This window comes from Candoia aspera, chromosome 9 (assembly GCF_035149785.1).
Source record: "Candoia aspera isolate rCanAsp1 chromosome 9, rCanAsp1.hap2, whole genome shotgun sequence".
Lineage (NCBI taxonomy): Eukaryota > Metazoa > Chordata > Lepidosauria > Squamata > Boidae > Candoia > Candoia aspera.
Genome location: NC_086161.1, coordinates 18,026,199 through 18,170,377, shown reverse-complemented (window position 1 = coordinate 18,170,377; position 144,179 = coordinate 18,026,199). Strand labels below are relative to the sequence as shown.

Genomic DNA, 144,179 nt, shown 5'->3' with positions numbered 1-144,179 from the left:
AGTAGATCTTCCTGTTTTCCTTTTCATTCACCAAAGACTTCTCCTTTGCCTTTAAAAGGTGGGTGGATACTGCCCCTTTTTTCACATTCATCTTTATTCTGGCCTTGTAGATGTCTGTCACAAGTGGAGACCAAAGGGGGGATTATGAGGGAAAAGTGGGACCCTGTTAAGGCAAGGGAAATGATTCACTGTGCTCTGTGATTCATCTCACAGTTCCTGTTCAAAAGCCCTTTGAGCGCCTGTCACTGTAGCTGACATTTGCACCACCAACATATAAATCTCCTGTTTCAGAAAATGGAGGAGCTGAGGGAGGTGTTATGCTAAGAGAAGAACAAAGGTTCTTGGGGTCTTTTAAAAACTAAAAGATCTATTATGGCATAAAATTTCCCCCCCTGTAGTAGAGGATGGGATCTCTTTGGTAGATTCATTGACATGGATCCAGTCTATCCCACAATAACATCATTTTTCAGAGGCTACAAGTCAGCTCATTATTTTTCCTGATTAGCAACTAGAACCAAATGCTAGCAATATTGAAAGCGTATTAGATTGTCCAAAAAGTGCCTGTTACTCACAAGTTGGTAAAGACCAACTTATCACTGTTTCCTCCTTGGCATTTAAAACCCCATGCACCCAAATTCAGTTATATTAACATGCAATTAATCCCCTCCTTGATGCCTTGAAGGAACCCTTCCGTATATCATTGTTGAAGTGACATGCGCTAAACCAGCTGCAAGATCTGCTCTCTAGTAGTACTGTTGCAACTTGGAAGTTGTGCAACACCTTTAGCAAACACTTCCTCATGTAAGGGCAAGAATAAAGCTGAAGGACTCATTACTTGCTTCTCACAGTCAAAAGGAGAACAGCTCAGATTGGCACTCACATGCTTGAAAGGAGAAAGAGGTTTCCTGTCATCCGGTCAAATCTAAGCTCCAGAATGATCCAAGGTCTCTTGGTTACTATATGCTTAGCAGTTTTTCCATATCAAGGTAAGATGTTTTCTTCAGTTTCATTTTTCAGATTTTTAGTGCTAAAAGACTATTGCACCTGAGAGGTTTCTATGGTTTTTCTTTTGATGATTAACAAGGACTTGCCCAACATCAATTTCTATAGACTCACCAAAACAGTGCTCTCAAAGATCTCCTTTGTGCTAAAATTACATAGATAGTTCTTTGCACTTGCTTATATTCTGTCAAGCTGGAAACAGATCCTGAGAAAGAAAAGTCCTGAGCATGTTCAGGTTGAGAGAAAGTTTTCCAATAATGTGAGTAAAAAGGATTAGAAGACTGAAGAGGAGAGAGAGTTTGCTGGAAGAAAACTTCAGGAAGCAAAATGTTAACAGAAAGATAAAGTGCTTTCAGTTTTGATTTTCATCTAATAGATCAATTAGACATCAAATAATTAAGCTCGCATAATTCAGCCAAACAGAAGCCACTGTTATTGTTGTTACAGAGGATCTTCAAACTATGCTCAAGCTAATGTGACGCTACTTACTTTTCTCAATACAAGATTTTCAGATTTCTGCCAGTTAGCACCACATAGATAAATATTCTTTATAATCCACGGTAACGATGATCTTAAACACTTCCCCTTACATATGAGACTTCTGAGGAAATTTGCTCAGCTTGGTATGGAAAGCTGTCTTAAACAGGTTGTTGCAAGTCCTAGCAAGTGTACTACTAATAGGGTAAGTTCAGTTATAACCTTGGTGATTGGGTTTTGGAGTTTAGTATATCAGTAAAGCCAGTCTAGTTGGTAAATTTAGGTAGTGTATTGTGCTGGGTTAAGGGTGTTGCATGAATCACTTTCAAGTCAGGAGTCAGACCGGGGTACAGTACCGAGATGTACTTTGGTCACAATCGTTTTTGACCTGTGGTGAGCCTGGGATGTGGGTGGTGCATTCATCCTGGCTCCCTTGATCTCTCGGCAGCCTTTGATGCCACCGACCATGGTATCCTTCTGACCTGCTGAGGGAGTTGAGAGTGGGAGGCACCATTCTGGGATTTGGAGGGTTTCCATCTCTGGTTCTGGATGAGGTGGCACTACTCCATTCAGAACTGAATGAGCTGTCTGGGCGTTCTCCTAGATCCATAGCTCCTGCTTGAAGAGCAGGTGGCAGCTAGGGCCAGGGGACCTTTGCACAAGTGCATTTGTGCACCAGTTATGCCCATTCCTGGACTGGGAGGCCCTGCTTGTGGTCACTCATGCCTTAGTCACCCCCTGAATGAACTACTGCAACATGCTCTACATGGGGCTGCCTTGAAAGACAATCCAGAATCTTCAGTTGGTCCAGAATGCAGCAGTGCGGGTAGTTATGGGCACTACTTGTTATGCCCATGTAACCCTGTTACTCTGTGAACTGCACTGGCTTCCAATAGTTTTCCAGATGTGATTCAAGGTGCTGGTTATCACCTTAAAAGCCCTACATGGCATAGAACCAGGTTACTTGAGGGACCACCTTCCCCCAGGAATATCTGCCTATCCCACAGGTCCAGGTCCCTTCTTTTAAATGTTATCACCTTATGGGGTCCTTGGAAGTGTGCCTTTTCTGTAGTTGTCCCTGTTCTCTGGAATGATCTCCCCACACTGACATATGAGAAGCCCCTACTCTGCTCACCTTTAGGAAAGCCATTAAGACCTGAGTTTCCCCCCAGGCATCGGGGCCAGTTCAGTGGAGTCCCCTTTGGGTTGTTTTGTTGTCGTGTTTGGTCACCATTTCATATTTTGTATTTCATATTTGTATTGATGTGGTCTATATTTTACCATTAGGTGGTTCTTTTTTGGTTTAGGGTTTGTTTCCTGTTGTTCTACACTGCCCAAAGTCACATGGTTGCATTGGGTAGCCTTATAAATCTTTAACTTAATAAATAAATTAAAAACAGAAAATATAGCCAGTGGGCTATTATACACACAATGCAGTTGCATCTCAGATCTTAAATATGTGCCTATACTCTAGTTAGCCTATCAAGGTACAATCGGGGAGGTTAAGATTCGAATCCCCACTGAGTCATGAAGTTTACGGAGGACTTTGCATCCATTACTATCTCTCAGCCCAATCTATTTTGCAGGGCTGTTGTGAAAGTAGAATTGGAGTTTAGGGGAGAATCCAGCTCCTTGCAATAAAAGTAACTTGTAAATATAAGGAATTTTTAAAAATTGTCATGAATGAAAAATGTAATGAATGTCTCTGAGGTATTTATGGCTAAGTAAAAGAAATGATCAATTTCTTCCCCATTTGGAAAATAAATTGCTGTAATCTATTCTGGATTCTCCCCTCCTACACATTTAGGACAAATGATGGTGAATGTTTGTTTAAACCCATGTGGTGCATTTGTGCAGGCAGATATGTGTGTCTTTTTGTTTGTACAAAACTGCCTATCTGTGCTTGCATGTCTGGGCCTACCGATCTGCACCTCTGTTTGTGAATATGAGCCTGTGTGTCTCCATATTTACATCTGTATGTTCGTGCATGTTTCCCTGTGCCTTGAGGATACATGCATGACAGTCTTAGAAACCAACCGCCATGCTTGAAATCATGCGTGACATTGTGTGTATCAACCTCTGAATATGTGGCAAACATGAAACCAGGAACATGCATAAATCATCATCATCATCATCATCATCATCATCATCATCATCATCATCATCATCCCATGCAAGTGACAAGAACTTTTTCTTCATCATCAATAGCTACACATTTACAGTATCTCACTTTTTTAGGATTAAGGCAAATACATACTTCCTGGATGATGATGATGATGATGATGATGATGATGATGATGATGATGATGATGATGATTTGGATGGTGGGTTAAGCTAGCAATGGAATTTAGCTGTAAGCCACAAACTCTTCCATCTCCCTAAAGTTCATGGACAGAAGAACCAGGCATGACATCATCAGACTACTAGGATGATCATATGCCCAGGTTTTCAATGGCAAACCTCATTTGAAGTGCCTTCAGAGGTCTTCCTTGAGGCCTCCTACTGTTTTATTTAGAGATTGGCTATTTTTGAATAAGAACCTAAGAATAACCTATCAGATCAGAATAAAGCCCATGGAAGTCCAGATTTCTGCTTCCTACAATGGCCAAGCAAATTACTCTAAGGGTGCTTGCAAACAGGAGATGGAGATACACCCTTCTTTGACATTGATCCTCTAGTACTTGGAGATAAGCTGCTCCAAGCTGGGTAGTAACACTGAGTCTTCAAGACTGAAAAGCCCTTGATAGACTAGTTTTCCATGAATTTATCCATTTCCCTCTTGAAGTCATCCAAGTCAGTGGCCATTACCACATCCTAAAACATTGAATTCCAGAGGCTAATGAGCAAGTCTTCTTCAGGCTCTTTCAAAATGTCCACCCAAAGACACCCCTGTTTGTTGGAAGAACTTTCTAGTTCTAGTCGGTTTAAAGATTAAAAAAAGAGAGAGAGAAAGAAGAACAGGGCCCTGAAAAATTGCCCGTGGACTATTCATACCTAGCAAACCAACTGAGCAGACACATTGATCACTGACCTACAACTGTGCCCACTAAAATGAGATGCTTTGTTTAAAATATAATAAATTATTTACCCACCTACATACACATTAGCAAATTATCTGCATCCCCTTTTCATGAAAACCTGATGTTGCTTTGATAGAATTGAGGAGGGAGTGGAACAATTGTTATTTTCTGAATTGTATTTAAATGACCACCTACACACCTAGCAAGTCTCCCTTAATTCAGATCTAGGTTTCTGGACTTGACCTACCCCCACCCCCACACACAAAAAGGGTACCTGTACCCCACCCCATTATCCTTGCATTTGTGCTTCTTTCCTATTTAGGATAGTGTTAGTCAGGAAGCAGAAAAAGGTTTTTTTTTCTAAGTAGAGGCAGAGAAAGGTTGCCTTAAGAAATCTGAAGGGAGTGGGTAAGCTGGACGAAAAATCACGATTTAATATGCATGGTTGGACTTGATCAACCTGAATCAGCACTGTGGCATGGAAGAGGATGCCTTTAACCCTCTCCCACCTCCTTCTCCAGTCCTGCTGTTTGCAATGGACATGTGGTTAGCTGGAGTTTGTGACACTATTTTACCTCTTCATCTTCCAAACTCAGTTCCTCCCGATGCATCTACCTGCACTACAATATCTTTTCCATCATCCCAAATGCTGCTTTTCTCTCCATCAGTGAAGCACAGTTCTCCTATCTGATCTCTGATTCCTCTTCCCCAGGTTTTCTGCCACCTCTGCTTCCCTACATTTCTTTTTCTCTGCTTTTCTGCCAGCCCAAATGCTGTTCTTCCCTATTGCCTCCTTTCCAGCCTCACATGGAAAGGGAAGGGAAGATCAACTGAAGAATACGTGGCAAACAGTAATCCTCAGAACAATACCCCTCTTAGGGGGAGATGGGTGGTGATAGAAATGTGAATAATAAATAAATAAATAAGTACCCTCCTTCGATGACAAGACCTCAACAGAGAAACAGCAAACAAAAATACACAACTCTTATCGTGTAATATTTCTGCTGATGTTGGTGTGATAGCCAGAGTCTGCCCTCACTGTCATGCCTTCCTATTCCCTGGAGAAACCTGCTGCATGAAGGGAAAGGTCAATTTGCAACCTCTGCCTGATGACCTTCTCAATGTATACAGCAATCTATAGTTCTCTTGCTACGCATATTTCTTCTTTAATAAACTGATGTTTTCTTCTTTAATTTTCAAACCAAACCAATAGGAATAGGCCTGTAGTCATTCTCTCTCTGTTTAGGTAAGGAAATATTTTTGAAATGATGACCCAACAGGTCACGGGTTGTCTAGTCTCCTTCTGTAACATTGATTGAAGCAGCCAATGCTCTGCTTGCCTCACAGATGAAACCCTGTGTTAGCTGTTTGCTTGTTCTGTTCCCCAGATTGCTGGCAAATAATTTACTTTCAGGTAGCTTTGCCCAAAATAGATTCTGGACACCCACACAGAACCTATTTTATATCCACTTACTCATCTAAAATCAGCTGTAGGCAGGGCAGAGCAGTTCATTGGTTCTTCACATTGATCATTTTTTGTTATAAAAAGCTAAATATGACTTCATGCTAACAAATGACTCCAGAGTTAAGAATTTGATTCCTACCACTCCCTACACTAAGGTAACTTAATGGCTGATTGCCAGCAGGAAAAATGTTCAGAAGAGGATCACTGAAAAATAAGAGGGATTAGTGTGCCAAAGTGAACTTAAAATATACACAAGTACAAGTTCTAATCTTTAGCTTTAACTTTAAATTTAAATGCAATCTGGTTTTTGGATTGGTTGTATCCACTTTTTGGAGTACACCCCTGGTGTGGTACCTAAGGACCAAATGTGGCCCTTGGTGGGAAAAAAAATGTGCGCCTCTCTTATAGGGACTGTTTTACATACCCTCAACCATCTTCTTCACCATCTTCTGAATCTGTTCCACTTTGTTTATGTTCTTGTGAAAAGGTCACATCAGAGGCAATACCTTTGGCACACTTTGACCCATGGCCACAATTCATAGCTTGCTATGTAGGATCTATACTATGGATATATCCTGCTGTGTTGCTATCTAGCATTCTTATGTAATGAGCTGTAACATGGATCTGTTTACTCCCTAATTAGTTTCCTATTATTCAAGCTGAAGTGTAAGTTCTCTGCACAGTTCTTTAAACCGCTCTGAATTAGTCACTACTACTAATGTTTCATAGCTTCAGGCTGGCATTATGGCTTAGGTGTTATAAATATACAGGTGATTTTCAAAGAAGTATGCAGATGAATGATGTCTTTTACCTGTAAGGCATGTGCCCTCATGACCTGTGCAAAAAGAACAATCCTTGTGAAACAGTCCTTGTTGAAGTGATGATTCCAAATTAAGGCAGCCCTTCAGCCATATGTGGCTCACAGCTGAATTTCAGAGTCCTTTCTGAGTGACCAGATCTCTGACAAAAAGCCATCCATTCTGTTTTTCTGCAGCCTGCTCCGTGAGGAAGAAGGTAAAAGGAAGGAGACCATTAGAGAAGGGGAATGGCTGATGGCCCTACTTGCTTTTAGCTTTGTCCCTGTCCACTATTGGTATACATAGGGCCTCCAACAATTATTTTTGTGGGAAAGAGGCTCTCAGCAGAAAATGTCCCCACCAACAAAATATTTATGGCATTTATGCACAACAGGTTATGATGTGACACCCTGGATTCTTTTAGATAGCCAGTGTGATAGAGTGGATAGATGTTAAACTCAGACTGGGGAAGGCCATATTTAAATGCCTTTATTATTTTTATAAATAACCCAAGGTGGCGGACATACCTAATACTCCTGCCCCCTCCTGTTTTCTCCACAACAACAACCCTGTGAGGTGAGTTGGGCTGAGAGAGAGTGACTGGCCAAGGCCACCCAGCCGGCTTTCATGCCTAACATGGGACTAGAACTCACAGTCTCCTGGTTTCTAGCCTGGTGCCTTAACCACTAGTTTTACTCTGAATCAGAAACAAAGAGCTGGAGCATTTTATCTCTGTGCTCAAGTACTTCTCTCCTTTAGGATTAGGGAAACATCCCTGGTTGTAGAGAAATATTCTAGTCTTTGTTGGCATCCCACTCATCCTCTGATGAGAGTTACAGCATGGAGTTTCAGGATGGATGTGTCAGCTCATCCCAGCCTCCCCGAGATTCTGGGCCACAAAAGCGGATTGTGGAACTGCTGAACAGACCCCCAAAGACTCAAAAGCACAAATGCACAATAACAATTCTCTATCATATGCAGGTGATTCATAATTCCCTCTCTGACCCATTCATTCTTGACTTTAGGTTCTTGATGAATAAGCTTATACTCATTCACAGCCCAACCCTCACCAAGCCCTTTGATACTCAGTCTATTTACTTTTAAAGCTGAAGGCAGGGAGATTTCTAGTTTCTGGATGAAGAGCCTCAGGCCTTTTGAACACTTACATTTTAGTTAAAACAGGAACAATGATGAATGGAGCTCGTCACGTATTTATTTCTTTAGTAATACTTATAAGTTGCCCCAGAGCATACAGACTCTGGGAAGAATGCAGTAGTTCAAAATAGAAAGCAGTTAAAATAATAATATTAGCCGTTTGAGGTAGTTCAGGCAAGAAGCAGAACCATGAGGATTAACTCTATCTTTTTTATAAAGTTACATGAACAGAATCTTGCAAGACTGCAAGTATTTCTCCCTTCCTTTCCTTTTACTCTCCAGACAGCTGGGGAGGGTCCCTTCTGAAATGCTTCCCATGTCCTCCCTCCTTCTGTGGGCTGAGATAGCTTTTACATGCCAGTTGACCAGTCTGTGGCTCTTCCTCCCATCTCCCAAGGTCATTCCCTCATATCATTACAAATAATGATACTCAACTGACTAAGGGGGTTGCCCAAACAGAACTGAGGGTCAGAAGCTCATTGGAGTAGTCCTGATTTGTTAAAAGCAAGGAGAGATGGGGTTGCCCTTACAAAGAGGGCAGCCCCAACAATTAGAACAATAATTGAGGGTGGACAACACGATAAAGAAGAAAGGTAGATGGAAGGGAAATTGCTGCTTTCTCGTGCCCTAAGCAAGAGAGAAATAGGGACCTTGTTTGCTAGCAGGGGGAGTTGAACCCCTCCCATGTTTCTGGGCGCATCTCGTGCAAATGGGGTAGGTCGATACTTGTACAAGCAAGATGTAATCCTCTGCCTGGGGCTACCTTTGGAGAATGCCCATCCGTCTTAGAAGATACATTTGCCAGGCCAAGGGCTAGTTGTGCTGCCTTAGATTCCAGTTTGTTTCTGAAGTTGTCACTCCCTTCCTTAAGAAATCTGGTTCTCTCTCTCTTCTCTCTCTCTCTCTCTCTCTTTTGCCTTGAAGCAGACTATAAAGGCTGTCTCATTCCTGTAGGTGTCTGGATGGCAGGCCTTTTCTCCCGACCCTGTGGCTGTGGATATTTTAGTTCTTCTTTTGTTGCCACTTGCAGTTACAAGCATTTTATTGTTGCAGCTTTTGTGTGTGTGCGTGCTGGGGGGTTAACTTGATGTGCAGAAGTTTGGAAGCTTTCATGATAGAAAGACTGGATTAAAAAGTAAATAAATAAATCTCAGTACATCACTCAGTACACAAATATGCCCAGTTGTTGAGATTTCTTTCTTTCTTTTGCTGACCATTCAGGCTGCCGAAGTGTTTCTTTTCGTTCCACCCAAGCAATGTCCACCGTTAGACTCCCCGCTGTCAAACACCATTCAGCAACTTCCATGCTCAGAGAGAACCTGGATTTCTCTGCTGTGTTCCACTGGAAAAAGATCCCGTGCTTCACTGATAACTGAATGACAGATTGTGTTGTCGATGTGAAAAAGGTAGAATAACGTGCCAAAGTAAATCTTTCTTTTCTTCTTATGAAGGGAGCTCTACAAAGGAATTCTGGAGGGCTAGCAATTATGAAATAGTGTATCCCCAAAAACTCCATGCATTGCACAAAAGAGACCTGGGAGAAGCCCAGAAATCTGAGCAAAAGGTAAGAAAAATACCTTCTTTTATCCCACTTATTTATTGATAAATTTGACCCTGAGTTTTGCTCAGGATCCCCGTGAAGCAAAGTTAGAGTTAATATCTACTCCTTTCAAAGGTCTGCCATCAGGTTCTTGGGCCAAAGTCCTGAGAAATTCCCACGGTATCTATGGTTCATGTTGTGCTGCCTTAGATCCCAGTTTGTTTCTGAAGCTGTCACTCCCTTCCTTAAGAAATCTCTCTCTTTTTTCTCTCTCTCTCTCTTTTGCCTTGAGGCAGACTATAAAGGCTGTCTCATTCCTGTAGGTGTAGGTTTTCCTGTTTCATAAAGGGAAGTTTTATTTTATTTGCCGATTTTTTAAAAAGGTACTCAGCTTTTACTTAACCATCCCACTGAACACTTTCCATTTCAGACCAAGTATGAAGATACCCTGCAATATGAAATTAAAATGAATGGAGAGAAAGTGGTCCTTCACCTAGGAAAAAATAAGTATGTTAACTCAAAATTTCTCTTAACTTTACCAAGACACTGTGAGAAAGTTATACACGAGGACATAATCTTTTTTCTGAGAGAAATAGTAATTGTATTGTTTTGTTTGGGAAATCAAAACTAAATTAAATGTTACTGTATAGGATAAGTGGATAATGCTATTGAGCAAACATGAGTCCCTCTGTTGGGGGGGAGATGGGCGGTGATAAAATCTGATAAATGAATGAATGAATGAAGCTGCTGATTTTCACACATATTCTAAGCTATGATTTAGTTAACTATGGTTTATTTAAGAAACCACAGTTCTTCCCCATGGGTTAGGCCGTTGGGGAATGGCTCAGAATGTGCCATCTGCTTAATTCTAAGCCTTCCTCCTTTCTTCTGATTATGTAACCCAGGGTGGAGAAGATGCAGCCTGGCCTAGGCTTCCTAGTGCACAATTACATACAAATACACACAGATGCAAAGCAAGGGGACAAAAGGAACACACATGCACGCACCCAGGCATCCCATTACTGTTACACAGAAGAAAATACAGTTGCTTCCTATGGCCAATTTCCAGAAGCCAGGGTTTATCTACTTTTCGTAAGTTATGTTTTTCATAGCAGTGTGCAAACATCCATTTTGATAGGGATTCAACTGAATCTCTGAATCAGAAGTTTTTTTCTGAATCAATACAGCAAGTTGATTTGAATTTTCAAATTGGTTTTGGATTATTTCTGCCATGTGTAGAAATGCCCCAACTCCCAAAAAAATGGGGGGTTCAAACTTCTAAACTGATTCAGTTGAACAAAGGTAGCTTTTTCAAACTGAACGGAAAATTCAAAGACAATTAGAAGTTCTGATTGAATCTGACCACAACATTGAATCCATGATTTGAATATATTTTGCTTTATTTGCATACCCCTAATTTTAAAGAATGAATGAACACTCAGAAAGAATAAATGCATGTTACTTATATCTTAGCACAGAACTGAGAATTTTCATTCCAGCTTTCTATACTACACTGCTGAACCATAACAATTCTAGATAAAGTTGAACCATTCAAGGCTCATAACCTTCTATCCCTTGAGTCACCTAGGTTAGTTGTGAAATATGACAGAGATTTAAAAATGATTGCTTACACATTTAGGCTGCTCCACAGACACCCCATCAATCTGTATAATGTTTCATAAGAGCCCTATATACCTGCTCAACTTACATCAGAGTTCACATGTTAAAGGATGAAAGGCATGAATTTTCATGTCCTATTAAGGCATAAAAGGGGACATGACCTAAACAAGCCCAGATTTCAACACCCCCACCCCCCTTTTTTTTAAAAAAAAACCCAACCTGCTTTTTCTTCAGAATACCATTTCAGTCTTCTCAGTGGTGCTCCATTTGAACTGTAAATCAAGATATTAATAAAGATAATAATAAATACACTTGCCACTTGGCTTATATCTGCATAATAACTAACCAGTAGAACAGGTTTTTTGTCTTTCACTGACTGGTCTAGCCAGGCCTTGGCATTTTTATTAGCAGCTTTGTTTCAATGCTGGGAATAGACATGGACTGAAATTATTTCTCCTGTGCAAATAAACTACTAACACAGCTAAAAGAAGGTCTGCCATTTTCACTGCCCTAAAACCAGTCAATGCCACACCATGTGATGATTGCCTTAATCCAAATAAAACTCTCAGACTCAAAATCACAATTCAGGTTCTGGGTTTATTTAGAAAAGAGTGCAAACAGGTAAAAAGCTGAGAATGAGAAAAGCACGCCTAAACTCAAACTAAATAGCGTCTTTGCAAACATCAGCCCACCCCCTCCCTCACGTACAGTCCACCCCACATTTCCAGGTGCTCCTGACGAGCTCTGCTGATCAACGGGCAAAAAGACCTTGACATTTAAGAGATATCCGAAACACATTCCTCCCTGGCACAGTCCAGCACATCTCCCGTACAAGGCTCTAAGCAGCACCCTCCCAGACAGGACACATATCAGCACCATGGCAAGCGAACCGTTACGATGTAGCAACACCGGAACGGTGAACATGACATACCGCCCCCTTAAAAAAACCCCAAATCACTAAGCAGAAGGCTTGGAAGGGTAGGCAACATGAAAAGCGCGTATCAAGTCAGGGGCAAGAACATCACGTGCAGCAACCCATTCAGGATGGGGAAAGTGTTTCCAGCAGACCAGGTACTGAAGAGATCCCCGCAGCCTGCGAGAGTCGAGCACTTCCTTAACCTCGAAGTGTTGGTGCCCATCGATCATGAGCGGTGGAGGGGGAGGCGAGCGGGGACGCCAGCGAGATGAATCCTGAGCAGGCTTGAGCAAACTGCAGTGAAAAACAGGATGCAAACGCTTCAAATTATGAGGCAAATCCAAACGAACAGTGACAGGATTGAGCACCGCAGTAATAGGGAAGGGTCCAATAAATTTAGGAGCCAGCTTTTTGGAGGGTTGAGGGGACTTTATAAACTTCATAGAAAGGTAGACCAAATCCCCCACCTTAAAAGCTGGCTGTTGGTGGTGGTGCCTATCAGCATGCCGTTTGTAGGCAGCTTGAGCCTCTTGAAGAGCGGTTTGAATAAGGGGCCATGAATCAGCCAGCCTAGAGCCCCAATCACAGGCTGCGACAGCCGGAGCAGGCGGCTGGGGAAATTCCGGAATGGGAACAAAATCCCTACCAGAAACAATGCGAAAAGGGGTTTGCCCAGTGCTTTGATGAATGGCATTATTGTAAGCCACTTCAGCGAAAGGGAGCAAATCAACCCAATCATCTTGATGATAGTTTATGTAAGAGCGAAGAAATTGCTCCAAAGTGGCATTAAGGACCTCAGTGGATCCGTCCGTCTGGGGATGCCAAGAGGTCGACAACGCCTGCTCAGTGCCAATGAGTTTCAAAAAAGCCCGCCAAAACTTCGAGGTAAATTGTGTGCCCCTATCAGTCACCAAACAAGAGGGGCATCCGTGCGGACGGTACACGTGTACCAAAAAAAGTTTAGCCAGCTGCTGCGCTGAGGGAATGGAAGCGCAGGGCACAAAATGAGCTTGCTTAGAAAAGTAGTCCTTGACCACCCAAATGACAGTTTTCTTTTGACTGGGGGGTAGGTCCACAATAAAATCCATGGAAATTACATTCCAAGGGTGTGCAGGGTCAGCCACCGGCTGTAGCAGTCCCTGTGGTTTACCAACAGCACACTTGGACATAGCACAGACAGGACAAGAAGCCACATAGGCTTTGACATCCTTACGGAGGGTGGGCCACCAGAATTGCTTCCGGATCAAATGGAGGGACTTCAGAAACCCAAAGTGACCAGCCTGCTTACTGTCATGAGAACGAGCCAGTATAGCAGGACGTTGAGAGTCAGGTACATATAAACGTCCCTTAACCCAAGCGAGGTCGTGCTCAATGGACACCTTGTCAGGATTAGCAAGAAGCCAGGGATCAGACTGCAGCGCAGAAACAAACCCAGAGCGCAGTGCAGTGGACAATGGAGGTACAGCAAAGCTCTTTGCTGGGGCAAATCCAGGCTGCTCTGCACTCCTATTAAACAGGTACCAGGATGAGATTGAAATAGCTGCTCCTCTCCTTTGATATCCTTAAATGTCATCCTTACAATGTCATTATACGGTAGTTGTAGACTTATTATGTAATTATCTCTGTTCCTCCTTAATTCCTGGCTTAGACAATGTCTTCCTTGTGTTCTTTCCAGAGGACTTTTTTCCCGTGATTACAGTGAGACCCATTATTCCCCTGATGGCAGAGAAATTACAACAAGCCCTCAGACTGAGGTAATACCCAGAGCATCTTACTTTTATGAAATAAATGGAGAAGAATCTTTGTGCAGAATATTCCAGATATGCATGCACCAGACCAGGCTACTCAAACAAGAAGGTCTGCAAATTTATGAAGTGTCTTATATTGATTTATTACAAGAATGACAGATGAGATGCTAGAAATTCTACACCGCTTGGAGTCTCCCAGGTTAAATGGGCATCTTTAGCATAGTGTTAGTGTTGCATAATCATATCTCTGGTGTATGTTTCTGAAAGCTTGCATTGTGTGGGCTCAAGGAAACGATCATCTCATTGATATCATAAGTAAATGTGGAAATTTCCCTACATTATGAAAACATTTCAGAACATAGGACAATCAGCAGGTCTGAAAGTTTGTTCTGTAAACCCTCTGGTGCGGCACTAGGGTTGACCTCCAGGAAGACAGGTTTGGTGGAGAAAAGGCCTTGTAACTTGAAGAGAACATTTTATATTCCTTTGTTGATCTGCCCTTTCCCAGAAAATCTTAGCTTTTGCCCTCAATGGCACTCCCCCTGCAGTGATATTCTGTTCTTCCAAGTAGGTAAAGGTAAAGGTTTCCCTTGACGTAAAGTCCAGTCGTGTCCGACTCTAGGGGGCGGTGCTCATCTCCGTTTCTAAGCCTTAGAGCCGGCGTTGTCCGTAGACACTTCCGGGTCATGTGGCCAGCATGACGACATGGAACGCCGTTACCTTCCCGCCGAAGCGGTACCTATTGATCTACTCACATTTGCATGTTTTCAAACTGCTAGGTGAGCAGGAGCTGGGACTAGCAATGGGAGCTCACCCTGCCGCGCGGTTTCGAACCGCCAACCTTCCGATTGGCAGCTCAGCGGTTTAACCCACAGCACCACCGCATTCTTCCAAGTAGTCAAGAGTTATTATCTGTAAAACACATTTGTTTGAAATTCAATGTCTTTTGGCATTTGTGTACTGCATGTGATATTTCTCTCTGTTATAGACATTCACTTCCTTCCATAGATTCAGAACAGTTCAATCTCAGTTCTATTTGAGGACAAGCGTTTGCAGACCCGTATCTCACTTACAATCAGCACTGGTTTTGGTACACCTTAATTTCAATTTCTGTGGGAGAACATTTAACCTTTTTCAGGACTGGGTGGCTGTGTGCTTGCCCAGAGATCAAAGCTTGGAAACTTATCACTGGGCATAGGTTTTGCCCTCTGCACCCCAAGGCAAACCTTACAGATGCCTCCCCACCTCAACATTACTAATCAGTTAAAGAGTCCAGGACTTGCACATATAAGCTGTGCTTGGGGAGAAATAGTAGCAGTGTCAGCAGCATGGGAGGCTCTTATGAATGTGGAATAGCCCCCACCTATTGTGTCAGTACTAGGGTTACAAGTCCTGAGCTGAAAAATGTAGATGAGCACTAGGATGGCAGCAGTGAGTTAGAATTTCCTGTATTGCTTTGGTGCCACTTAGAGGGCACCCTAATCAGAATGCACTGAGGCTGGCTACCATGTTTTCTCACAACCTGCTTCTGCCTTCCACCCTGTCATCATCTATTATGCCACACTAGGTCAGTGCCTAGGTTCCTCTACGGCTTGTGTTGGTCCTGCAAGAGATGAGGACCTGATTTGGGTGAAAGTCCCTGCATCTTTGGCCCTCATGGCAGCTACCACTCCTGTCTTGGTGTATCTTAGTCATTTATAATGCACTCCACTGCATCCAAGGTAAACCATCCCCTGTCCATAAACCCCAGGCAGCAGTTTCGATATGTTCAATTTGTTCTTCTTTCTTTTAGCAGACCCTGGCCTTTTCCAAAACCATCCGATTATCCATTTTGTAGCTGCATGTACATGTTTAGTTCTGGGCTACCACTGAAACAAGCAGAGGAGTTGTTTTCTGCATTTTTTTTTCTTTTAAAAAGTTCTAGGGAATAAAATAAGGGCATTAAACACCCAAACTATTTCATGTTGAATCCTCCCAATATTCAGCTCCAATGGAGATTGGAGCTGAAAATTCCACTCCATGAATTTCTATGTATCTCCCTCCAAGTTACCACCAAATCTCTGAGACTCTTGGAAATTTTTAAAAAGCATAAAGGGAGGCATGATCTTGGCCTCAAAAAGTTTTCCTGTTCCTAATAAACAAGTCTATGGAATTTGTTTATTTTATAGAAATACGGTAGCTTTATAGCTGCATAGATTTTTTTAAAAAAACATTCTTCTTGCTCATAGCCTTCTTTCTCCATTTGTTTCCTACAACCTCATGAGGTCAGTGGGATAGACAGGTAGTCATCAGTCTGCTTCCATAGCTTAGGATTGACTTGAACATAGATTTCCTTGGTCCCAGTTCAAAACCATAATTGCTATGCCGCATTAGCTAACTGTCTTAGACTTTCCACATCTGGACCAACTCAAAGTAAATCACCTTCATAAGGCTCAGTTTAAACTAATATACACAGACTTAGGGCCACCACAACATTTTGCCCCCTTTATCAATTCTTAATAATTTACATAAACTGATTGTCTGGAACACATCTATGCTCATAAAAGAAATATCTGGCCTGCTTAGGGAGTCAGTGAATTCCCTTAGAGCAGTCTTTTTCAACCTTGGCAACTTTAAGAGGTGTGGACTTCAACTCCCAGAATTCCCCAGCCAGCATGCTCACTGCTTTTCTACAGAAAAAGACAGTAAGTCATAATACAAATATGGCCATGTTAACTAAAACAATGTGATGGAGTGATTGCTTTGCAGACAATTCCAGATTATTTCCTTTGGTCTGCAAAAATCAGTAATTTAATTAAAGACAGAAACTGTGTCATGTTCCTCTTTCTTTTTTAAGCTTCTGTTCTGTAGGAGATCACCCCAAATTCCTTTTCAACATATCCAAAGAGCTTTCTATTTTTAACCCTTCTATGTGGTGATATCTGTTTCACACAAGGCAGTTCTCTTTAAGAATTCCAGAGAACTTTAGAAGCAAATGGCAAAAGCCAATTAATTTTACAAGACTGTTAATTGTGCAGCAGGATATGAAGCAAAAACATATTGGTGCTACAACACAAGCTAAAGAAACTCATTTAAGTTAAAATGAGCAAACACCTATTTTGGGTCCTAAACATTGAAGTTTAGTTTTAAAAATCTCATATAATATAATTCTGTGGGTGCCCCATCAATTCAGCTATGATGGGATTCTGAATGGCTGTAAGTTTGGAGAGTTTTTAGACTCCTCGTGTCAATGCTCGATTACATCAGTAACCATGCTTTGAACAATGCCAAGCTTATTTATATTTTATTGATTATTATTTGTATGTCGCCTGTTCTTGAGATTCTTGGCAGCTGAAAAAGCAGGAAGTTTTAAAATAGTACATCTTAGTTAATTATCAACTTCCAAATGATATTCCAGAGCAAGTGGATCTGGCAGAAGCATTGAAGTTCCAGCAGCTAGCCAGGAATGGTGGATGAAGTTTCTGATTTTGAAGACACTTTGGGGTCATTGGTGGAATTAACTGGCAATAGATTAACTCCACATAAAACATAATTTATTGATGGGATTTTTAGCCACAGGATGCAGAGATGGGTGTAAATAGCTCTAAAAGGGGATCGTTCAGGTTAATGATATTCTGTTGGTGTAGAGAGCAAAGACAATGACCTTGATAAAAACATGCAGGAACTATTACCTAGGCAAATGGGGTTGAAGCATTTTTTAAGTCCAGAACAACTAGATAACGTTTGGAAGCAGCTCAAGCAGATGCTTTCCTAATTCACTGGGGTATACGAAGGAGGAGGAGCTACAGCATAATCTGACTTTCAAGATTCTGTTATTAGAGATTCTAGACCAATCTCAGTCAAAGTAGTTTTAGCCTTCCATTGGAGTTGATTTCTTGATTTGTTCTACCTGGTAGGGCTGACAGTCAGTTACTTGTAACGTAAGGCAAGTTAGATCCTTCATGATCCATAATAACTTATCATTGAACAGCTGATGCACTGCTGGTGGAGGGTGTCTTCAGTTCCATTTATGGGCTTTCTGAAAGCATTTGTAGGCCATAGCTAAGAGCAGATTGCTGGTGTTATGCTGATCTTTCCCTGATCCAGAAAAACTCTTCTCTGTTGTTCACATGGTAGAGTCTGGTGAGTAACTGCTTTGTCTCTTGCAAAACATTGCAAGCAGACAGTGGTTTTGTGTAGGAGGAAATGGGAAGCTGGAAGTGTGGAGAAGCACTTGGACATAATGCTGTTTCCCAATGTGTATTACTTACATGTGGAACATACATAGAGCATTCCTAAGTAAAGACTTCAATGGTCCTGTCTTGCTCATTGGAATAGAATAATTCTGATTTATGGGCAAAGTTTTTATAGCATCTCCCAACAAAGTGAAAAGAAAAATATTTTAGCATCCTCCCACCCTGCCAACAAAAGCCTGATCAAGGAAGAGAAGCACAGAATTCTGACCAACACAATCTATGAATCAGGTAATACAGCCATGCTGGAAAATCCAGGTGGTAGCTTATTTTAGTCTCTCTGTCAATTGAGCAAGAAGTCTTCAGACTCTGCTCTTTATTTTTACCCACTGTCCACAACACAAGGTCAGCAGATGATTTCACCAGCATATACAGACACTAAAAATATCAAAACTGCTGTTGAGTCAGATCATAGGAAAGAGCAGCTGGGAGAAGTTCTTTGACTATTGTTAAGGGGAAAGTGGTTGAACAGGGAAAGTGAGGTGTTTGATGGCAAATTTGGAAGATCTGAAAGTGCCACACTGGTGCACCAGATTGTGCATTAAGGACCATAGGACTGAAGCCTTAATTTGATTTCCCTTTAGTTTCTCCTCTGTCCCTCCCCCCCCCTCTTTCTCTCTCAAATCTCCATATAATTTACATAGCCACGTACGTGTCAGCACCTCCTCATTAGTAAATGTAAAGGTATCTTGAAAATTAGGGCTCAACTATTTTTTCTCCAGAATATCTGTCTGCAGGAACATTTTTGAGATTTTTGTTACGGCCTCAGCCCAGAAAAACATTTCCCCATCTAGGAATGATGGCATCAGAGTTCATGAAATCTGGAGGATCACATATCCCCTAGTTCTGCAGTAGTAGTAGGACAGAATGAGAGTGTACATCTTCCATGGAAACAATTTGATGGTTTGTTGAACATGCAGCACCAATAAGAATGGTGGTTTAGAATGTGGTTACATTCAGGCAGGGCTATCCAGAGAGTATGGTAAAAAAAAAAAAAATGAAGATGGCAACCACAAAGGTGCAGTCAAACTCTGCCTGTTTCTTGTTGCATCGTAATGGTGCCACCATCTTGACCTTTTTGACAATACCCTATGGATACCCCTGGGTTCAGGTTATGTGCCACAAAGTTCTCCCATGTACGCTCCACTGAAAAGTTCAATAATTTGGGAGCACAGTTTTGCAGTGCCACTTGCTTTTATGGAGACTGCTGTTGATCCATTTTGGAACAATCAATACTAGAGAGTTTTTCTGTCCTCCTGGATCTAAATATTCTGGACTGGTTCCTGTCCTCCTCGTTACTTCATTTATGTTGTGGAACACACTGGAACTGTACTGCTGCACAGCAAATCACACTCCAAACTAGCTTTACTCAGTGTAGTCCTCTTGCCTCCATACAGGATCACTGCTATTATGATGGCCACATCCAGAATGATACGGACTCGACTGCAAGCATCAGTGCATGCCATGGTTTGAAGTAAGAGAGTGTCTTTCCTTTTATTTATTTTATGAAGAATGAAAATATTACAATTATTATTGCTCTTGAGGTTGTCATAGTTAAACAGTAGAATATATGTTTCTCACGCAGATTAGTGGGCTTTGATCCTAGACATCTGCAGAGTTAAGAATGACTTTGGTTGGATACCAAGAAGAGCTGCCGCCAGCCAGTAGAGACAATATGGAGCTAAATCAGTTCTGTCTAAAGTAGCTTCCAAGCCCCTGTCCCCTTTATATATAGGAGGTGATCTTACAGGGAAAGAAGATAAGTAGAAGTTTGCAGACCGGGCACCTTGCTAGAAGGTGTACAGGAGGGAAATATGTGGGTAATAACACATACAGTATTTCACCCCTGGGAATAAAGGCTCACACAAAAACTGACTGAATCTTTCAAAAAGCTTAAATCTTACACTTCCAGAGCTAGAAACTTCCCCTATTTTTTCCAAAAACCACCCTAGGAGTTATAGAGTATTGGATTCCATGCCAAACTCTCTCCATACAGGTATTGTGCAGATATTTCATGCTTGTATTGAGACTATGCAATATCTTGTGTTGTGCTGATCATAGCTGTACCATTGAGAAGCAGGAGAAAATGATAGGAATGCTGGGGAAGGAAAATAAAGTCTCAGTGAGTTTTAAAGAGGGATTCAAAAAGACAGGAGATGTTGGCTTGGTTGGTGAAAACTGGTTATCCACCTCTGATCCCCCTATTCAAAAAGAGTCTACAATTGTTTTACAGAGGGTATTTCAAGAGTCATGGTGAGAAGTACCTTATTGAACCCTTGAAGCTCTCAGACAGTGAAGCCCATGCAGTCTTCAAGTATGAGAGTCTAGAAAAAGAGGATGAGACCCCCAAAATCTGTGGGGTAACCAACACAACTTGGGAATCAGCTGACCCCATCAAAAAGACCTCTCGGATGAGCACAAGTGCTGAAGTAAGTCTGGCATTAGAACCCCAAGTATCTAACATGGTTTGAGAACAGGGGTCAATTTACTTGTTTCTAAATTGTAAAGTTAAAAAGAAATCCTCTAGGAGTGCTTAGAAAGAATTCACAGGAGAGGAAACTTGATTTCTAAAATTCTGTTCAGGCCACGCTGTCCAAGAGAATAGGGAAAGCAGATGAGCAATAAATACATGACCCAGGTATATAGTATTTTCTATGGCCATGCAAAGCTTAGTTTGGGGATTTGGGTCAAAACTGTTTCAACTGAATCTCCAAATCATCTCAACTTTCTGCATCGGTTTAGAAAGTTTAATCAAATTATCAGATCAGATGCCTCTTTTATGCAGGTGTAGGAGACATGGGATGGGGGAGAAACTGTTCTGAAATACCGAATCAGAGTGCTTTCAGATGTCTAATAGAGCATTACATAATCTTGACTCAATTTTCCAATTCGATTTGAATCATCAAATTGGATTGAAGCAATGATTTGAATCAAAACTGACAAACTGAACCTGGTCACAGATGATTCTCATACTCCTAATGTTTTCCTCCTCTACTGGAGGTAGAAAATGTTGAAGACAAAACAATGCATCCAGAATCCTAGACAACGTTCCTTCCTTCCACTTGGTGACCAAGGTTGGAACTGGCTAAAACATATCCAGACATTCAACAGCCCAAGTTCTTCTGTTAAAATATGATATACATGGAATAATAACTGTTGTGACAGAGCAAATATCAAAATGCAAATGCAGATACCAAAAATGATGATAAAATCTGCTGCTCGCCTACTGACCTGATTTTTGGCTTCAGTATTTCTGGCAAATTGAGATTGTTTATCCCCAGTCTATCCTGGCAAACAACGTCTGAAAAACCTTGCCAAGAAAACTGCAGGGACTTGTCTAGGCAGTCTCCGTGAATTGGACACAATTGAAAGGATAAAAAAAAAATAGGCATCATAAAATTTTCAAAATGGGTGCAGTTGGAAACAAGTGCCACATAATAATATATACAAAGTAAGTGATTCATGTCATGACAAACCTTTTTTAAAGATGACCACTTTTGTTTCTGCCTGACAATTCATTTCATAATGTACTTCTTCCTGAGAAATTTCTCAGCACATTCTCTAAGTGCTAAAGTTTTAACAAGTTCTCTCCTTATAAATGCCTTCTTCAAAGAGCCAGTATTTCTGAAAGTTCATGTCCTTTGACCAGAGAGTAAAATAAGCCATTTTTTGATTATCTGATGACCCAACATTCCTGTTGGCTGCGGGGAGCAACATGTCTAAACAATCTGTTTATTGTTCTGTTTAGAAACAGGAATACTTGAGGGCCAAAAAGTATGTTGAACTTTACATAGCTGTAGACCACACAGTGGTAAGTATCAAATGGATATCATTCCATTTTCTTTCTGAATTGAGCACAAAATTTTGTTCCTGTCTTTCTTTAATGTGGGCAGTTTTGAAGACATTACCAAATATGACATTGTAACTGGATTTTATCTTAAAATGTGCTTTATAATGTACTTTGGTAATGTTATTTGACCCAACGTTTGCAATCTTAAGAGACATATGAAATTTAACTATTCTCTGATGTGCACATTAGTTCTTCCTGGGCTCTGTCTAAATTATATTAATAATACTTTACCCAGAAATGCCAAGATCAGGAAGTTGAAGTTAGGTACCATGGAGAACAGTATATGAAATGTTGATATAGAGAAAAGAGCAAAGGAGAGTCATCACAAACCTTTTCTACCTGGGCCATCAAGCATTCCAAAATCCAAAGCAAAATGCATGAGGATAATTTTGAATTAATTAGCGGGTGGGTGGACAAATCTGTATGCTTTGATTTCCCTTATTTTCTCTTTGATTTCAGAACTGTTAAATTCAGTTTGCTGAACATGCAACTTTCTTTTCCTCTCTTCTTTTTTCTTTTTAATTTCATTGAAATATAAATACATACCTTGGCATCCATGCCTTCCAACATACATTTTTGGTTTATATTTTGGCTTGATACCATTTTTGCAAATAGGTTTCCCTAACAGAAAACATTTTAATCCTATTTTTATGAATATATGCATTTGAAATTGATTTCCTCCATGTGTGTGTGTGTGTGTGTGTGTTCGTGTTCATATATGCATTTCAACTTATAACTGAATTTCAGTTAATAAATTGGTTCAAGAGGTCAACATTACATACTATAATTTTCATATTCCAATCCAACTTAAATACATTTCTCCCCCACCACAAGCTCTAATATATGCTAGCCTATGGGTAACAGACAAGTAAGATCCACATTTGACTTAGCCAGACTCATTTGCAGCAATGCAGCATTTGTAGAAAAATAACTCCTGGGGCTTCTCTGAATTTTTTTCCAGCAAAATAAAACTATGTTCATGAGCTCAAAAGGAGACCATGAATTAAGATATCTCCCAGATACCAGTTTGAGCTTCTATTGCAAAAGGGAACATCTTATGCAAATTCTTTTCAGAGAAATTGGTCTCAGGCTGATGTCATTTAAATTCAGTTTCTTCCTCCTCAGCAGTTTGGCTAGAGTGGTATTCTATTTCCATATAAAGTTATTTACTGCAAAGATGGACGCTTCTTATTCTGCTGTAAAACCACTTTCCATGGGAAAATGAAAAATGAAATGTTGTTAATTCAGTGTTTTTTCATCAAAATGCACAGAGTTATTGCATTGAGCTGGAGAAAGTTGACTTAAAAGATAAGTTATAAAAACGTTGTTGCCATATGTGATATTGTGAGGAATGACCGTGGGAGACAGGAAGAAGAGCCGCAGACCAGACAAGGGTCAGACAAGGGGCAGTTGAGTCCACAGAAGGCATGGGGGCATGGCAGACGTCTCAGAAGGGGCCCTCCCTAGTTCCTTGGGCTGTAAAGACGAGGGGGGAGAGATGTACTTTCAGACTTGCCAGATTCTATTAATGTAACCTTATAATAAAGTTAGGGCTGGTACTTCTGGGGTGTGCTTCTTGTCTGGACTACCTCACAGGGCTGACACCCTCAGTGTACATCTAAATTTATTTTATCCCATTGTTCTCACTGGCTGAAAGCACATGAAATGAATGATGTGAAGTAAAGAGTGGTTCTCTCACACTTCTCTGAACAAGGAAATATAGCATCCAGTTAAGGAAAGCTTTTAAATAGGCTGACCAAAATTTTCTCCAACAAGGAGGAAAGCCCATGTGTGGTCCTGAAAAGTTAATAATGTTAATATATTAACAGCAAAAATGTAGGTAAAAAATCAGCACAAAAGAATCGATATGAGTGCTTGGATATAAAATGCTTTCTTGTTCCTGTTTCAGCAGCTTCACTGATTTTCAGGTCTCTTCCTTTCCCCAACATGTCCTTTCCCTCTCTCCTTCAACCCCTTCATCCCCAAATTATGGTCTCTTCTTAACATTTTTGTCTTTTCTGTAGTTCAGGAAGTACAGCCGCAACATTACTGGTGTAAAGACAAGAGTATTTGAAATAGTCAACTATATAAATGCGGTAAGAGGACATGGCAAAGATTATTTCACTTTCTCGATTTAAGAAACTACCACCACCACCACCACCACCCTCCAGTTTTTCCCTGGCTGTGTTCACACAAAAAACCTAACCAGGTAGAGAGACCTAAGAGATGCACTTCCACAAGCATGCTAACTTTTGTGGCTTCGAGTGCAGTGAACCTAGGTCATCTGGTAAGCTTGTGGTCCAGTGTGTAAGGCAATCCCAGAAAATGGGCTACTTCAGTAACCCAGTTAATAAGCAAGTTATGTGAATATAGCCACTGTGTTGGAAGGACGTAAGGCCAAAACTGTTGCATGAATTCAATCAGTGATCCATCTCTGTAGCTGGATTCCTTCAGGGCTGCGGTTAATGTGCTGAACTTGGAGGTTAGAAAGAAATGGACACAATAATCCTAACCCCAACTGAACTGAATAGTGAACATGGTTCCTGAAAAGAAAGCCAGAGAGAGGAATCCCGTTTGAGTTGGATTGTGGCACTTAGGAGGAAGTTTAATCCACTCATCTGGTACTGCTTCCCTCCCATTACCTTTGTTTACCATCTTCACAGCAGATAACCAGTTAAAATCAGGGAGGCGACCAGAGCATCCATGGGTCAAATCTCCCTCCAGTCCTCCTCCTCTCCTCTCTCTTGAATAAAGAGAATAATCACTTGGTTCTTCTTTATGATTTTAGTTCTCCTGCTCTATAAATTATTATTATTCCCCCAAAATATTCCATTTCACCTGCATGGGGAGGCCAATGTCAGCTGCCTTTTAGTCTTGAAATGTTTCTCAAGGTTTACTTGTGTTAAGTTTCTGATGGATGCCTTGTCCCCCCCACAGGTTTACAAAGCTTTGAATATTCACGTAGCATTGATTGGCCTAGAAATTTGGTCCGACGAAGATAAGATTGTCGTCAATTCATCAGCCGGCATCACTTTGGATCGCTTTTCAGCATGGAGGCAATCATATCTGCTGAAGCGCAAAAGGAATGATAATGCTCAATTGCTCACGTAGGTCTCACTGCGGGGAAAGGGAACGGGGGTGGCCGGGAGTGGAGCAATATGGGAATGTTTAGTGCTGGCACAGAACTTTCGCTCTATGCTGCAGGCTTTAAACCATGTGTGCACAATTTTTCAAAGCTAACCCATTTTTCTAAGCTGAAAGCTAGTTTTGAGAGAGGCATGAATAATTGCAGCTCAAAAACTCAGCTTGATTTCATTTCACCTGGATTTAAAATTGAAACTCAAATCATCACCCTGCCATGAATTTCCTAATTGTCCTCTTCTATCACATTCAACATTCTGTTTTGGTGACAACCTTAAAGTGCTTCTGGATGTCAAGACATTAGAAGACAGAAGGAGCTTACTGTGGCCCAGAGGCCTCTGATTGGGCATTTCGGCTTTGAAAGTTACAAAAATGTTTTTTTGGCATCCTCTGAATGATGTCCTGAGATGCTAGTATAAAACAGTCCCTGGTAGTCTTCCCATATTTAATATTTACCAGTGACAAAATGACCTTTAAAATAATAAAATATCTAATCTTGGGTAACACTTCTGCTTAGCAAGTTGCATGAATGCATCTGCTAGATCTTAATATGCTGGTTAAAGATGCTGCGTGAGTTCAGTCTTTATATTGTCATGTAGTCTCATGAGCAGGAAATTGGCATGTTGGCTTATATCTACAATATATTGGCCAATAATATGACAGCTAAATTGATAGAAGAAACCAGATTATTAAAGAAACCTGCATTTGGGGTTTTCACAATACATTGAATGTAAATGAACCTAAAGGGCTGGATTTGTACCACATGCTAACCCTCCCTCCCCAACCTAACCAAGGTTATCAGCTAAGCTTGGTGTATAGTGCAAATGTGTCCTGGATGTGTTTAACAGAAATGGTTAGATGGCTTGTGTGAGTACAGCCTAAACTGAATTCTAACTTCCAGAAAACTGGCAGGCACTGAGGACGGGAGTAGGGGCTTTGCAAAAGCCATGGGGGGTTGCCTATGCCCAAGGGCCACAGATTGGACTCCCACCTTCTAGAGATTTTATCACCCCCCCCTTTATCACCTTTCTTTCTTATAGGGGTATTGACTTCAGCGGACCAACCGTAGGATTGGCTTATGTGGCAACCATGTGCAATCCCAGCCATTCCCTGGGAGTTGTTCAGGTTGGTGGAAAGGATACCTGTTACCTGTTTGTAGGCAATGAAAACTTATATACAGGAATAACGTTATTACAAAAAAAAAAGACTCTTCTTATTTTTTATCCACATCAGTTTCATACGTATTTACTTACAAATCTGACATCTCCAGGTTCCAGCTTCGGATAAACAATACACTTTCTTAGCGCTTCTCCATGTTAAAAACGAACCGACAGTAACAAAACTCATTGCATATAGAAAACTAGCAGACTCTGGAGAAAGACTTCCAATTCCTCTGAGGCTAGTTTTCTACTCAGATCTCATTTTTTAACACAGAAAAGGAATAGGAAGACACCTTTGTAGTGCAACAGCATTCCAGTGAGATAATTGTGGAGGAAACCTCCATCTCTACAACTCCTAAAAGGAACAACCAAACTTGGTTGCTTCAAAGAAAGGAACAAAAATGCCACTGCTTTTTGTAATAAACTGATCCCACACCTGCAAATTATTAATCTCTTTTTTTTACTCTTTGATTTTTCATTCGGAAGTGTTTGAGCAAAGGTTTCAGCCCAGTGCTAGTAATAACTGAATTCACTTTTGGTTTCTTGGCCAACTAACACTAAACAAAGTGTCTTTTTTTCAGGATCACAACACCAGTCCTATTGCTATTGCGGCTACAATGGCCCATGAGATGGGTCATAATTTTGGCATGAATCATGACAACACCTTCTGTACCTGCAGGTCTGACTCATGCATTATGGCTGCACAGCTCAGGTAAGGGTTCCAAAGGTTTCAGGATAACTTTTAATGACTTTATTAAGTTATTTTTAAATGGTTACAATTCATTGTTAAGTCAAGTATGCTGAGAGCTTGCAAAAATGAAATGATCAGGGACATGAGTGTCACTTTACTGTGTATAATTAAAATGTGTCTTTTTTAAAATGTAGAACTGCTCTCAACAATTCAATAGCCATCATCTTCCTCAAAAACACAGTATTTTGGAGAAGTAGCATGGGAAGTACAGCACAAGGAACCAAATATTAATAATTGTGGTGGATAAAACCAGAAGGCAAGTTGGACATTCAAAGCTTTCCTGAAGTGGGAAGCAGGTTGAGAAAAAAATAATTCTGAACCATCCAACAGCAGGAAGAGAAAGATGAAGTAGCATCTTTTGGGTGCACTTGCCTTCAGCTGAAAATTGCAATTCTTTGACAGAGGGGTTTTCCTTCCTCACCCTTTTCAACATAGGAGAGATGTTCCCTCTCTCCCATATATTGCAGTCTGCTGGAATCCACAGGTAGCAACATATTTAGTAGTTGCTGATCCACATTTAGTTTTGCTTTACTTCATCAAGAAAAGAAACAAAGGAAAAGAAAGTCTTCTCAGGAATTGTCCTATTGCAAAACTCCCCATGTCCTTTTGTGTAAGCCTTTTAAAAAAGCCTTAGCAAACATGCCACCTGTTGACAAATTTCTGGTTTCTTCTGCAGAAGCCCTAGGAAATTGTTGCCTCATATTTTATGCAACAGCAATGAGGTCAGGAAGCCTTGTTCTTGAGATTGCTATGTAGCCTTTCTTGTCCTTATTGAAGGTTTTCCATTCATCATGCTCACTTCTGAATATTTCAGAACCACTTCTTGCACAGAAGGAGTTGCTTAGAGAACAACTTTGCTCAATAAATACTACCTAATGGGTCTGGTGCAACTTTGACCATGAAAGAAGTCCACTTAGTGGCCACCAGCAGATCCTCTTTAGGTTCTTGCTTTCACCCTCTAACCTGAGTGCCAGTGATTACTCCTAATGATTTGTATTGGCATTAGGAAGCTGCTTGGGTGGGCTTATGTTATAGTATTTGCCCCTCTTAAAGATGTACTATCTAAAAATCAGTGCCAAGCAGCTGATATGACGACCTTTTCAGCAGAAGAAGCCCAATAAGTGCATTAAGTCTCCATCTGCCTTAAAAAATTAATATGCTTTAAAGAGTACAACCCCTCAAAAAGAAGAAAAGAAAAAGAGGGCCAAAATTACACTGTTCTCCCTTTAATTGTTTTTATTATGTAATTATTGCCACCTCTTCTTCACCCCATCAGCGACTTCACTATCATTTCCAGACTCCCTCTTCCACATGGAGGCTGAGTAAAAATGCAAATGAAAGGCAGCCCTCCCTGAAGAGGAAGTTGCTTAAGCAACCATCACCACATGGAGCTCTCAATGCAAATTCATTTTGTTAAGGAAGAAAAGAAAAGAAAGCTAGTGGAATTAGAACCGAGGGAGCATAATCTGGGAGTAAGATCAAGGAGTACAGACAGATCTCTTAGCTACTTTCTTAGCCTTAGAGAAAAACCACAGTATCTGTTCATTAGCCATCCCTCTTCCATCTTATATGTTTTTGCAATGAATTCTGTTCCTTCTCCAAATATGGATGATGTCATGGTCTGTATATTGGTTCATCTTTACAGCTATAAAACTCCCCAGCATTTCAGCTCTTGTAGTGTCCAGGATTATGAGAAATATATCATGGACCGAACCCCACAATGCATTATCAACCAGCCTTTGAGCAAAGAAATTGTTGCAACCCCAGTCTGTGGGAATGACTTTGTGGAGGAGGGAGAAGAATGTGACTGTGGCTCTCCAAAGGTATGTTCTTCTGAACAAGGGTGGTTCCAAGAAATTTCTCAAAAGTGGGAACGCTTGCAAAATCATCCAGCTTTCTAAGTGACATGAGCACCCAACAGGTTGGTTTGTGAATGGCATAGGTTTGTGTCTTTATGTACATGCATTTATGCAGGGAATTCCTGGGTCTGAGGAGCCAAACATAGAGGCATGGAGAACTGATATCTCATGACTATTTTGGGAAGGCAAAGCATGTTTAAAAATGGGTGATTTACCACTCCTTCCCCATTGAAAACCCCTACTTCGTTGACATGACGACATCATCTATCCCACTATTGTCTTGAGCTGTCTCCTCCCAGAATTTGGAATCTTCAATCTCTGCTCTAGGGAATGGCTATTACTCTCTAACAGTGATTTTACCCACTCACAGTAATTTAGGAAACTGTTCTCCTTATAGTGTTAATTGGTGTCAATACACATGTAATGGTCTGTGAGAATGCCCTTGAGAGACAGGAGGAGGGGGAGCAGCAGACTCGGCAAGGGTCAGATAAGAGGCAGCTTAGCCCACAGAAGCAATGGATATGTGGCAAAGATCTCAGAAAGGACAGCCCCCTCCCCAGTTTCTTGGACCATAAAGGTGAGGGGGGAGAGATATACTTTCAGACTTGCAAGATTCTCTTACTGTTACCTTACAATAAAGGTAGTGTTAGTAGTGGTGGTCGGTGCTTTTTGTCTGGACTACCTCAAAGGGCTGACATCATGAGGAGAAAATCCCTCATGAATAAGTGAAGAATATGGGCTGTAGCTTATGCAGGGTCCCATAAGGAGGTGCAGATGTTTTTATTTCTTTTATTCTTTTTAGCACAGGAAATATAAAGATAAGCATGTGTCACATAGGTATGCTGTCATCCCCCTGTAAATAAACAGTGAGGCTGCCTTCAGTATGGTATCAGTCACATTCATTTGCTAGCATAACCCATAAGATGAAACACATTGCAGAAATGTCCTTTTCCTTGTGAGTTTCTCTCTTCAAAATAGACCAGTTAAAAGAGAACAGGCAGAAAAGCTTATAAAATCGTGTGAAAATTCTTGGTTTTCAGGAATGTAAAAATGAGTGCTGTGAAGCTGCAACTTGTAAACTGAAATCTGGTGCAAAGTGTGGATATGGGCAGTGTTGTGAGAATTGTCAGGTAAGGCTTGTTTATTTTTAACACTAGGAGAGATTTTACCCTGCTCCTTATTACCCATATGAAAATGTAATATCAACCACACAGAGTCCCCCTTTTTTTATTTATTTAAATAAATAAATATCTCTTGGGTGCTTACCGTGATCAAAAACATTTTAACTTTATTTCCATCCCTTCTTCCAGTTTATTTGACCCTTATGAACATATCCATATGGAAGACATTTTAGCAAAATTTCAGCATTGCATTGTCTCGGTCTAAAATACATTACTTTGGCACGTTGGTTCACTTCCGTGAAGATAATATATGTATATCCTTCTGTGACTGAGTTTGGATGGAAACCCAGTTTAAATGAGGGTGGGCAATGCTTGAGACTGGTGCCCTAACTCAGCTTCCTGACTTTCTGGAAGATTGTAAGAGGCCATCTGGTGATGCTATGATCCGCATTTTTGGCCCTTTGTTATTTTCTCCGAGACTTTTAGGGTGGAAAGAGGTGCAGAAGAACTCTGGAAGACAAATTATTTCTTTCCCACCCTTGATTCCTCTCCCCTCTCCCCAAAGCCCTAAATTCAGCTATTTTGGTGGCACATTCTGGAGGTGTTGGAGGACCATGAAGGGGAGGGGTGCAAGTTGCTCATTCCTTCTGTGTGGGATCCCAATTGAATCCATACTAAACTTTTTGAGCAGAGGGGCCCAAAACATGTTATTTCCATCTTCCCATCACAAGTCAAGATGCAGAGCCACAGAAGGCAGCCAAACTTTTTCAGCACATGGGGCAGAAAATTCTATGGATGCTTCTCCCCATGCAAGGAAATAAAAATATATTATGCAGAAATTCAGCAATTAGCTTTTTGCTGTTTTTTCATGTCAGCCAACATGACTTTCACTGAGAGCTGCCTCCCTCTACTTCATGGTCAGGCCAGCCCTGCTACTGAAGTCATCAACATCCAGCAGAAGACAATATTATAATTGTGGCATATTATGGCATATTATAGCAAGTATATTTCTGACAACAGGTAGAGCTTCTGTTTCAGCAATTGAGCCTTTCATGCCAATCATTTTCTTGTAGCAAGTAAGATAGACTGAGACCTCCAGGCACTACACGCAATGTCTTAAGATATGCAGCCAATTTGTAGCACGACAGGGATGGCTTCCTTGGTAATCCTCATGACAGATGAAGAGGAGGTTTTGAAATGGGTTGAAAATCATGGTTGGGGCTCTTTGGTTTTCACTGCTAAGGAGTGATCGCTGGGAGGATTTTTCATTTTCACCAACAGCTTAGGAAAGCAGGAGCAGTGTGCCGGGCAGCAAAGCATGACTGTGACTTGCCTGAACTGTGCACTGGCCAATCCCCTCAATGTCCCATGGATCGCTTCCGCATGAATGGACACCCATGCGAAGAGAACGAGGGTTACTGCTACATGGGCAAGTGCCCCACCTTGGCCAACCAATGTACCGTTCTCTGGGGGTCAGGTAAGTCAATCTTAGGATTTTGGAATAGCGGTGTTGAAAAAGACTAAGACAGTCATTGCTGTTGATCAAAGATATTTTCTCCTTTCTATCCATAGTAAATCATTATTCCATTTCTCTTCTATTTGTGTTTTGTTGAGATGGAATAATTTTCATTTTTCAGGAATAACCTCTTTCTTCAGAGTCCTTGGAGCCCATTCTTCCAGATCTTTTGGTTTATAGCTCCAATCATCCCTAGTGAACATGGCCAATGTTCAAAGATGGTGACAGTTGTAGGCTGGAAATCTGGAAAGACTGACGTAGGGGTCAGTCTTTAGTGGATTGTGGATGCCTTCCCAGATTGGACAATGATCTGAGTTAATAGAATACAGACTGCTATTTTGCATATTACAGCAACAGCTCAAAATTATTCTCCAACAGGCTTTGTTTTAAATCAGCTGGTATTGCAAAGTAAGCCAATACTGCTGGAGAAGAAACAGTGTACAAAGACTAACATCAAGAACCTGTCATATGCTTAGAGTTTTGTCCATCTAGTCTTGTTCTTTTAAGACTTTTCTAGGGTCACTGATAGACCCATCCCTTTCCCTTTTCTCTATCAGAGATGATGGAGACTGAATATGGGACTGTCTGATACGAATATTCACACCCTGGGATTGGCATTTTCTTTAAATTTAGGCATGATAATTTAAAGAAGTAGGTGCTGGGGGTGTGATTGTTGTCATTGATCAGCCATGACCTTAATGTCAGACTATCACAAATGTTTCAGCATGCTTTTATGCTGAAAAGGGAAGTTGAAAATGAGTTCCTCATTTTCATATAAAGTAGATATTTTCCTGGGTGGTGCAGTGAGGCTTTGCATCTAGAAAGTCCCAAATGCAGTTCATGGGACACTAACTGAAAGGATCAGGTGGCACATTGTGGTGATGCGGAATCAGAACTGCAAGTCACAAAATTGTTCCGCTTGCATGATCAGTCCATCAATTGGACTGGTGGAGGATGTGACTGAGACAATAAATCGAAACTTCGTCTTAGTTTCCAATGCCTGCAAAATGGAAACAATCAGCTCAAACAAACAAATCTTTATTTGGGTCAATAAATAGCATAAAATGATGTAAACCTCCAAAGAATGGAAATAGCTCAGTCTTTTGCAAGTTTTTTTGGTAGAAAAATCCAGCTATATTCAAGGAGGCATATGCCCAGGAATGTGTCTAGGATAGTGTTAAAGGTGTTTACTCATCTCAGCTTTTATAAACCAATGTATACATCACCTTTCAGTAACTTGGGCATTTCCTAGTGTGTAGACTTCAATTTGTTGAGCTTTTGGTAAGGGCTACTCTGCCTGAAGCATACTGGGAACTGAACACACATCCAGAGGGCATCCAGGTTGGAGAATGATGACACAGAGGAAAGAATCTGGGATTTAGATTCTAATTCTGAACCTCTTGTTGCGGGGAGATGGGCGGTGGCAAAATTTGAAAAATAAATAAATAAATAAATAAAATTCCCCTACAGCCATTGATTTACCAAGTGGTCTTGTGCAAGTTGTTCAGCTTTGTGTCCATAAAAATGGAATAAGGAAGTTTATTGTAACACTGTATGAGATATTGAATGCCTTATGCATAATGAGGATTAGATGAATAATTGGTTACACATACCAATTTTAATAAGTAAATATTAATTAAAACTATTTGCATCTCCTCTGAGTTATCTCAAGTCATTCTTTATCCTGCTGCCATGATACACACTTAGGTATTTGTCTTGGTTCCCCCCTCCCTATTACAGGTGCAAAAGTGGCTGCAGATTCATGTTTTGCGATCAACAGGAATGGGGTTTATTATGGCCACTGCAGAAAGGCAAATGGTACATACATCCCATGTGGACAAAAGTAAGCACTCCAGATCATTTACTGCTTTGATGATGATATCATATAAGGGTAATATAAGAAAGTTTTCCAAGTCAACATCTGTGGGAACATGATTCTGTCACCTTGCTAAAACAATGGATCTGTGAGCCAATTTCTGAAAGTCTAATTGCCCTTTTCCATCTTGGGTTGCAAGATGGAGCAAAAGTGGGATATAAATGGAGTGCCATGAGAATAGAAGTGCTGTTAGAAGATTGGGTGAGAAACTATAGTCAACCTTTCTCTCTGGGCTGACACCAACCAGCAATAGTTTGTTTAACTGTATATTATTGAACCAGTTCCAGTTGGCTGAGTTTATGAATTGCACGTAGCCATAAACCATGACTTGGAAACCACAATGGCTGGATTTGCAGCACATGTTAAACCAGAACCAAACAACAAGCCACATTATCTTTTAGTGATGTGTGTTAATCCACAATTTCTGTTTGTCCACCTCTAATTTTTATTTTAAGATGCAAACGTTAAGCTAAGAACAACTGATGTTTGCAAATGAGCGAAGAAGCAGACCTCTCATTAATTCATTCTTTTTAATTAGAAGGAATTGGCTGTTTCCTTTTCAGGGATCTAAAATGTGGCAAGTTGTACTGCACAGGTGGTTCAAGGATGCCTTCAACTGGGAGCCTGGTGTCATTTGATTCATGCAAAGGAAGCTTTCCAGGGAATAACCAAGAAGATGTTGGAATGGTTGGTCCTGGAACAAAATGTGGAGAAGGAATGGTTAGTAAAAGATTATTTCTAATTCGTGTGCTGTAAGGTCTGATTCCCAGGGGTGATCAGTAAAATAATTTTGCAGTGGATCTTGCTGAAAGCTGGTTTAGATTTTCCGCACTAAAGTGAATCTATGTAGAAGAAAAAAAATCCATCTAGCCTTTTTGTTTGAATGTCCAGGGCTGTTTCCTTCTTCTAAGAACAAAATGCCTGGCATTCTCACAGCACTGTGCTTCTCCCTCACAGCACTTCCTTGACCAACCGTCAAGAGACAGTCCTTTCTCTTAACTTGTAGGTATCTCCACAGAGAGGATGGAAGAAAGGTGAGACAATTGGGGCAGGGCTGCTTGTATCCTAAAGGACACCAGTTCAAAGAAGACACTTAGAAGTGCCAAAGCAGTCCCAAAGCTCATCTTAAAGCATCAGGAATCAGTTCCTCCTGTCTTCTTATGCAGCTTAGAACCTCCAAGTGGTTTATTGAATATCCTGGTTTTGTTCTAGGGAAGGACAGATTTCAGTTGCATGAGAAAATGCTGTCTTACTTCCTCATTTTCTTCATTGATAACTGCAGAATTTGACTTTCAGGTCTGCAACAACGGGCAGTGTGCTGAGATAGAGGCAACCTACAGATCTACCAACTGTTCAGAGAAATGCAGAGGACACTCTGTAAGGATTATATGTTCTGGCTAAGGAATGCTACGTGCTCTTTAGCGGGCTTTCAGACTGTTCTGCTTAGCGATAGGGCTCTAGAAAGCTTCCTCTGTTAAGCACGTATACCTGGCGTTTCCACTTTTTCCTTCACAGTATTCTCTGCTCCTCTTTCTTCTCCTAGTCCCTTCCAGTGTGGTCCTGGTTTCATTTGCTCCGCTTACCACACCCCACCACCCATCAGTCTTGGCTTCCTAGAATAATGCATATGTCAATCCCTGAAAATAAGCCATGCTTTCTTTTTATATTGGCATAAAGCTGAAGCAGGTGCACATAATCCATTAGAGCTTATGCGTAAATGTGCTTGGGGTGATATTTACATCTCAGTAACAGTTTGTTGCTCTAATAAAGAAAATGAGTAGGATTGGCCACAGCGCATTTCTATCTAAAGAGGAAAACACACCATGAAGCATATTATTATTATTATTATTATTATTATTATTATTATTATTATTATTATTATTTGCACAACAATGTGAAATCACAGCTGCCAGTTCTTTATCTGGTGTTGGCCATTATCATTATCATTATCATTTCACACCTAACATCTATATAGTAACTTTGGAAATAAAATTCATCATGAAATTCAGTTTCCTTCAATTAAGAGCAGAATCAGAACTAAATATAAATTATTTTGTTGGATAGAGATCATGGTTGGGGTTATGTAAAACTGTGTGTGTGTTTGTGTGTGTTTCTGTGTGTATGCCTTTTTATACATAATTTACATAATTTCTCTTTTCTTTTTCTTTCTCTCTTTTTCCTTCTTGGAATTGTTCTCTTTTTTTCTTTGTTCTGTTTTATTAAACAAATAAAGCCTTCCACCCCACCCTGAAAAAAAGCCTTTCCAGAAGCCTTGATGCCAAAAATATTTCAGCTTTTGGTCCCAGTAGTTCTAAGTCTGGGCAGGCTGACATGGAAATAGATGACCTCAGTATTTACCAAACCCAGAATAATTTAGGGCTTTAAAGATGAAAGCACATTAAATTGAGCTCTAAAACTAACAGGTAGCAATGGAATCAGATCAAAAACTGGGGTCACAAGTTAGAATTGTCAAATAGCAATCAGAGTCTGGTTGCTCACTTTGGACCAATGGAAGGTTCCAAGTTGAACCTCAGAGTAAAAACAGCCTCCCCCAGAAGTGAAAATGCCCCTCTCTCTCATGGCCTTTCAGAGTTGGGTGAAGATCTAGCACTTCCAGAAGATCTCTGAGGACTAAATGTGGAGCCAACCAATACCGAAATTAAGTTTTATTGTATTGTATTACAGTGTTTTGACACATCATTTATGAATTAAAATCACCATGTTATTATAATTTTGGTGCATGACCTAGAGTCTGATTGGATTGGGGCAGTGGACAAATTGCATTAAAGGAAGGAAGGAAGGAAGGAAGGAAGGAAGGAAGGAAGGAAGGAAGGAAGGAATGTCCATCTTCTCTAAGTTAATATTTTCCTGATACTTTTGTCCATCTCAAAGCTTGACTTAGTTCTTTCAGCCTGCTGTCCCCCGGAAGTGCTCTGACCGCAGCTCTCGTACCATCCAAAGAAGAGCACCCTGCCCATGCTGGGCTGCTGTTCAGCTCAGTCGAATAACTCAACCTAGCACCAGATTAAAGAACAGTGACTCAGGCTGTCAGGATGCAGCCTTTGGGACTGCATCTTGAACAACAGCTTTGCTAGAAACCCTTGATTTCTTTTTCTGTGTGGGATGCTTTGGTGGGTTTCCATCTTTTTATCTGTCTAATTTGGTTCAGTTGTTAAAAATAGTTTTATGCTTCAGTACTATCTGGCTGCTTTGGACTTCATAAAAATGCAGGAGAAAGGTTGACTGTGTCTTTTCCCTGTATCCGTTCTGAACACTAATACTTGGTCTGTGCTATCCTAGGTGTGTGACCATGAACTGCAGTGCCAGTGTGAAGAAGGATGGGCACCACCCCACTGTGATGACCCCACAGCAAATAGAAGTGAGTTAATTCAGGGGGGCACTGCATTCTAGTCTTTTTTTGCAGAATCTTCTGCACAACTATAGGTTATTTTTATCCCTGGGATGAGTGGAATGTCTCAATTCATACAGCATCCATCTTAATTTGGGACTAAATTATTGCATAGGAGGGACGCGGTGGCGCTGCGGGTTAAACCGCTGAGCTGTCGATCGGAAGGTCGGCGGTTCGAAACCGCGCGGCGGGGTGAGCTCCCGTTGTTAATCCCAGCTCCTGCCAACCTAGCAGTTCGAAAACATGCAAATGTGAGTAGATCAATAGGTACCGCTTCGGCGGGAAGGTAACGGCGTTCCAAGTCGTCATGCTGGCCACATGACCCGGAAGTGTCTATGACAACGCCGGCTCCAAGGCTTAGAAACGGAGATGAGCACCGCCCCCTAGAGTCGGATTCGACTGGACTTTACGTCAAGGGAAACCTTTACCTTTACTAAATTATTGCATGGGAATGGGAATTTATTCTAATTCTGGACAGGTTAAATAATTTTGATTCAAATTAGGGTTTGATATCTCAGTTTTTGTATTGTTATATATCAATTGGGTATTGTTAACTATTAGCAAACTGTACTTTAATAAGAAGGGCTATATTTTTAATCTTGTTATGCACATGAAGGAGAAGAGAAGAGGGGAAAATAACCAAGTTAAAGTCTTGCTGCATTTTATTTAACCAAAGCCGTTTAACCATGGGTAGTGAGATTGTGATTACCTAAAGCTACCTAGTGGTGAAAGTCTAAATACTGACTTCTTAGACCCTAGTTTGGTTTCCTAATTATCCTGCTACATCCATTTGCATGACTATCTTGGGAGAGAAATTAGAATCAACCCTTCCTCAATCCAGAATTCTTAGCCAGCCTGGGAGCTGTAGTCCCAACACATCTAGAGGTCATGGAGTTGGGTTAGGCTGCGTTAGTCTTAAAAGATGAGGACAAGACATTCATGAAATGAGGCTTATAGTCCTGGTCTTCCTGGGTTAAATTTGATCCCCAGAGTTGGTTCAGAGTTGGGTGGCACCAAGAAAGGAAGGAAGGAAGGAAGGAAGGAAGGAAGGAAGGAAGGGAGGGAGGGAGGAAGGGAGGAAGGAAGGAAGGAAGGAAGGAAGGAAAGGAGGAAGGAAGGAAATGAGGGAGGGAGGGAGGGAGGAATTTTAGCCAATTCTCAACAGAGTTTCTTAGGGAAAACTCTTATCTCATGTGTGAGAAATGCCAGGGCTTGGAGAACATAATTTTCCATTGATTGTCTCCCATGTTTCCATTGTGACTTCATCAATTTAACTTTAAATCCCTTCATAGCCTTTTCTCTTTTTCCTTTAGACATCATCATCATTGTTGTAGTTGTACTAGTAGTCTTACTAGTCACTGCCATCATCCTTGCAGTTCTCTTCCGCTGCTACATTTTAAAGAAGAAACAAAATCAAAGGTGAAGCTTTTGAATGTTCTCAGCTAAGGTTTTTTAGGGGTGGATTACCAGGTGAGCCGAGTCCCATGCAACAGCAGTGGTGGGTTGTCCTGACTGAATGGAGAGGCTGAGAGTAGAAAGGACTGTATAGGACTGGATATTCAGTTCCAGAAATCTCTCTGGCTGAAGTTACAGATTTTGACTGAAAGAACTGAATATTAGTAAATAATAATTATTATATGTAGGGAGGGATGGAGGGAGGGAGACATTTCATGTATTTCCATGTTTAGCTTGACTTTGGTCTTCAGAATGCTATCCTCATTATAAAATTCTGTTCTTTTATGACAGCACTCACAAAAGTGCAGCTGGAGCCACAAATCCTGCTTTCTCTGGTCCAGATCAGAGGAGGAAACCGCATCTTGGTCCAGTGTCCAACCATTCAGAGGTGAGAGGCCAAGTGGGCAATCTGAGCAGAGAAGAACACTCAAATACCACAGCTTTATACAATTTCCAATCCATTTGTTTCATACGAGGTAATAAGAAGTATGATTCCCCAGTGGCAGTTTAAGGAACTGGGGAGCCCAGTGTAGGTCTTGGAGGCTCCTCACCCTACCCACAGCCCCTAGTTCAGCACTGTGGATGGATTTCTGCAAAATGAGATGTTTTAACTGTGCTGGAACTGGTAAAGGGGCCAAAATACTGCAGTGAAAATAGTTTGGAAGCTTTTTGTCAAAATGCATGCAAAATATCTGCATTTTTAATTCTTTTTATGGAGAGAGAAACATGTTGTTGTTGCTGCTGTGGTTGTAAGATAAGGTCAATCCATCTGTTATCTTTTAAGAGGCAACACAACCCTTTTTTTTTTGCAAAAACAAGAATAACACAATTGCTATAGTTACTGAGCTCACCCACTGCTTGCACAATAAACTAAATAGAATGAGTTTGCATAACGAAGTAAACAACAAAATACTTAAAGCTACCCCTAATGAAACTCTGTGTGCGTGCAAGTGCAGCTGCTAGGCTTTTAACTGACTGGCTAAGTGTTTGAAGTTCTTGGCTTTAAAATTTTTTAGATATATTCAAACTTTTGGTCGTTTCCTCCTTTCAGATAAATTCTTCTCGATTTCTCCTCCCACCACCTCCATCCCAAGCAAATAAACCACCAGTCTGTGCTGTAAGTAGAATTAAATGGAATAAGTCTTGCTTATGAGTCTAAAGCAGTCTTTAACAAACAAAATAAATATATTTAACAAACCCCCAATAAACCACTTTATTTGGTGGTGATGTGCAGTGGTATGAATGAGTGTATGCATTACACTAAGTAAAGTATGTTTTATTTTGTCTCAGGTTAGCATGTTCTGTGAATCAGATTTTGGTGGTATATCCTCATGGTTTAAACTAAGCATTGTGAATTATACAATTTATTATGATTAGAACAATTTATAGCTTATTGTGATATGTGAACATAAACAACATATTTGCTTGAATGTAATTATTTCTAAAATTCCCCCATAACAAATGCAAAGAATTTTCTCTGTAAGTAATAAATATTTATTTGGATAGATTTCCTATTGGACTCAATATGGCTTCCTTATGAGCAAATATACTGTATAGAGAATTTGATTGCACTTTAGAAAAATACATATGCATACAGAACAGTGTTTTTCAAACTTGGCAGCTTTAAGACATGTGGACTTCAACTCCCAGAATTCCCCAGCCAGCATGATCTAGAACCTTGCAAGTGGAAAACTAATAAGCTGCAGTTTTTTTACCTGATTGTTGAAACATACATACTAATATTCTGAAACACAATAAGCAATTTCTGATTGTTTGAATTATTATTTGCTTCCTGCGTTGTAAATCCCTGTATAGAGTAGGGATAATCTGCATGATTTCCAGTGTTTCAGAAAGATCATGATCCTCTCATAAGGGGGTTCTAGAAAATTAGGGAGTTTGCACACATTCTCTCTTAGAAATACACTAAACTGATACTATTTCATTATTGACAGAAAATCCCAGTTAAACAATTCAACCACACACCAACAGCATATCAAAATGCCAGAATGGTAAGTTTCTCAATGAAGGGTTGCTTCATCCAAGAACTTTAGAATACTGATAGACATTCCCTCCTACTTCTACTATTTTCCTGGTATCTTTTTTGGAATGTCATACCTGCCACCTCGCTTGGGAAGGGGAGGGTAACAGCTCCACCTGGGGGTGGTTGGTGCCATAGCACCCGGTATTGATCGTGATTCCATCTTCGCTTGGATTTTATATTTATTATTGTATTCACATTTTTAGATTGTAACTTAGGTTTGGATGTTTTTATTATCATTTTTATTGCAAACCACCCAGAGTCCCCCACTGGGGGAGATGGGCGGTGATATAAATTTTAATAATAATAATAATAATAATAATAATAATAATAATAATAATAATAATAATATCTCATTCTGTATAGCCTCTAGAAAAGTGAAGATCACATGGAATTAGTGTTTTTGAGGTCAAGGAAATCAACTACAAACACTCACATGGAGTATTATGCTTCAAATCCCAAACATCACTAATAGAAAGCAATTCTAGATACATTTAAGAAACTGCATTAGATATATGAAACTGCCCATTAATATAATATTTTCTATAATATATTTCCAGCAGAGGTCTTTTCATAAACTGCTAGCAAATCAACTGGAGATGCCAATTACTGCAGTGTCAATATTCTGAATTAGGCAGATTCAACAAAATTGCCAATGAAAAGTCAAGCACAATGGGTGAAGTATATCAACACCCAAATGGATGTATACATCTTGATGGCATTTAGGGGCAATTGCTGATTTCATGGCAGATAATGCATCCTTGAGCAGTTTATGTCGCAACACTGCTGAGGAGAAATAGAATAGGACAATCCAGTGGCGAAAATGGCTAAGGCAATCCCGGGCTGTATTAAAAGAAGCATTATGCCCAGATCATGGGATGTAATGGTTCCTTTGAACTCTGGCTGGTTAAATCATGCTTGAAATGCTGTGTTCAGTTTTGGGCCCCACACTTTAAAAAGACCATGGAGAGTGCTGCGAAGGTTGAGTGATACTGAATTTCAGTCTGAAGTCAGATCAGTCTCTCAGAGCTTGTCAGCCCAACAAGGTAGCAAAGTCTAAGAAATCATTGCCATATAGGTCAGGACTAAATTTATTGTAGGAGCTGTAGTAACAGAATCTTGTGAGTCTGAGTGCCCTTCCCCCCCTCTCCTTCTATCTTCATGTGAACTAGGGAAGAGCTTGTCTGAGATGTTGTGTTAAGTTATTTCCTTGGCACAGGCTCAAGCTGCTCGCCTCTGACTGTTGCCTTGCCAGAAGCTCTTTCTCCTGTCCTTCAAGGCCATTCCCCGTGACCTCTACAGAGCTCTAGAATCCTACTAGATTCTGGTTCCCGAGAACCAGCAGGCTTCTTATATACTCTGACTTCCTCTAGTTGAGGAAAGGCTTTTTTATGGCAAGGCACACTGAACTCCCATTGGGGCTTCTCTAAAGCAGGTATGCTAACAACCTTGTACCCCAACGGACATGCCTTTGCGATTCCAACAGAGAGCTCTCTTGCAGGAGAGCTATCAGAATGACGGTCCTGGGAACTATGCCCTATGAGAAGTTGAAGGGACGGGGAACATGGGGATGTGTAGTCTGACAGAATTGAAGGACCTCAGTGCCAGACATTGACAGGGACCTCCAAATATCCAAAGGCCCATCCTATGCAAGAGAGAATGGGCTGGTTCTCTGTTGAAACAGAGAACAGAAGAAGCACCGAAGACTTGAAATTAAAAGAAAGAAAAGTGAGGGTGAATATTAGGAGGGATTTCCTGAAGATAAGAGCTGTTAAGCAGTGGAAGAATCCGATTAGAACAGTGACGGGCTCCCCATCGTGGAAATGTTTTGACCAGAGCTTGGATAGCCACTGCTCAGAGATCGTTTGGTGCATCCTTGAGTTGAACATGGAATTGGACCAGGCGGCCAATAAAGCCATCTGGCCCAAATGAATGAATGGACCCATTCTATGGTCCGATGATATTCAATAAATTTGTTGTGGATTTCTATCTGAATTTTCTGTTAGCGCTTCCCTCAAAAGAAGCATGGAAATTATTGCTGTGTGAAAGTGCCGAGGATCTCCAATTCATCCAACTGCACATTTTATGGAGAAAGGGAACAAGGGTTAATTTTTGTTGCAGACAGATGACTCAAACTTTAAGCATAGCAGGAAATGTGGTCTCCATCAGGTGTTCTTGCCTGTCATTTTAAAGCACTTCTAAAATGCATTTGGACTACTAAAACAGTTCCAATTTCCCTTCATTTCAGCCCATTGTAAAACCAAGCATTCCTCCACCTCCTGTTCCAACAGCAAAATCGGCCATATCTCCAGCCATGGTAGGTCAGCCTTCAAATTATCACTCTTCCACGGTATTTCGCTCCTTTGTGGCAGAAGGCTAAGGTGAGGGTTGTGATTAGAACACTTTCTAGCCAGTGTGACATTGTCACTTCTTCAGACTGCTGGATGAAAAGTAAGGTCAAGAACTCCAGTGGGGAAACGTTCAGCTGGTGGGTTACAGGTGGGGGTTTTTCAATGGGCCTGACCCTCCAGGGATTGTGCCCCCCCATATAGTTGCCCAGATTGCTTATTGGCTATGGCTAGACTTAGTCATAATTCAGTCCTTTCTTCCCAATGCCAAGAGGGGACGTAAAGCCTCTGAGAGGGTCGCGTATCAGCTCTTGGTCAGATGCTTTTGTAAAGGGAGGCTGAATTGCCACTAGCATCCCGAGCTGCATTCTGGCCTTCGTCTAGACTCTCTATCCACTTAGGGCAGTTAGCCTATGATAGCAACAAGAGGATAGCATTCTCCTGTGAAATTGTACTGCCTCCAGGTCTTAATGAGAAGAGGTTTGAACAAGTTCCATTATTAAAATACCCATCCCCCATGAATGAACTTAACAGGCTGAAAAATGCCCATTATCAGTACTTTATCTTTGTAAATTCCTTTTTCAAAGAAACAACTTCCCGTATGGAAACTGAAGCGGTCTAATCTTGGCACTAAAATTGTAAGACTTCATTATGGATTGCCTTTCATGTTGTGAATTCCATTCTTTGCAACCAGCTGAGCTGCTTTCAAGACACATTTCTGAAGATCTTGGGTTACAGTATTTCTTGCAGAAGCAATGATGAAGTATCCAAGAATGGTGTCAAAACATGGGCATTCTGCAGAAGCTGGTTCATCTCTTGATATGTTTCATGGTTTTCACAATAAGACACGTATCCCTTGATGCTGTTGCTTCTATTTACATGCCAACCCAAGGTTTAGATCTGGACGGCAACAAGGTCAACCTGGAGGCTACAACTGGCCTGCCAGAATCAATGTTGTAGATCCCAAATTCTATTCAGAATGGGTTTGAGCAAAATGTTTGGCCCTGTTTCATTCTGGGGGATGGGTGGGCAGTATTAAGGAAAAAAGTGGGTACCTGAAGCTTGAAGAGGTTTAAGCTTTCCATTGTATCTATTAAAAGCCCCAAATCTCACCCATGAAAATTGGCCCTTTTCCAGTCCAATTTTCAAATATGACCCTTGACTTTCCATGGGAATCCTGGTGCAGGCCAATGGGAATTCATTACTCTGGGTTTAACGCAAGTGACCCAGAGTAATTCAATGGAAGCATTTCTTTGGATCTTATTTATTTACTTATTAGAGCTATAAACTGCTGAATCAACTAAGGACTCTTGGCTGTTTACAGGTGGCAGTTTGCAAGTAATGTAGTCAGCGTATAGTAAATGCTTGGTTGATATTTAACAGGAAATATCTGGCACTTCTCTTACAGAGAGAAACAAATTCATTTCCTTCTCCTCACATCAAGTGTAAGCCAGCTCCTCCACCTCCACCCCAGGTAAGGGGCAGGTACACTATGAAAATGTATAAAACATGATAAAGATGTTAGAGTTATGACTATCTGTCACAGAGACTGAAAGATCGAGAAGCTATACAAGAAAGTGGCTCTTGGGTGAATTTGACAGGACTGGATTTTCTTTCTTTTTCCCTCCTCCCCAACTGAACAAAGAGAGAAAAAATTACATCCCTGTACTTTACAGAATTCCCTAAATAAATCTGGTGGAGAATATTGAAGGCCCATTTTTGTTCGACTCAAAGGATTACATGTAAGCTGACTAAATAGGCTTCTTGACGAGAAATTAAAGAATGGAAGCTATGATTTTATCCCTGGTGTCTATTATATACCTTGTGGAAAAGTAAAACAAATACCAAATAAAAACAGATGCCTGCTCTTAAGAATATAGACATGGAATGTGTGCATGCTTAAAAACGTAATTAGACTCAATTCTTCAGTTCAGAAAAGCGCCATTGCTGGAAATGGTGACATATGATCTTCAAGGCATGGATCTTTGGCAAGAATGGTACAAAGGGAATCATGCCATCTAAGCTAGCATTTTCAAGGTCAAATAATTTAGTATAGAGAAACCGCTTTGGTGGTGTGAAGATGTTATCTGGACATGGATGCTTCATTTCAGGATGTAGCAGGGGCCGTATTGGCCCTGCTGAATTCAACTCCTCCCACTGATTTTTTCCAAAAGCATGGTCATCAACTAGATCGGTCTGTAGCTATCATATTCAATAAACATACAGTATAGATGTTTCTCAGAAAATAAATCAAAACAACAAAAACAAAGCTTATTTTGGGTGGGGGAAAATTCTCTTCTTTACCTGTTTATTGCTTCCTTCTTTATTCTACCTTGTTTCCCCCCCCCCCCATGTTTAGGATTGATGGCTTGAATAAATGTATAATGCTTTGCTTTCAGTCATTTGATTCCAATATCTTTTTGCTTTTGTTTTCAGGCACTGAAACCCCCCAAGTAATCTCAGGGTATGAAACAAAGAAAGAATCAGAAATAATACTTATTCTCTGATTTCCATTCCCTTGTCTGCAAAGGAATACTGAATGGCTGATTTCTTTCTACAAGTCTAATGCTTCCTCTGCAGTGGGGAATGTCATGTTAACTTTGGGGGCATGATCACCTGCAGTCCTAACTCTAAAGTCGGAAACTGATAGGCATGTCTTCAGCTCTCTTCCATCTTCAGCTCTCTTCCTGGATTTCAAATTGGGAGATCCTGGTAGAGTTGGGAGGATTCTGTGAATTGTGAACTGAGCCAAAAGATGCAAAGAAGCCATGATGCCTCCATGTGAGATTGAAACACCCATCACTGCCAACTGTGGACAAGATCCAAAGTTAAAGAAAGCTTTTTGATACTTAATGCAAGTGGGAACAGAAACTGTCCTGCCTACTGAATTATTCACTTTACTCTCATGGAGTAGAAAATGACTGAGCCTTGCATGATGCCACCAACCCATACAGGTTCTTTGATGTAAGTGAGGGCAGATCTCTTTGATCCTCCTCCCTACCCGGGGCAAACACAGAAGCAGAGATGAGACTTGGGATGTCTAGTGCCTCACTGTTTTTTGCTCAAGGACTTTTCAGTGTACAATTTTAATAGGTTTGCCAACTTTTTTCACCAGACTCTGCTCCTATTCCCTAAGGCTACATGTGACCGATCACTTCTCTCAGAGTAGCATTATTTTATTCTAGAGTAGGCGTGGGCAGATCTTTCAATGCCAAATGTTATATTTTTTTAAAAAACTGAATTGGAATTGCACAAGGTTGCAAATCTTAAAAGATTTCAACCATCTCAGCCTCACTGTATTACATGATCTCGTGCAAGAATGCCAAAACCTTGCACGTTCTCAGCTGAAATCTTGCAAGATTTCACTGGAGAACACTGACATCTTGTGGGATTTGACACACTTCTAGGATTTTGGCTAGAATTAAATATATTTGGATTTAATTTTAGGCTTCCATGTATGCACGGATATATGCATCAAACCTGAAGTCCAGATTGGGAGTCAGGTATAAACAGAAGGTACACTTTTCTGTTAGGAGTGAGGGAGCATATGCATTGTCCTGGTGCCAATTATCACCCACCCTCCCTTTTCTGTGCCTCAATTTAGCAAGATTGGTTGCCAGATCTGAAGAGGAAGGGGTATTTGTATTGGCCTGAATGTCAATAGACCTATCCATGTGATTGGATTCTCCAGCCTACCAGGATTACTACTCATGGGGTGGCATGGGGTTTGTTTGTATGAATTGACACAAATGAATAGAAATAACTATTGCCCGTTATGCACATTAGTATACATTGTTCATGCCTGACATTTTCAGAAATGAGGATTTTTAGTGGGAAAAAGGCTGTTGGAGGAGAAGGAAACTTGCAAGTGAAAAGTAGGATTATATTTCTTTTCTTGGTCTCTGTTACACCCCTGCAGCTTCTCCTCCAGGCCTATTGGACTGTTAAAAGCAAATGCCAAAGTGCCAGTCTGGTTAAAGTCTCAAATTAAATACAGATAAACTTAAAGCTGTGTTGAAATCTGCTTTGCAATTTCTCAACCGTTTGGCCCCTGTCTTAAAAAAAAAAGTTCTTTTCAGAATGCTTGAGAATTTCTTTTAGACTTAGCTGGTTTACGTGGCTGAGCTTATTTCATTGTTGTAATTGGCAGTGGGGACTTCTCTTCGGCTTTTCTGTTACACCTCTTCCCATCCCAAACTGGAAAACTCCCATGGAAGTTCTTTCCTTGAGGTCTCCCCTTAGAAATGAATGGAAACATGGGAAAGAGACTCAGACTCCTAGAGACTTGCTTGTACAATGAAAGGCAATATTTCCCCATCCCCTTGGCATTTGTAACTAAATCACTGTAAGACCACATTCTACCTATCTCAGCAAAATTTTGCGGAAGATATTCTCTTTTGCCAGCTTAAAGAACTGGTAGACAGAAATGCAGGGAAACTTTTTTGCATGGCATTAGATAAATTATTGATTTACCTAATCTTTGCGCCATACAACAGAAAAGGATCAGTGTTGGAAACTATCCTGTCGGGGATGTCTTGTGACTGAGATAAATAAACTTTCCATTGATTACTTGTTTCCTTTCCCTCCTCCCAATGCCAGCCTGTGCAATTATTTTTTTCTTACCATAAACACTTTTATATCTAGTTGAATTGTGATTTAAAATTTTATGTTATTATCTGTAAAATATGTATTTGGAATAATATCTATATTTAAAATGTTCTTATATAAAGTCAAAACTTTTCTTGTAAAAATAAACATGATCTGGAATTTATTTAGTTATTTATTTATTTGTTTTCTATCCTGCCTTTATTATATTTTTATAAATAACTCATGGCGGCGAACATACCTAATACTCTTTCCTCCTCCTATTTTCCCCACAACAACAACCCTGTGAGGTGGGTTGGGCTGAGAGAGAGGGACTGGCACAAGGTCACCCAGCCAGCTTTCATGTCTAAGGCAGGACTAGAACTCTCATACCATGCCTGATTGGCTCTTGGGCTGAGAGAGGGTGACTTGCCAAGGTTACCCAGCCGGCTTGCATGCCTAAGGCAGGATTAGAACTCTCAATCTCCTGGTTTCTAGCCCATGTTCAGCTTAGTTGCAGTTAAGCTCACTGTTCCCAGCACCCTGCCTGCTGGACCACAGGGCTACATTTTCCCGCATATAGGAACAATACACTTGTTAGTTCTCTTGCAAAAGGTGTTAAGTAGAAGACAACTCCTAGTGATGACATGGACACAGCTCTACCGGTTTCTTGGTCACAGTCCAGAAGTGGTTTGTTGGGGACTCCTTCCAGGATATGTTTGTCTGTCTCTCTCTCTCCAGTGTAGCCTACAGCCCTGGAATGTCCTTCTGGCATCCTATCCAAGTACCAATCTAACCTGAATCGTCTTAGCTTTCTGAAATTTGCCAACATCAACTAGAAGCCACCATCTCCTGGGATTCAGTTATCCCGTGGGTCCTGTAATGGAGGCTAAGACCCTTATGGAGTGGATTCCATTTAACCATTTCCTCCTGCTGCAGTCTAGACATGGAATTGGGGGGGGGGGGCTGATGGGGAGCCTGCTGGAGAGTGCCAGGCCTTGTTAACTATTGAGGAGGAAGTATTCTCTATACCACAGGCAGATGCTGAATAATGCTTTCTGGACTTTAGACCCTCTCCACCTGAAGGCCGTTTATTACACCCTTTGGAGCCTACAAATCTTCCTCTCCAAAATTCGAATCTGGATACTGCTACTGGAAGTTTTGAAATCACCCAGCTTACCCCCCAAACCCGTGTGGTGTTTGACTTTACCCACAGAAGGGGAGATCTCTATCCCTCTTGAAATGTCATAGGCTGGAAAGCAGAGATCTCAGATGCTTCATTTATGGAATGTTTGCACCCTACCTAAAAACTCAGGGGGCATTAGAAGAAGTAAATGACATCAGTTTTAAATGTTTAGATTTTTTAAAAAGTAGATTATTTTAAAATTTTTATCTTTATATGTGGATCAATCCTGACATCTACTGTGCATGAATCTCAACTGCATCCTAAGCACGTGTTATTTATTTGTTTTACCTGCATCAGTTACAATATTTTATTATTCTTCAGCTCACATTTGGTCAGAAGATTTTGTGAGCAACACAGCTAAATAAAGCCCACTAGATCTGTGGATTTTGCGAATGTAAAGACAGGAGACTGCATTTCTGGGGCCAGATGTTCTTTTACACACGTTCTGATGACTTGCACGTAACAGCAGCGATCAAAGAGGACGGGAAGGGATGCCATTTCTAGTTTTTATTAGATAGTACTAACTTTGGTTTTGAAAACTCTAAGTGAGACAAGCTGATATTAATGACAGATGTGAGCTTCCAGGCACAGGACATGACTTGGCATTGTCCTTTGAATCAGAAACCAATTTTACCCCTCATCTTTTGGACCAGAAGAGAGACGACAAACTTTCCAAGGGGTGACCATTTGCCTACCAGCTGCACATGACATCACTGGAAGGGTACTGATGTCACAGAAAAGGAGATGGCTGATTTTTTTAGCCAGTATTCATTTTTTTAAGAGTGGGGATGGGATGAAGAAGCCTCTGGGAGGCACGCTACTCCCATTCCTACCTCTGCCTACTTCCAGAACCCAGTGAGAAAATTGCCAGATTTCAGCATTGCAGTTTTAGTCTAATCAAGGGTGGTGGTGGTGGTGATGGATAGATATTAGAGGAGGTGGTCTTCCAGAGTTGCATCCTCCCACTTCCTATTTTGTAGGGGGTAAAACTCCCCAAATAGTGCCAATAAAATTGCTCACTTTGCCACTGGTTCTCTTAGTACTCTTCAAATCCATAATTCAGAAGTATCTATTTCTTGTTTTTTTTTTTTAATTCCAGATTTCACAGCAATATATTACCACTTGGGACAATTATTTTCACTCTTCTGGTTTTTATTGTCATAGAAATAACCTTAGACTTCAAAATGCTATCTTAAGTTTCTCAATGACATCCTCCCTAAGACTAACTTCCTCTTAACTTCTCTAGCACATTTCCATCTTTATTTATTTATTTATTTATTTATTTATTTAATTTTATTTATTAAACAAATTTATATGTTTAATAAACTCACATGCTCACCAACTCACACACAGTGACTCTGGGTGACTTACAGAATTAAAATCCACAATACAAAAACCCATCAACTCCCACCCCCCATGGTGGCTACAAAGGCAATCAAATCAGCCACTTGATTGGCTCCATATTGGCCTGACAGAACCACATCTTCAGGGCCTTCTGGAAAAGTATCAAGGTTGTGGCTAATCCTGTTTCTGGGGGAATGCTATTCCATAGGGAGGAAGCAGCCATGGAGAAGGCCCTTTTATGTGGTCCCATTAGATGTACTTCCCTCATATATAGGACCTGCAACATGCCCTGCCTCCCTGCTCTGGTGGGTCTGGTAGATGTCACTGGGGAAAGGTGGCCCTTCAGATAACCTGGCTCCAAGGCATGTAGGGCTTTAAAGGTGATAACCAGCAAACTGAACTGGACCCAGAAGCAAATCAGCAACCAATGCAGCTCCTACAAAAGAGGTGACACATGTGCAAATCTAGACTTGTGCAAAACTATGCGGGCAGCTGCATTTTGATCCAACTGAAGCTTCTGGATATTCTACAAGGGAAACCCATGTACAGCATATTACAATAGTCCAAACATTATTTATATTTTATTTTTTAAATATATATATATTTAAAATTTAAATTGTTAAATATATAAAAATATTTTAAAAAAATATTTTTTATATTTTATATTTATTCTTAAGCCCAGGAATATGAAACTACCATGTTTACTTCTTCACCATCATCTGAAAGTTCATGAAGAATGCTGATTGACAATAACTTAAATATTAAATAGTTAGGTATCACACTAAACAGGTTTTTTCAGTTTCCATTTTTATGTTCCTAATGAGCTTGCCTAAACTTCTTTACTTTCAGCTGATAAAGCAGTGTCATCTCAGTTTCTCAGATTGTTAAAGCTTCAGTCTTCATTTCTGATTTCAGCTCTCATCTCTTCTAAATCTGGCAGTATTACATTTACTGCACAAGTTAAATAGTTTTGAAGACAATAGGCCCTCTGGTCTCACTCCTGGCCTGTCCCTATTCTTAACCACTCAGTTCTTACAGCAGCTTCTTTCCCAGCATAAAGTTGATGGTATAGACGATCAAGGGGGACACGGTGGTGCTGCGGGTTAAACCGCTGAGCTGCTGAGCTTGCCGATCGGAAGGTAGGCAGTTCGAATTCGCGTGACGGGGTGAGCTCCCGTTGCTAGTCCCAGCTCCTGCCAACCTAGCAGTTCGAAAACATGCAAATGTGAGTAGATTAATAGGTACCGCTTCGGCAGGCAGGTAATGGCATTCTGTGTAGTCATGCTGGTCACATGTCCACGGAAGTGTTTATGGACAAACGCCGGCTCTTCAGCTTTGAAACGGAGATGAGCACCGCCCCCTAGAGTCGGACACGACTGGACGTAATGTCAAGGGAAACCTTTACCTTCTTATAGACGATCAAAGGCCTTGCTGTAACCAATAAAGCAACAGTAACCTCTCTTTCAAGGGGACGTGGTGGCGCTGCGGGTTAAACCGCTGAGCTGTCGATCGGAAGGTCGGCGGTTCGAAACCGTGCGGCGGGGTGAGCTCCCGTTGCTCGTCCCAGCTTCTGCACACCAAGCAGTTCGAAAACATGCAAATGTGAGTAGATTAATTGGTACCGCTTCGGCGGGAAGGTAACGGCGTTCCGAGTCGTCATGCTGGCCACATGACCCGGAAGTGTCTATGACAACGCCGGCTCCAAGGCTTTGAAACGGAGATGAGCACCGCCCCCTAGAGTCGGACACGACTGGACTTTACGTCAAGGGAAACCTTTACCTTTACCTTTAACCTCTCTTTCAAATTCTTGTCTTCTCTCCATTGTACTCTCCATTGTGCATATTATGTTAGCTATCTGATCCAGTAGTGCAATGGATGGGTAATTTGCACATTTTTTTATAAACACCAGTATTTTCCAGTCTCTAAGCCATATTTGTTGACCTAGAACTGTCAGCACTTTAATTGCCTCTTCTCTTAAAGCTTTAAACAATTCAGTGAGTATTTCGTCCACTTCTAGTGTTTTTTCTATTTGACAATTGGCTAACTGCCTCATATGCTTGATTTCCTAGTAGATTCCATTCATGAATCTATGCTCCCTCCACAAATGTTTCGGCCACTCTATAACCTCATTTGTAAAGGAGAAGTTTCAGAATAGTCTAGCCGCCTTCCTTGGACCTCGTTTGCCTCCATGTAAATGAGGTAGTTTCTTCTGGGATTACTCTTTAGTCATCATCCCTTGACTGTAAATTTTCTGTGATGAAACGTGTCTCATTTCCCGTTTCTTGTTACCTTCTTCTGTTGGATGATATTCTTGGACAAGACAACTTTCCTTGTCTTTTCTTTGACATAGAAAGTTGGCATTCAGCTATTATGTATCCATCTTACTGCACAAAGCCTTTTATGGACATCATGTTAGCTTTGTCTGAAAGCCACTTGGATCATTTCTTTCAAATTTTGGGATTTTTTTCCATTTCATTTTTCACAATTTTATTTTATTTATTTATTTTCTGTCCCACCTTTATTATTTTTATAAATAACTCAAGGCAGCAAACATACTAAATATTCCTTCCTCTTATCACTTCCTATAACTACTCAGGTTATTTCTTGCGTAAATTAATTTATAATTAAGTAAATGGTTTAATGTGGCCTGTTTTAATCTACCCTAATTTGCTTACTTCTAAAACAACCAATTTAGTGTGTTTCATTTCCATTTTGATCATTTTCAAATTTTCCTTGGTTCAATGTGCCATATATTCTGTATTTCACTTGCATTTGTCCTTGTAAAATGAGGCATATCTGTTTCAATACCATCTGTGGCCACACTTCTTGAGGCTTTGGTATGATCACATCATCAAATCCAGGTCTACTTGTGAAAATTTGTAATTCCTCCCCAGTAGCTAGAAGAGTCTTCCAACTTAGGAGATCTCATCATCTGGCACCCAAACCTCTCCAGATGTTGGAGCCACAACCACATGTTTTTCTTAGCAGTACATCAGAGGTGGTTAACCATTGGCTTCTTTCAAATTTGATTTTGGAGGTCCTCCTTCCAGAAGGCTTGGCTTCCCTCATGCCAAAGAGACCCAGCCCCCTTCATCCCAATTGTGGATCACTCTTAGCTTCATCACTTCCACAACAACCTTACCAGTAAAAGTGACCCTACCCAGAACCTCTTCTCCCAGTGTCATCAATCTCAGGGTCATTGAAGTTCCTGAGCACTCCCACCACACCAAGATGCTCATCTTCTGGGGAAGTCTCCAGTTCTGTGGGGCTTCAACTTCCAGAATCTCCAGGCAGGCTGAAGGAATTCTAAGAACTAAAGGACATCAGTTTACAGAAGATACACCAGTGCTTATGTCAGAAGTGACATATGTCAGGGGTAATGAACCTTTGTCCAGCAAATTCCAGTAACTAAAAAGTGTATAAGTTCCACATGCACAGAAATGTCTTCTGGTACTTCCAATACCCAACTAAAACAGTTGTAAGGAGCTTCTGTGAATGTTTTGCATCAGGTTCATTACCCCTGACATAAGCACTGGTGTATCTTCTGTAAACTGATGTCCTTTAGTGCAAAGTGTTTCAGCAACACAAATGGTACCACTCCTGTATCTCAGTGAGTCAAATTGCCTCTCCTCTGTGTCATTGTCTGTTTTATTGAGACAAACTATGGCTACCTTGAATATCTTGCTCTCTGCTTCTCTCTTTTTGGTATCATCAAAGCATGACCAGAAGGGGGAGCAAGAGGACAACCAGAATTTAGGCCAAAAGGAATGAAAAAGAAGCATTACTAATAACCTTACACTACTATAATAGATTGCCTCCAAATAGACCAGACAGGAAACACAACCAAATCAGCTAATTCTACTTTATTCTAAGGCGAAATTAACAGAATCTTGCAAGTCTGAAAGTACAATTCTCCTCCCATCTCCTTTACCCCAGAGAAACTAGGGAGGGTCCCTTCTGAGCCTCTTGCCCACCCACTATCCAGCTGCAGACTATGCTGTCTCTTATCGGACTGTTTCCTAGGTAGTGTCTCTGGGCCCAGTCTCCCAAGGTCATTCCCACATACCATTACACTTTGCTTCTAGCCTTGCCATCTTCAGCCTATTACAAAGCCTTGAGTGGCATCTTTTCATTTGTTTGTAATCGCTATCTTGCATATTTCCACCTCTAGAAGACTGATAAGAATATAATTAATGTAACTTGTTTCTGTTGAATATTTCTTCTATGGTTGTTATCAAGTCATAGTTTATGATAGGGCTGGGGGACTGGTGCGGCTCTCAGAATATTGCTGAAATAAAAATTCAGCAATATTTTAGTTGCTGAAAATTATAGTTCAGCAACTAACTAAATTTTTAGTTAGTTGCTGAACTAAAATTTAGTTTTAGTTGAATTTTAAACTAAATTCAACTAAATTTATAAAAATAATAGGCAGCAGGGGTGCCCTGGGGGAGGCCCAAGATCTTCCTTATAAAGTTGTTTTGGACTACTTCCAGTTGGGCAATGACCTTCTCATCCCACCCCCAAATCTCAGCCCCATACAGCGTCTGGGCTATCACCTTGACTTGGAATATTTTAAGTATAGGGGCTACCAATTGCCCTCCTTTAGAATAGAAAAATGTCACAATGGCACCTACTGTATGCTGAGCAGTTGCCAAGACATTAGATAAGTGTACTTTCCACAAAAAGGACTTATAAAAGGTGATGCCCAGGTATTTAAAGGCGAGACATTGCTCCATTAGTTGGGCATTAATTGTCCATCTATGTTTAATATTACTTTTGCCAAAAACTACTACTTTAGTTTTATTATAATTTATCTTCAGTTTTTCCATTTCACAAGAAGCAGCTAGTCTGGAGTTGGATTGCAGTGCAAGATGCCTTTGATACAGCATCTGTGGGTTTTTTAAAAAAGCAGTGATTTTCTCACTGAGATTAGGGCTCCATCTGAGGAGATGTTTAGCCTGGGTGATGCCATCAAAATTATAATGCCTCACAGGGGGTGGGGCCTTATAAGCCAAAAGGGTCAAAACCAAGGGTAGATGGTTGTTCTCTGTTCTGTTGTGGACATCAAAGGAGCCAACCTGGGGAAGAAGTGCAGGAGAAACAAAGATGTAATCAATGACACTGGCTCCAAATGAGCTTTGAGAAGTATAATGACCATTAGAGCTGTCAAAATTGGAGCCATGGAGACTGTACCTCCTATATTTAAAGGCCAGATTCAATAAGGAAACCCCTTTTTGGTTTAATAATTTGTCCATGGAGGACCAGGGCAAATATCATTAATTCTTTGGACTAAATTGCATCTTCCTAACATAACTGCTTATATCTTTGCTGATTCTGGCATTGAAATCAGCAGCCGGAAGGATATTTGCATTTGGTGATGTTTGTTCAGCTTTTTCCAAAAGGATTTCTAGGGAGGACCAAACCTTGAGCTACAGATCTGGGTTCTGTCCTGTTGGAAGTTAGATGTTAATACAAAGAATTAACTCAAAGTATGTGCTGTCTATCTGGACTGCCTGGATATAATCACAGTCTGACCAATCCCTTTGTTGTATAATTCCTTTCATATCAGCTGAGGTCAAAATTGATAACCCACCACTTGCTCTTCCATACAAACCTGATTTAGCAGCAGGGATGTTATATGAGCAAAATTTCTGGCAAGAAAGGAGAAGAAATATCTAGGCACCATGTCTCCTGTAATAAAATGATGTTAAATTCTGACAGGTACTGTTCAAAACAAGTGTCCACCAACTTGCTGTGCCACCCAGCAATATTCCAAGAAATGGCTTTTATGTGACCTGGAGCCTTCACTTAGAAGCAAGTGAACTGGTGGCATTCGAAGTGTTATGTTGTTCTCTCAGTGCAAGAAGACGTACTGAAGATGTTGAGGTGATGTTCTTGTCAGCATGGGAATTATTAGCTGGCAGCAACGTTGGGCTATCGATTAGATTGCCGTCACTGGGTGTGGCTGGATTTGTGAGCTGAAGATCTTGATACCACAACTTCCTTCTATCCTGTTTTCTGATCAAGGCCCTCAGATAGTACAGAATGAAGCAAGTTGTCATTATCTGAAACAGAACAAGATGGAGTCAATTTGGGCTGTTTTGGAATAGAAGGACATGTGGGCTTGCAGGTATATAGGTTATTTTCCTTCTTTAACAGAGTTGTTTGATTGCATGGTTCAGAGAGTTTATAAATTTTCTGCGAAGTTCGCAGTCGGTAAGGCTTCAAAAGAGTTAATTAGTCCTGTTGCTAGAGCTTCATCAGTGCCAATTTTTTCTTGCATCATTTCAATAAGATTATTTGGGCAGTGTCTTGTCAAGGACTCTAAAGGCGCTGGGTTGCTGTGGTTTTTATCATTGGCATGCTGCCCATGGCATGAGGCAAGGGAGAGTCTGCTTGAGACATTAAACAAAAAAATGCAGTCCTTTTTTCATCTCAGAAAACATGCAGTGGGTATATTTGAAAAGTGGAAAGAAAAGATTTCATTTTCCATTATAGGGAACGGAATGGATACCCAACATTCCTATGTGGTTATCACCTCAAGAGGCATCTGCAAGACGAGAGAGAACAGGAGAAGGAAAGTGGTTAAGGTACAAAGAACTAGCAACTTTTGAGGAAGGAAAACCAGTACTGAAAACAAGAGAGAAACTGGAGACAGAGGGATATATATGTCCTTGGTTCAGTTATAACCAACTGTTTGAACGTCTGAACATTTTAAACTAGATAAAAAGAATTTTAGATTTCTAAATGAAATAACAATTTTGGAGAAACAATTATGTACAAATAATCAACACACGGTTACTAAAATGTAAAAGTTATTATTACAAATGAACCAGGAAGATGAACAAGTTAAGGAATGCATGGTAAAATGGGCCGGAAACTTTGGTTATAATATTAAATCAAATCATTGGGAAAGAATGTGGTCAAAAAGATTAAATTTTACGTTAAGTTATAATTTAAAAGAAAATTTCTACAAAATGATGTTCCGTTGGTACTTAACTCCCGATAAATTGTCAAACGTCTTCAGAAATGTACCAAATCTTTGCTGGAAATGCTCTCAAGGGGTGGGAACATTTTACCATCTTTGGTGGATGTGTGGGAAGGTGAAAAAATTTTGGAATCAGATTCATATTATAATTCAGAAAATATTAAAAATTAGCATAATAAAGAAACCGAAACTGTTCCTAATAGGTATTATGGATGAAAAACTGCAGAAAAACTATGGAAATCCGCTTCTATATATGACTACGGCCGCTAGAATGCTATATGCTCAGTATTGGAAAGATTCACGAATACCATCAGTAGAGGACTGGATAATTAAATTATTGGACTTAGCCCAAATGGCAAAATTAACAGACTTGATGAGAGACAAAAATACTGTTAATTTTATGGAATCACGGCAACCACTTGTGGACTATTTGTTAGAGACTGAAAAAGATGAAGCAATGATTATGGGTTTTTCGTAATAAGGACATTATGGAATAGAAATAATGGAGATCTATATATAATCAGTTCCAAGAGAATAAGGTATTATAATTTAGATATTTCTATAACTCGGTTAGGCAGAAGTCACCATTTCTTTTTTTTCCCTTTTATTCTTTTTTTTCCTTTTCTTTTTGTTTTTCTTAGCTCTTGTATGTATGTATTAATGTGGAAGTTGCATGTGTATGTGCTGTTATTCTTTTCTTTTTCTTTTTCTTTTTCTTTTTCTTTTTTTTCTTTTTTCCTTTTTTTTCTTTTTCCCCCCCTCTCTTTAGAGTTTTCTAATGTTTGGGGTATTTGTTATTAGTGTCAGCTATTACTGTGTCGATTGGTTGGTATTTAGAAATTTGTTTGTGTTCGTTATCTTTTCGTTTTAGTTTTTGAAAACAATAAGGTTTGTATAAAAAAAAGAAAAGAAAGAAAATATTTCATTTTGAACAACATACAGGGAATGGTGGAATGGTTAAAAGACAATAGAATTTGTTTATGACCTGTCATACTAGGAAGCCATTCAACAGCACTCAGGTCATGATCGAAGAAGTGAGCTAAGTGATAGAATGATAGCTGTTCTGGTGAACCAGCGTCCAATGTTAAATCTATTGAGGGTAATCCTTAGAACAACTTGGTTTGTTTGAAGCATGCAGTTGTGCTTCTTTGGGCTTATCACTTTGGTAGAAGGTAAGGCTGTAAGCTCTGCCTCTTTTTGGTTGACCTCACTAATCTTAATTTGTTCTTCTGAACAATTTTGTTTCCATAAACAAATCAGAATTGGTGCCAATGTTTTGAGTTACTTTAAAAGCTGCTAGCTTATCTCCATAACTTTGCACAAAAGTTTCAAAGGCCCACCTCTTTAAAAAGATCATGCCTTGAAGATTGTATGTCACCATTTCCATCAATGGCATTTTTCTGAACTGAAGAATTGAGTCTAATTACATTTTTAAGCATGCACACATTTCATGTCTATAGTCTTAAGAGCAGGCATCTGTTTTTATTTTGTATCTGTTTTACTTTTCCACAAGGTGTATAATATATACCAGGGATAAAATCATAGCTTCCATTCTTTAATTTCTCATCAAGAAGCCTACTGAGTCAGCTTACATGTAATCCTTTGAATTCAACAGAAATGGGCCTTCAATATTCTCCACCAGATTTATTTAGGGAATTCTGTAAAGTACAGGGATGTACATTTTTCTCTCTTTGTTCAGTTGGGGAGGAGGGAAAAAGAAAGAAAATCCAGTGCTGCCAAATTCACCCAAGAGCCAGTTTCTTCTCCCAGAAAAGAAGTCATCTTGTCACACAGGTACAAAGTATAGCTTCTTGATCTTTCCATCTCTGTGACAGATAGACACATCTCTCTTCTTTTTTTTTAAAAAAAAACAGAACTTTATTGATTTTCAAAGTATAGTTAAAATACAAAATATAGAGTATAGATAAGACAGAGACAAAGAAAAAAGGAAAACTATAAAAGTGCGAAATTAGAAAGCAAAAAAAGGAAATGACTTCTGACCTTCTCCAATACAAATATAAATGCATTTTATACAGATATAATGTCTTACCATTAGTTAAACCTTAGTAACATTATTTCTATAAAATCAAACCATTTAATCATCAAAACCCAAAATCAAAACTTGATTTTTTTTCAGACACAAGCAAATAGTCTAAAAGTGGTTGCTAAGTAGAAACAAATCCAGACACAGTATTTTCTCTCATCAATGCTGTTAGCTTAGCCATTTGGGCCAATTCCATTAGTTTAATTATCCATTCTTCCACTGTAGGGATTTTTGAATCTTTCCATCTTTGTGCGTATAAAAGTTGTGATGCTGTAATCATATATAAAAGCAAAGTCCCATGCTGTTTCTTGAGCTGTTTCTCCATCAATCCCAAGAGAAACTGTTCTGGTTTCTTTTGTAAATTCACTTTAAGAATCTTTAGAATATTAACACATAGTTGATCCCAGATGGTTATAACTCTTTAAGTTTAAAATCTTTATCAATTTTTTTTTCTATTTTCAGAGTGTGTCTGCCCATTTCTGAGGTGGAGGTGGAGGAGCTGGCTTACACTTGATGTGAGGAGAAGGAAATGAATTTTTTTTCTGTCTGTAAGAGAAGTGCCAGATAATTCCTGTTAAATATCAACCAGGCATTTACTATATGCTGAGTAAATTATTGGTAAACTACCACCTGTAAACAGCCAAGAGTCCTTAGTTGATTCAGCAGTTTATAGCTCTAATAAGTAAATAAATAAGATCCAAAGAAATGCTTCCATTGAATTACTCTGGGTCACTTGAGTTAAACCCAGAGTAATGAATTCCCATTGGCCTGCACCAGGATTTCCATGGAAAGTCAAGGGTCATATTTGAAAATTGGACTGGAAAAGGGCCAATTTTCATGGGTGAGATTTGGGACTTTTAATAGATACAATGGAGAGCTTAAACCTCTTCAAGCTTCAGGTACCCACTTCATTCCTTGATATTGCCCACCCATCCCCCAGAATGAAACAAGGCCAATCATTTTGCTCAAACCCATTCTGAATAGAATTTGGGATCTACAACATTGATTCTGGCAGGTCACTTGTAATCTCCAGGTTAACCTTGTTGCCGTCCAGATCTAAACCTTGGGTTGGCATGTAAATAGAAGCAACAGCATCAAGGGATATGTGTCTTATTGTGAAAACCATGAAACGTATCAAGAGATGAACCAGCTTCTGCAGAATGCCCATGTTTTGACACCATTCTTGGATACTTCATCATTGCTTCTGCAAGAAATACTGTAACCCAAGATCTTCAGAAATGTGTCTTGAAAGCTACTCAGCTGGTTATAAAGAGTGGAATTCACAACATGAAAGGCAATTCATAATGAAGTGTTATAATTTTAGTGCCAAGATTAGACTGCTTCAGTTTCCATATGGGAAGTTGTTTCTTTGAAAAAGGAATTTACAAAGATAAAATATTGATAATGTGTTTATTTATCTATTTATCTATTTATTTTTATCCCACCTGAATAATTTTTTTATAAATTAGTCAAGGTGGTGAACATACCAAATACTCCTGCCTCCTCCTATTTTCCCCACAACAACCACCCTGTGAGGTGAGTTGAGCTGAGAGAGAGAGACTGGCCCAAGGCCATCCAGCTGGCTTTCATGCTTAGGACAGGAGTAGAACTCACACTCTCCTGGTTTCTAGTGCAGCACCTTATTAATTTATTAATTTATTTTTCAAACTTTCCCACTACCCATCTCCCCCCAGAAGAGGGACTCCGAGCAGTTTACAATAAAGCCAAAAAATTACAAACAATAAAACCATAAATAATGTATGAAATATAAATACAATTACACAATATGCATATAAAACATAAAATCCAAATGGCAGCACCTGATCTAGTTCAGTTTGTATATAAGCAATGGGCACTCTAAGGTGCCAACCATCCTCAAGAATAACTAGTCCCCTTCCCGCCCCAAGCAAGGGGGCAAAACCAGGTCTTCAGGTTCTTCTTGAAGGCCAGGAGAGATGGGGCCTACCTCACCTCTGGGGGGAGAATGTTCCAAAAGGCGGGAGCCACTGCAGAGAAGGCCCGCTTCCTGGACCCCGCCAAATGGAATTCCCTTGTAGATGGGTCTGTAACATGCCTTCTCTGCATGGGACAGGTCAATGTCATGGGGATGAGATGGTCCCTCAGGTAACCTTGACCCATGCCATGTAGGGCTTTAAAAGTGATAACCAACACCTTGAATTGGACACGGAAGCAAACTGGTACCTAGTGCAGCATGTGCCAATCTTGGGGCACCAAGAATTGCCCATGCGGTTGCATTCTGGACCAGCTCTAGCTTCCAGATGCTCTTCAAGGGTAGCCCTTGGGCATGTTTTGGCCTGTTAAGTTCATACATGGGGATGGGTATTTTAATAATGGAACATATTCAAACCTCTTCCCATTAAAACTTGGAGGTAGGACAAGTTCACAGGAGAATGCTATCATCTTGTTACTATCATAGATTAACTGCCCTAAGTGGAGGGAGTGTCAAGAATAAGGCCAGAATGCAACGCAGGATGCTAGTGGTAATTCAACCTCACTTTACAAAAGCATCTGACCTAGAATTGATATGCAACCCTCTCAAAGTATTTTGTATGCATCTATATAGATGTAAGTTGTGAAATGATAATGATACTAGCCAAAACCAGATAAAGAACTGGCTGCTGTGATTTCACATTATTGTGTATATAATAATAATAATAATAATAATAATAATGTTTCATATTATGTTTCCCTCTTTAGGTTGAAATGCGCTGTGGCCAATCCTACTCATTTTCTTTATTAGAGCAACAAACTGTTAGTAAAGGTAAAGGTTTCCCTTGACATTAAGTCCAGTCGTGTCCGACTCTAGGGGGCGGTGCTCATCTCCGTTTCAAAGCTGAAGAGCCGGTGTTTGTCCATAGACACTTCCATGGTCATGTGGCCGGCATGACTAAACAGAACACCGTTACCTGCCTCCCAAAGCGGCACCTATTAATCTACTCACATTTGCATGTTTTTGAACTGCTAGGTTGGCAGGAGCTGGGACTAGCAATGGAAGCTCACCCCATCCTGTGGATTCAAACCGCCGACCTTCCAATCAGCAAGCTCAGCAGCTCAGTGGTTTAACCTGCAGCGCCACCACGTCCCACCAACAAACTGTTATTGAGATGTAAATATCACCCCAAGCACATTTACACATAAACTCTAATGGATTATGTGCACCTGCTTCAGCTTTATGCCAATATAAAAAGAAAGCATGGCTTATTTTCAGGGATTGACATATGCATTATTCTAGGAAGCCAAGACTGATGGGTGGTGGGGTGTGGTAAGCAGAGCAAATGAAACCAGGACCACACTGAAAGGGACTAGGAGAAGAAAGAGGAGCAGAGAATACTGTGAAGGAAAAAGTGGAAACGCCAGGTATACGTGCTTAAGAGAGGAAGCTTTCTAGAGCCCTATCGCTAAGCAGAACAGTCTGAAAGCCCGCTAAAGAGCACGTAGCATTCCTTAGCCAGAACATATAATCCTTACAGAGTGTCCTCTGCATTTCTCTGAACAGTTGGTAGATCTGTAGGCTGCCTCTATCTCAACACACTGCCCGTTGCTGCAGACCTGAAAGTCAAATTCTGCGGTTATCAATGAAGAAAATGAGGAAGTAAGACAGCATTTTCTCATGCAACTGAAATCTGTCCTTCCCTAGAACAAAACCAGGATATTCAATAAACCACTTGGAGGTTCTAAGCTGCATAAGAAGACAGGAGGAACTGATTCCTGATGCTTTAAGATGAGCTTTGGGACTGCTTTGGCACTTCTAAGTGTCTTCTTTGAACTGGTGTCCTTTAGGATACAAGCAGCCCTGCCCCGATTGTCTCACCTTTCTTCCATCCTCTCTGTGGAGATACCTACAAGTTAAGAGAAAGGACTGTCTCTTGACGGTTGGTCAAGGAAGTGCTGTGAAGGAGAAGCACAATGCTGTGAGAATGCCAGGCATTTTGTTCTTAGAAGAAGGAAACAGCCCTGGACATTCAAACAAAAAGAAGGCTAGATGGATTCTTTTCTTCTACATAGATTCACTTTAGTGTGGGAAATCTAAACCAGCTTTCAGCAAGATCCACTGCAAAATTATTTTACTGATCACCCCTGGGAATCACACCTTACAGCACACAAATTACAGGTAATCTTTTACTAACCATTCCTTCTCCACATTTTGTTCCAGGACCAACCATTCCAACATCTTCGTGGTTATTCCTTGGAAAGCTGCCTTTGCATGAAAGAAATGACACCAGATTTCCAGTAAAAGGCATCTGTGAACCACCTGTGCAGTACAACTTGCCACATTTCAGATCCCTGAAAAGGAAACAGCCAATTCCTTCTAATTAAAAATAATGGATTAATGAGAGGTCTATTTCTTCACTCATTTGCAAACAACAGTTGTTCTTGGATTAACCTTTGCATCTGTTTTTAAAATTAGAGGTGGACAACCAGAAGTTTGCTCAGCCTCAAAATGAATTGGGTTGTCTTTAACAGATAACTGAAAATTCTCAAGAGGGTTTTCAAGATTTGAAAAGATAGAGAAACACAGTTCCTGTATCCCCAGCCAGCTCACATGATTTCCCTGCTTTTGAGGGTGAGGATAGTTTGGGTCAGGATTCTCATCTGTAGGGCAGAGAATGTATTCATTATCCACCTGGATAACTCCTAAAGCAGATTTCGCCACCTTGTTTTTCCCAGATTTCTAGCCTACAATTCCCCTCATCTCTGACCAGTGGATGACAGGGGATGATGTGAGTTGAAATCTAAAGGTCAGCGGCAGCTACATTAAACATTAGAGAGGGAAATTGCCCTGAAAAATGGCGTTACTCCATTTCAATTTAAGAAAAATAGGAGGAAAAAAATACAGTTAAACAAACTATTGCTGATTGGTGTCAGCCCAGAGAGAAAGGCTGACTATAGTGTCTCACCCAATCTTCTAACAGCACTTCTATTCTCATGGCACTCCATTTATATCCCACTTTTGCTCCATCTTGCAACCCAAGATGGAAAAGACAGGGCAATTAGACTTTCAGAAATTGGCTCAAAGATCCATTGTTTTAGCAAGGTGACAGAATCATGTTCCCACAGATGTTGATTTGGAAAACTTTCTTATATTACCCTTATATGATATCATCATCAAAGCAGTAAATAATCTGGATTGCTTACTTTCGTCCACATGGGATGTATGTACCATTTGCCTTTCTGCAGTGGCCATAATATATCCCTTTCCGGTTGACTACAAAACATATATCTGCAGCCACTTTTGCACCTGTAATAGGGAGGGGGGAACCAAGACAAATACCTGAATGTGTATCATGGCAGCAGGATAAAGAATGGCTTGAGATATCTCAGAGGAGTTGCAAATAGTTTTAATTAATATTTACTTATTAAAATTGGTATTTGTAACCAGTTATTCATCTAATTCCCCATTACGCATAAGGCATTCAATATCTCATACAGTGTTACAGTAAACTTGCTTATTCCTTTTTTATGGACATGAAGCTGGTGCCAATATCATGCAACTTGCACAGGACCACTTGGTAAATCAATGGCTGTAGGGGAATTAGAATCCAAATCCCAGATTCTTTCCTCTGTGTCATCATTCTCCAACCTGGATGCCCTCTGGATGTGTGTTCAGTTCCCAGTATGCTTCAGGCAGAGTAGCCCTTACCAAAAGCTCAACAAATTGAAGTCTACGCACTAGGAAATGCCCAAGTTACTGAAAGGTGATGTATACATTGGTTTATAAAAGCTGAGATGAGTAAACACCTTTAACACTATCCTAGACACATTCCTGGGCATATGCCTCCTTGAATATAGCTGGATTTTTCTACCAAGAAACTTGCAAAAGACTGAGCTATTTCGATTCTTTGGAGGTTTACATCATTTTATGCTATTTATTGACCCAAATAAAGATTTGTTTGTTTGAGCTGATTGTTTCCATTTTGCAGGCATTGGAAACTAAGACGAAGTTTCGATTTATTGTCTCAGTCACATCCTCCACCAGTCCAATTGATGGACTGATCATGCAAGCGGAACAATTTTGTGATTTGCAGTTCTGAGTCCCCATCACCACAATGTGCCACCTGATCCTTTCAGTTAGTGTCCCATGAACTGCATTTGGGACTTTCTAGATGCAAAGCCTCACTGCACCACCCAGGAAAATATCTACTTTATATGAAAATGAGGAACTCATTTTCAACTTCCCTTTTCAGCATAAAAGCATGCTGAAACATTTGTGATAGTCTGACATTAAGGTCATGGCTGATCAATGACAACAATCACACCCCCAACACCTACTTCTTTAAATTATCATGCCTAAATTTAAAGAAAATGCCAATCCCAGGGTGTGAATATTCGTATCAGACAGTCCCATATTCACTCTCCATCATCTCTGATAGAGCAAAGGGAAAGGGATGGGTCTATCAGTGACCATGGAAAAGTCTTAAAAGAACAAGACTAGATGGACAAAACTCTAAGCATATGACAGGTTCTTGATGTTAGTCTTTGTACACTGTTTCTTCTCCAGCAGTATTGGCTTACTTTGCAATACCAGCTGATTTAAAACAAAGCCTGTTGGAGAATAATTTTGAGCTGTTGCTGTAATATGCAAAATAGCAGTCTGTATTCTATTAACTCAGATCATTGTCCAATCTGGGAAGGCATCCACAATCCACTAAAGCATCCTTCCCCTACGTCAGTCTTTCCAGATTTCCAGCCTACAACTGTCACCATCTTTGAACATTGGCCATGTTCGCTAGGGATGATTGGAGCTATAAACCAAAAGATCTGGAAGAGTGGGCTCCAAGGACTCTGAAGAAAGAGCTTATTCCTGAAAAATGAAAATTATTCCATCTCAACAAAACACAAATAGAAGAGAAATGGAATAATGATTTACTATGGATAGAAAGGAGAAAATATCTTTGATCAACAGCAGTGACTGTCTTAGTCTTTTTCAACACCACTATTCCAAAATCCTAAGATTGACTTACCTGACCCCCAGAGAACGGTACATTGGTTGGCCAAGGTGGGGCACTTCCCCAGGTAGCAGTAACCCTTGTTCTCTTCGCATGGGTGTCCATTCATGCGGAAGCGATCCATGGGACATTGAGGGGATTGGCCAGTGCACAGTTCAGGCAAGTCACAGTCATGCTTTGCTGCCCGGCACACTGCTCCTGCTTTCCTAAGCTGTTGGTGAAAATGAAAAATCCTCCCAGCGACCACTCCTTAGCAGTGAAAACCAAAGAGCCTCAACCATGATTTTCAACCCATTTCAAAACCTCCTCTTCATCTGTCATGAGGATTACCAAGGAAGCCATCCCTGCCGTGCTACAAATTGGCTGCATATCTTAAGACATTGCGTGTAGTGCCTGGAAGTCCCAGTCTATCTTACTTGCTACGAGAAAATCATTGGCATGAAAGGCTCAATTGCTGAAACAGAAGCTCTACCTGTTGTCAGAAATATACTTGCTATAATATGCCATAATATGCCATAATTATAATATTGTCTTCTGCTGGATGTTGATGACTTCAGTAGCAGGGCTGGCCTGACCATGAAGTAGAGGGAGGCAGCTCTCAGTGAAAGTCATGTTGGCTGACATGAAAAAACAGCAAAAAGCTAATTGCTGAATTTCTGCATAATATATTTTTATTTCCTTGCATGGGGAGAAGCATCCATAGAATTTTCTGCCCCATGTGCTGAAAAAGTTTGGCTGCCTTCTGTGGCTCTGCATCTTGACTTGTGATGGGAAGATGGAAATAATAACATGTTTTGGGCCCCTCTGCTCAAAAAATTTAGTATGGATTCAATTGGGATCCCACACAGAAGGAATGAGCAACTTGCACCCCTCCCCTTCATGGTCCTCCAGCACCTCCAGAATGTGCCACCAAAATAGCTGAATTTAGGGCTTTGGGGAGAGGGGAGAGGGGAGAGGAATCAAGGGTGGGAAAGTAATTTGTCTTCCAGAGTTCCAGAAAGTCAGGAAGCTGAGTTAGGGCACCAGTCTCAAGCATTGCCTACCCTCATTTAAACTGGGTTTCCATCCAAACTCAGTCACAGAAGGATATACATATATTATCTTCACAGAAGTAAATCAACACGCCAAAGAAATGTGTTTTAGACTGAGACAACGCAATGCTGAAATTTTGCTAAAATGTCTTCCATATGGTCATGTTCATAAAGGTCAAATAAACTGGAAGAAGGGATGGAAATAAAGTTAAAATGTTTTTGATCATGGTAAGCACCTAAGAGATAATACATTTTCATATGGGTAGTAAGGAGCAGGGTAAAATCTCTCCTGGTGTTAAAAATAAACAAGACTTACCCGGCAATTCTCACAACATGGCCCATATGCACACTTTGCGCCAGGTTTCAGTTTACAAGTTGCAGCATCGCAGCACTCATTTTTACATTCCTGAAAACCAAGAATGATCACATGAGTTTATAGGCTTTTCTGCCTGGTCTCTTTTAATTGGTCTATTTTGAAGAGAGAAACTCACAAGGAAAAGGACATTTCTGCAATGTGTTTCATCTTATGGGTTATGCTAGCAAATGAATGTGACTGATACCATTCTGAAAGCAGCCTGACCATTTGTTTATTGCAGGCAGATGATGGCATACCTATGTGACACATACTTATCTGTATATTTCCTGTGCTAAAAAGAATAAAAGAAATAAAAACATCCGCACCTCCTAATTGGGAAACCAGCATAAGCTACAGCCCACATTCTTTGCTTATTCATGAGGGATTTTCTCCTCATGATGTCAGCCCTTTGAGGTAGTCCAGACAAGTAGCACCAACCACAAGTACTAACACTACCTTTATTGTGAGGTAACAATAAGAGAATCTTGCAAGTCTGAAAGTACATCTCTCCCCCCTCGCCTTTATGGTCCAAGAAACTGGGGAGGGGGGTGGTGTGTGCCACATACCCATTGCATCTGCAGGCTAAACTGCCTCTTGTCTGACCGTTGCCGAGCCTGCTGCCCCCCCTCCTCCTGTCTCTCAAGGACATTCTCACAGACCATTATATGTGTATTGACACCAATTAATAATATAAATGTAAGAACTGACACCATTTGTTCCAATATTGACATAACTCATGCACAATTAGAATATGCAGAATTCAGGTTTATTGAAATCCAGTGTACAGAATGAAAGAAAGCTGTGACTGAAAGATTCTCGCCTAAACTTACTCATTAAAACTTTCGAGCATCCCACTCCTTTCTCCTATCTCTTTCTCACCCATCCTCTAACGGTCAGCCATACCAGCCACAGATGTCTCTAGCAGGATGAGGCAGGATGACCTTGACTCCCCTCTTCTAGCCCAAACAACAAATATTCACACTCCTTGCAATTCCCCCCTCCCATCTTGTTCTTGACACATGTTGACTCATCATGGCAGATGAACACGATCAGACGATCCAGCAATCATTTGATTGTGGAGTCCAACAATAGGGAGAACACTTTACTAAATTACTGTTAATGGGTAAAATCACTATTAGAGAGTAATAGCCATTCCCTAGAGCAGAGATTGAAGATTCCAAATTCTGGGAGGAGGCAGCTCAAGACAATAGTGGGATAGATGATGTCGTCATGTCAACGAAGTAGGGGTTTTCAATGGGGAAGGAGTGGTAAATCACCCATTTTTAAACATGCTTTGCCTTCCCAAAATAGTCATGAGATATCAGTTCTCCATGCCTCTATGTTTGGCTCCTCAGACCCAGGAATTCCCTGCATAAATGCATGTACATAAAGACACAAACCTATGCCATTCACAAACCAACCTGTTGGGTGCTCATGTCACTTAGAAAGCTAGATGATTTTGCAAGCATTCCCACTTTTGAGAAATTTCTTGGAACCACCCTTGTTCAGAAGAACATACCTTTGGAGAGCCACAGTCACATTCTTCTCCCTCCTCCACAAAGTCATTCCCACAGACTGGGGTTGCAACAATTTCTTTGCTCAAAGGCCTGTTGATAATGCATTGTGGGGTTTGGTCCATGATATATTTCTCAAAATCCCGGATACTGCAAGAGCTGAAATGCTGGAGAGTTTTATAGCTGTAAGGATGAACCGATATACAGGCCATGACATCATCCATATTTGGAGAAGGAACAGAATTCATTGCAAAAACATATAAGATGGAAGAGGGATGGCTAATGAACAGATACTGCGGTTTTTCTCTAAGGCTAAGAAAGTAGCTAAGAGATCTGTCTGTACTCCTTGATCTTACTCCCAGATTATGCTCCCTCGGTTCTAATTCCACTAGCTTTCTTTTCTTTTCTTCCTTAACAAAATGAATTTGCATTGAGAGCTCCATGTGGTGATGGTTGCTTAAGCGTCTTCCTCTTCAGGGAGGGCTGCCTTTATTTTCATTTTTACTCAGCCTCCGTGTGGAAGAGGGAGTCTGGAAATGATAGTGAAGTCGCTGATGGGGTGAAGAAGAGGTGGCAATAATTACATAATAAAAACAATTAAAGGGAGAACAGTGTAATTTTGGCCCTCTTTTTCTTTTCTTCTTTTTGAGGGGTTGTACTCTTTAAAGCATATTAATTTTTTAAGGCAGATGGAGACTTAATGCACTTATCGGGCTTCTTCTGCTGAAAAGGTCGTCATATCAGCTGCTTGGCACTGATTTTTAGATAGTACATCTTTAAGAGGGGCAAACACTATAACATAAGCCCACCCAAGCACCTTCCTAATGCCAATACAAATCATTAGGAGTAATCACTGGCACTCAGGTTAGAGGGTGAAAGCAAGAACCTAAAGAGGATCTGCTGGTGGCCACTAAGTGGAGAGCGTGGACTTCTTTCTTTCTTCCTTTTTTAAAAGAATTTTATTAAGTTTAAAACAAAGATAAGAACTACAGAAAAACAAAAAAACTACAAAATGAAAAAGAAAAAGAAACTAAAGAAGTGAAACACAAAGAAAAAGAATTTTAAAGATTACATTCAAAGGTGAGCTCCAACTTTCAACAGCAAGAATATACAGCAATTTCCATAGTCACACCCTTACGCTTTACCAAACCAAGATCACATTATTTCTATGCATCCTTCCATTGACACAGACAAATCACTATTATAATTGCTCCTTCCCCTTATATAAAAAAAGAAAGTTTGTGTCTGTGTGTGTGTACATACACACACACACACAGATAAATATATATATTTCTAAATCAACTTCCTTCCACCTTAAACCAGCATCCATTTAATTCTTTCCTTCCTACCACTATTCTATATGTTTCTATCCACTATAATAAAAATCAAGTTATAAAAACATATAAATTGTCTGCTTTTATAATTAGTAATGCTACAACAGACTTAACCCTATTAAGTTTAAAAGCCAAATATTATTATGGCTTATCAGTACTTTTTAAATCATACAGATCAAAAGTCCTGTAAATCTTAGTCCAAGTCGTTAAGAAAATGAAATCATAATAACCTCATTATCAATCCACACATTCTCAATTTTTTACATATACCAAGGCATTTACGTATCTCCCTATTACACATAAGGCATTTTGTTTTACAAAAATCAAACCGCCCCACTGCCACCCTCAAGAACTCTGACTTCTCAGCAAGGAAAAAAATCCCACAAAATATTCTCTTCTTTCCCATAATACTGATTCTGATAGTCATAACATTTCCCCAGCAAAGCAACTCCCTTCCAAACTTAAACTCAGACTGTCAGTTTAACCCACTCAGCACCAAACTATATTCTTCTCTTGGCATTACTTTAATCTCACTAACAGAAAAATCCCCATCTTTCCCAAAATCCTCATCATCCATCATAACATTTTCAGCTAGATGAGACACTTTAGCAACAATCTCTTCTCAGTGTCCCAAACACTCTGCAGAATAGCTTGACAGCACTCCGAAAGGATCTCTTTAAATGTCGGCTTAAGCTCTGAGAAGTCTTCTTTGAAATCTTCCATGCTTCAAACAGTAGATTATGGCGCTCCCTAGTGACTTGACTTGCACAGAATGTGGTTAATGAGTTAATTAAAAACTTCCCTCTAAAATCGGCAAGAGAAAGTACACTAGCAAACAAATCCCAAATACAATGAACAGAAAACTGAAGGTTTAAAACAGCAAACCCAACGTGCAGGAAAATATTCCGTCCTTCAAATTCAATACCAAAAATAGTAACTGGAAGGCAATTATGTATTCTCAATCCTTGTTACACTTTAAATGGGAAAACAAGCCAAAACTTAAAAAAAATTAAAAATATAGTCCAGAAATAATGATAAGCACCAAGAGATTCAGCTTCTTCTTACTGTAGAAAGTTTATCTTAGGGTACATAACTTTAAAAAAAAATGAATTGGGTGTTTTAGAAATGGGAAGGCAGGACTTACTGTCCCTGTAAGGGCTGCAGCATGGCTTGGAAAAGATGAAATCCCAGCCTCCCGGTGAAGTCTTGCCAGTCGATCGTGCACACTGTCCACGGTCTCCTGGCTACAACTTGCCATCCAGAGGACAAATGGGTCAATTCCCAGCATTTTCCTTGCCTGGGAAAACTCTCTGGGCTACAGGAGAAACCAGCCTGTGCCCCCCAAAAACTGCCATGAACTCTGCCAACGGAGTTCACAGGGACAGCTGCTCAGTCCATTTCCGACCGGAAGTCCAAGAGGGACTTCTTTCAAGGTCAGAGTTGCACCAGACCCATTAGGTGGTATTTACTGAGCAAAGTTATTCTCTAAGCATACTAGATTGAACAACAAATTGCAACCATTTAAAATTAACTTCATTTGAAAGTCATCACAATTTTTCCTGAAACCTTTGGAACCTTACCTTACGGCTGGAGACATAACGCATGTATCAGACTTGCAAGTACAGGACGTTTTGTCATGTCCCATGCCAAAATTATGACCCATCTCATGGGCCATTGCAGCCCCCACAATAATTGGGCTGGTGCTGGAATCCTGAAAAAAAGAGAACACTTTGTCTATTGTTAGTTGGCCAAGAAACTGAAAGTGAATTCGATTATTACTAGCACTGGGCTGAAACTTTTGCTCAAGCACTTTCGAATGAAAAACCAAATAACGAAAAAAAGGGATTAATAATTTGCAGGGGTGGGATCGGTTTACTGCAGAGAGCGGTGGCATCTTTGTTCCTTTCTTTGAAGCAACAAAGTTTGGTTGTTCCTTTTAGTAGCAAAGAGATGGAGGTTTCCTCCACAATTATCTCACTGGAATGCTGTTGCACTGCAAAGGTGTCTTCCTATTCCTTCTCTGTGTTAAAAAATGAGATCTGAGTAGAAAACTAGCCTCAGAGGAATTGGAAGTCTTTCTCCAGAGTCTGCTAGTTTTCTATATGCAATGAGTTTTGTTACTGTCGGTTCGTTTTTAACATGGAGAAGCACTAAGAAAGTGTATTGTTCATCTGAAGCTGGAAGCCAAAGGATTATACCATCCCAGCATTCCTCCACCTCCTTTGAATGCACCTGCATCCAGGAGAAAAATTTAAAAGCCCTGCAGCTACACCATAAGAAAAGAACAAAACTTATCCGTCCGTTTGTCTGCATTTATTTACATGCGAATTCAGTCCAAAAACTACTCAGGGGCTTTTGCTATGAGCTGGCATTTTCAGAGTATTCACACATGCCCATTTCCAGCCTTCTGTGATGAAGGCTGCCATCCTAAACAGACCTAAGAGAGAGTTGGTCCTTCTGAATGAAAATGAGACTTCCCTGAGCACCAGGCTTAGGGTTACCCTATTCTACCAGGATCCTAAAGCTGCTTATTGAGGAGCAGACCTTTTCAACCTCCATGCGGCTTCCTTCTAAGTGAACATTACAAAGATAATCTTTCTCATTAAATGTACTATACCCAACATCTTCTTAACTAATACGGTTTTCTTACAGGATCTTAAAGTACTGGAGCCTTTTTTTAAAAGCAGATTTAGAATTCTCTCATTTTCTCAATGTATATTAATTCATCCTTATGCACAGTCTAGATCCGAACTTTCCTGGAGTGAAAAAAAATGGTGAATGTTTGTAATTAGGGTTGCTAAGAATTTTGTCAGTAGCCTTGTTTGGAAGTATTGTAACATGATTTGACCTGCTGCAGCTGATCTGCAGATTCAAACACAGTTTTCTTTTGACTACTCCTGATCTGGAAAAGTTATAATATACTGTTTCTCTTTAAAGCTCAATCCATAGAAAAAGCTTGTTCGACAAGGTGTCTAAAATAAATTGTGCAGAAATTCCATCAAGTGAGACAGAACCTGGAGATGTCAGATTTGTAAGTAAATACGTATGAAACTGATGTGGATCAAAAATAAGAAGAGTCTTTTTTTTTGTAATAACGTTATTCCTGTATATAAGTTTTCATTGCCTACAAACAGGTAACAGGTATCGTTTCCACCAACCTGAACCACTGCCAGGGAATGACTAGGAGAGCACATGGTTCCCATGTAAGTTGATCCTAAAATTGGTCCTTTGAAGTCAATACCCCTATAAGAAAGAAAGGTGATAAAGTGGGGTGGGTGGGTGGTAAAATCTCTAGAAGGTGGGAGTCCAATCTGTGGCCCTTGGGCATAGGCAACCCCCCATGGCTTTTGCAAAGCCCCTACTCCCGTCCTCAGTTCCTGCCAGTTTTCTGGAAGTTTGAATTCAGTTTAGGCTGTACTCACACAAGCCATTTAACCATTTCTGTTAATCACATCCAGGATACATTTGCACTATATGATAATCTTAGCTGATGTTAACCTTGATTAGGTTGGGGAGGGGGGGTTAGCATGTTGTACAAATCCAGCCCATTAGTTGAATTTACATTCAAACTATTATGAAAACCCCAAATGCAGGTTTCTTTAATTATAGGATTTCTTCTATCAATTTGTCTGTCGTGTTATTAAAGACTAGATGAGCTTGTAAAAGGTGGCTGAATGGTAGGACAAATCAACATCTGTGGGAAAAATGAAATGGCGTTTTTTACAAATGTGTTTTGTACTGTCTTTTTCACCTTTGATCTGCCCTCCATCTAGCTCCTACCATATTTCATAAGACCCACTGGTTATGCACATAACCTGTAGGATTGCTTACAACACAATTATCAGTTCATTGGCCAATATATTATAGATATAAACCAACATGCTAATTTCTTGCTCATGAGACTGTATGACAGTATATAGGCTGAACTCACACAGCATCTTTAACCAGCACATTAAAATCTAGCAGATGCACTCATACAACTTGCTAAGCACAAGTGTCGCCCAGGATTAGATATTTTATTATTTTACACTTGAAGTTTCATTCTGAGAGCTGTTGGAGAAAATGCAGCATAGAGCAAAGGTTCTGTGCCAGCACTAAACGTTCCCATATTGCTCCACCCCCGTTCCCTTTCCCTGCAGTGAGACATACGTGAGCAATTGAGCATTATCATTCCTTTTGCGCTTCAGCAGATCTGATTGCCTCCATGCTGAAAAGTGATCCAAAGTGATGCTGGCTGATGAATCGATGACAATCTTATCTCTGTCAGTCCAAATTTCTAGGCCAATCAATGCTACGTGAATATTCAAAGCTTTGTAAACCTGTGGGGTGGACAAGGCATCCATCAGAAACTCAAAGACAAGTAAACCTTGAGAAACATTTCAAGAGTAAAAGGCAGCTGACATTGGCCTCCCCATGCAGGTGAAATGGAATATTTTGGGGAAATAATAATAATTTATCGAGCAGGAGAACTAAAATCATAAAGAAGAACCAGGTGATCATTCTCTTTATTCAAGAGAGAGGAGAGAAGGAGGACTGGAGGGAGATTTGACCATTGGGGGAGATGGGCGGTGATATAAATTTAAATAATAAATAAACAAATAACCTTTGCCATGTCCTCTTACCACATTCATATAGTTGACCATTTCAAATACTCTTGTTTTTACACTAGTAATGTGGCTGTTCTTCCTGAACTACAGAAAAGACAAAAATGTTAAAAAGAGACCATAACTGGGAGATGAAGGGGTTGAAGGAGAGGGAGAGAGGGAAAGGACATGTTGGGGAAAGGAATAGACCTAAAAATCAGTGAAGCTGCTGAAACAGAAACAAGAAATCATTTTATATCCAAGCACTCATGTCGATTCTTTTGTCTGATTTTTACCTACATTTTTGCCATCAATATATTAACATTACTAACTTTTCAGGGCCACACATGGGCTTTCCTCCTTGTTGGAGAAAATGTTGGTCAGCCTATTTAAAAGCTTTCCTTAACTGGATGCTATATTTCCTTGTTCAGAGAAGTGTGAGAGAACCACCCTTTACTTCACATCATTCATTTCATGTGCTTTCAGCCAGTGAGAACAATGGGATAAAATAAATTTAGATGTACACTGAGGGTGTCAGCCCTGTGAGGTAGTCCAGACAAGAAGCACACCCAGAAGTACCAGCCCTAACTTTATTGTAAGGTTACATTAATAGAATCTGGCAAGTCTGAAAGTACATCTCTCCCCCCTCGTCTTTACAGCCCAAGGAACTAGGGAGGGTCCCTTCTGAGATGTCTGCCACACCCCCATGCCTTCTGTGGACTCAACTGCCCCTTGTCTGACCCTTGTCTGGTCTGCGGCTCTTCTTCCTGTCTCCCACGGTCATTCCTCACAATATCACATATGGCAACAATGTTTTTATAACTTATCTTTTAAGTCAACTTTCTCCAGCCCAATGCAATAACTCTGTGCATTTTGATGAAAAAACACTGAATTAACAACATTTCATTTTTCATTTTCCCATGGAAAGTTGTTTTACAGCAGAATAAGAAGCTTCCATCTTTGCAGTAAATAACTTTATATGGGAACAGAATATCACTATTGTTACAATTTAGATAGAGTCCAGGAAAAAGTAATGTGCAAATCAGAGAATAGTTAAACTTCATATATCTCTTAACAATATTGGGTCAAATAACATTATCAAAGCACATTATAAAGCACATTTTAAGACAAAATCCAGTTAGAATGTTATGTTTGGTAATGTCTTCAAAAATTTACCAACATTAAGAAAGACAGAAACAAAATTGTGTATTTAATACAGAAAGAAAATGGAATAATATCCAGGATACTTACCACTCTGTTGTCTACAACTATGTAAAATTCAATGTACTTTTTGGCCTTCAAGTATTTCTGTTTCTAAACAGAACAATAAACAGAAGCTTGTTTAGAGATGTTGCCCCCCTGGAGCGAACAGGAATGTTGGGTCATCAGATAATCAGAAAATGGCTTATTTTACTCTCTGGTCAAAGGACATGAACTTTCAGAAATACTGGCTCTTTGAAGAAGGCATTTATAAGGAGAGAACTTGTTAAAACTTTAGCACTTAGAGAATGTGCTGAGAAATTTCTCAGGAAGAAGTACATTATGAAATGAATTGTCAGGCAGAAACAAAAGTCATCTTTAAAAAAGGTTTGTCATGACATGAATCACTTACTTTGTATATATTATTATGTGGCACTTGTTTCCAACTGCACCCATTTTGAAAATTTTATGATGCCTATTTTTTTTTTATCCTTTCAATCATGTCCAATGCACGGAGACTGCCTAGACAAGTCCCTACAGTTTTCTTGGCAAGGTTTTTCAGACATTGTTTGCCAGGATAGACTGGGGATAAACAATCTCAATTTGCCAGAAATACTGAAGCCAAAAATCAGGTCAGTAGGCGAGCAGCAGATTTTATCATCATTTTTGGTATCTGCATTTGCATTTTGATATTTGCTCTGTCACAACAGTTATTATTCCATGTATATCATATTTTAACAGAAGAACTTGGGCTGTTGAATGTCTGGATATGTTTTAGCCAGTTCCAACCTTGGTCACCAAGTGGAAGGAAGGAACGTTGTCTAGGATTCTGGATGCATTGTTTTGTCTTCAACATTTTCTACCTCCAGTAGAGGAGGAAAACATTAGGAGTATGAGAATCATCTGTGACCAGGTTCAGTTTGTCAGTTTTGATTCAAATCATTGCTTCAATCCAATTTGATGATTCAAATCGAATTGGAAAATTGAGTCAAGATTATGTAATGCTCTATTAGACATCTGAAAGCACTCTGATTCGGTATTTCAGAACAGTTTCTCCCCCATCCCATGTCTCCTACACCTGCATAAAAGAGGCATCTGATCTGATAATTTGATTAAACTTTCTAAACCGATGCAGAAAGTTGAGATGATTTGGAGATTCAGTTGAAACAGTTTTGACCCAAATCTCCAAACTAAGCTTTGCATGGCCATAGAAAATGCTATATACCTGGGTCATGTATTTATTGCTCATCTGCTTTCCCTATTCTGTCTTGGACAGCGTGGCCTGAACAGAATTTTAGAAATGAAGTTTCCTCTCCTGTGAATTCTTTCTAAGCACTCCTAGAGGATTTCTCTTTGACTTTACAATTTAGAAACAAGTAAATTGACCCCTGTTCTCAAACCATGTTAGATACTTGGGGTTCTAATGCCAGACTTACTTCAGCACTTGTGCTCATCCGAGAGGTCTTTTTGATGGGGTCAGCTGATTCCCAAGTTGTGTTGGTTACCCCACAGACTTTGGGGGTCTCATCCTCTTTTTCTAGACTCTCATACTTGAAGACTGCATGGGCTTCACGGTCTGAGAGCTTCAAGGGTTCAATAAGGTACTTCTCACCATGACTCGTGAAATACCCTCTGTAAAACAATTGTAGACTCTTTTTGAATAGGGGGATCAGAGGTGGATAACCAGTTTTCACCAACCAAGCCAACATCTCCTGTCTTTTTGAATCCCTCTTTAAAATTCACTGAGACTTTATTTTCCTTCCCCAGCATTCCTATCATTTTCTCCTGCTTCTCAATGGTACAGCTATGATCAGCACAACACAAGATATTGCATAGTCTCAATACAAGCATGAAATATCTGCACAATACTTGTATGGAGAGAGTTTGGCATGGAATCCAATATTCTATAACTCCTAGGGTGGTTTTTTGAAAAATTAGGGGAAGTTTCTAGCTCTGGAAGTGTAAGACTGAAGCTTTTTGAAAGATTCAGTCAGTCTTTGTGTGAGCCTTTATTCCCAGGGGTGAAATACTGTATGTGTTATTACCCACATATTTCCCTCCTGTACACCTTCTAGCAAGGTGCCCAGTCTGCAAACTTCTACTTATCTTCTTTCCCTGTAAGATCACCTCCTATATATAAAGGGGGCAGGGGCTGGGAAGCTACTTTAGACAGAACTGATTTAGCTCCATACTGTCTCTACTGGCCGGCAGCAGCTCGTCTTGGTATCCAACCAAAGTCATTCTGAACTCTGCAGATGTCTAGGATCAAAGCCCACTAATCTGCATGAGAAACATACATTCTACTGTTTAACTATGACAACCTCAAGAGCAATAATAATCGTAATATTTTCATTCTTCATAAAATAAATAAAAGGAAAGACACCCTCTTACTTCAAACCATGGCATGCACTGATGCTTGCAGTCGAGTCCGTATCATTCTGGATGTGGCCATCATAATAGCAGTGATCCTGTATGGAGGCAAGAGGACTACACTGGGTAAAGCTAGTTTGGAGTGTGATTTGCTGTGCAGCAGTACAGTTCCAGTGTGTTCCACAAGATAAATGAAGTAACGAGGAGGACAGGAACCCGTCCAGAATATTTAGATCCAGGAGGACAGAAAAACTCTCTAGTATTGATTGTTCCAAAATGGATCAACAGCAGTCTCCATAAAAGCAAGTGGCACTGCAAAACTGTGCTCCCAAATTATTGAACTTTTCAGTGGAGCGTACATGGGAGAACTTTGTGGCACATAACCTGAACCCAGGGGTATCCATAGGGTACTGTCAAAAAGGACAAGGTGGTGGCACCATTACGATGCAACAAGAAACAGGCAGTGTTTTGACTGTACCTTTGTGGTTGCCATCTTCATTTTTTTTTTTAACCATACTCTCTGGACAGCCTGGCCTGAATGTAGCCACATTCCAAACTACCATTCTTACTGGTGCTGTATGTTCATGGATCAAGGCAACGACCCCTTTTTGATCTCACCGTCAGACCTTCTTGTTTGAGTAACCTGGTCTGGTGCATGCATGTTTGGAATATTGTGCACAAATATTCTTCTCCATTTATTTCATAAAAGTAAGATGCTCTGGGTACTACCTCAGTCTGAGGGCTTGTTGTAATTTCTCTGCCATCAGGGGAATAATGGGTCTCACTGTAATCATGGGAAAAAAGTCCTCTGGAAAGAATACAAGAAAGACGTTGTCTAAGCCAGGAGTTAAGGAGGAACAGAGATAATTACATAATAAATCTACAACTACCGTATAATGACATTTTAAGGATGTCTTTCAATATCAAAGGAGAGGAGCAGCTATTTCAATCTCATCCTGGTACCTATTTAATAGGAGTGCAGAGCAGCCTGGATTTGCCCCAGCAAAAAGCTTTGCACCAAAGAAGCCATGCAATTCTCTTCCTCAAGGCCCAGAGGTGGCATGATTTTCCAGAAGTAGGTATCTTGTATGGTCTCTTCTTTGACTCCTCCGGCCTCTGCAAGACCCTGATGAAGCTTGAAGGTCTGCCAAGGAGAGCAATGTAGCCCCCTTTATTTTAAGAGTAAGGGGGTCCACATTGCTTCAAGAAGCAACCTCAAGGGAATGGATGCCTTGAACCCTCATTCGGAAGCCCCTCTCTTGAAGTTCTAAACCAACACCACGGAGTCACTTTCTACTCCTGAGGACTATGCAGACACATCTATGCAGTCTTCTTGGCATTGCCTACTATTTCTCCACTCTAGGCATAGCTCCGGTATTCTCTGCTGGTTTCCCATCTCAGGACTAAGCAGTTCTAGCTTTGCTTTGCTTCCAAGCCAAAACAAGGTCAAACCTTCATATTTCAACAATAGAAAAGGGGAGCACTAGAATCACTAAACCACATGTCATCTAACTGAACATGAAATTTCTCCAACAGTATAAGATCAAGTGGTACAAATAGACACACACAAACAAACTAAAAACCCTCGGCATGACAAATGCAAACTAAAAACCCTCGGTGCAAATGAGATCCCTCCCCCCGTAGAATCTTCCAAGTTCACAATCCCAGGTGCTCCTAACGACTTCTGATGGTCTGCGGGAAAAGTCCTTGAACAGAGAACATAACCCAAACACATTCCACTGTAATGAACACAGATACAGAGCTTGGTACAAGGTTTCACAGCAGCTCCCTCCCAACAGAAACGCGCGTCAGCACCATGGCATGTGAAACATTATGATGTATACTGTACATTGAAACAGTGAACATGACACCACCCCGCTATAGTCGGCCAAGAAAACTGCAAAAGCGGCTTCGCTCCAAAGGGTCAGACATGACTTGGTGTTTGCACAGGGAACCTTTCGCCTTTCACACTCACTGGCTAGACCAGCCAGTGAAAGATACAAAACCTGTTCCACTGGTTAGTTATTATGCACATATAAGCTAAGGTGCAAGGCTGTTTATAATTATCTTTATTAGCATCAGGATTTATAGTTCAAGTGGAGCACCACTAAGAAGACTGAAATGGTATTCTGAAGAAAGAGCAGGTTGTACTATTTCTCTCAGAAAAAAGATTATGTCCTCAGAGACACCTTTCCCACAGTGTTTTAGTAAAGTTAAGACAAATGTTGAGTTAACATACTTATTTTTTTCTAGGTGAAGGACCACTTTCTCTCCATTCACTTTCATTTCATACTGAACGGTATCTTCGTAATTGCTCTGAAATGCAAAGAGTTCAGTGTATGGATAAGTAACGGCTGAGTACCCTTTAAAAAAAAATAGGCCAGTGAAATGTGCACATTCTTAACAGTTCAACAACTGTGTCACACCCAATTCATTGCTTAGATTTGGATTATTTCTTTTGGTGCTTGAAAGCCACAGTAAGATCTTATTCAATTCAATCAAACTTTTCTGCACAGGTTCCAGATTTCCTTCTCCAATTCTTTAGCACAACAGCTTGGTGAAATAGGCTGGGCTGGGACCGTGTGACTGACTCAAAGGTCACCCAGTGAGCTTCCATGGCTGAGGATGGACTTGAGTCTGGTCCATAGTCCTAACCTCGAGCTGTGATCACGACACCATCTTCACCTGGAAACACAACTTTTATATTTCAAAGTTGTGCATTCTGGGAAGCCTGAAAGGGTGGTGATTTTACATCCCATGGTTCATAGTTGTCTCGGCTGCCCACCATCTTATATGAAAGGTGTCCCAAGAGCATGAAAAGACAAAAGAGATCCCTCAAAGGTACCTATTAACAGCAGCAATAGTCCAAGCAGGCATGTAGATTGCAACATTAGCACTGCAAAAGTCCACATAACCCTTAGATGGCAAAAGCTTTTGATTCCAAAAGCTCTGTGTGCTGACAATTAGTGGTTATCAATAGTTAGCCCAGATCTGGTAAACCTGCACAGTCATCTTCACTCCCATGAAATGGAGTGTCAGGGCTGTGTAGGTTTCACGCAAACCGTACCAAACGTAACTCTTGATATGAATGGTTAGTGATCACGCACAGAAGTCTTTGTGCATGGAGTTTTCTCTGAGTACTCCACTTCAGCAAATCTTTAATCAAAGTGAAAGATGTGTCAGGGCAATTGGTGAAGAAAAGCACACTGAGTCAGACTGCAACTCTAGTTCCGTTATTGTTCTCAACCGTATACAGAATCTTGCCAGACTAAAGGCTCGCTAACTGAGCTAAAGGGAAGAATACTCTTGGGAATCTAGGGTGGCACTATTCTAATTTTTTTCCCTGGCCTCTGCTGCATTCTCCAAGCTGTGCAAACTGTGAGAATGCTTATCAGCCTGGAATGGACTCCCTCCCCCTTTCTTTAATCTTTAATCAAATCTTTAATCAAAACTTTAATCAAAGTGAAACATGCCTATGAAAGTTTACACAGTCTTGTGAGATTTATCGTATGTCTATCTAAAAAGAGGAAATCATTCTTTAATTGCAGGTCTCTATATAAATCCATCTATGCAAATATTATTCAAGATCTCAAGGTCTCTAAGGGACTGGACTAGGATCCCAGACAGTACCAGATTCAATCTAAAGTGAAACCAAGGTGATAGGTTCCCCGAGATACCCGCTCCCATCATCACTTTTCCTATTCTATTGCGACTTTATAAGTACCTCCCTTTATAAATCAGGACAACCTAAACTTCAACATGAACCATAGATACCGTGGGAATTTCTCAGGACTTTGGCCCAAGAACCTGATGGCAGACCTTCGAAAGGAGTAGATTTTAACTCTAACTCTGCTTCACAGGGATCCTAGGCAAAACTCAGGGTAACATTTATCAATAAATAAATGGATGAAAAGAATATATTTTTCTTACCTTTTGCTCAGGTTTCTGGGCTTCTTCCAGGACTCTTTTGTGCAATGCATGGAGTTTTTGGGGATACACTATTTCATAATTGTTAGCCCTCCCGAATTCCTTTGTAGAGCTCCCTTCATAAGAAGAAAAGAAAGGTTTACTTTGGCATGTTATTCTACCTTTTTCACATCGACAACACAAGCTGTCATTCAGTTATCAGTGAAGCACGGGATCTTTTTCCAGTGGAACACAGCAGAGAAATCCAGTTTCTCTCTGAGCATGGAAGTTGCTGAATGGTGTTTGACAGCGGGGAGTCTAACGGTGGACATTGCTTGGGGGGAACCAAAAGAAACACTTCGGCAGCCTGAATGGTCAGCAAAAGAAAGAAAGAAAGAAATCTCAACAACTGGGCATATTTGTGTACTGAGTGATGTACTGAGATTTATTTATTTACTTTTTAATCCAGTCTTTCTATCATGAAAGCTTCCAAACTTCTGCACATCAAGTTAACCCCCCAGCAAGCACACACACACACAAAAGCTGCAACAATAACATGCTTGTAACTGCAAGTGGAAACAAAAGAAGAACTAAAATATCCACAGCCACAGGGTCGGGAGAAAAGGCCTGCCATCCAGACACCTACAGGAACGAGACAGCCTTTATAGTCTGCTTCAAGGCCAAAGAGAGAGAGAGAGAGAAGAGAGAGAGAACCAGATTTCTTAAGGAAGGGAGTGACAACTTCAGAAACAAACTGGAATCTAAGGCAGCACAACTAGCCCTTGGCCTGGCAAATGTATCTTCTAAGACGGATGGGCATTCTCCAAAGGTAGCCCCAGGCAGAGGATTACATCTTGCTCGTACAAGTATCTACCTACCCCATTTGCACGAGATGCGCCCAGAAACATGGGAGGGGTTCAACTCCCCCTGCTAGCAAACAAGGTTCCTGTTTCTCTCTTGCTTAGGGCACGAGAAAGCAGCAATTTCCCTTCCATCTACCTTTCTTCTTTATCGTGTTGTCCACCCTCAATTATTCTTCTAATTGTTGGGGCTGCCCTCTTTGTAAGGGCAACCCCATCTCTCCTTCTTTTAACAAATCAGGACTACTCCAATGAGCTTCTGACCCTTAGTTCTGTTTGGGCAACCCCCTTAGTCAGTTGAGTATCATTATTTGTAATGATATGTGGGAATGACCTTGGGAGACGGGAGGAAGAGCCACAGACTGGTCAACTGGCATGTAAAAGCTATCTCAGCCCACAGAAGGAGGGAGGACATGGGAAGCATTTCAGAAGGGACACTTTCTGTTTTTCCAGAGCGTAAAAGGAAAGGAAGGGAGAAATACTTTCAGTCTTGTAAGATTCTGTTGGGAGCGTGTTGCAGTAGTCCAATCAGGAGGTGACTAAGGCATGAGTGACCACAAGCAGGGCCTCCCAGTCCAGGAATGGACATAACCGGTGCACAAATGCACTTGTGCAAAGGTCCCCTGGCCCTAGCTGCCACCTGCTCTTCGAGCAGGAGCTATGAATCTAGGAGAACGCCCAGACAGCTTGTTCAATTCTGAATGGAGTAGTGCCACCTCATCCAGAACCAGAGATGGAAACCCTCCAAATCCCAGAATGGTGCCTCCCACTCTCAACTCCCTCAGCAGATCAGAAGGATACCATGGCTGGTGGCATCAAAGGCTGCCGAGAGATCAAGGGAGCCAGGATGAATGCACCACCCACATCCCAGGCTCACCACAGGTCAAAAACAATTGTGGCCAAAGTACATCTCGGTACTGTACCCCGGTCTGACTCCTGACTTGAAAGTGATTCATGCAACACCCTTAACCCAGCACAATACACTACCTAAATTTACCAACTAGACTGGCTTTACTGATATACTAAACTTCCAAACCCAAACACCAAGGTTATAACTGAACTTACCCTATTAGTAGTACACTTGCTAGGACTTGCAACAACCTGTTTAAGACAGCTTTCCATACCAAGCTGAGCAAATTTCCTCAGAAGTCTCATATGTAAGGGGAAGTGTTTAAGATCATCGTTACCGTGGATTATAAAGAATATTTATCTATGTGGTGCTAACTGGCAGAAATCTGAAAATCTTGCCTTGAGAAAAGTAAGTAGCGTCACATTAGCTTGAGCATAGTTTGAAGATCCTCTGTAACAACAATAACAGTGGCTTCTGTTTGGCTGGATTATGCGAGCTTAATTATTTGATGTCTAATTGACCTATTAGATGAAAATCAAAACTGAAAGCACTTTATCTTTCTGTTAACATTTTGCTTCCTGAAGTTTTCTTCCAGCAAACTCTCTCTCCTCTTCAGTCTTCTAATCTTTTTTACTCACATTATTGGAAAACTTTCTCTCAACCTGAACATGCTCAGGACTTTTCTTTCTCAGGATCTGTTTCCAGCTTGACAGAATATAAACATGTACCAAACAAACAAAGATGTCCATGTAATTTTAGCACAGAGGTGATATTTGGGAGCATTCTTTTGGTGAGTCTGTAGAACAGGGTTTCTCAACCAGGGATCCTGGGACCCAAGGGTTCCGTCAGAGGTCACTACGGGTTCCCTGGATCACGGTTAATTTTAAAAATTACTTCAAATTTGGGCAACTTCACCTTAAAGAGGTAAAGTTCATTATTATTTTTAGTTTAAGGACACTGTTAATGCATATATACAGGCCCACACATGAAACGATTATAAAAATTGTGTAACTTCTGGCCTATCTTTCAGCCCGAATGTGCAGGGGTTCCCCGAAGCCTGAAAAATATTTCAAGAGTTCCTCCAGGGCCAAAAGGCTGCTATAGAAACTGATGTTGGGCAAATCCTTCTTCATCATCAAAATGCTGATAATTAGTATGCTGATTTTCCAGGCTGCTGTAAATGTTTATTTTTCTATTGTTTTTAATTGTTTTAGATGTTTTTAGAATTGTTCACCATGCAGAGGCTCTTGGTTGAGATGGGCAGCTATAGAAATTAAATAAATAAATAAAAGAAAGAAAATCCATAGAAACCTCTCAGGTGGAATAGTCTTTTAGCACTAAGAGTCTGAAAAATGAAACTAAGGAAAACATCTTACCTTGATATGGAAAAACAGCTAAGCATATAGTAACCAAGAGAGCTCGGACCATTTTGGAGCTTGGATTCCACCGCATGATGGGGAATCTCTTTCTGCTTTCAAGCAAGTCAGTGCCAACCTGAGCTCTTCTCCATTTGACTGTGAGAAGCAAGTAATGTGTCCTTCAGCTTTATTCTTGCCTTCACATGAGGAGGTGTTTGTACTACTAGAGGGCAGATCTTCCAGCTGGCTTAGCACATGTCACTCCAACAATGATATATGGAAGGGTTCCTTCAAGGCATCTCTCAAAGTGAAAGCCCCAAGGAGGGGACCTATTGGTTACAGCGGAGCTCTCACTGGCCTGCTTGTTAATACAACTGAATGTGGGTGCCCTTAAGCCTTGCAGAGACTTACGACCCCCATTGCAAACCTCCAAAACCACAACCTCCCTTCCAGAAAGGAATCAGGACCACTTTGGATATGATTTCCAACTACTTTTTGACTAAGCCTCTGGACATGTTTGCAAGTCAACCAAAGTTTTGGATCCAAGGTGGTGGGGCGGGGATCTTCTGCAACTGCTCCCCCTCCCTAGGAGAACAGCCCGGCAGGCAGGCCTCTTGCCCTGGGTCTGGGGAAATGTTCTGGCTTGGACGGTTCAGGTAAGGCATGTGCGTCTCGCTTGGGGAAGTATATCTACGCAAGTAACACATATATCATCCCCAAGGTATAAGAGTTAAAATGTACAAAATTAAGTTGTTAAAATCTAAACATGAGTGCCTTTAGGTTAAAAAAAAAATTGGTTTGATCACCTATTTCTCAAGTTATATGTCAATTTGGGTATTTATTGGCTTCTACGAGTGGGACAATTTACCTCGTTTTCACACAAATGACTTGATGCATCAAGACTTTATGAATGAAATTACACAGTCTCATAATTTTGATGTCACTGTGGCTTGTGAAAGAAACTTATGCTTATACACCTTAGTTGTTCATAATCACCTCTCATTCATGGCATGTGGTGCATAGCAGTGCATTGCATCTTCCGCATACAAGATTGTTGTAAAGATAAAAAGGAAAACCATGTTTTGGGGAATAGCCAGCTTCAAATGTAATAGATTAGAGCAGCCTTTCTCAGCCTTTTGACCCTGGAGGAACCCTTGAAATATTTTCCAGGCCTTGGGGAACCTCTGCATATTCAGGCTCAAATATAGGGCAGAACTTATAAAATTATTTGTTTCATATGTATGCTTGTATGTATGCATTAACAGTGTTCTTAAGCTAAAACTGAAGAATAAAGCTTACTTCTTTAGTGCGAAGTTGCCCGTATTTGAAATATTTTTTTTAATAAATTGTGATCTCCCAGGGAACCCCTAGTGACCTCTTGCGGAACCCTAGGGTGCCATGGAACCCTAGTTGAGAAACCCTGGGTTAGAGTTAAGGAGGAATATCGGCTGGGAGATATTTCCTACTGGCCAATGTCTGAAATGAAATGAAATTAATACTTCTTATTTCAAAGTTTGGAAAAAGCTGCATTCTGTTGTATGCTTGGTTGGGAGTGAGACTCCCTGTATGCGGTAGAACTTACTTCACAATAAATAACACCTAAAGCATTTCAACATGTGAAACAGTTTCTACTTTGAGCCTTTTGCATTTTAACAAAGCCTTTTAACTTGTTTCCAGATGGTGATATCCTACTCTCCCTAGATACATTTCTCCTTTTCAGGTTGATGCGTAGATTGTCACTGGTGACCCACTCCATTTTTTAAAACTCTGGAGAAGGATCCCACCAAATGCAAAGGGGTCACTCTGAAACAAAGGGGTGCAGATTGTTGCCTGACCTATAACATTATTCAAGTGCAGCAGACAACTTCTGCAAAGAAACAACTTAATTTAGTGGAACTTACTTTCAGAGGGGCCATGGATAAAATTTCCAACCCAGATTGGGGGGATGGGGAGTTTGTATAAAACTGAGAAATGTGGGTGGGTGATTGAGGCATAGGTAGCACTAAAATAGAACAGGTGGGGACAGATATAAACAGGAGTCAACGTTGTTTAAAGTATTACTGCTCTTGTAAATGAGCAACCTGCTGTGCTGGACTTCCAATTACTCCCTTCCTTCCCCTTCTTAAGCTACTCTAGTCCCCTTAGTGATCTGTGTTATCATAAAGCAGCCACTCCTTTTGAATCCCCCCTCCCTCAACATACAGGATGTCTGACCTTCCAATGTCAAGTCCTTGAGAAGCAGCACCTTTACTGTTGGGGATTCCTTTGAAAGCTTTTTTTTTGGTCTATTGTGGGGGTTCAGGAAAGAGAGAAACTTGACTGGGACCTGGGAGGACTCAGAGGGTTCCCGTCTCCTGCTCTCTCTGCTGCTCTGCATTGCAGATGGAAAAGTAACTCCTCACATGCAGATCCCCACAGACACGCAGCCAGAAGCTCACTTTTGCTTGGGCCTCCTGTCCACAGGCCAAAATCACACCTTTTCACATGCACCCCATGCACAACTCGTTGGCCTTCTGGGCTGAGACCAGCCCATTCTGCTGGTGGAGCTGGCCTTGGTGCTGAAACCATCATGGCTTCCCCAGCTGTCTGGAGAGTAAAAGGAAAGGAAGGGAGAAATACTTGCAGTCTTGCAAGATTCTGTTCATGTAACTTTATAAAAAAGATAGAATTAATCCTCATGGTTCTACTTCTTGCCTGAACTACCTCAAATGGCTAATATTATTATTTTAACTGCTTTCTATTTTGAACTACTGCATTCTTCCCATTCTTCAGCTTTAAAAGTAAATAGACTGAGTATCAAAGGGCTTGGTGAGGGTTGGGCTGTGAATGAGTATAAGCTTATTTATCAAGAACGTAAAGTCAAGGATGAATTGGTCAGAGAGGGAATTATGAATCACCTGCATATGATAGAGAATTGTTATTGTGCATTTGTGCTTTTGAGTCTTTGGGGGTCTGTTCAGCAGTTCCACAATCCGCTTTTGTGGCCCAGAATCTCGGGGAGGGCTGGGATGAGCTGACACATCCATCCTGAAACTCCATGCTGTAACTCTCATCAGAGGATGAGTGGGATGCCAACAAAGACTAGAATATTTCTCTACAACCAGGGATGTTTCCCTAATCCTAAAGGAGAGAAGTACTTGAGCACAGAGATAAAATGCTCCAGCTCTTTGTTTCTGATTCAGAGTAAAACTAGTGGTTAAGGCACCAGGCTAGAAACCAGGAGACTGTGAGTTCTAGTCCCATGTTAGGCATGAAAGCCGGCTGGGTGGCCTTGGCCAGTCACTCTCTCTCAGCCCAACTCACCTCACAGGGTTGTTGTTGTGGAGAAAACAGGAGGGGGCAGGAGTATTAGGTATGTCCGCCACCTTGGGTTATTTATAAAAATAATAAAGGCGGGATCGAAAACAAACAAACAAACAAATAAATAAATGCCATGCTCAGGGCCTTTCCCAACTTGCATTTAAATATGGCCTTCCCCAGTCTGAGTTTAACATCTATCCACTCTATCACACTGGCTATCTAAAAGAATTCAGGGTGTCACAGCATAACCTGTTGTGCATAAATGCCATAAATATTTTGTTGGTGGGGACATTTTCTGCTGAGAGCCTCTTTCCCACAAAAATAATTGTTGGAGGCCCTATGTATACCAATAGTGGACAGGGACAAAGCTAAAAGCAAGTAGGGCCATCAGCCATTCCCCTTCTCTAATGGTCTCCTTCCTTTTACCTTCTTCCTCACGGAGCAGGCTGCAGAAAAACAGAATGGATGGCTTTTTGTCAGAGATCTGGTCACTCAGAAAGGACTCTGAAATTCAGCTGTGAGCCACATATGGCTGAAGGGCTGCCTTAATTTGGAATCATCACTTCAACAAGGACTGTTTCACAAGGATTGTTCTTTTTGCACAGGTCATGAGGGCACATGCCTTACAGGTAAAAGACATCATTCATCTGCATACTTCTTTGAAAATCACCTGTATATTTATAACACCTAAGCCATAATGCCAGCCTGAAGCTATGAAACATTAGTAGTAGTGACTAATTCAGAGCGGTTTAAAGAACTGTGCAGAGAACTTACACTTCAGCTTGAATAATAGGAAACTAATTAGGGAGTAAACAGATCCATGTTACAGCTCATTACATAAGAATGCTAGATAGCAACACAGCAGGATATATCCATAGTATAGATCCTACATAGCAAGCTATGAATTGTGGCCATGGGTCAAAGTGTGCCAAAGGTATTGCCTCTGATGTGACCTTTTCACAAGAACATAAACAAAGTGGAACAGATTCAGAAGATGGTGAAGAAGATGGTTGAGGGTATGTAAAACAGTCCCTATAAGAGAGGCGCACATTTTTTTTCCCACCAAGGGCCACATTTGGTCCTTAGGTACCACACCAGGGGTGTACTCCAAAAAGTGGATACAACCAATCCAAAAACCAGATTGCATTTAAATTTAAAGTTAAAGCTAAAGATTAGAACTTGTACTTGTGTATATTTTAAGTTCACTTTGGCACACTAATCCCTCTTATTTTTCAGTGATCCTCTTCTGAACATTTTTCCTGCTGGCAAGCAGCCATTAAGTTACCTTAGTGTAGGGAGTGGTAGGAATCAAATTCTTAACTCTGGAGTCATTTGTTAGCATGAAGTCATATTTAGCTTTTTATAACAAAAAAATGATCAATGTGAAGAACCAGTGAGCTAACCCCAAATTGGGTTCACACAAAGAATAATTTGGCCTGAAACAATACAGTGTCTTCCTCCCTGTACGGAATCACTGTTTTGTCTGGTCAAGAACTTGCTTTTTAAGAAGTTACCTTGCTACTTTGTTCAGCAACTTCTAATTAGAAAAGCCTCAAAGGGAGCAGTGGCTGTTTATCTGACCATATATGAGGTTTCTAATGGTCCAGTGGACACTTCCAGGAGCAATATAATTTGATCCATAAGGGTTCTTCCCCAGGCACCAGGCTCCATAGAAATGAACTTAGAAGTACAACTTAGGAAATAGCAGTTAGAAAATCGGGATATATGTGCTCCATTTATCTGTATGGGAGCAGGCTTCTGGTCAGACCTGTCAGCACTGTCCTGCCATCAGTCTGCTGGAAGTAAAACACCTACATTTGTTCAAGTATTGCCTTATGAGGAATCAGGTGTTTTGGAGCGATCACTCTTGTTCTCTGGTAGCAAATTCTCTCTGCCCTGCCTACAGCTGATTTCCGGTGAGTAAGTGGATATAAAATAGGTTCTGCGTGGGTGTCCAGAATCTATTTTGGGCAAAGCTACCTGAAAGTAAATTACTTGCCAGCAATCTGGGGAACAGAACATGCCAACAGCTAACACAGGGTTTCATCTGTGAGGCAAGCAGAGCACTGGCTGCTTCAATCAGTGTTATAGAAGGAGATTGGCAAAGGAAATGTTCCACCCACTCCCCAGTCTTTGAAATGTTGCTGTGTGCTGCTGCTGTGGCTGCTACCCTGGATCCTGAAGATGGAGATTATTCAAAGTCTGCACATTTGCCTCTGTTCCATGATTCATTCTCCCTCTGAATTTGGTTACACAGAATATGAAAAAAATATGAGTTGTTATGGCCCTGGATTGTTTTTTAGTCTACAACATACAACCGGATCGGAATGTTAAATGCAATTGCCTCTCAACATATGCTTACTTGTACTAAATCGGTCTTTAGATGGGTTGGCCCTCACCTCCCAGAATCTCCAACCAGCATTAGAAAGGCTGCACTACATGTTACCAAGAAGAATGGGGATGTATGGAATTCAGTTCCACCATTTTCCCCCTATAGATTCTCCCCTATACTCCAATTCTACTTTCACAACACCCCTGCAAAGTAGATTGGGCTGAGAGATAGTAATGGGTGCAAAGTCCTCTGTAAACTTCCTGAATCAGTGGGGATTCGAATCTTAACCTCCCCGATAATACCTTGACAGGCTAACTAGAGTATAGGCACATATTTAAGATCTGAGATGCAACTGCATTATGTGTATAATAGCCCACTGGCTATATTTTCTGTGTTTAATTTATTAAGTTAAAGATTTATAAGGCTACCCAATGCAACCATGTGACTTTGGGCAGCGTAGAACAACAGGAAACAAACCCTAAACCAAAAAAGAACCGCCTAATGGTAAAATATAGACCACATCAATACGAATATGAAATACAACATATGAAATGGTGACCAAACACGACAACAAAACAACCCAAAAGGGACTCCACTGAACTGGCCCCGATGCCTGGGGGAAAACTCAGGTCTTAATGGCTTTCCTAAAGGTGAGCAGAGTAGGGGCTTCTCATATGTCAGTGTGGGGAGATCATTCCAGAGAACAGGGGCAACTACAGAAAAGGCACACTTCCAAGGTCCCCATAAGGTGACAACATTTAAAAGAAGGGACCTGGAGCATGCCCTCCCTGTGGGAGCATGTGGGGCAGGCAGATATTCCTGGGGGAAGGTGGTCCCTCAAGTAACCTGGTTCTATGCCATGTAGGGCTTTTAAGGTGATAACCAGCACCTTGAATCACATCTGGAAAACTATGGGAAGCCAGTGCACCTCATGGAGTAGCGGGGTTACATGGGCATAACCAGTAGCGCCCCTAACTACCTGCACCGCTGCATTATGGACCAACTGAAGTTTCCGGATTGTCTTTCAGGGCAGCCCCATATAGAGGGTGTTGCAGTAGTCATTTTTTTAAATTTAATTTTATTGATTAGTTGAACTGACCTTCAGCAAGATAAAATTAAAATATAAACAAAGCGTAACCAAATAATAAGAAGGGATACAATAATAAAACAAAATGCATATATATGTGATCACAGTACAAGGAGGCAGTAATGAGATGAGAGAGTCACCTTTACAGGGTACCCCAATTTGTTAAATATATTGGGATCTTCAAGCCCCAGCCTTCAATATGAACATAGCAGTTCAGCGTACAATATATATATATATTATTACCCTGGAGAAAATAAGACAATCTAAAATTTGGGTCCCAGTACGCTGTTCTTTCCAATAGTGGATATAGATATTTAAGTCTGATAGATGCATATAGTCGACAATTAAACAGGATATGAGAAATATTTTCAATATCAGGTGAATCGCATATACAAGTTCTCTCATAGTATGGAATGTTGCGAAAGCATCCATGTTTGGCCATTGGATGCAACAACTCAAATCTTGCTCTGGAAAAAGCCCTTAATAAAGATTAGGGAAGACTCACAGGGAAGTATTTTTCAGGTTGAAAATTTGTTTTGTTAATAGCCAACCACTTTAAAGATCTATTTTTGCCTAAAAGCTCCAAATCAGTTTGGGCACTTATATCCATAATTCTCTGCATAAAAAATTTCCTTGCTTGGGGGGCCCCAGATAGTAAGTGCTGAACAGAAACCCCACAACATGAGATAACACCATAAAGTTGACAAGCCCACGTATTAGGCTGCGTCATACTTAGCTGTTCAATTAGGCAGATTCTAGGAAGTCTATTAAGGTCCATTGTTTGAATCTTCAGCCAACATGTAAAAACTGTAATCATTAGATAACTATTTAGAGGATAAAAACCAAATTCTGCTCTGACTGCTGAGGCAGACGTGTTCCTATCAGTTCCTAAAATGTGCCTCAGGAAGCACGTTTGAATTCGTTCAAGTGGGGAAGCTTTGTTTAACCCAATAATTCAGCTCCATAAGTCATCATCGGAATTATTTTGGCCCTAAAGACTTTCAAGGTTGGTGTCAAAGTGCTTGGTTCGTTGTGATAAAATAAGTATAAGTGTATAGCCTTTCGGTACTTGCTTCAGCTCTTGCCACACCTCTTCTAAAATGTTTCATTCACAAGCCAGTGTTAGTGAAAGTCACCCCTAAATAAGTATAAGAATTCACTTGTTCAGTGGGTTCTCCATTTACAGTATATGCCAATTGTATTTCACATTTTTTTACTGAATACCAGCACTTTAGATTTGTTGTTGTTGTTTATTTGTTTAGTCACTTCCGACTCTTCGTGACTTCATGGACCAGCCCATGCCAGACCTTCCTGTTGGTCGTCAACACCCCCAGCTCCCCCAGGGACGAGTCTGTCACCTCTAGAATATCATCCATCCATCTTGCCCTTGGTCAGCCCCTCTTCCTTTTGCCCTCCACTCTCCCTAGCATCAGCACCTTCTCCAGGGTGTCCTGTCTTCTCATTATGTGGCCAAAGTATTTCAGTTTGGCCTTTAATATCATTCCCTCAAGTGAGCAGTCTGGCTTTATTTCCTGGAGAATGGATTGGTTTGATCTTCTTGCAGTCCAAGGCACTCTCAGAATTTTCCTCCAACACCACAGTTCAAAAGCATCGATCTTCCTTCTCTCAGCCTTCCTCATGGTCCAGCTCTCGCAGCCATATGTTACTATGGGAAACACCATTGCTTTAACTATGTGGGCCTTTGTTGTCAGTGTGATGTCTCTGCTCTTAACTATTTTATCGAGATTTGTCATTGCTCTTCTCCCAAGGATTAAGCGTCTTCTGATTTCCTGACTGCAGTCAGCATCTGCAGTAATCTTTGCACCTAGGAATACAAAGTCTTTCACTGCTTCTACATTTTCTCCCTCTATTTGCCAGTTATCAATCAAGCTGATTGCCATAATCTTGGTTTTTTTGAGGTTTAGCTGCAAGCCAGCTTTTGCACTTTCTTCTTTCACCTTCGTCATAAGGCTTCTCAGTTCCTCTTCGCTTTCAGCCATCAAAGTGGTATCATCTGCATATCTGAGATAGTTAATGTTTCTTCCAGCGATTTTAACTCCAGCCTTAGATTCCTCAAGCCCAGCATGTCGCATGATGTGTTCTGCGTACAAGTTGAATAGGTAGGATGAGAGTATACAGCCCTGCCGTACTCCTTTCCCAATCTTAAACCAGTCCGTTGTTCTGTGGTCTGTTCTAACTGTTGCTACTTGGTCGTTATACAGATTCTTCAGGAGGCATACAAGATGACTTGGTATCCCCATACCACTAAGAACTTGCCACAATTTGTTATGGTCCACACAGTCAAAGGCTTTAGAATAGTCAATAAAACAGAAATATATGTTTTTCTGAAACTCCCTGGCTTTTTCCATTATCCAGCGGATATTGGCAATTTGGTCCCTAGTTCCTCTGCCTTTTCTAAACCCAGCTTGTGCATCTGGCAATTCTCGCTCCATGAATTGCTGAAGTCTACCTTGCAGGATCTTGAGCATTACCTTACTGGCATGTGAAATGAGTGCCACTGTTAAATAGTTTGAACATTCTTTAGTGCTTCCCTTTTTTGGTATGGGGATATAAGTTGATTTTTTCCAGTCTGATGGCCATTCTTGTGTTTTCCAAATTTGCTGGCATATAGCATGCATTACCTTGACAGCATCATCTCGCAAGATTTTGAACAGTTCAGCTGGGATGCCATCGTCTCCTGCTGCCTTGTTATTAGCAATGCTTCTTAAGGCCCATTCAACCTCGCTCTTCAGGATGTCTGGCTCTAGCTCACTGACCACACCGTCAAAGCTATCCCCGATATTGTTATCCTTCCTATACAGGTCTTCTGTATATTCTTGCCACCTTTTCTTGATCTCTTCTTCTTCTGTTATGTCCTTGCCATCTTTGTTTTTGATCATACCCATTTTTGCCTGGAATTTACCTCCGATGTTTCTAATTTTCTGGAAGAGGTCTCTTGTCCTTTCTATTCTATTGTCTTCTTCCACTTCCACGCATTGCTTGTTTAAAAATAATTCCTTATCTCTTCTGGCTAACCTCTGGAATTTTGCATTTAATTGGGCATATCTCCCCCTATCACTGTTGCCTTTTGCTTTCCTTCTTTCTTGGACTACTTCTAGTGTCTCAGCAGACAGCCATTTTGCCTTCTTGGTTTTCTCTTTCTTTGGGATGTATTTTGTTGCCGCCTCCTGAACAATGCTGCCAACTTCTGTCCATAGTTCTTCCGGGACCCTATCTACTAAGTCCAGTCCCTTAAATCTATTCTTCACCTCCACTGCATATTCCTTAGGAATATTAGTGAGCTCATATCTAGCTGATCTGTGGGTCTTCCCTAATCTCTTTAGTCTGATCCTAAATTGTGCAAGAAGAAGTTCGTGATCGGAACTACAGTCAGCTCCAGGTCTTGTTTTTACCAACTGTATAGATGTCCACCACCTTTGGCTGCAAAGGATGTAGTCAATCTGGTTTCGGTCTTGTCCATCTGGTGAAGTCCATGTATAAAGCCATCTCTTAGGTTGTTGGAAGAGAGTGTTTGTTATGCAGAGTGAGTTGTCTTGGAAAAATTCTATCAGCCTATGTCCTGCTTCGTTTTGTTGTCCCAGGCCATGCTTACCTGTAATTCCAGGTGTCATTTGACTGCCCACCTTAGCATTCCAGTCTCCCGTGATGAAAATAACAGCTCTTTTAGGTGTGTTGTCCAGTAGGTGCTGCAGATCCTCGTAGAACTGCTCTACTTCAGCTTCTTCAGCATCTGTGGTTGGGGCGTATAGTTGGATCACTGTGATGTTAGATGGCTTGCCCTGAATTCGAATTGAGATCATTCTATCGTTTTTTGGATTGTACCCAAGCACTGCTTTAGCCACTTTACTATTAATTATGAAGGCTACTGCATTTCTTCTGTGGTCCTCTTGTCCACAGTAGTAGATCTGCTGGTCATTTGATGTGAAGTGGCCCATTCCAGTCCATTTCAGTTCACTGATGCCCAAAATGTCTATCTTGAATCTTGACGTCTCACCAATAACCACATCCAATTTGCCCTGGCTCATAGATCTTACGTTTCAGGTTCCAATGGTGTGTTGATCCTTAGAACATCGGATTCGCTGTTCACCCCCAGCACCGTCGCCCCTAGCTGTCCTTTCGGCTTTGAGCTAGCTGCGTCATCACGTCTGGGGCTAGTTGAACTCATCCTCTGTTCCTCCCCAGTAGCATTTTGACCATCTTCTGACCTGGGGGGTCTCATCTTCCGATGGTATACCGACATATCTCTGGTTGTACTGATCCGTTTAGTTTTCACAGCAAGAATACTGGGGTGGGTTGCCATTAGCTTCCCCAGGGATCGCATTTAGTCTGACCTCTCTGTCATGACCTTCCTGTCTTGGGTGGCCCTTCACAGTTTAGCTCATGGCATCATTGAGGTGCTCCAGCTGCAGCACCACGACAAGGTAACGATCCTTTGCTGAAGGCTTTAGATTTACTTTTATTAATAATTAGAGAGTTATTTATAAGAGTGCAATAGGAACTTAGCTTTTGCAGCAATCTTCTCAGGCCAATTTAAGAACGAGCTAGTAAAACCATATCATCCTCATATAATAGAATATTAATAAATCTATTAAAGATTTTGGGCACATGTGTATTTGCCAGATGCAAAAAACCTGGTAAGTGATTAACATAAAGATTGAAGAGCATAGGTGCAAAGACGCAACCCTGTATAACACTGGTAGGTATACTCTTAGTCAGGGATCTATCTACACCAGTGCAAATTTTCACCTATGTATTAGAATAAAGAGCTTTAACCAAAAAAAGGAGTCTAGGATCCATATTTAGATCTTCCAGTTTCTTCCACAAGATATTTCTATTTATTGAGTCAAAGGCCGCACTTAAATCTATAAATGTGGTAAACAGTAGTCCAATCAGGAGGTGACTAAGGCATGAGTGACCACAAACAGGGCCTCCTGGTCCAGGAATGGGCATAACTGGTGCACAAATGCACTTGTGCAAAGGTCCCCTGGCCACAGCTGCCACCTGCTCTTTGAGCAGGAGCTATGAATCTAGGAGAACCCCCAGACTGCTCATCAATTCTGAATGGAGTAGTGCCACCTCATCCAGAACCAGAGATGGAAACCCTCCAAATCCCAGAATGGTGCCTCCCACTCTCAACTCCCTCAGGAGGTACAGTAGGATACCATGGTCGGTTGATCAAAGGCTACTGAGAGATCAAGGAAGCCAGGATGAATGCACCACCCACATCCCAGGATCACCACAGGTCAAAAACGATTGTGACCAAAATATATCTCAGTACTGTACCCTGGTCTGATTCCTGACTTGAAAGTGATTCATGGAACACTTTTAACCCAGCACAATACACTGAACATCAATAGCACTAGGTCCTATTTGGCTGAATATTATACAAGATTAACTACATGAAGTCTAATTGACATATTGGATGAAAATTAAAATTTATTTATTTTTTATTTATTATTCAAATTTTGTTACCCCCCATCTCCCCCAAGAGGGACAACAATAAGCATTAAAATCCGATAAAAATAAACAAATTACCAATACAAAATACAATGTAAATAAATATAAAATCCAAGTGGCTCTAAGATGCCAATCCGGTGGGAGGGGCTCTAAGGCACCAGCCACCCCCAAGAATGGCTACCCACCTTCCCGCCCCAAGCAAGACAGCAGAGCCAAGTCTTCAGGGCCTTCCCGAAGGTCAGGAGTGATGGGGCCTGCCTCACCTCCAGGGGTAAGATGTTCCAAAGTGTTTTCTAAATTGAAAGCACTCTATCTTTCTGTTAATATTTTGCTTCCTGAAGTTTTCTTCCAACAAACCGTCTTTCCTCTTCAGTCTTCTAATCCTTTTTACTCACTTTATTAGAAAACTTCCTCTCCAACCTGAACACACTCAGGACTTTTCTTTCTTTCTCAGGATCTGTTTCCAGCTTGACAAAATATAAGCAAGTGCAAAGAACTATCTCTGTAATTTTAGCACAAGGGAGATCTCTGAGAGCATTCTTTTGGTGAGTCTATAGAAATGGATGTTGGGCAAGTCCTCCTTAATCATCACAATACTGATCATTAGTATGCTGATTTTCCAGGCTGCGGTAAATGTTTATTTTTGTATTGTTTTTAATTGTTTTAGATGTTTTTAGAATTGTTCGCCATGCAGAGGCTCTTGGTTGAGATGGGCAGCTATAGAAATTAAATAAATAAATAAAAGAAAGAAAATCCATAGAAACCTCTCAGGCGGAATAGTCTTTTAGCACTAAGAGTCTGAAAAATGAAACCAAGGAAAACATCTTACCTTGATATGGAAAAACTGCTAAGCATATAGTAACCAAGAGAGCTCGGACCATTTTGGAGCTTGGATTCCACCGCATGATGGGGAATCTCTTTCTGCTTTCAAGCAAGTCAGTGCCAACCTGAGCTCTTCTCCGTTTGACTGTGAGAAGCAAGTAATGTGTCCTTCAGCTTTATTCTTGCCTTCACATGAGGAGGTGTTTGTACTACTAGAGGGCAGATCTTCCAGCTGGCTCAGCACATGTCACTCCAACAACGATATATGGAAGGGTTCCTTCAAGGCATCTCTCAAAGTGAAAGCCTCAAGGAGGGGACCTATTGGTTACAGCGGAGCTCTCACTGGCCTGCTTGTTAATACAACTGAATGTGGGTGCCCTTAAGCCTTGCAGAGACTTAAGATCCCCATTGCAAACCTCCAAAACCACAACCTCCCTTCCAGAAAGGAATCAGGACCACTTTGGATATGATTTTCAACTACTTTTTGACTAAGCCTCTGGACATGTTTGCAAGTCAACCAAAGTTTTGGATCCAAGGTGGTGGGGTGGGGATCTTCTGCAACTGCTCCCCCTCCCTAGGAGAACAGCCCGGCAGGCAGGCCTCTTGCCCTGGGTTTGGGGAAATGTTCTGGCTTGGACGGTTCAGGTAAGGCATGTGCGTCTCGCTTGGGGAAGCCATGATGGTTTCAGGACCAAGGCCAGCTCCACCAGCAGAATGGGCTGGTCTCAGCCCAGAAGGCCAACGAGTTGTGCATGGGGTGCATGTGAAAAGGTGTGATTTTGGCCTGTGGACAGGAGGCCCAAGCAAAAGTGAGCTTCTGGCCGCGTGTCTGTGGGGATCTGCATGTGAGGAGTTACTTTTCCATCTGCAATGCAGAGCAGCAGAGAGAGCAGGAGACGGGAACCCTCTGAGTCCTCCCAGGTCCCAGTCAAGTTTCTCTCTTTCCTGAACCCCCACAATAGACCAAAAAAAAAGCTTTCAAAAGAATCCCCAACAGTAAAGGTGCTGCTTCTCAAGGACTTGACATTGGAAGGTCAGACATCCTGTATGTTGAGGGAGGGGGGATTCAAAAGGAGTGGCTGCTTTATGATAACACAGATCACTAAGGGGACTAGAGTAGCTTAAGAAGGGGAAGGAAGGGAGTAATTGGAAGTCCAGCACAGCAGGTTGCTCATTTACAAGAGCAGTAATACTTTAAACAACGTTGACTCCTGTTTATATCTGTCCCCACCTGTTCTATTTTAGTGCTACCTATGCCTCAATCACCCACCCACATTTCTCAGTTTTATACAAATTCCCCATCCCCCCAATCTGGGTTGGAAATTTTATCCATGGCCCCTCTGAAAGTAAGTTCCACTAAATTAAGTTGTTTCTTTGCAGAAGTTGTCTGCTGCACTTGAATAATGTTATAGGTCAGGCAACAATCTGCACCCCTTTGTTTCAGAGTGACCCCTTTGCATTTGGTGGGATCCTTCTCCAGAGTTTTAAAAAATGGAGTGGGTCACCAGTGACAATCTACGCATCAACCTGAAAAGGAGAAATGTATCTAGGGAGAGTAGGATATCACCATCTGGAAACAAGTTAAAAGGCTTTGTTAAAATGCAAAAGGCTCAAAGTAGAAACTGTTTCACATGTTGAAATGCTTTAGGTGTTATTTATTGTGAAGTAAGTTCTACCGCATACAAGGAGTCTCACTCCCAACCAAGCATACAACAGAATGCAGCTTTTTCCAAACTTTGAAATAAGAAGTATTAATTTCATTTCATTTCAGACATTGGCCAGTAGGAAATATCTCCCAGCCGATATTCCTCCTTAACTCTAACCCAGGGTTTCTCAACTAGGGTTCCATGGCACCCTAGGGTTCCGCAAGAGGTCACTAGGGGTTCCCTGGGAGATCACAATTTATTAAAAAAAATATTTCAAATACGGGCAACTTCGCACTAAAGAAGTAAGCTTTATTCTTCAGTTTTAGCTTAAGAACACTGTTAATGCATACATACAAGCATACATATGAAACAAATAATTTTATAAGTTCTGCCCTATATTTGAGCCTGAATATGCAGAGGTTCCCCAAGGCCTGGAAAATATTTCAAGGGTTCCTCCAGGGTCAAAAGGCTGAGAAAGGCTGCTCTAATCTATTACATTTGAAGCTGGCTATTCCCCAAAACATGGTTTTCCTTTTTATCTTTACAACAATCTTGTATGCGGAAGATGCAATGCACTGCTATGCACCACATGCCATGAATGAGAGGTGATTATGAACAACTAAGGTGTATAAGCATAAGTTTCTTTCACAAGCCACAGTGACATCAAAATTATGAGACTGTGTAATTTCATTCATAAAGTCTTGATGCATCAAGTCATTTGTGTGAAAACGAGGTAAATTGTCCCACTCGTAAAAGCCAATAAATACCCAAATTGACATATAACTTGAGAAATAGGTGATCAAACCAATTTTTTTTTTAACCTAAAGGCACTCATGTTTAGATTTTAACAATTTAATTTTGTACATTTTAACTCTTATACCATGGGGATGATATATGTGTTTCTTGCGTAGATATACTTCCCCAAGGGAGACGCACATGCCTTACCTGAACCGTCCAAGCCAGAACATTTCCCCAGACCCAGGGCAAGAGGCCTGCCTGCCGGGCTGTTCTCCTAGGGAGGGGGAGCAGTTGCAGAAGATCCCCGCCCCACCACCTTGGATCCAAAACTTTGGTTGACTTGCAAACATGTCCAGAGGCTTAGTCAAAAAGTAGTTGGAAATCATATCCAAAGTGGTCCTGATTCCTTTCTGGAAGGGAGGTTGTGGTTTTGGAGGTTTGCAATGGGGGTTGTAAGTCTCTGCAAGGCTTAAGGGCACCCACATTCAGTTGTATTAACAAGCAGGCCAGTGAGAGCTCCGCTGTAACCAATAGGTCCCCTCCTTGGGGCTTTCACTTTGAGAGATGCCTTGAAGGAACCCTTCCATATATCATTGTTGGAGTGACATGTGCTAAGCCAGCTGGAAGATCTGCCCTCTAGTAGTACAAACACCTCCTCATGTGAAGGCAAGAATAAAGCTGAAGGACACATTACTTGCTTCTCACAGTCAAATGGAGAAGAGCTCAGGTTGGCACTGACTTGCTTGAAAGCAGAAAGAGATTCCCCATCATGCGGTGGAATCCAAGCTCCAAAATGGTCCGAGCTCTCTTGGTTACTATATGCTTAGCTGTTTTTCCATATCAAGGTAAGATGTTTTCCTTAGTTTCATTTTTCAGACTCTTAGGGCTAAAAGACTATTCCGCCTGAGAGGTTTCTATGGATTTTCTTATTTATTTATTTATTTATTTGATTGATTGATTGATTGATTGATTGATCGATTGATTGATTTCTATAGCTGCCCATCTCAACCAAGAGCCTCTGCATGCCTAACAATTCTAAAAACAACTAAAACAAAACAATACAAAAATAAGCATCTATGGCAGCCGAGAAAATCAGCATACTAATTATCAGCATTTTGATGATGAAGAAGGACTTGCCCAACATCAGTTTCTATAGCAGCCTTTTGGCCCTGGAGGAACTCTTGAAATATTTTTCAGGCTTCGGGGAACCCCTGCACATTCGGGCTGAAAGATAGGCCAGAAGTTACACAATTTTTATAATTGTTTCATGTGTGGGCCTGTATATATGCATTAACAGTGTTCTTAAACTAAATTTGCCCAAATTTGAAGTAATTTTTAAAATTAACCGTGATCCAGGGAACCCGTAGTGACCTCTGACGGAACCCTTGGGTCCCAGGATCCCTGGTTGAGAAACCCTGTTCTATAGACTCACCAAAAGAATGCTCCCAAATATCACCTCTGTGCTAAAATTACATGGACATCTTTGTTTTTTTGGTACATGTTTATATTCTGTCAAGCTGGAAACAGATCCTGAGAAAGAAAAGTCCTGAGCATGTTCAGGTTGAGAGAAAGTTTTCCAATAATGTGAGTAAAAAAGATTAGAAGACTGAAGAGGAGAGAGAGTTTGCTGGAAGAAAACTTCAGGAAGCAAAATGTTAACAGAAAGATAAAGTGCTTTCAGTTTTGATTTTCATCTAATAGGTCAATTAGACATCAAATAATTAAGCTTGCATAATTCAGCCAAACAGAAGCCACTGTTATTGTTGTTATAGAGGATCTTCAAACTAAGCTCAAGATAATGTGACGCTACTTACTTTTCTCAAGGCAGGATTTTCAGATTTCTGCCAGTTAGCACCACATAGATAAATATTCGTTATAATCCACGGTAACTATGATCTTAAACACTTCCCCTTACATATGAGACTTCTGAGAAAATTTGCTCAGCTTGGTATGGAAAGCTGTCTTAAACAGGTTGTTGCAAGTCCTAGCAAGTGTACTACTAATAGGGTAAGTTCAGTTATAACCTTGGTGATTGGGTTTTGGAGTTTAGTATATCAGTAAAGCCAGTCTAGTTGGTAAATTTAGGTAGTGTATTGTGCTGGGTTAAGGGTGTTGCATGAATCACTTTCAAGTCAGGAGTCAGACCGGGGTACAGTACCGAGATGTACTTTGGTCACAATCGTTTTTGACCTGTGGTGAGCCTGGGATGTGGGTGGTGCATTCATCCTGGCTCCCTTGATCTCTCGGCAGCCTTTGATGCCACCGACCATGGTATCCTTCTGACCTGCTGAGGGAGTTGAGAGTGGGAGGCACCATTCTGGGATTTGGAGGGTTTCCATCTCTGGTTCTGGATGAGGTGGCACTACTCCATTCAGAACTGAATGAGCTGTCTGGGGGTTCTCCTAGATTCATAGCTCCTGCTTGAAGAGCAGGAGGCAGCTGTGGCCAGGGGACCTTTGCACAAGTGCATTTGTGCACCAGTTATGCCCATTCCTGGACTGGGAAGCCCCGCTTGTGGTCACTCATGCCTTGGTCACCTCCTGATTGGACTACTGCAACACGATCCCAACAGAATCTTACAAGACTGAAAGTATTTCTCCCTTCCTTTCCTTTTACACTCTGGAAAAACAGAAAGTGTCCCTTCTGAAATGCTTCCCATGTCCTCCCTCCTTCTGTGGGCTGAGATAGCTTTTACATGCCAGTTGACCAGTCTGTGGCTCTTCCTCCCGTCTCCCAAGGTCATTCCCACATATCATTACAAATAATGATACTCAACTGACTAAGGGGGTTGCCCAAACGGAACTAAGGGTCAGAAGCTCATTGGAGTAGTCCTGATTTGTTAAAAGAAGGAGAGATGGGGTTGCCCTTACAAAGAGGGCAGCCCCAACAATTAGAAGAATAATTGAGGGTGGACAACACGATAAAGAAGAAAGGTAGATGGAAGGGAAATTGCTGCTTCCTCGTGCCCTAAGCAAGAGAGAAACAGGAACCTTGTTTGCTAGCAGGGGGAGTTGAACCCCTCCCATGTTTCTGGGCGCATCTCGTGCAAATGGGGTAGGTCGATACTTGTACGAGCAAGATGTAATCCTCTGCCTGGGGCTACCTTTGGAGAATGCCCATCCGTCTTAGAAGATACATTTGCCAGGCCAAGGGCTAGTTGTGCTGCCTTAGATTCCAGTTTGTTTCTGAAGTTGTCACTCCCTTCCTTAAGAAATCTGGTTCTCTCTCTCTTCTCTCTCTCTCTCTCTTTGGCCTTGAAGCAGACTATAAAGGCTGTCTCGTTCCTGTAGGTGTCTGGATGGCAGGCCTTTTCTCCCGACCCTGTGGCTGTGGATATTTTAGTTCTTCTTTTGTTTCCACTTGCAGTTACAAGCATTTTATTGTTGCAGCTTTTGTGTGTGTGCGTGCTGGGGGGTTAACTTGATGTGCAGAACTTTGGAAGCTTTCATGATAGAAAGACTGGATTAAAAAGTAAATAAATAAATCTCAGTACATCACTCAGTACACAAATATGCCCAGTTGTTGAGATTTCTTTCTTTCTTTCTTTTGCTGACCATTCAGGCTGCCGAAGTGTTTCTTTTGGTTCCCCCCAAGCAATGTCCACCGTTAGACTCCCCGCTGTCAAACACCATTCAGCAACTTCCATGCTCAGAGAGAAACTGGATTTCTCTGCTGTGTTCCACTGGAAAAAGATCCCGTGCTTCACTGATAACTGAATGACAGCTTGTGTTGTCGATGTGAAAAAGGTAGAATAACGTGCCAAAGTAAACCTTTCTTTTCTTCTTATGAAGGGAGCTCTACAAAGGAATTCGGGAGGGCTAACAATTATGAAATAGTGTATCCCCAAAAACTCCATGCATTGCACAAAAGAGTCCTGGAAGAAGCCCAGAAACCTGAGCAAAAGGTAAGAAAAATATATTCTTTTCATCCATTTATTTATTGATAAATGTTACCCTGAGTTTTGCCTAGGATCCCTGTGAAGCAGAGTTAGAGTTAAAATCTACTCCTTTCGAAGGTCTGCCATCAGGTTCTTGGGCCAAAGTCCTGAGAAATTCCCACGGTATCTATGGTTCATGTTGAAGTTTAGGTTGTCCTGATTTATAAAGGGAGGTACTTATAAAGTCGCAATAGAATAGGAAAAGTGATGATGGGAGCGGGTATCTCGGGGAACCTATCACCTTGGTTTCACTTTAGATTGAATCTGGTACTGTCTGGGATCCTAGTCCAGTCCCTTAGAGACCTTGAGATCTTGAATAATATTTGCATAGATGGATTTATATAGAGACCTGCAATTAAAGAATGATTTCCTCTTTTTAGATAGACATACGATAAATCTCATAAGACTGTGTAAACTTTCATAGGCATGTTTCACTTTGATTAAAGATTTGATTAAAGATTTGATTAAAGATTAAAGAAAGGGGGAGGGAGTCCATTCCAGGCTGATAAGCATTCTCACAGTTTGCACAGCTTGGAGAATGCAGCAGAGGCCAGGGAAAAAAATTAGAATAGTGCCACCCTAGATTCCCAAGAGTATTCTTCCCTTTAGCTCAGTTAGCGAGCCTTTAGTCTGGCAAGATTCTGTATACGGTTGAGAACAATAACGGAACTAGAGTTGCAGTCTGACTCAGTGTGCTTTTCTTCACCAATTACCCTGACACATCTTTCACTTTGATTAAAGATTTGCTGAAGTGGAGTACTCAGAGAAAACTCCATGCACAAAGACTTCTGTGCGTGATCACTAACCATTCATATCAAGAGTTACGTTTGGTACGGTTTGCGTGAAACCTACACAGCCCTGACACTCCATTTCATGGGAGTGAAGATGACTGTGCAGGTTTACCAGATCTGGGCTAACTATTGATAACCACTAATTGTCAGCACACAGAGCTTTTGGAATCAAAAGCTTTTGCCATCTAAGGGTTATGTGGACTTTTGCAGTGCTAATGTTGCAATCTACATGCCTGCTTGGACTATTGCTGCTGTTAATAGGTACCTTTGAGGGATCTCTTTTGTCTTTTCATGCTCTTGGGACACCTTTCATATAAGATGGTGGGCAGCCGAGACAACTGTGAACCATAGGATGTGAAATCACCACCCTTTCAGGCTTCCCAGAATGCACAACTTTGAAATATAAAAGTTGTGTTTCCAGGTGAAGATGGTGTCGTGATCACAGCTCGAGGTTAGGACTATGGACCAGACTCAAGTCCATCCTCAGCCATGGAAGCTCACTGGGTGACCTTTGAGTCAGTCACACGGTCCCAGCCCAGCCTATTTCACCAAGCTGTTGTGCTAAAGAATTGGAGAAGGAAATCTGGAACCTGTGCAGAAAAGTTTGATTGAATTGAATAAGATCTTACTGTGGCTTTCAAGCACCAAAAGAAATAATCCAAATCTAAGCAATGAATTGGGTGTGACACAGTTGTTGAACTGTTAAGAATGTGCACATTTCACTGGCCTATTTTTTTTTAAAGGGTACTCAGCCGTTACTTATCCATACACTGAACTCTTTGCATTTCAGAGCAATTACGAAGATACCGTTCAGTATGAAATGAAAGTGAATGGAGAGAAAGTGGTCCTTCACCTAGAAAAAAATAAGTATGTTAACTCAACATTTGTCTTAACTTTACTAAAACACTGTGGGAAAGGTGTCTCTGAGGACATAATCTTTTTTCTGAGAGAAATAGTACAACCTGCTCTTTCTTCAGAATACCATTTCAGTCTTCTTAGTGGTGCTCCACTTGAACTATAAATCCTGATGCTAATAAAGATAATAATAAACAGCCATGCACCTTAGCTTATATGTGCATAATAACTAACCAGTGGAACAGGTTTTGTATCTTTCACTGGCTGGTCTAGCCAGTGAGTGTGAAAGGCGAAAGGTCCCCTGTGCAAACACCAAGTCATGTCTGACCCTTTGGAGCGAAGCCGCTTTTGCAGTTTTCTTGGCCGACTATAGCAGGGTGGTGTCATGTTCACTGTTTCAATGTACAGTATACATCGTAATGTTTCACATGCCATGGTGCTGACGCGCGTTTCTGTTGGGAGGGAGCTGCTGTGGAACCTTGTACCAAGCTCTGTATCTGTGTTCATTACAGTGGAATGTGTTTGGGTTATGTTCTCTGTTCAAGGACTTTTCCCGCAGACCATCAGAAGCCGTTAGGAGCACCTGGGACTGTGAACTTGGAAGATTCTACGGCGGGAGGGATCTCATTTGCACCAAGGGCTTTTAGTTTGCATTTGTCATGCCGAGGGTTTTTAGTTTGTTTGTGTGTGTCTATTTGTACCACTTGATCTTATACTGTTGGAGAAATTTCATGTTCAGTTAGATGACATGTGGTTTAGTAATTCTAGTGCTCCCCTTTTCTATTGTTGAAATATGAAGGCTTGACCTTGTTTTGGCTTGGAAGCAAAGCAAAGCTAGAACTGCTTAGTCCTGAGATGGGAAACCAGCAGAGAATACCGGGGCTATGCCTAGAGTGGAGAAATAGTAGGCAATGCCAAGAAAACTGCATAGATGTGTCTGCATAGTCGTCAGGAGTAGAAAGTGACTCCGTGGTGTTGGTTTAGAACTTCAAGAGAGGGGCTTCCGAATGAGGGTTCAAGGCATCCATTCCCTTGAGGTTGCTTCTTGAAGCAATGTGGACCCCCTTACTCTTAAAATAAAGGGGCTACATTGCTCTCCTTGGCAGACCTTCAAGCTTCATCAGGGTCTTGCAGAGGCCAGAGGAGTCAAAGAAGAGACCATACAAGATACCTTCTTCTGGAAAATCATGCCACCTCTGGGCCTTGAGGAAGAGAATTGCATGGCTTTTTTGGTGCAAAGCTTTTTGCTGGGGCAAATCCAGGCTGCTCTGCACTCCTATTAAATAGGTACCAGGATGAGATTGAAATAGCTGCTCCTCTCCTTTGATATCGAAAGACATCCTTAAAATGTCATTATACGGTAGTTGTAGATTTATTATGTAATTATCTCTGTTCCTCCTTAACTCCTGGCTTAGACAACGTCTTTCTTGTATTCTTTCCAGAGGACTTTTTTCCCATGATTACAGTGAGACCCATTATTCCCCTGATGGCAGAGAAATTACAACAAGCCCTCAGACTGAGGTAGTACCCAGAGCATCTTACTTTTATGAAATAAATGGAGAAGAATATTTGTGCACAATATTCCAAACATGCATGCACCAGACCAGGTTACTCAAACAAGAAGGTCTGACGGTGAGATCAAAAAGGGGTCGTTGCCTTGATCCATGAACATACAGCACCAGTAAGAATGGTAGTTTGGAATGTGGCTACATTCAGGCCAGGCTGTCCAGAGAGTATGGTTAAAAAAAAAAAATGAAGATGGCAACCTTCTGTACAAAGGTACAGTCAAAACTCTGCCTGTTTCTTGTTGCATCGTAATGGTGCCACCACCTTGTCCTTTTTGACAATATCCTATGGATACCCCTGGGTTCAGGTTATGTGCCACAAAGTTCTCCCATGTACGCTCCACTGAAAAGTTCAATAATTTGGGAGCACAGTTTTGCAGTGCCACTTGCTTTTATGGAGACTGCTGTTGATCCATTTTGGAACAATCAATACTAGAGAGTTTTTCTGTCCTCCTGGATCTAAATATTTTGGATGGGTTCCTGTCCTCCTCGTTACTTCATTTATGTTGTGGAACACACTGGAACTGTACTGCTGCACAGCAAATCACACTCCAAACTAGCTTTACCCAGTGTAGTCCTCTTGCCTCCATACAGGATCACTGCTATTATGATGGCCACATCCAGAATGATACGGACTCGACTGCAAGCATCAGTGCATGCCATGGTTTGAAGTAAGAGAGTGTCTTTCCTTTTATTTATTTTATGAAGAATGAAAATATTACGATTATTATTGCTCTTGAGGTTGTCATAGTTAAACAGTAGAATGTATGTTTCTCATGCAGATTAGTGTGCTTTGATCCTAGACATCTGCAGAGTTCAGAATGACTTTGGTTGGATACCAAGACGAGCTGCTGCCGGCCAGTAGAGACAGTATGGAGCTAAATCTGTTCTGTCTAAAGTAGCTTCCAAGCCCCTGCCCCCTTTATATATAGGAGGTGATCTTACAGGGAAAGAAGATAAGTAGAAGTTTGCAGACCAGGCACCTTGCTAGAAGGTGTACAGGAGGGAAATATGTGGGTAATAACACATACAGTATTTCACCCCTGGGAATAAAGGCTCACACAAAGACTGACTGAATCTTTCAAAAAGCTTCAGTCTTACACTTCCAGAGCTAGAAACTTCCCCTAATTTTTCAAAAAACCACCCTAGGAGTTATAGAGTATTGGATTCCATGCCAAACTCTCTCCATACAGGTATTGTGCAGATATTTCATGCTTGTATTGAGACTATGCAATATCTTGTGTTGTGCTGATCATAGCTGTACCATTGAGAAGCAGGAGAAAATGATAGGAATGCTGGGGAAGGAAAATAAAGACTCAGTGAGTTTTAAAGAGGGATTCAAAAAGACAGGAGATGTTGGCTTGGTTGGTGAAAACTGGTTAACCACCCCTGTCCACCTATTCAAAAAGAGTCTACAATTGTTTTACAGAGGGTATTTCACGAGTCATGGTGAGAAGTACCTTATTGAACCCTTGAAGCTCTCAGACAGTGAAGCCCATGCAGTCTTCAAGTATGAGAGTGTAGAAAAAGAGGATGAGACCCCCAAAGTCTGTGGGGTAACCAACACAACTTGGGAATCAGCTGACCCCATCAAAAAGACCTCTCGGATGAGCACAAGTGCTGAAGTAAGTCTGGCATTAGAACCCCAAGTATCTAACATGGTTTGAGAACAGGGGTTAATTTACTTGTTTCTAAATTGTAAAGTCAAAGAGAAATCCTCTAGGAGTGCTTAGAAAGAATTCACAGGAGAGGAAACTTCATTTCTAAAATTTTGTTCAGGCCACGCTGTCCAAGACAGAATAGGGAAAGCAGATGAGCAATAAATACATGACCCAGGTATATAGTATTTTCTATGGCCATGCAAAGCTTAGTTTGGGGATTTGGGTCAAAACTGTTTCAACTGAATCTCCAAATCATCTCAACTTTCTGCATCGGTTTAGAAAGTTTAATCAAATTATCAGATCAGATGCCTCTTTTATGCAGGTGTAGGAGACAAGGGATGGGGGAGAAACTGTTCTGAAATACCGAATCAGAGTGCTTTCAGATGTCTAATAGAGCATTACATAATCTTGACTCAATTTTCCAATTCGATTTGAATCATCAAATTGGACTGAAGCAATGATTTGAATCAAAACTGACAAACTGAACCTGGTCACAGATGATTCTCATACTCCTAATGTTTTCCTCCTCTACTGGAGGTAGAAAATGTTGAAGACAAAACAATGCATCCAGAATCCCAGACCACATTCCTTCCTTCCACTTGGTAACCAAGGTTGAGCAGCAGAAATTTTGACAGGCTCAAAAATAGGTCAAATGAGTGATTTCTTTACTTGCTTGGTCTTATCCCTGTTAGATTCTATGCAGAGCTAGGTATCCATATACAGATTTATTTCTAAGTATTGGCATCATATAAGAGCCAGTCTGGTGAAGTGGTTAAGGCACCAGGCTAGACGCTGGGAGACCGCCTTATGCATAAAGCCGGCTGGGTAACTTTAGGCCAGTCCCTCTCTCTCAGCCCTAGGAAGGAGGCAATGCCAAACCACTTCTGAAAAAGACGTGTCTAGGCAGCCTCCATGAATTGGACACAATTGAATGGATTAAAAAAAAATAGGCATCATAAAATTTTCAAAATGGGTGCAGTTGGAAACAAGTGCCACACAATATTATACACAATGGAAGTGATTCATGTCATGACAAACTTTTTTTAAAGGTGACCACTTTTGTTTCTGCCTGACAATTCATTTCATAATGTACTTCTTCCTGAGAAATTTCTCAGCACATTCTCTAAGTGCTAAAGTTTTAACAAGTTCTCTCCTTATAAATGCCTTCTTCAAAGAGCCGGTATTTCTGAAAGTTCATGTACTTTGACCAGAGAGTAAAATAAGCCATTTTCTGATTATCTGATGACCCAACATTCCTGTTGGCTGAGGAATAAATCTTCTGTTTATTGTTCTGTTTAGAAACAGGAATACTTGAAGGCCAAAAAGTATGTTGAATTTTACGTAGCTGTAGACAACAGAATGGTAAGCATCAGATGGATATCATTTCATTTCATTTCTGCTTCGAACACAAAATTTGGTTTCTGTCTTTTTTTAATGTGGGAATCTTTGAAGTCTTTTCCAAACATAACATTGTAACTGGATTTTATCTTAAAATGTGCTTTATAATGTACTTTGATAATGTTATTTGATCCAACATTTACAATGTTAAGAGATGTATGAACTTTAACTATTCTCTGATATGCGCATTTGTTCTTCCTGGTCTCTATCTAAATTTTAATAATAGTTTATCCAGAAATGCCATGATCTGGAAGTTGAAGTTAGTTAACACAGAGAACAGTATATGAAATTTTGAAATAGAGAAAAGAGCAAAGGAGAATCATCACACACCTCTTCTACCTGGGCCATCAAGCATTCCAAACTCCAGAGCAAAATTCATGAGAATTTTGATGAATATTTCTATGAATATATACATCTGAAATTTATTTTCTCCATATGTGTGTGTGTTCATATATTAACTGAATTTCAGTTAATAAATTGGTTCAAGAGGTCAACATTACATACTATAATGTTCATATTCCAATCCAACTTAAATACATTTCTCCCCCACCACAAGCTCTAATATATGCTAGCCTTTGGGTAACAGACAAGTAAGGTCCACATTTGACTTAGCCAGACTCATTTGCAGCAATGCAGCATTTGTAGAAAAATAACTCCTGGGGCTTCTCTGAATTTTTTTCCAGCAAAATAAAACTATGTTCATGAGCTCAAAAGGAGACCATGAATTAAGATATCTCCCAGATACCAGTTTGAGCTTCTATTGCAAAAGGGAACATCTTATGCAAATTCTTTTCAGAGAAATTGGTCTCAGGCTGATGTCATTTAAATTCAGTTTCTTCCTCCTCAGCAGTTTGGCTAGAGTGGTATTCTATTTCCATATAAAGTTATTTACTGCAAAGATGGAAGCTTCTTATTCTGCTGTAAAACAACTTTCCATGGGAAAATGAAAAATGAAATGTTGTTAATTCAGTGATTTTTCATCAAAATGCACAGAGTTATTGCATTGAGCTGGAGAAAGTTGACTTAAAAGATAAGTTATAAAAACGTTGTTGCCATATGTGATATTGTGAGGAATGACCGTGGGAGACAGGAAGAAGAGCCGCAGACCAGACAAGGGTCAGACAAGGGGCAGTTGAGTCCACAGAAGGCATGGGGGTGTGGCAGACGTCTCAGAAGGGGCCCTCCCTAGTTCCTTGGGCTGTAAAGATGAGGGGGGAGAGATGTACTTTCAGACTTGCCAGATTCTATTAATGTAACCTTACAATAAAGTTAGGGCTGGTACTTCTGGGTGTGCTTCTTGTCTGGACTACCTCACAGGGCTGACACCCTCAGTGTACATCTAAATTTATTTTATCCCATTGTTCTCACTGGCTGAAAGCACATGAAATGAATGATGTGAAGTAAAGGGTGGTTCTCTCACACTTCTCTGAACAAGGAAATATAGCATCCAGTTAAGGAAAGCTTTTATATAGGCTGACCAACATTTTCTCCAACAAGGAGGAAAGCCCATGTGTGGTCCTGAAAAGTTAGTAATGTTAATATATTGATGGCAAAAATGTAGGTAAAAATCAGCACAAAAGAATCGACATGAGTGCTTGGCTATAAAATGATTTCTTCTTTGTCTGAATCAGCAACTTCACTGATTATTTGGTCTCTTCCTTTCCTCAACATGCTCTCTTTCTCTCTCTCTCCTTCTACCCCTTCACCCCCAAATTATGGTCTCTTCTTAACATTTTTGTCTTTTCTGTAGTTCAAGAAGTACAGCCAAAACATGACTCGTGTAAAGACAAGAGTATTTGAAATGGTCAACTATATGAATGTGGTAAGAGGACATGACAAAGGTTATTTCACTTTCTCGATTTAAGAAACCACCACCCTCCTCCAGTTTTTCCCTGGCTGTGTTCACACAAAAAACCTAACCAGGTAGAGAGACCTAAGAGATGGACTTCTACAAGCATGCTAACTTTTGTGGCTTCGAGTGCAGTGAACCTAGGTCATCTGGTAAGCTTGTGGTCCAGTGTGAAAGGCAATCCCAGAAAATGGGCTACTTCAGTAACCCAGTTAATAAGCAAGTTATGTGAATATAGCCACTGTGTTGGAAGGACGTAAGGCCAAAACTGTTGCATGAATTCAATCAGTGATCCATCTCTGTAGCTGGATTCCTTCAGGGCTGTGGTTAATGTGCTGAACTTGGAGGTTAGAAAGAAATGGACACAATAATCCTAACCCCAACTGAACTGAATAGTGAACATGGTTCCTGAAAAGAAAGCCAGAGAGAAGAATCCTGTTTGAGTTGGATTGTGGCACTTAGGAGGAAGTTTAATCCACTCATCTGGTACTGTTTCCCTCCCATTACCCTTGTTTACCATCTTCACAGCAGATAACCAGTTAAAATCAGGGAGGCGACCGGAGCATCCATGGGTCAAATCTCCCTCCAGTCCTCCTCCTCTCCTCTCTCTTGAATAAAGAGAATAATCACCTGGTTCTTCTTTATGATTTTAGTTCTCCTGCTCGATAAATTATTATTATTCCCCCAAAATATTCCATTTCACCTGCATGGAGAGGCCAATGTCAGTTGCCTTTTAGTCTTGAAATGTTTCTCAAGGTTTACTTGTGTTAAGATTCTGATGGATGCCTTGTCCACCCCACAGATTTACAAACTTTTGAAAATTCACGTAGCATTGATTGGCCTAGAAATTTGGACTGACAAAGATAAGATTGTGGTCGATTCATCAGCCGGCATCACTTTGGATCGCTTTACAACATGGAGGAAATCAGATCTGCTGAAGCGCAAAAGGAATGATCATGCTCAATTGCTCACGTATGTCTCACTGCGGGGAAAGGGAATGGGGGGGGGCTGGGAGTGGAGTAATTAAATTAACCTAAAGGGCTGGATTTGTACCACATCCTAACCCCCCCTCCCCAACCTAACCAAGGTTAACATCAGCTAAGATTATCATATAGTGCAAATGTATCCTGGATGTGTTTAACAGAAATGGTTAGATGGCTTGTGTGAGTACAGCCTAAACTGAATTCGAACTTCCAGAAAACTGGCAGGCACTGAGGATGGGAGTAGGGGCTTTGCAAAAGCCATGGAGGGTTGCCTATGCCCAAGGGCCACAGATTGGACTCCCACCTTCTAGAGATTTTACCACCCCCCCTTTATCATCTTTCTTTCTTATAGGGGTATTGACTTCAATGGATGGATCATAGGATTGACTTATGTGGCAAACATGTGCAATCCCAGCCATTCCCTGGGAGTTATTCAGGTTGGTGGAAAGGATATCTGTTACCTGATTGTAGGCAATGAAAACTTATATACAGGAATAACTTTATTACAAAAAAAAAGACTCTTCTTATTTTTGATCCACATCAGTTTCATACATATTTACTTACAAATCTGACATCAGGTTCTGCTTCACTTGATGGAATTTCTGCACAATGCATTTTAGACACCTTGTCGAACAAGCTTTTTGTATGCATTGAGCTATATTTCTAAAGAGAAACAGTATATTATAACTTTTCCAGATCAGGAGGAGCCAAAGGACAACTGTGTTTGAATCTGCAGATCAGCTGCAGCAGGTCAAATCATGTTACCATACTTCCAAACAAGGCTACTGACAAAATTCTTAGCAACCCTAATTACAAACATTCACCGTCTTTCTTTCACTCCAGGAAAGTTCGGATCTAGACTGTGCATAAGGATGAATTAATATACATTGAGAAAATGAGAGAATTCTAAATCTGCTTTTAAAAAAAGGCTCCAGTACTTTAAGATCCTGTAAGAAAACCGTATTAGTTCAGAAGAGGTTGGGTATAGTACATTTAATGAGAAAGATTATCTTTGTAATGTTCACTTAGAAGGAAGCCGCATGGAGGTTGAAAAGGTCTGCTCCTCAATAAGCAGCTTTAGGATCCTGGTAGAATAGGGTAACCCTAAGCCTGGTGCTCAGGGAAGTCTCATTTTCATTCAGAAGGACCAACTCTCTCTTAGGTCTGTTTAGGATGGCAGCCTTCATCACAGAAGGCTGGAAATGGGCGTGTGTGAATACTCTGAAAATGCCAGCTCATAGCAAAAGCCCCTGAGTAGTTTTCGGACTGAATTCGCATGTAAATAAATGCAGACAAACGGACGGATAAGTTTTGTTCTTTTCTTATGGTGTAGCTGCAGGGCTTTTAAATTTTTCTCCTGGATGCAGGTGCATTCAAAGGAGGTGGAGGAATGCTGGGATGACATAATCCTTTGGTTTCCAGCTTCAGATGAACAATACACTTTCTTAGCGCTTCTCCATGTTAAAAACGAACCGACAGTAACAAAACTCATTGCATGTAGAAAACTAGCAGACTCTGGAGAAAGACTTCCAATTCCTCTGAGGCTAGTTTTCTACTCAGATCTCATTTTTTAACACAGAGAAGGAATAGGAAGACACCTTTGCAGTGCAACAGCATTCCAGTGAGATAATTGTGGAGGAAACCTCCATCTCTTTGCTACTAAAAGGAACAACCAAACTTTGTTGCTTCAAAGAAAGGAACAAAGATGCCACTGCTCTCTGCAGTAAACTGATCCCACCCCTGCAAATTATTAATCCCTTTTTTTCGTTATTTGGTTTTTCATTCGAAAGTGCTTGAGCAAAAGTTTCAGCCCAGTGCTAGTAATAATCGAATTCAATTTCAGTTTCTTGGCTGACTAACAATAGACAAAGTGTTCTCTTTTTTTCAGGATTACAGCACCATCCCAATTATTGTGGGGACTACAATGGCCCATGAGATGGGTCATAATTTTGGCATGGAACATGACAAAACGTCCTGTACTTGCAAGTCTGATACATGCGTTATGTCTCCATCAATAAGGTAAGGGTTCCAAAGGTTTTGGGCAAACTTTTAATGACTTTCAAATAAAGCTATTTTTAAATGGTTGCAATTCATTTTTAAATTAAGTATGCTGAGAGCTTACAGAAATGAAATGATCAGAGAATTGCAGAACAGTGGTATTTGGACACATGAGTGTCACTTTACTGTGTGTAATTAAAGTGTGTCTTTTTTAAAAGCTAGAACTGCTCTCAACAATTCAATAGCCATCATTCAATATCTTCCTTGAAAACACAGTATTTTAGAGAAATAGCATGGAACGTACAGCACAAGGAACCAAATATTAATAATTGTGATGGATAAAACCAGAAGGCAAGTTGGAGATTCAAGGCTTTCCTGAAGTGGGAAGCAGGTTGAGAAAAAAATAATTCTGAACCATCCAACAGCAGGAAGAGAAAGATGAAGTAGCATCTTTTGGGTGCACTTGCCTTCAGCTGAAAATTGCAATTCTTTGACAGAGGGGTTTTCCTTCCTCACCCTTTTCAACATAGGAGAGATGTTCCCTCTCTCCCATATATTTCAGGAGCAATTAATAATCAATTATGAGAATTCTAAAGTTTAGTTTCTTCCAGTGAAAGGTAAAGGCACAAGTGGACAATGAATCAGAGCAAGTTAAATGTTTTAAATACCTAGGCATAGTATTTCAGGCTTCTAGGAAATTAACAGCCCAGGTAAATTATGCCACTTCTACTTCCCAAAAGAGCTCACAAGCAATAATAAAATTCTAGAGGCAACAAATTACATCCCAGCAGCGATTAAACTGTTTATGGCTAAATCAGTTGCCCAACTATTATATGGGATACAGCTTGGCCCATACATGAACCTAAGGGCTTATGAAACCATTCAATTGAATTGCCTTAGGACTTTGTTCAGTACCCCAAAATGCACCCCTAATGCAGTCTTGAGACTTGAAGCTAACATGCCAAGTATTCAGGCTCAGGCCTGGACCAGGATTCTAATCTCATGATTCAGAACCATGTCCGACCCTACAGGTGCCGTACCTGTATAGAATTTTGCAGTCCTGACCTCTCTCCTGAATATTTAGGCCAATTAACCCTGCAGAAGGTGAAATCCATAGTGAAAGAAAGAATTGGGGACATTGATCAACAAAATGATATCACCAGGGCTCCTGAATTCTGTCGCCAAATGTTAGACAGCTGCAAACGCTCCACTGTGGGGTATTTATACAATTTAACCTTAAACTAATATAGATGGGCCTTTTCCAGAGCCTGCTTTGATGCCCTCCCTTCAGCAGTGCTGGTGGGAAGATTTCTTGGGACTCCTTATTCACAGAGACTTTGCCCTTGTGGTTCCGGGGAGGTGGAAACTCTTGCCCATGTCCTCATAGGGAGTCCTTTTTATGATGCCCCAAAACGTGCTTAAAATTTAGACAATCATTTCTAAGTTTGAGAGTCATACTGATAGATTTTATGTTTATTTCTTTTTAAGGTATGCTGACTATACTCACACACTAGGCGGCCAAGCATCTTTATCAAGTTATACAATTGCACAAAACTTTTAATTAGATATGTGGTTTTATTTTTTTATTGTTTTCCTTTTTTTCCTGATAATGAATTGTGGGACTAAACTATGTCTCTTCTTCTGTTGGAAAGTCTGGTCAAAGACCGTAATAAAGAGATTTGATTTGGTTTGATCTGATTTGACAGAGACTCAACAATCTTTTCTCTAATATCTTCTCCAAGTTGTTCTGGAATTGCTCTAAATCTTAACCAAAATCCTTCTTCTCTCAGTTCCAGTTATGCCAAGTTATCCAAATTTTTCTCTATCTCTCTATTTATAACTTCTGTCTTACTTTCCAAAACTTCCAGTTTGTCAGTAATTTGTTTTAAGTCTGTAGCCTACAGATTCTTTCAGATCCCTTTTTATCCCTGCAATTCCTTCTTCCATTTCCTTTTTAACCATTGCTGTCATCTTTTTACCAAATTCTTCAAACATTTTCTGCAATAAATATAGTGAAATGCCCTTTTCTGTAAGATGTTCTAATGAACCCCTGCATCCTTCTCCCAATTTAGCACTTTTTCTTGTGGTTGCCATGGTGAGAAAGTGAAAGTATGTCAATCACCATGATGAAAATAAAAGGCAGGCTTCTCCCTTTTTTTCTGTTTTGCTTTTCTCTGTCTTTAGCACTCTAGTCCCAAATAGCTCTCCATAGTTACAGTCTCACAGTTTAGCTCATATTACTCTTATCTTCTTGTTTTGCAAAATCCACCAATTATCTACTGTCCTAAATGATAAACTATCAGCATCCCCATGAAGGTCCTATCTGTTAATCTAATTAATTTTGCTATTTTCAAAGCATTTCATCAGAAAAAAACCCTCTGTATTTTAAAACCACTGTCCCATTTACCCGTTTCAAACTTTCTTGGATCAGAACCTTGTTAACCATTTTGCTTGTAACTTAAAATCCTTTAAGGTGCCATTTTTTCCCCTCTTCTTAACTTCAAAAAGAAGGCACACACTGAGAATCTTTGATCTTCACTGCCATTCAGAATAGCTCTCTTAGGTTATAAAGTAATTAACTCATAAAGTGATTAAGAAAGTGAGACTTTTGCTGGTCAGATGTCCATTAGGGCTGCAGAGCTGTTAAGGACATGTTGTAAATCCCTCAGCTCCCAAGCCACTCGCGATCAACCACAAGAAACTCAGTTCCTGTGGTCTCCTCGCAAGGGGTGATCCCAAAGAACTTTCCTTCTCTCTGGAGAGATTTTTGTCAGCCAGAAACTGGCTCCTGGCCAGCGATTCCACCGAAGTGCTGTCCCCATTAATGAAGCTGCTCACAGCTGCTCAAAGCTGCACACCACAGTCTAACCTGCCATCCGTCCTCACCTGGAAGCCACCAGACTCCCTCTTCCACACGGAGGCTGAGTAAAAATGCAAATGAAAGGCAGCCCTCCCTGAAGAGGAAGACGCTTAAGCAACCATCACCACATGGAGCTCTCAATGCAAATTCATTTTGTCAAGGAAGAAAAGAAAAGAAAGCTAGCGGAATTAGAACCGAGGGAGCATAATCTGGGAGTAAGATCAAGGAGTACAAACAGATCTCTTAGCTACTTTCTTAGCCTTAGAGAAAAACTGCAGTATCTGTTCATTAGCCATCCCTCTTCTATCTTATATGTTTTTGCAATGAATTTTGTTCCTTCTCCAAATATGGATGATGTCATGGTCTGTATATCGGTTCATCCTTACAGCTATCAACCTCTCCAGCATTTCAGCTCTTGTAGTGTCCGGGATTTTGAGAAATATATCATGCACCACACCCCACAATGCATTATCAACAGGCCTTTGAGCAAAGAAATTGTTGCAACCCCAGTCTGTGGGAATGACTTTGTGGAGGAGGGAGAAGAATGTGACTGTGGCTCTCCAAAGGTATGTTCTTCTGAACAAGGGTGGTTCCAAGAAATTTCTCAAAAGTGGGAATGCTTGCAAAATCATCTAGCTTTCTAAGTGACATGAGCACCCAACAGGTTGGTTTGTGAATGGCATAGGTTTGTGTCTTTATGTACATGCATTTATGCAGGGAATTCCTGGGTCTGAGGAGCCAAACATAGAGGCATGGAGAACTGATATCTGTCAGGATGGGATATCCTGCCAGTAGGTTATGGGTAATGTAGTAATTAGTTAGTCATGCTTGCAGGGCTGTTGGGAATGCTTTGTAGCAATTAGTTTGGCAGGCTTGTAGGATTCACAGGTGTGCTTTGAAATAATTAGGCGGGTAGGCATGCAGGACTGTTAGGACTGTTGATTAAAATTGTTTCAGAGAACGGCCGGTACCAAGGTCGGTGCAGATGGCACTATCTGATTACCAGTGAAGGATTTATAACTGAAAAGTGGAAGACTGAGAGAAGAAGGGAGGGGTTGTCATGGAGTAAACTCCTCAGGTGGGAGGGGGTGGCACGAAGGTGGAGAATGTAACTGACATTTTTGAGCAGGCTTTTTTAGTTTAGGTTTTACATTGGAAATGATCACTTGTATTAAATAAAGATCTTTTTCATCTCCTTTAATGGCTTGTGGCAAGAGTCTTTGAATTAATAGCAAACAGGATCAGGACCATCACAATATCTCATGACTCTTTTGGGAAGACAAAGCATTTTTAAAAATGGGTGATTTACCACTCCTTCCCCATTGAAAACCCCTACTTCATTGACATGATGACATCATCTATCCCACTATTGTCTTGAGCTGCTCCCTCCCAGAATCTGGAATCTTCGATCTCTGCTCTAGGGAATGGCTATTACTCTCTAATAGTGATTTTACCCACTCACAGTAATTTAGGAAACTGTTCTCCTTATAGTGTTAATTGGTGTCAATACACATGTAATGGTCTATGAGAATGCCCTTGAGAGACAGGAGGAGGGGGAGCAGCAGACTCGGCAAGGGTCAGATAAGAGGCAGCTTAGGCCACAGAAGCAATGGGCATGTGGCAAAGATCTTAGAAAGGACAGCCCCCTCCCCAGTTTCTTGGACCATAAAGGCAAGGGGGGAGAGATGTACTTTCAGACTTGCAAGATTCTCTTACTGTTACCTTACAATAAAGGTAGTGTTAGTACTGGTGGTTGGTGCTTCTTGTCTGGACTACCTCAAAGGGCTGACATCATGAGGAGAAAATGCTTCATGAATAAATGAAGAATACTGTAAGTCCACATAGTGAAAGCAATGGTGTTCCCCTTAGTAACATATGGCTGCGAGAGCTGGACCATAAGGAAGGCTGAGAGAAGGAAGATAGATACTTTGGAACTGTGGTGTTGGAGGAAAATTCTGAGAGTGCCTTGGACTGCAAGATGATCAGACCAGTCCATCCTCCAGGAAATAATGCCAGACTGCTCACTTGAGGGAATGATATTAAAGGCAAAACTGAAATACTTTGGCCACATCATGAGAAGACAGGACACCCTGGAGAAGATGCTGATGCTAGGGAGAGTGGAGGGCAAAAGGAAGAGGGGCCAACCAAGGGCAAGGTGGAAGGATGATATTCTAGAGGTGACGGACTCATCCCTGGGAGAGCTGGGGGTGTTGACGACCGACAGGAAGCTCTGGCGTGGGCTGGTCCATGAAGTCACGAAGAGTCGGAAGCGACTAAACGAATAAACAACAACAACAACTGTATGGTTTCCCAATTAGGAGGTGTGGATGTTTTTATTTCTTTTATTCTTTTTAGCACAGGAAATATACAGGTAAGTATGTGTCACATACAAGCTTCGCGTGGTGCAGAGTGGTAGGCAGCAGTATTGCAACCGAAAACTCTCCCCATGACCCAAGTTCAATCCCAGTGGAAGCTGGATTCTCAGGTAGCCGGCTCAGGTCACTTCCATCCTTCTGATGTCAGTAAAATGAGCATCCAGCTTGCTGGGGAAGGTGACGACTGGGAAAGGCAATGGCAAACCACCCTGCTCTATAGTCTGCCAAGAAAACGCCATGAAAGCGGCGTCCCTCCAAGGGGTCAGACATGACTTGGTGCTTGCACTGGGGACCTTTCACCTTTGACATGTGTCATGTAGGTATGCCATCATCCACCTGCAATAAACAAATAGTCAGGCTGCCTTCAGCATGGTATCAGTCACATTCATTTGCTAGGGCTGACATCATGAGGAGAAAATCCTTCATGAATAAGTGAAGAATATGGGATGTAGCTTATGCAGGTTCCCAATTAGGAGGTGCAGATGTTTTTATTTCTTTTATTCTTTTTAGCACAGGAAATATACAGATAAGTATGTGTCACATAGGTATGCTGTCATCCCCCTGTAAATAAACAGTGAGGCTGCCTTCGGCATGGTATCAGTCACATTCATTTGCTAGCATAACCCATAAGATGAAACATATTGCAGAAATGTCCTTTTCCTTGTGAGTTTCTCTCTTCAAAATAGACCAATTAAAAGAGACCAGGCAGAAAAGCCTATAAACTCATGTGATCATTCTTGGTTTTCAGGAATGTAAAAATGAGTGCTGCGATGCTGCAACTTGTAAACTGAAACCTGGTGCAAAGTGTGCATATGGGCCATGTTGTGAGAACTGCCAGGTAAGTCTTGTTTATTTTTAACACCAGGAGAGATTTTACCCTGCTTCTTACTATCCATATGAAAATGTATTATCTCTTAGGTGCTTACCGTGATCAAAAACATTTTAACTTTATTTCCATCCCTTCTTCCAGTTTATTTGACCTTTATGAACATGTCCATATGGAAGACATTTTAGCAAAATTTCAGCATTGCGTTGTCTCAGTCTAAAACACATTTCTTTGGCATGTTGATTTACTTCTGTGAAGTTAATATATGTATATCCTTCTGTGACTGAGTTTGGATGGAAACCCAGTTTAAATGAGGGTGGGCAATGCTTGAGACTGGTGCCCTAACTCAGCTTCCTGACTTTCTGGAACTCTGGAAGACAAATTATTTCTTTCCCACCCTTGATTCCTCTCCCCTCTCCCCAAAGCCCTAAATTCAGCTATTTTGGTGGCACATTCTGGAGGTGCTGGAGGACCATGAAGGGAAGGGGTGCAAGTTGCTCATTCCTTCTGTGTGGGATCCCAATTGAATCCATACTAAACTTTTTGAGCAGAGGGGCCCAAAACATGTTATTTCCATCTTCCCATCACAAGTCAAGATGCAGAGCCACAGAAGGCAGCCAAACTTTTTCAGCACATGGGACAGAAAATTCTATGGATGCTTCTCCCCATGCAAGGAAATAAATATATACTGTGCAGAAATTCAGCAATTAGCTTTTTTGCTGCTTTTTCATGTCAGCCAACACGACTTTCATTGAGAGCTGCCCCCCTTCATCAACATCCAGCAGAAGACAGTATTATAATTATCTAATATTACGGCATATTATAGCAAATATATTTTTTGCAACCTGTAGAGTTTCTGCTTCAGGAATTGAGCCTTTCATGCCAATCATTTTCTCGTAGCAAGTAAGATAGACTGGGATTTCCAGGCACTACACGCAATATCTTAAGATATGCAGCCAATTTGTAGCACGGCAGGGATGGCTTCCTTGGTAATCCTCATGACAGATGAAGAGGAGGTTTTGAAATGGGTTGAAAATCATGGTTGGGGCTCTTTGGCCTCCACTGCTAAAGAGTGATCGCTGGGAGGATTTTTCATTTTCACCAACAGCTTAGGAAAGCAGGAGCAGTGTGCCGGGCAGCAAAGCATGACTGTGACTTGCCTGAACTGTGCACTGGCCAATCCCCTCAATGTCCCATGGATCGCTTCCGCATGAATGGACACCCATGCAAAGACAACAAGGGTTACTGTTACATGGGGAAGTGCCCCACCTTGGCCAACCAATGTACTGTTCTCTGGGGGTCAGGTAAGTCAATCTTAGGATTTTGGAATAGCGGTGTTGAAAAAGACTAAGACAGTCATTGCTGTTGATCAAAGATATTTTAGAGCCCACTTGTCCAGATTGTTTGGTTTATAGCTCCAATCATCCCTAGTGAACATGGCCAATGTTCAAAGAAGGTGACAGTTGTAGACTGGAAATCTGGAAAGACTGACGTAGGGGAAGGATGCTTTAGTGGATTGTGGATGCCTTCCCAGATTGGACAATGATCTGAGTTAATAGATTACAGACTGCTTTTTTGCATATTACAGCAACAGCTCAAAATTATTCTCCAACAGGCTTTGTTTTAAATCAGCTGGTATTGCAAAGTAAGCCAATACTGCTGGAGAAGGAACAGTGTACAAAGACTAACATCAAGAACCTGTCATATGCTTAGAGATTTGTCCATCTAGTCTTGTTCTTTTAAGACTTTTCTAGGGACACTGATAGACCCATCCCTTTCCCTTTGCTCTATCAGAGATGATGGAGACTGAATATGGGACTGTCTGATACGAATATTCACACCCTGGGATTGGCATTTTCTTTAAATTTAGGCATAATAATTTAAAGAAGTAGGTGTTGGGGGCATGATTGTTGTCATTGATCAGCCATGACTTTAATGTCAGATTATCACAAATTTTTCAGCATGCTTTTATGTTGAAAAAGGAAGTTGAAAATTAGTTCCTCATTTTGATATAAAGTAGATATTTTGGTGAGAAACAAGAAACAGGGAGATTTATCTTGGTCATAGATGTGTGGTGCAGTGAGGCTTTGCATCTAGAAAGTCGCAAATGCAGTTCTTGGGTCACTAATTAAAAGGATCAGGTGGCATGTTGTGGTGATGGGGAATCAGAACTGCAAATCAGAAAATTGTTCCACTTGCATGATCAGTCCAATTCTGGGAACTGAACACACATCTGGAGGGCATCCAGGTTGCAGAATGATGACACAGAGAAATGAATCTGGGATTTGATTTCTAATTTCCCTACAGCCATTGATTCACCAAGTGGTCCTGTGCAAGTTGCATGATATTGGCATCAGCTTTGTGTCCATAAAAAAGGAATAAGCAAGTTTACTGTAACACTGTATGAGATATTGAATGCCTTATGCGTAATGGGGAATTAGATGAATAACTGGTTACAAATACCAATTTTAATAAGTAAATATTAATTAAAACTATTTGCAACTCCTCTGAGATATCACAAGCCATTCTTTATCCTGCTGCCATGATACACATTCAGGTATTTGTCTTGGTTCCCCCCTCCCTATTACAGGTGCAAAAGTGGCTGCAGATTCATGTTTTGCGATCAACAGGAATGGGGTTTATTATGGCCACTGCAGAAAGGCAAATGGTAAATACATCCCATGTGGACAAAAGTAAGCACTCCAGATCATTTACTGCTTTGATGATGATATCATATAAGGGTAATATAAGAAAGTTTTCCAAGTAACATCTGTGGGAACATGATTCTGTCACCTTGCTAAAACAATGGATCTGTGAGCCAATTTCTGAAAGGCTAATTGCCCTGTGTTTTCCATCTTGGGTTGCAAGATGGAGCAAAAGTGGGATATAAATGGAGTGCCATGAGAATAGAAGTGCCGTTAGAAGATTGGGTGAGACACTATAGTCAGCCTTTCTCTCTGGGCTGACACCAACCAGCAATAGTTTGTTTAATTGTATATTATTGAACCAGTTCCAGTTGGCTGAGTTTATGAATTGCACGTAGCCATAAACCATGACTTAGAAACCACACTGGCTGGATTTGCAGCACATGTTAAACCAGAACCAAACAACAAGCCACATTATCTTTTAGTAATGTATGTAAATCCAGACTCTGCCTCTTGCTCTTACACACACAGAGAGACCCCTGTGCTATTTTTCCTACTAAAATAAGGGCAGTCCTTATTTTATACACTCCTATTTAAATCTAAATTCCATTTTTATCCTATTTTTCTTAAATTGAAATGGAGTAACACCATTTTTCAGGGCAATTTCCCTCTCTAATGTTTAATGTAGCTGCCGCTGACCTTTAGATTTCAACTCACATCATCCCCTGTCATCCACTGGTCAGAGATGAGGGGAATTGTAGGCTAGAAATCTGGAGAAACCAAGGTGGGGAAATCTGCTTTAGGAGTTATCCAGGTGGATAATGAATACATTCTCTGCCCTACAGATGAGAATCCTGACCCAAACTATCCTCACTCTCAAAAGCAGGGAAATCATGTGAGCTGGCTGAGGATACAGGAACTGTGTTTCTCTATCTTTTCAAATCTTGAAAACCCTCTTGAGAATTTTCAGTTATCTGTTAAAGACAACCCAATTCATTTTGAGGCTGAGCAAACTTCTAGTTGTCCACCCCTATTTTTTTTTAAAAGGTTCAAAGGTTAATCCAAGAACAACTGATGTTTGCAAATGAGCTAAAAAATAGACCTCTCATTAATCCATTCTTCTTATTTAAAAGGAATTGGCTGTTTCCTTTTCAGGGATCTGAAATGTGGCAAGTTGTACTGTAGAGGTGGTTCAAGGATGCCTTCAACTGGGAGCCTGGTGTCATTTGATTCATGCAAAGGAAGCTTTCCAAGGAATATAAAGCAAAAAGATTTTGGAATGGTTCATCATGGAACAAAATGTGGAGAAGGAATGGTTAGTAAAAGATTACCTGTAATTTGTGTGCTGTAAGGTGTGATTCCCAGGGGTGATCAGTAAAATAATTTTGCAGTGGATCTTGCTGAAAGCTGGTTTAGATTTCCCACACTAAAGTGAATCTATGTAGAAGAAAAGAATCCATCTAGCCTTCTTTTTGTTTGAATGTCCAGGGCTGTTTCCTTCTTCTAAGAACAAAATGCCTGGCATTCTCACAGCATTGTGCTTCTCCCTCACAGCACTTCCTTGACCAACCGTCTAGAGACAGTCCTTTCTCTTAACTTGTAGGTATCTCCACAGAGAGGATGGAAGAAAGGTGAGACAATTGGGGCAGGGCTGCTTGTATCCTAAAGGACACCAGTTCAAAGAAGACACTTAGAAGTGCCAAAGCAGTCCCAAAGCTCATCTTAAAGCATCAGGAATCAGTTCCTCCTGTCTTCTTATGCAGCTTAGAACCTCCAAGTGGTTTATTGAATATCCTGGTTTTGTTCTAGGGAAGGACAAATTTCAGTTGCATGAGAAAATGCTGTCTGACTTCCTCATTTTCTTCATTGATAACCGCAGAATTTGACTTTCAGGTCTGCAGCAACGGGCAGTGTGTTGAGATAGAGGCAACCTACAGATCTACCAACTGTTCAGAGAAATGCAGAGGACACTCTGTAAGGATTATATGTTCTGGCTAAGGAATGCTACGTGCTCTTTAGCAGGCTTTCAGACTGTTCTGCTTAGCGATAGGGCTCTAGAAAGCTTCCTCTCTTAAGCACGTATACCTGGCGTTTCCACTTTTTCCTTCACAGTATTCTCTGCTCCTCTTTCTTCTCCTAGTCCCTTCCAGTGTGGTCCTGGTTTCATTTGCTCCGCTTACCACACCCCACCACCCATCAGTCTTGGCTTCCTAGAATAATGCATATGTCAATCCCTGAAAATAAGCCATGCTTTCTTTTTATATTGGCATAAAGCTGAAGCAGGTGCACATAATCCATTAGAGCTTATGCGTAAATGTGCTTGGGGTGATATTTACATCTCAGTAACAGTTTGTTGCTCTAATAAAGAAAATGAGTAGGATTGGCCACAGCACATTTCTATCTAAAGAGGAAAACACACCATGAAGCATATTATTATTATTATTATTATTATTATTATTATTATTATTATTTGCACAACAATGTGAAATCACAGCTGCCAGTTCTTTATCTGGTGTTGGCCATTATCATTATCATTATCATTTCACACCTAACATCTATATAGTAACTTTGGAAATAAAATTCATCATGAAATTCAGTTTCCTTCAATTAAGAGCAGAATCAGAACTAAATATAAATTATTTTGTTGGATAGAGATCATGGTTGGGGTTATGTAAAACTGTGTGTGTGTTTGTGTGTGTTTCTGTGTGTATGCCTTTTTATACATAATTTACATAATTTCTCTTTTTCTTTCTCTCTTTTTCCTTCTTGGAATTGTTCTCTTTTTTTCTTTGTTCTGTTTTATTAAACAAATAAAGCCTTCCACCCCACCCTGAAAAAAAGCCTTTCCAGAAGCCTTGATGCCAAAAATATTTCAGTTTTTGGTCCCAGTAGTTCTAAGTCTGGGCAGGCTGACATGGAAATAGATGACCTCAGTATTTACCAAACCCAGAATAATTTAGGGCTTTAAAGATGAAAGCACATTAAATTGAGCTCTAAAACTAACAGGTAGCAATGGAATCAGATCAAAAACTGGGGTCACAAGTTAGAATTGTCAAATAGCCATCAGAGTCTGGTTGCTCACTTTGGACCAATGGAAGGTTCCAAGTTGAACCTCAAAGTAAAAACAGCCTCCCCCAGAAGTGAAAATGCCCCTCTCTCTCATGGCCTTTCAGAGTTGGGTGAAGATCTAGCACTTCCAGAAGATCTCTGAGGACTAAATGTGGAGCCAACCAATACCGAAATTAAGTTTTATTGTATTGTATTACAGTGTTTTGACACATCATTTATGAATGAAAATCACCATGTTATTATAATTTTGGTGCATGACCTAGAGTCTGATTGGATTGGGGCAGTGGACAAATTGCATTAAAGGAAGGAAGGAAGGAAGGAAGGAAGGAAGGAAGGAAGGAAGGAAGGAAGGAAGGAAGGTCCATCTGCTCTAAGTTAATATTTTCCTGATACTTTTGTCCATCTCAAAGCTTGACTTAGTCCTTTCAGCCTGCTGTCCCCCGGAAGTGCTCTGACCGCAGCTCTCGTACCATCCAAAGAAGAGCACCCTGCCCATGCCGGGCTGCTGTTCGGCTCAGTCGAATAACTCAACCTAGCACCAGATTAAAGAACAGTGACTCAGGCTGTCAGGATGCAGTCTTTGGGACTGCATCTTGAACAACAGCTTTGCTAGAAACCCTTGATTTCTTTTTCTGTGTGGGATGCTTTGGTGGGTTTCCATCTTTTTATCTGTCTAATTTGGTTCAGTTGTTAAAAATAGTTTTATGCTTCAGTACTATCTGGCTGCTTTGGACTTCATAAAAATGCAGGAGAAAGGTTGACTGTGTCTTTTCCCTGTATCCGTTCTGAACACTAATACTTGGTCTGTGCTATCCTAGGTGTGTGACCATGAACTGCAGTGCCAGTGTGAAGAAGGATGGGCACCACCCCACTGTGATGACCCCACAGCAAATAGAAGTGAGTTAATTCAGGGGGGCACTGCATTCTAGTCTTTTTTTGCAGAATCTTCTGCACAACTATAGGTTATTTTTATCCCTGGGATGAGTGGAATGTCTTAATAACATTTGCATCCCATCTGCAAATGCTGATTTTTCTCAGTGGATTTTATAGCAAATGTACCACTGTATGATTTCTTCAGAAGTAAGCAGGAAATGATGGATGGGACTCTTTTTAGCTGCTACCAGTTAATGGGTCAGGGTTGTCTGCAGGGTATTAATTTTTAATAATAAAAAGGCAGGTTCGCAACTGCAATAGTGCAATTGAAATTTGGCCTATTTTTAGGAGCATCATCACCCCCATAAAAATGGGTGGATTTTCCATCATACGATCATAGACATTAACTTATATTTTTGATCATGCCCTGTGGACATCCCTGTAATGGGCACTCTTCTCCCATCTCCAGAATATTTTTATTTTGAAGGAGGGAGAAAATGGCAGCTACCAACTGATCATTCAGAGTTAAGGCATTATTTATTATTTTTATGAAGGTTAATGATATCAGGGCCCTTCCATAAATGACACATCTGCTCCTCTATGAGCAATGTGTTTTGTCATTTTCTGTATCCAAAGCAATTCCCTTATGTTGCTTTGTTTTAATTTTCATAATCACCTCTTGGGTAATTTGTTTTAAATTCTGTATTGTCGATGATAGAGAATCCTCTCTAAATGGTTTAGCCTGAATTCATGCAGTAGGAAACATCCACCTTAATTTGGAACTAAATTATTACATGGGAATGGGAATTCATTCTAATTCTAGAGTTAAATAATTTTGATTCAAATTAGGGTTTGATATCTCAGTTTTTGTATTGTTATACATCAACTGGGTATTGTTAATTATTAGCAAACTGTACTTTAATTGGAAGGGCTATTTTTTTGTCTTGTTATGCACATTAAGGAGAAGAGAAGGGAAAAATAATTAAGTTTAAGTCTTGCTGCCATTTATTGAATCTATGAGTAGCGAGATTTTTTTTTATTTTCAAATACAAAAGGTATCACAAGCATAAACCATTTCATAACTTATAACCATCTCTTAAGATACATCAGATATTCTCTTCATCCCATAATGCATTTCTTAACTAAAGAACAAAATCCAAATTCCTCGTCTTTCATTCCTTGTCAGCAAAAGTCCAGTAAGGGTTACCAGAAATAACTACTTATTTATTCTAACCTTGATCCAATATGCCAACCCTGTATTCCTTCCCTGTACTTTTAACAATCTTGATTTTTAACCCTTTCAAATAATATCCCAGAGCTTGTTTTCTTTTCATCGTTTTTTTGTCCCTTCCCAAAAAATCTTTCAAAACTTTAACAGATCTCTTTGGTACATCCAATAAAAAATCTTGTCCTTTTTTTTTTTGTCCCTTCTCAAAGAATCCTTCAGGATTTTAACAGACTTCTTTTGTACATCCAGTATAAAAAGGTTATCCAGATCACTTTTCTGCTTTAATATTTGTATATTCCCTTTAGGTATTGAGACATCAACCAGTACATTTCATTTGTATGTCCAGCACATCTGTTTCCATATCCTTCTCATAACTTGACACATTTAGATCCACATTCAAATTAATTTCAAACTAATCCAGTACAGCTTCTTCGTCTTCTGTAGCATCATTTACACACCATCTGTCCAAACTATCTGATAATTTCTAAGACCATTGTTCAAAAATAACCATCAAAATTTCCTGTCATGTTCACCGTTGCAAGTGTTAGAGAAACGAAGGGCAGCCAAGCTGTATGCCAAACTGCCCAAATGTGAATTTCACAAAACCCAGTTGGACTATTTGGGCTATCAAGTCTCTGACAAGGGGATTGAGATGGACCCTGAGAAAATTAGGGCCATCTTAACTTGGGAACGCCCTCGCACCCGACGGCAGCTGCAAAGTTTTCTGGGGTTCAGCAACTATTGCTGCCAGTTCATCCAGGGGTTCGCTGAAATTGCCTTGCCCCTCACAGACCTGCTTCGCACAAAAGGGTTGGGGGAAACACGCAAGGTAAAACACCCCAGGGCAGTGTTGAATTGGACTCCAGAATGCCAGGCTGCATTCGAGAAACTAAAGACTTACTTTACTGCAGAGCCCATTTTGCGGCACCCTGATCCTGAAAGCCCCTTTGTTGTCCAAGTAGATGCCTCTGACTTTTCTATTGGGGCTATATTGTTGCAAAAGGACTCTGACGACATCCTGAAACCCTGCGCTTATCTGTCCAGGAAATTTTCTGAGACTGAGCGCCAGTGGCATGTTTGGGAAAAGGAGGCTTTTGCTGTCAAAGCTGCTTTAGAAACTTGGCGCCACCTCCTTGAGGGGGCTGCCTACTCATTCAAGGTTTGGACGGACCAGAGGAATTTGGAGGCTCTCCGCACCCCCCACCGCCTGAGCCCCAAACAAATTCGCTGGGCTCAATTTTTCAGTTGGTTCAACTTCCAACTGAAGTTCATACCTGGCAAGAAAAACTTTCTTGTGGACGCTTTGTCCCGCTTGCCTCAAGACTTTGACCAAACCCTTCAAGTGGTTGGTACTGTTCTCTCTTTGCCACAATTGGGACTGGCTGCTGTCACCCGAAGCCAAACCCGCACTCCGCCAGCTCAGGGCACACCCCCCCCACACACACACACACAGACCCGCAGACAGCCGCTCCCTTGTCAGTTGCAATCTGACTTTCTCCAGGCAGTGAAATCTGACACTTGGTTGCTGGCTAATCGAGACAAAGTTTCCTTCAAGGATGATCTTGCATGGGTCGGCCACCGCCTTTATGTGACTGAAACTGTGCGTGCTTCAGTGTTGCACTGCTCCCATGATGATAAATTGGCGGGCCATTTCGGTTTCATCAAGACCCTGCATTTGGTCTGCTGCCAATTTTGGTGGCCCTTGCTGTGGCAGGATGTCAAAGACTATGTTGCCTCTTGCCCTGTCTGTGCCATGTCAAAACAAAAAGTGGGGAAACAACAAGGGCTTCTCCAATCTGTTGCCAGCCCATCTCGTCCCTGGGCCGAGATCTCTATGGACTTTATCGTTGACCTCCCACCCAGTCAAAAGAAAACTGTCATTTGGGTTGTAAAGGACTTCTTCTCCAAACAAGCCTATTTTATTCCGTGCGCCTCCTTGCCATCTGCTCAACAGCTGGCTTGCCTCTTTTTGTGCCACATCTACCATCTCCACGGCTTCCCCTCCCATTTGGTGACCGACAGCGGCAGACAATTTACCTCCCAATTTTGGCAGTCTTTTTTGAAACTGATTGGCACTGAACAAGCGTTGTCAACGGTGTCGCATCCGGAGACGGACAGATCTACTGAGATTCTTCACTCCACCCTGGAGCAATTTCTTCGCTCCTACACCAACTACCATCAGGACAATTGGGTCAAACTCCTGCCCTTTGCAGAAGTTGCTTACAACAACGCCGTTCACCAGAGTACTGGGCAGACCCCTTTCCGGGTTGTTTTCGGGCAGGACTTTGTCCCCATCCCTGAATTACCCCAGCCCCCTTCTACCTCCTGCTCAGCATATGATTGGGCTGCACAGCTGGCCGACTCCTGGCCGATCATTCAGCAGGCTCTGAGCGATGCCCAGGCTACCTACAAATGCCATGCTGACAAACACCATTCTCCACAACACACCTTCAAAATTGGGGATCAAGTTTACCTTTCCACTAAGTTCATAAAATCCCCTCAACCTGCAAAGAAGCTTGCCCCCAAATTCATCGGGCCGTTCCCCATTGTTGCTCTTATCAATCCTGTTACTGTCAAGCTCGAGTTACCCCACAATTTAAAATGTTTACACCCTGTTTTCCATTGCAGCTTACTCAAGCCAGCCCACCACTCCGTTCACTGGCACCCCCAACCTCCTCCGCCTGCTCCTATCATGATCGATGGCCAGCAACACTTTGAGATCAAAGAGGTCGTCGACTCCGGCAAGCTTTGCAACTCCCTGCAGTACCTCGTTCGCTGGAAGTACTTCCCCCACCCTGAGTGGGTGCCTGGTCACCACGTCAATGCTCCTGAATTAATTCACTGCTTTCACCTAGCTTATCCTTTCAAGCCTGCGGCTTGATGGTTCCTTTTGCTATTCATCTTGTTGGGATTTTCTTTCTTTTGGGGGGGGGGCGGTATGTCATGTTCACCGTTGCAATGTTTAATGTTCATCGTAACGTTTCGCATGCCATGGTGCTGACGCGCGTTCTGGTTGGGAGGGAGCTGCTGGGAGACCTTGTACCAGGCTTTCTATCTGTTTTCATGGGGATGGAATGTGTTTGGGTTATCATTTGTGTTCAAGGTCTTTTTTACCCGTTGATTAGCAGAACTCGTTAGGAGCACCTGGGATGGGGAATTTGAAACGGTTGTATGGGGGGAGGGCTTACATTCGCACCGAGGGTTTTTAGTTTGTAATTGGCGCACTTTTGCTCATTCTCAGCTTTCTTTGTACTTGCATACTATTCTTAAATAAACCAGATTTGATTCAAGCTCTTGCTTGTGAGTCTGAGTATAGTTTAGGATAGGCAACCATTACATTTCCACTGTTAAAATATTTTGCTTCATTCTTTGTTAACAAGTCAAATTTAAATTTTCTTCTCCTTTAATTATAATCTTTATTTTCTTCTAGCTCCCTTTAGTGCTCAATCTTCAAAATCCCATCCTATCATGTTTTTTCTTAAGAAAACCCAAACAATCAGTTTCCCATGTGAAGGATCTTTCTAATTGATTTAATTTTCCTTTTTTATTACTTTGGTTTCCTTTTTTATTTTGGAAATATTAAGACTCTTTGGAATGGCAAGTTTTACAGCAATCACTGGGTGAGTAGCATTCTCCTTAGAGAAACAATTTTTTAAATTTAAGCATTTGGAAAAAATATTAGTTTTTAAATTAAACAGCAAAAGGATGTTTAGAGTGTTGGTTTTAGAAAGTTAACATTGGACTAAGGGTCCAGATGGTCTTGGAATTATAGCTGTAAATTAATGGGTAGCAAGATTGTGATTAACCTAAAGCTACCTAGTGGTGAAAGTCCAAATACAGGCTTCTTAGACTGTATTTTGGTTTCTCAATTACCCTGCTACAACCACGTGCATGATGATCATGGGAGCATGATTAGAATCAACCCTTCCTCAATCCAGAATTCTTAGCCAGTCTGGGAGCTGTAGTCCCAACACATCTAGAGGTCATGGAGTTGGGTTAGATGAGGACAAGACATTCATGAAATGAGGTTTATATTCCTGGTCTTCCTGGGTTAAATTTGATGCCCAGGGTTGGTTCAGAGTTGGGTGGCACCAAGAAAGGAAGAAAGAAAGAAAGAAAGAAAGAAAGAAAGAAAGAAAGAAAGAAAGAAAGAAAGCGGGAGGGAGGGAGGGAGGGAGGGAGGGAGGGAGGAATTTTAGCCAATTCTCAATAGAGTTTTTTAGGGAAAACTCTTAACTTGTGTGTGAGAAATGCCAGTGCTTGGAGAACATAATTTTCCATTGATTGTCTCCCATGTTTCCATTGTGACTCCATCAATATAACTTTAAATCTCGTCATAGCCTTTTCTTTTTTTTCCTTTAGACATCATCGTCATTGTCATAGGTGTAGTAGTAGTCTTACTAGTCACTGCCATCATCCTTGCAGTTCTCTTCCGCTGCTACATTTTAAAGAAGAAACAAAGTCAAAGGTGAAGCTTTTGAATGTTCTCAGCTAAGGTTTTTTAGGGGTGGATTACCAGGTGAGCCGAGTCCCATGCAACAGCAGTGATGGGTTGTCCTGACTGAATGGAGAGGCTGAGAGTAGAAAGGACTGTATAGGACTGGATATTCAGTTCCAGAAATCGCTCTGGCTGAAGTTACAGATTTTGACTGAAAGAACTGAATATTAGTAAATAATAACTATTATATGTAGGGAGGGATGGAGGGAGGGAGACATTTCATGTATTTCCATGTTTAGCTTGACTTTGGTCTTCAGAATGCTATCCTCATTATAAAATTCTGTTCTTTTATGACAGCACTCACAAAAGTGCAGCTGGAGCCACAAATCCTGCTTTCTCTGGTCCAGATCAGAAGAGGAAACCGCATCTTGGTCCAGTGTCCAATCATTCAGAGGTGAGAGGCCAAGTGGGCAACCTGAGCAGAGAAGAACACCCAAATACCACAGCTTTATACAATTTCCAATCCATTTGTTTCATACGAGGTAATAAGAAGTATGATTCCCCAGTGGCCGTTTAAGGAACTGGGGAGCCCAGTGTAGGTCTGGAGGCTCCTCACCCTACCCACAGCCCCTAGTTCAGCACTGTGGATGGATTTCTGCAAAATGAGATGTTTTAACTGTGCTGGAACTGGTAAAGGGGCCAAAATACTGCAGTGAAAATAGTTTGGAAGCTTTTCGTCAACATACAAGCAAAATACCTGCATTTTTTTATTCTATTTACAGAGAGAGAAACTTGTTGCTGTTGCTGTTGCTGTGGTTGTGAGATAAGGTCAATCGTTCTGTTATCTTTTAATGCAACACTACCCTTTGTCCTTTTCAAAAACAACAATAACACAATTGCTATACTGTAGTTACTGAGCTCACCTATCACTTGCACAATAAACTAAATAGAATGTGTTTGCAAAGCAAAACACAAAATAACAAAATTCTACGTCTTTTCAAGTGCAGCTGCTAGGCTTTTAACCAATCTGGCTAAGTGTTTAAAGTTCTTGGATTTAAAAAAGTTTCAGATATATTCAAATTTTTGCTTGTTTCCTCCTTTCAGATAAATTCTTCTAGATTTCTCCTCCCACCACCTCCATCCCAAGCAAATAAACCGCCAGTCTGTGTTGTGACTACAATTAAATGGAATAAGTCTTGCTTATGAGTCTAAAGCAGTCTTTAACAAACAAAACAAATATATTCAACAAACCCCCAATAAACCACTTTATTCGGTGGTGATGTGCAGTGGTATGAATGAGTGTATGCATTACACTAAGTAAAGTATGTTTTATTTTGTCTCAGGTTAGCATGTTCTGTGAATCAGATTATGGTGGTTTATCTGTCATGGTTTAAACTAAGCATTTTGGTTATTCGATATATTATGATTAGAACACATTATAGCTTATTATGATATGTGAACATAAGCAACATATTTGCTTGAATGTAATTATTTCTAAAATTCCCCCATAACAAATGCAAAGAATGTTCTATGTAAGTTATAAATGCTTATTTGGATAGATTACCTATTGGACTCAATGTGGCTTCCTTATGAGCAGAAATATAGAGAATTTGATTGTACTTTAGAAAAAATACATATGTATATAGAACAATGTTTTTCAAGCTTGGCAGCTTTAAGACATGCAGACTTCAACTCCCAGAATTCCCCAGCCAGCATGATCTAGAACCTGGCAAATGGAAAGCTCATAAACTGCAGATTTTTATAACCTGATTGTTGAAACATACATACCAATATTCTGAAACACAATAAGCAATTTCTCATTGTTTGAATTATTATTTCCTTCCTGCGTTGTAAATCCCTGTATAGAGTAGAGGTAATCAGCATGATTTCCAGTGTTTCAGAAAGATCATCATCCTCCCATAAGGGGGTTCTAGAAAATTAGGGAGTTTGCACACCAAAGAGTTGAAATTAAAAGAAAGAAAAGGGAGGGTGAATATTAGGAGGGATTTCCTGAAGGTAAGAGCTGTTAAGCAGTGGAAGAATCTGATTAGAACAGTGACGGGCTCCACATCGTGGAAATGTTTCAACCAGAGCTTGGATAGCCACTGCTCAGAGATCGTTTAGTGCATCCTTGAGTTGAACATGGAATTGGATCAGGCGGCCAATAAAGTCATCTGGCCCAAATGAATGAATGGACCCATTCTATGGTCCGATGATATTCAATAAATTTGTTGTGGATTTCTATCTGAATTTTCTGTTAGCGCTTCCCTCAAAAGAAGCATGGAAATTATTGCTTTGTGAAAGTGCCGAGAATCTCCAATTCATCCAACTGCACATTTTATGGAGAAAGGGAACAAGGGTTAATTTTTGTTGCAGACAGATGACTCAAACTTTAAGCATAGCAGGAAATGTGGTCTCCATCAGGTGTTCTTGCCTGTCATTTTAAAGCACTTCTAAAATGCATTTGGACTACTGAGGGCAGTTAGCCTATGATAGCAACAAGAGGATAGTATTCTCCTGTGAAATTGTCCTGCCTCCAGGTCTTAATGAGAAGAGGTTTGAACAAGTTCCATTATTAAAATACCCATCCCCCATGTATGAACTTAACAGGCCGAAAAATGCCCATTATCAGTACTTTATCTTTGTAAATTCCTTTTTCAAAGAAACAACTTCCCGTATGGAAACTGAAGCAGTCTAATCTTGGCACTAAAATTGTAAGACTTCATTATGGATTGCCTTTCATGTTGTGAATTCCATTCTTTGCAACCAGCTGAGCTGCTTTCAAGACACATTTCTGAAGATCTTGGGTTACAGTATTTCTTGCAGAAGCAATGATGAAGTATCCAAGAATGGTGTCAAAACATGGGCATTCTGCAGAAGCTGGTTCATCTCTTGATACGTTTCATGGTTTTCACAATAAGACACGTATCCCTTGATGCTGTTGCTTCTATTTACATGCCAACCCAAGGTTTAGATCTGGACGGCAACAAGGTCAACCTGGAGGCTACAACTGGCCTGCCAGAATCAATGTTGTAGATCCCAAATTCTATTCAGAATGGGTTTGAGCAAAATGTTTGGCCCTGTTTCATTCTGGGGGATGGGTGGGCAGTATTAAGGAAAAAAGTGGGTACCTGAAGCTTGAAGAGGTTTAAGCTTTCCATTGTATCTATTAAAAGCCCCAAATCTCACCCATGAAAATTGGCCCTTTTCCAGTCCAATTTTCAAATATGACCCTTGACTTTCCATGGAAGTCCTGGTGCAGGCCAATGGGAATTCATTACTCTGGGTTTAACGCAAGTGACCCAGAGTAATTCAATGGAAGCATTTCTTTGGATCTTATTTATTTACTTATTAGAGCTATAAACTGCTGAATCAACTAAGGACTCTTGGCTGTTTACAGGTGGCAGTTTGCAAGTAATGTAGTCAGCGTATAGTAAATGCTTGGTTGATATTTAACAGGAAATATCTGGCACTTCTCTTACAGAGAGAAACAAATTCATTTCCTTCTCCTCACATCAAGTGTAAGCCAGCTCCTCCACCTTCACCCCAGAAATGGGCAGACACACTCTGAAAATAGAAAAAAAATTGATAAAGTTTTTAAACTTAAAGAGTTATGACTTTCCATCACAGAGATGGAAAGATCGAGAAGCTTTAGTTTGTACTTGCATGACAAGATGACTTCTTCTCTAAGGGAAGAAATTGGCTCTTGGGTGAATTTGACAGGACTGGATTTTCTTTCTTTTTCCCTCCTCCCCAACTGAACAAAGAGAGAAAAATTTACATCCCTGTACTTTACAGAATTCCCTAAATAAATCTGGTGGAGAATATTGAAGGCCCATTTTTGTTCGACTCAAAGGATTACATGTAAGTTGACTAAATAGGCTTCTTGACGAGAAATCAAAGAATGGAAGCTATGATTTTATCCCTGGTGTCTATTATATACCTTGTGGAAAAGTAAAACAAATACCAAATAAAAACAGATGCCTGCTCTTAAGAATATAGACATGGAATGTGCATGCTTAAAAACATAATTAGACTCAATTCTTCAGTTCAGAAAAGTGCCATTGTTGGAAATGGTGACATATGATCTTCAAGGCATGGATCTTTGGCAAGAATGGTACAAAGGGAATCATGCCATCTAAGCGAGCATTTTCAAGGTCAAACAATTTAATATAGAGAAACTGCTTTGGTGGTGTGAAGATGTTATCTGGATGTGGATGCTTCATTTCAGGATGTAGCAGGGGCCGTATTGGCCCTGCTGAATCCAACTCCTCCCACTGTTTTTTTTCCAAAAGCATGGTCATCAACTAGATTGGTCTGAAGCTATCATATTCAATAAACATACAGTATAGATTTTTTTCAGAAAAAAAAAGCAAAACAACAAAAGCAAAGCTTATTTTGGGTGGGGGGAAATTCTCTTCTTTACCTGTTTATTGCTTCCTTCTTTATTCTACCTTGTTTCCCCCCCCCCCCCCCCATGTTTAGGATTGATGGCTTGAATAAATGTATAATGCTTTGCTTTCAGTCATTTGATTCCAATATCTTTTTGCTTTTGTTTTCAGGCACTGAAACTCCTCAAGTAATCTCAGGGTGTGAAACAAAGAAACAATCAGATTTCAAAAAATCTTTTCCATTTTTGCAGCAATCTTGTCTGCAAAGGAAAACCAAATAGCTGATTTCTTTCTACAAGTCTAATGCTTCCTCTGTAGCAGGGAATGTCATGTTAACTTGGGGGACATCATCACCTGCAATCCTAACTCCAAAGATGGAAATGGATAGGGTTTTTTTCTGCTCTCTTCCATCTTCAGCTCTCTTCCTGGATTTCAAATTGGGAGGTCATGGTAGAGTTGGGAGGATTCTGTGAATTGTGAACTGTGGCAAAAGATGCATAAAAGTGGTGATGCCTCCATATGAGATTTAAACACCCATCACTGCCAACTTGTGATGGTTGTGGGAATGACCTTGGGAGAGGAAGAGATGCTGCCTAGGGAACAATCAGATAAGTTTGGGGGGTGGGGGAGTGGAGTCCACAGCTGCATAATGGGCAAAGAAAGAAATTCAGAAAGGATCCTCTGTAAAAAGAGATGGCAGATTCTGTTAATGTAGCCTTACAATAAAGCAGAATTAGCTCACCTGGTCATGTTTCCTTTCTGGTCTACCTGGGAAGGCTGTCACAATGGTGGACAAGATCCAAAGTTAAGGAAAGCTTTTTGATATTTAACACAAGTGGGAACAGAAACTGTCCTGCCTACTGAATTATTCACTTTACTCTCATGGAGTAGAAAATGACTGAGCCTTGCATGATGCCACCAACCCATACAGATTCTTTGACGTAAATGACAGTAGATCTCTTTGATCCTCCTCCCTACCCAGGGCAAACAGAGAAGCAGAAATGAGACTTGGGATGTCTCATGCCTCATTGTTTATTGCTCAAGGTCTTTTCAATGTACAGTTTTATTAGGTTTGCCAACTTTTTTCACCAGACTCTGCTTCTATTCCCTAAGGCTACATGTGACCTTTGGCTTAATTTCAGAGGTCATTGGCAAGAGAGCCTTTCAGGGATCTAGTAGAGATATTAATACTTCCTTTCATGGTGTTGCTTGGGAGGAAAGAAAATTTTAAAAATATACAAGAAAGAAAAAGAAATGGGGTGCCTGGTGCTTCTTGCCTCTAGCCAGCCCTGACCTGTTTAATTAGTACATTTGCAGAGGGCATCAAGATAGTGGCTGTCACCATGCGATTGAAGCTCCTCCTCTTTTTACATGCATGTATTAAAAGCAGCAGGGCATTTATTGCATGGTTGCAGCTTTCATCTTGACTTTTTTGACTCCCCTGTAGATACCCCTGAGTATTCCCCTAAAGGACCAGCTGTAATCTGCAGCTAGACTTTTGTACTGTCAAAAGCTTCTCCTACTGATTCTTGCAGATCAGCCTTCTAGTAAAGGGAAAGGGTAATGAAACATCTGCAAGAAAACACCCAGTGTCATGAGCACTGATGGTGAGCAGGAGGGGGCCCCTATCCAGAGGGGAAAACGCATGCGTAGTATTGAGGAGTTGAGCAGCCATTCAAAGAGACACAGGACAGACCTGCCTTGACTTTTGGGGTTTATCTGTCTGGGTTTTCCCATGCTTCTTCAGTTTGTTAGGATTTTCTGTCTAATGTAGCAGTAATAAAACACTAGAGACCTATTCCTCATCTCAGCATGGTTCCTGACTGTTAGGACACACAGCTCATCCAAGCACCAGTCTACCCTGGTTCATCTTAGCTGTTTGAAATTAGCCAGAGTCAACTAAGGCTAAGACCCTTATGGAGTGGATTCCATTTAACCATTTCCTCCTGCTGCAGTCTAGACATGGAATGGAGGGTGCTGATGGGGAGCCTGCTGGAGATTGCCAGGCCTTGATAACTATTGAGGAGGAAGTATTCTCTATACCACAGGCAGATGCTGAATAATGCTTTCTGGACTTTAGACCCTCTCCACCTGAAGGCCGTTTATTACACCCTTTGGAGCCTACAAATCTTCCTCTCCAAAATTCGAATCTGGATACTGCTACTGGAAGTTTTGAAATCACCCAGCTTACCCCCCAAACCCGTGTGGTGTTTGACTTTACCCACAGAAGGGGAGATCTCTATCCCTCTTGGAATGTCATAGGCTGGAAAGCAGAGATCTCAGATGCTTCATTTATGGAATGTTTGCACCCTACCTAAAAACTCAGGGGGCATTAGAAGTAAATAACATCAGTTTTAAATGTTTAGATTTTTTAAAAAGTAGATTATTTTAAAATTTTTATCTTTATGTGTGGTTAAATTACTGCATACAAAATAAGTTGTTTCTTAATTTTGATAAATCAAAAATCCTGGTCTTTGCCAAAAGAGCTATTCAATATTCTTGGAGAGTTAATGGGCATAACCTAGAACAAGTCAATGCATTTAAATATCTGGGAGTGATTTTCCACTCTAAAGGCACCTGGAATGCACATTTGAACTATGTGATGCAATTAGCCCTTAGGTCCTCAAATGCTATCAAAAGCTTGTTTTACACAGGTGGAGGACAATTAGTCCCTGCAGCCTTAAAACTTTTTGAGGCCAAAACGTTGGCACAAATTCTTTATGGGGCGCAAGCAGGAATTTTTTTGGAAAAAGCGTCACAAGAAATTGTACAAACAAAATTCCTGCGATCAATTTTAGCTTCACCTGGTGGAACATCAAATGCCCAGCTGAGACGGGAAACAGGAATGCCAGCAATTTAGGTTAGAGCTTGGAAGATGATGTTAATATTTTGGTTGAAAATTCATTTTTTCCCAGTTGGTCTGACCCCTCTAGTCCTGATTGATAACTTTTCCTCTCCCTGGAAACAGGCAATAGAGCATAAGTTGGCTCTATATGGGCTTTCCCCAATATTTCTACAATCCTTAGGTTATGATCAAGCCAAGCAGGTGGTTATTAATAGAATAAGAGACATGGAATTCCAGTCAGAAGTCAATAGGATACCCCTGCACAGTAGAAATCAGATAAGATGGGGTACATGGGAACCAGCAAGCTATCTGAAAGACCTAACCTTTCCTAAGATCAGAATAGCATTTTTTAGAGCTAGACTCAATATCCTCCCATCAGCACTCCTGCAAGGCAGGTATAATAAAACTCCCTTAGCAGAAAGGATCTGTATATGTGGCATTAAGGAGGTTGAAAACATTGCTCATGTTTTATTATGCTGTAAATATTACAGGGATATAAGATCAATATATATATATTCCCCTTAATAGAAAGATTCCCTGGGAGACCTTACAGTTTTTATGAGAACCATCTTCTTCAGGATTTAAATCCAGCCATTACACGTGCAGTAGCTAAATTTTGTGCTGCCGCAATGATAATAAGGCAAAACCGGTTAAAGAAGTAGGGATCTCTGCTCATTTTTCTATTTTTACGAATTTTTGATTAGCTATTTTTTGATGTTTTTCTTAAATAATTTCTTGAGGATATACATTTTACAAAAGAATATAGTATTAATATAACAGATCTATCAATGTTTAGATAAACAAATATGTTATTATTTTACTAGGGATTTAGAGATTATATGGTAATTGCTTTGATTTATAGTTGTCTCTGTATAATCGTATTCATTTGATTTAGTTTGATGCTGTTTATTGTTCTTATTAATTTTATGTTGCTGGTCATTGACCAAATAATCTATCTTTATATGTGGAGCAAGCCTGACATCTACTGTGCATGAATCCCAACTGCATTCTAAGCACATGTTATTTATTTGTTTTACCTGCATCAGTTACCATGTTTTATTATTCTTCAGCTCACATTTGGTCAGAAGATTTTGTGAGCAACACAGCTAAATAAAGCCCACTAGATCTGTGGATTTTGCCAATGTAAAGACAGGAAACTGCATTTCTGGGGCCAGATGTTCTTTTACACACATTCTGATGACTTGCAGGTAACAGCAGCGATCAAAGAGGATGGGAAGGGATGCCATTTCTAGTTTTTATTAGACAGTACTAACTTTGGTTTTGAAAACTCTAAGTGAGACAAGCTGATATTAATGACAGATGTGAGCTTCCAGGCACAGGACATGATTTGGCATTGTCCTTTGAATCAGAAACCAATTTTACCCCTCATCTTTTGGACCAGAAGAGAGATGGCAAACTTTCCAAGGGGTGACCATTTGCCTACCAGCTGCACATGACATCGCTGGAAGGGTACCGATGTCACAGAAAAGGAGATGGCTGATTTTTTTAGCCAGTATTCAGTTTTCTAAGAGTGGGGATGGGATGAAGAAGCCTCTGGGAGGCACACTACTCCCATTCCTACCTCTGCCTACTTCCAAAACCCAGTGAGAAAATTGCCAGATTTCAGCATTGCAGTTTTAGTCTAATCAAGGGTGGTGGTGGTGGTGAAGGATAGATATTAGAGGAGGTGGTCTTCCAGAGTTGCATCCTCCCACTTCCTATTTTGTAGGGGGTAAAACTCCCCAAATAGTGCCAATAAAATTGCTCACTTTGCCACTGGTTCTCTTAGTACTCTTCAAATCCATAATTCAGAAGTATCTATTTCTTGTTTTGTTTTTTTAATTCCAGATTTCACAGCCATATATTACCACTTGGGACAATTATTTTCACTCTTCTGGTTTTTATTGTCATAGAAATAACCTTAGACTCCAAAATGCTATCTTAAGTTTCTCAATGACTTCCTCCCTAAGACTAAACTTCCTCTTAACTTCTCTAGCACATTTCCATCTTTATTTATTTTTAAGCCCAGGAATATGAAACTACCATGTTTACTTCTTCACCATCATCTGAACGTTCATGAAGAATGCTGATTGACAATAACTTAAATATTAAATAGTTAGGTATCACACTAAACAGGTTTTTTCAGTTTCCATTTTTATGTTCCTAATGAGCTTGCCTAAGCTTTCTTTACTTTCAGCTGATAAAGCAGTGTCATCTCAGTTTCTCAGATTGTTAAAGCTTCAGTCTTCATTTCTGATTTCAGATCTCATCTCTTCTAAATCTGGCAGTATTACATTTACTGCACAAGTTAAATAGTTTTGAAGACAATAGGCCCTCTGGTCTCACTCCTGGCCTGTCCCTATTCTTAACCACTCAGTTCTTACAGCAGCTTCTTTCCCAGCATAAAGTTGATGGTATAGACAATCAAGGGGGATGCGGTGGCGCTGCGGGTTAAACCACTGAGCTGCTGAGCTTGCCGATTGGAAGGTCGGCGGTTCGAATCCGCGTGATGGGGTGAGCTCCCGTTGCTAGTCCCAGCTCCTGCCAACCTAGCAGTTTGAAAACATGCCAATGCGAGTCGATTAATAGGTACCGCTTCAGTGGGCAGGTAACGGCGTTCCGTGTAGTCATGCCGGCCACATGATCACAGAAGTGTCTACGGACAAACGCCGGCTCTTCAGCTTTGAAACGGAGATGAGCACCGCCCCCTAGAGTCGGACATGACTGGACTTAATGTCAAGGGAAACCTTTACCTTCTTATAGATGATCAAAGGCCTTGCTGTAACCAATAAAGTGACAGTAACCTCTCTTTCAAATTCTTGTCTTCTCTCCATTGTACTCTCCATTGTGCATATTATGTTAGCTATCTGATCCAGTAGTGCAATGGATGGGTAATTTGCACATTTTTTTATAAACACCAGTATTTTCCAGTCTCTAAGCCATATTTGTTGACCTAGAACTGTCAGCACTTTAATTGCCTCTTCTCTTAAAGCTTTAAACAATTCAGTGAGTATTTCGTCCACTTCTAGTGTTTTTTCTATTTGACAATTGGCTAACTGCCTCATATGCTTCATTTCCTAGTAGATTCCATTCATGAATCTATGCTCCCTCCACAAATGTTTTGGCCACTCTATAACCTCATTTGTAAAGGAGAAGTTTCAGAATAGTCTAGCCGCCTTCCTTGGACCTCATTTGCCTCCATGTAAATGAGGTAGTTT

General features: G+C 40.7%; 3 protein-coding genes across 4 annotated transcripts; 2 read left to right on the top strand and 1 right to left on the bottom strand.

The window, feature by feature from the left end:
• Positions 1 to 849: 849 nt before the first annotated feature.
• LOC134502532 (zinc metalloproteinase-disintegrin-like NaMP) lies at positions 850 to 45,718 on the top strand. 2 transcript variants are annotated; one of them, XM_063310904.1, is made up of 25 exons: positions 850 to 986; positions 9,368 to 9,480; positions 9,887 to 9,963; positions 13,668 to 13,746; positions 19,370 to 19,446; positions 20,206 to 20,401; positions 21,721 to 21,783; positions 23,847 to 23,918; positions 24,760 to 24,929; positions 26,004 to 26,088; positions 26,705 to 26,835; positions 28,520 to 28,697; positions 29,774 to 29,863; positions 31,136 to 31,331; positions 33,111 to 33,213; positions 33,810 to 33,966; positions 34,543 to 34,623; positions 36,547 to 36,625; positions 37,969 to 38,074; positions 38,402 to 38,498; positions 39,162 to 39,227; positions 40,063 to 40,119; positions 42,397 to 42,465; positions 43,905 to 43,970; positions 44,933 to 45,718. In XM_063310904.1, exons 1-25 carry the CDS (start codon positions 881 to 883, stop codon positions 44,951 to 44,953), a joined length of 2,535 nt encoding a protein of 844 aa, XP_063166974.1. In that variant the 5' UTR covers positions 850 to 880; the 3' UTR covers positions 44,954 to 45,718. The 2 variants fall into 2 exon arrangements, with proteins under 2 accessions (XP_063166974.1, XP_063166975.1); XM_063310905.1 differs by lacking the exon at positions 43,905 to 43,970.
• Positions 45,719 to 62,041: 16,323 nt separating this feature from the next.
• LOC134502843 (zinc metalloproteinase-disintegrin-like ohanin) lies at positions 62,042 to 98,104 on the bottom strand. Its single transcript, XM_063311362.1, has 17 exons — positions 97,998 to 98,104; positions 81,928 to 82,040; positions 80,237 to 80,313; positions 78,727 to 78,805; positions 78,019 to 78,095; positions 77,064 to 77,259; positions 75,679 to 75,741; positions 74,467 to 74,535; positions 73,994 to 74,163; positions 73,003 to 73,087; positions 71,425 to 71,555; positions 68,516 to 68,693; positions 66,958 to 67,047; positions 65,626 to 65,821; positions 63,800 to 63,902; positions 62,791 to 62,947; positions 62,042 to 62,212 (listed from the first exon to the last, which is right to left on the bottom strand). Exons 1-17 carry the CDS (start codon positions 98,071 to 98,073, stop codon positions 62,108 to 62,110), a joined length of 1,965 nt encoding a protein of 654 aa, XP_063167432.1. The 5' UTR covers positions 98,074 to 98,104; the 3' UTR covers positions 62,042 to 62,107.
• A 3,063-nt stretch (positions 98,105 to 101,167) lies between these two features.
• On the top strand, positions 101,168 to 134,931 carry LOC134502856 (zinc metalloproteinase-disintegrin-like ohanin). Its single transcript, XM_063311376.1, has 21 exons — positions 101,168 to 101,219; positions 104,166 to 104,278; positions 105,893 to 105,969; positions 107,400 to 107,478; positions 108,117 to 108,193; positions 108,952 to 109,147; positions 110,483 to 110,545; positions 112,332 to 112,403; positions 113,233 to 113,402; positions 113,766 to 113,850; positions 115,302 to 115,432; positions 118,660 to 118,837; positions 121,395 to 121,484; positions 122,581 to 122,776; positions 124,063 to 124,165; positions 125,273 to 125,432; positions 126,011 to 126,091; positions 128,005 to 128,083; positions 133,650 to 133,755; positions 134,083 to 134,179; positions 134,830 to 134,931. The coding sequence occupies exons 1-21, from the start codon at positions 101,168 to 101,170 to the stop codon at positions 134,929 to 134,931; spliced, it is 2,307 nt and encodes a 768-aa protein (XP_063167446.1).
• The last annotated feature ends 9,248 nt before the right edge of the window (positions 134,932 to 144,179 follow it).

Bases quoted from the DNA above. Each gene is read 5' to 3' on its own strand.
- LOC134502856 (XM_063311376.1), top strand. From the start codon at position 101,168: ATGGTCCGAGCTCTCTTGGTTACTATATGCTTAGCTGTTTTTCCATAT. The intron at 122,777-124,062 runs GTAAGTCAATCT...TCCCTATTACAG, and splicing joins TACTGTTCTCTGGGGGTCAG to GTGCAAAAGTGGCTGCAGAT. The intron at 128,084-133,649 runs GTGAGTTAATTC...TTTTTCCTTTAG, and splicing joins TGACCCCACAGCAAATAGAA to ACATCATCGTCATTGTCATA.
- LOC134502843 (XM_063311362.1), bottom strand. From the start codon at position 98,073: ATGCGGTGGAATCCAAGCTCCAAAATGGTCCGAGCTCTCTTGGTTACT. The intron at 80,314-81,927 runs GTAAGAAAAATA...TTTGCATTTCAG, and splicing joins CCCAGAAACCTGAGCAAAAG to AGCAATTACGAAGATACCGT. The intron at 63,903-65,625 runs GTAAGTCAATCT...TCCCTATTACAG, and splicing joins TACCGTTCTCTGGGGGTCAG to GTGCAAAAGTGGCTGCAGAT.
- LOC134502532 (XM_063310904.1), top strand. From the start codon at position 881: ATGCTTGAAAGGAGAAAGAGGTTTCCTGTCATCCGGTCAAATCTAAGC. The intron at 21,784-23,846 runs GTAAGTATCAAA...TCTTTTCTGTAG, and splicing joins TAGCTGTAGACCACACAGTG to TTCAGGAAGTACAGCCGCAA. The intron at 40,120-42,396 runs GTAAGTTTCTCA...CCTTCATTTCAG, and splicing joins CATATCAAAATGCCAGAATG to CCCATTGTAAAACCAAGCAT.